Source organism: Oncorhynchus keta, chromosome 5 (assembly GCF_023373465.1).
Source record: "Oncorhynchus keta strain PuntledgeMale-10-30-2019 chromosome 5, Oket_V2, whole genome shotgun sequence".
Taxonomy (NCBI): Eukaryota; Metazoa; Chordata; class Actinopteri; order Salmoniformes; family Salmonidae; genus Oncorhynchus; species Oncorhynchus keta.
Window position 1 is genome coordinate 13444769 of NC_068425.1, and position 144179 is coordinate 13588947.

Here is a 144179-nt window from a genome sequence, read left to right on the forward strand (position 1 = left end):
TCACTACCAAGTTCCAAACTGCCTCTGGAAGCAACGTCAGCACAAGAACTGTTCACCGGGAGCTTCATGAAATGGGTTTCCATGGCCGGAGCAGCCGAACACAAGCCTAAGATCACGATGCCAAACGTCGGCTGAAGTGGTGTAAAGCTCGCCGCCATTGGACTCTGGAGCAGTGGAAACGCGTTCTCTGGAGTGATGAATCACTCTTCACCACCTAAGAGTCCGACTGACAAATCTGGGCTTGGTGGATCCCAGGAGAACACTAACTGCCCGAATACATAGTGCCAACTGTAAATCTTGGTGAAGGAGGAATAATTGTCTGTGGCTGTTTTCATGGTTACGGTTGGGTCCCTTAGTTCTAGTGAAGGAAAATCTTAATGGTAAAGCATACAATGACATTCTAGGAGATTTTTTTCTTCTGACTTTGTGGCAATAGTTTGGGGAAGGCCATTCCCTGTTTCAGCATGACATTGCCCCGTGCACAAAGCGAGGTCCATGGTTTGTCGGGATAGGTGTGAAAGAACTTGACTGATCTGAACAGAGCCCTGACCTCAACCCCATCAAACACCTTTGGAATGAATTGTGAACGCCGACTGCGAGCCAGGCCTAACCTCCCAACCTCAGTGCCCAACCTCACTAATACACTTGTGGCTGAATGGAAGCAAGTCCCAGCAGCAATGTTCTAACATCTAGTGGAAAGCCTACACAGAAGAGAAGAGGCTGTTATAGCAGCTAATGCGGGGACCAACTTCATATTAATGCCCATGTTTTTGGAATGAGATGTTCGACGAGCAGGTGTGCACATACTTTTGGTAATGTAGTGTATGTTGCAGCAATCTGTCAGTCAACACCATTGGTTGATGCATGCCATATCTGAGCAGGGGAATGCAACCCTTGTGATATACTTTTATTTTACCTTTATTTTACTAGGCAAGTCAGTTAAGAACAAATTCTTATTTTCAATGACGGCCTAGGAACAGTGGGTTAACTGCCTGTTCAGGGGCAGAACGACAGATTTTGTACCTTGTCAGCTCGGGGGTTTGAACTTGCAACCTTCCGGTTACTAGTCCAACACTCGGCTACCCTGCCGCCCCATATACAAGGGTCGCAGGGGATATACAGTGCCTATAGAAAGTCTCTACACCCTCCTTGGATTTCTTCACATTAATTGTATTAAAAAGTGGGATTTAGGACTCCCGGGTGGCGCAGTGGTTAAGGGCGCTGTACTGCAGCGCCAGCTGTGCCATCAGAGTCCCTGGGTTTGCGCCCGTAACCGGCCGCGACCGGGAGGTCCGTGGGGCGACGCACAATTGGCCTAGCGTCGTCCGGGTTAGGGAGGGCTTGGTCGGTAGGGAGGTCCTTGTCTCATCGCGCACCAGCGAGTCCTGTGGGCACAGTACGCGCTAACCAAGGTTGCCAGGTGCACGGTGTACCCTCCGACACATTGGTGCGGCTGGCTTCCGGGTTGGATGAGCAGTACACCTTGGTTGGGTTGTGTATCGGAGGACGCATGACATTCAACCTTTGTCTCTCCCGAGCCCGTACGGGAGTTGTAGCGATGAGACAAAATAGTAGCTACTACAACAATTGGATACCACGAAATTGGGGAGAAAAAAGGGGTAAAATTAAATAATAAAAAATAAAAAAGTGGGATTAAAATGGATTTGTTTTTTTGCCTATTCTCCACATAAAATAATGTGGAAGACAAATTATAACATTTGCAGATGAATGAAAAAAATAAAAATATACACTATCGTTCAAAAGGTTGGGGTCACTTAGAAATGTCCTTGTTTTTGAAAGAAAAGCACAAAAAAAATCTGTCCATTTAAAATAACATTAAATTGATCAGAAATACAGCGTAGACATTGTTAATGTTATAAATTACTATTGTAGCTGATTTTTTATGGAATATCTACATAGATGTAACGGCCCATTATCAGCAACCATCACTCCTGTGTTCCAATGGCACGTTGTGTTAGCTAATCCAAGTTTATCAGTTTAAAAGGCTAATTGATCATTAAATCAAATTGTATTTGTCACATGCGCCGAATACGACAGGTGAAATGCTTACTTACAAGCCCTTAACCAACAATGCAGTTTTAAGGAGATACTTTAAAAAAAGTAAGAGATAAGAAAAGAAAAACAAATTATTAAAAAGGAGCAGTAAATAACAATAGTGGGTTTGTACCGGTTCAGCGTCAATGTGCGGGGGCAACGGTGTCAAGGTAATTGAGGTAATTATGTACATGCAGGTAGGGTTATTAAAGTGGCTATGCATAGATAATAATTGAATGTAGCAGCAGTGTAGCTGTTCAGAAGTCTTATGGCTTGGGGGTATACATTTTTAGAAGCCTCTTGGACCTAGACATGGCGCTCCGGTACCACTTGCCGTGCGGAAGCAGAGAGAACAGTCTATGACTAAGGTGGCTGGAGTCTTTGACATTCCTCTGACACCGCCTGGTATAGAGGTCTTGGATGGCAGGAAGCTTGGCCTTGGTAATGTACTGGGCCATACGCACTACCCTTTGTAGTGCCTTGCGGTCGGAGGCTGAGCAGTTGCCATACCAGGCATTGATGCAACCCGTCAGGATGCTCTCGATGGTGCAGCTCTACAACCTTTTGAGGTTCTGAGGACCCATGCCAAATCTTTTCAGTCTCCTGAGGGGGAATAGGTTTTGTTGTGCCCTCTTCACGACTGTCTTGATGGGCTCCACTACAGCCCCATCGATGAGAATGGGGACGTGCTCGGTCCTCCTTTTCCTGTACTCCACAATCATATCCTTTGTCTTGATTACATTCAGGGAGAGGTTGATGTCCTTGCACCACACAGTCAGGTCTCTGACCTCCTCCCTAAAGGCTGTCTCATCGTTTTCGGTGATCAGGCCTACCACTGTTGTGTCATCAGCAAACTTAATGATGGTGTTGGAGTCGTGCCTTGCCATGCAGTCATGAGTGAACAGGGAGTATAGGAGGGGACTGAGCACGCACCCCTGAGGGGCCCCTGTGTTGAGGATCAGCGTGGTGGATGTGTTGTTACCTACCCTTACCACCTGAGGGCAGCCTGTCAGGAAGTCTAGGATCCAGTTGCAGAGAGAGGTGTTTCGTCCCAGAGTCTTTAGCTTAGTGATGAGCTTTGAGGTCACTATGGTGTTGAACGCTGAGCTGTAGTCAATGAATAGCATTCTCCCATACAGTTGAAGTCGGAAGTTTACATACATTTTAGCCAAATACATTCAAACTCAGTTTTAATCCTAGTAACAATTTCCTGTCTAGGTCAGTGAGAATCACCACTTTATTTGAAGAATGTGAAATGTCAGAATAATAGTAGAGAGAATGATTTATTTCAGCTTTTATTTATTTCATCGCATTCCCAGTTTGTCAGAAGTTTACATACACTCAATTACTATTTGGTAGCATTGCCTTTAAATTGTTTAACTTGGATTGTTAAACATTTCAGGTAGCCTTCCACAAGCTTCCCTACCACTGAGGAAGTACAGTTCCCGCTCAGCCCAGTCAAAACTGTTCGCTGCTCTGGCCCCCCAATGGTGGAACAAACTCCCTCACGACGCCAGGACAGCGGAGTCAATCACCACCTTCCGGAGACACCTGAAACCCCACCTCTTCAAGGAATACCTAGGATAGGGTAAGTAAGGGTAAGTAATCCTTCTCACCCCCCTTCTCCCCCCCCCCAACAAGATTTAGATGCAAGTGGCTGTTCCACTGGTTGTCATAAGGTGTATGCACCAATTTGTAAGTCGCTCTGGATAAGAGCGTCTGCTAAATGACTTAAATGTAAATGTAAATGTAAATTGGGTGAATTTTGTCCCATTCCTCCTGACAGAGCTGGTGTAACTGTGTCAGGTTTGTAGGCTTCCTTGCTCACAGGCTTTTTCAATAATGGCCACAAATTTTCAACGGGATTGAGGTCAGGGCCTTGTGATGGCCACTCCAATACCTTGACTTTGTTGTCCTTAAGCCATTTTGCCAGAACTTTGGAAGTATGCTTGGGGTCATTGTCCATTTGGAAGCCCCATTTGCAACCAAGCTTTAACTTCCTGACTGATGTCTTGATATGTTGCTTCAATATTTCCACGTAATTTTCCTACCTCATGATGCCATCTATTTTGTGAAGTGCACCATTCCCTCTTGCAGCAAAGCACCCCCACAACAAGATGCTCTCACCCTCGTGCTTCACGGTTGGGATGGTGTCTTCAGCTTGCAGGCCTCCCCCTTTATCCTCCAAACATAACGACGGTCATTGCCAAACAGTTGTATTTTTGTTTCATCAGACCAGAGGACATTTCTCCAAAAGTGAGTCTAGGGTTTCTAGGGTTTCTGGGATAGTGGTGTTAATGTGAGCCATGACCAGCCTTTCAAAGCATTTCATGGCTACAGAGTGCTACGGGTCGGTAGTCATTTAGGCAGGTTACCTTGGGCACAGGGACGATGGTGATCTGCTTGAAATATGTTGGTATTACAGACTCAGAGGTTGAAAATGTCAGTGAAGACACTTGCCAGCTGGTCAGCGCATGCTCGGAGTACACGTCCTGGTAATCCATCAGGCCCCTGTGAATGTTGACCTGTTTAAAGGTCTTACTCACATTGGCTGCGGAGAGCGTGATCAAACAGTCATCCGGACCAGATGATGCTCTCATGCATGTTTCAGTGTTACTTGCCTCGAAGTGAGCATAGAAGTTATTTAGTTCATCTGGTAGGATATACACTCAACAAAAAAAAGAAACATCCTCTCACTGTCAACTGCGTTTATTTTCAGCAACTTATCATGTGAAAATATTTGTTTGAACATAACAAGATTCAACAACTGAGACATAAACTGAACAAGTTTCACAGACGTAATTAACAGAAATTGAATAATGTGTCCCTGAACAAAGGGGGGGTCAAAATCAACAGTCAGTATCTGGTGTGGCCACCAGCTGCATGAAGTATTGCAGTGCATCTCCTCCTTATGGACTGCACCAGATTCTCCAGTTCTTGCTGTGAGAAGTTACTCTCCACTCTTCCACCAAGGCACCTGCAAGTTCCCGGACATTTCTGGGGGGAATGGCCCCAGCCCTCACCCTCCGATCCAACATGTCCCAGACGTGCTCAATGAGATTAAGATACAGGCTCTTCGCTGGCCATGGCAGGACACTGACATTCCTGTCTTGCAGGAAATCACGCACAGAACGAGCAGTATTGCTGGTGGCATTATCATGATAGAGGGTCACGTCAGGATGAGCTTGCAGGAAGGGTACCACATGAGGGAGGAGGATGTCATCCATGTAATGCACAGCGTTGAGATTGCCTGCAATGACAACAAGCTCAGTCCGATGATGCTGTGACACACCGCCCCAGACCATGACGGACCCTCCACCTCCAAATCGATCCCGCTCCAGTGTACAGGCCTCGGTGTAGCGCTTATTCCTTTGATGATAAATGCGAATTCGACCATCACCCCTGGTGAGACAAAACCGCGACTCCTCAGTGAAGAGCACTTTTTGCCAGTCCTGTCTGGTCCAGCGACAGTGGGTTTGTGCCCATAGGCGATGTTGTTTCCGGTGATGTCTGGTGAGGACCTGCCTTACAACAGGTCTCCAAGCCCTCAGTCCAGCCTCTCTCAGTCTATTCCGGACAGTCTGAGCACTGATGGAGAGATTGTGCGTTCCTGGTGTAACTCGGGCAGTTGTTGTTACCATCCTGTACCTGTCCCGCTGGTGTGATGTTAGGATGTACCGATCCTGTGCAGGTGTTGTTACACATGGTCTGCCACTACGAGGACGATCAGCTGTCCATCCTGTCTCCCTGTAGCGCTATCTTAGACGTCTCACAGTACGGACATTGCAATTTATTGCCCTGTTCACATCTGCAGTCCTCATGCCTCCTTGCAGAATGCCTAAGGCACATTCACGCAGATGAGCTGGGCATCTTTCTTTTTGTGTTTTTCAGAGTCAGTAGAAAGGCCTAAGTTTTCATAACTGTGACCTTAATTGCCTACTGTATATAAGCTCTTACTGTCTTAATGACCGTTCCACAGGTGCATGTTCATTAATTGTTTATGGTTTGTTGAACAAGCATGGGAAACAGTGTTTAAACAATAAAGATCTGTGAAGTTATTTGGATTTTTACAAATTATCTTTGAAAGACAGGGTCTTGAAAAGGGGACGTTTATTTTTTTGCTGAGTTTACGTTCTTTAAATCCGTCCCATTTATTTTACAGCGATTGAAAGTTAGCTAGCAGAATGGAAGGCTAGGTCAAATTAGCCACTCAGCGCCTGATCCTTGATATACCCAACTAGGCCTCGATCCCCTGATCTTTTTCCTCAAAATCTCAGTTTTATTTTCCAGCGAATCACGGGGATCGAGGCCTAGTCGGGTATATCAGTATAACCAGTATATCCCTTGCGTCCGACTCATTTAAAAAAAAAATTATAACATTTTATTTTTACCCCGTTTTCTCCCCAATTTCGTGGTATTCAATTGTTAGTAGCTACTATCTTGTCTCATCGCTACAACTACCGTACGGGCTCGGGAGAGACGAAAGTCGAAAGCCATGCGTCCTCCGAAACACAACCCAACCAAGCCGCACTGCTTCTTAACACAGCGCATATCCAACCCGGAAGCCAGCCGCACCAATGTGCCGGATGAAACACCGTGCACCTGGCGACCTGGTAGCACGCACTGTGCCCGGCCCGGCACAGGAGTCGCTGGTGCGTGATGAGACAAGGATATCCCTACCGGCCAAACCCTCCCTAACCCGGACGACTCTATGCCAATTGTGCGTTGCCCCACAGACCCCCCCAGTCGCGGCCAGCTGCAACAAAGCCTGGGCGCGAACCCAGAGTCTCTGGTGGCACAGTTAGCACTGCAATGCAGTGCCCTAGATGATTGGTTGAGAGCACCCTCAGGTGTTGCTCTATTATTCAGAAACGTGTCAAGACCGGACCCTCAGAGCCTACCTTCTATTGACCCTGTTGACGCATCAGTAGGAAAGATTTGTTTCTCTTTTGGTCCATTCAACAACAGAGCGATATGAACCTTGTTTCAGCAGGATGTTGTATCTATCTTATTGGAACAAATTTATTGATAATATCTGTTGGAAAAAAGTTTGCATGTTGCCACACACATACCTACTTGTTAACAAAATGAATGAAGTTTCCTTTAAAATGATTAATAAATATTATCCTGCCAACCACTATATGAAGAAGTTTAAGGAAAACATCAACTCAAATTTCTCGTTTTGTAATGACCACCCAGAAACAGTGTTGCATCTTTTTTGGCATTGTATTCATGTAAGAAAACTGTGGCAAGACATCAGTAGATTTATAATTGAACACTTTTATGAAGGTTTTACACTATTGTGGAGAGATGTACTGCTTGGATTCTTTACCTACGATAGGAATAAGCTGAAACATTTTTATGTAATTAATGTCATTATTCTTTTGGCCAAATGTCATATTCACAAATGTAAATGTACAAACAAAAAAAACACATTTTGTTACCCTACAAAAAGAAATTGAACTGTATTTTAAGACAATTAAATACTCTACTAACAAAAAAGCTGTTAGAATTATAAGTGTATGTATGTCCCTTAAGGTCTTTGTGTAATGTGATATTGTACCCCCTAGCTCAATTGTCCATTGTATATAATCTATATATACTTGTGTTCCCTCAACAAACAAAAAAACTATGCTAAAAGCTAGCTGGCTGCAAATAAATCGCAATGAAAATGCACTGAAACCTCTGGGAAAAATAGACTTTGATGATTGTAATTTAGCACTTACCTAGAAAAGACGGAAAGAGGAATTCAATTTGTACATGCTCTTACAATGAGAGAAAAACCTGAGGATTACAAAGTGAAGCTACTGTATTATCTCATTGGGGAAAAAGGCAGAGAGATTTGTGAGACCATATGTGTGGGCAGTACAACAAACAATCTCTCTGTTGAGGAAGTAATTGCAGCACTAGATGCATTTTCTTGATCCCAAGAAATGAAACAATTGAGAGATATATTTTTTTCATGCGAAGTCAGGGCCAAGATGAGAGTTAAGACAAATATCTCGCTGAATTAAGGACTCTAGTGGCCATCTCAACTTTGGAGTAATCACAGACTCTCTTATCAGGGACAGGATTGTGTGTGGCACGTGTGACCCACACTTAAGAGAGCGCTTACTCAGAGAGACTAATCTAAGTTTAGAGAAATGCTTACAGATTGGAAGAGCTGCAGAACTGTCCACAGAGAGAGAGCTAAAGTCGTAAATGTGCAGGGCCCTGTAGCAGTGCATCCAGTAACACAAAAAGAAAGACCGAGAGGGAGAGGACACCCTACAGAGGGACAGAGCATTATACAATGCAGATACTGAAAAAAGGGAAATATGCCCTGAATATGGACAAAAATGTAAATCCTGTGGAAAAAAACAATCACTTCTCAACAGTTTGCAAAGAGGCAGGGACCAGCAAGAGAAACAGAGACCTGGCAATGGAAAATGTGTCAGCTGACTCAGAGAGCGGTGAGGATGTTCTCTGCATCACACTAGGGACAAAGTCAGAGAGCATCAATGTGGTGCAAGAGAAAAAAACACAGACCCCAATGCAGCTCTCTTTGCAACCATGCTGGTCAAGAAAAAGTCAGTTAGATTTCAACTAGATTGTGGTACTAGTTGTAATGTTATCCCTGCAAACCTCACAAAAGCCAGTCACCTAGAGTCCTGCAGTCAGGTATTGGTGATGTATAACAAGAGTACTCTGACGCCACTGGGGAAGTGCACACTTAAAATGATCAATCCACACAATAAGAAAACCTACCGAGTTGAGTTCATCGTAGTCAACAAGAATGTGCACAGGCCCATTCTAGGCAGTAAGGCTATCCAGGCAATGGAGTTGATTACTGTGCAGCATCACAACATCCTGGCCATTGAGAAAACAACACAATCCTGGACTCAATAGCAAATTAAACAGGAGTTCTCTGATGTATTCCAGGGAGATGGATGCTTACCCGGCAAAATTAAGCTGGAAGTGGATGAGCGAGTGGAGCCCGTCCAGCTGCCAAAGAGAAGAGTGCCAGTAGCGCTATATAAACCACTCAAAGAGGAGCTCAGTGGTCTAGAGAAAAGAAGGACGATAAAAGCAGTTGAAAAAAAGCACAGATTGGATTAGCAGCCTGATCGTAGTGAAGAAACCGTCTGGAAAACTAAGAGTGTGTATTGATCCGAAACCTCTCAACAAGGCGCTAATGAGAAGCCATTACCCACTTCCCAGTAATTGAAGACGTGCTGACAGATCTGAACAGAGCACGCGTGTTCTCTGTTTGCGATGTATCTCACCACGTTCTCTACTCCCATGAGACGCTACAGATGGCTGCTCATGCCAATGGGAATCAATCCAGCCCCAGAGATCTTTCAGAGGAAGTTGAACCAGGCAATTGAAGGTCTTCCATGAGTCAAAATCATTGCAGATGACATCCTGATTGTGGGAGAAGGAGACAATGATGAAGCGGAGACTCTGGACCATGACAAAAACCTGAGAATGCTCCTGGACAGATGCAGGAAACTCAATATCAAGCTGAATCCGGAGAAGCTGCAGCTCAGGCTGAAGGAAGTGCCCTACATTGGCCACCTGCTGACATCAGAGGAGTTGAAAGTGGGCCCAGGAAAAGTGACCGCCATCAAACAGATGCCTAGGCCTATAGATGTGCAGGGGGTGCAGTGCTTCCTGGGCATGGTAAATTACCTAGCCAAGTTCTTCAGCCGCGCCATGGAGCTCTGCGAGCCACTGCGTCAGCTAGCACACAAGGACTCACTGTGGGAGTGGTCAGAGAGACATGAACAGGCTTTCAATAAAATCAGGGATACCATTGCACAGACCCCTGTGCTGAAATACTACAACCCCACAGAGCAGCTCATACTACAGTGTGATGAATTAGGAGCAGCCATGATGCAGGGAGGACAACCAATAGCATATGCCAGCAGAGCCCCAACAGACACTGAAAAAGGGTATGCAGAGAAGGAGCTGCTTGCAGTGGTGTTTGTCACGGAGAGGTTCCACCAATTCACATATGGACGAAGTGTGGAAGTGCAGTCAGATCACAAGCCTCAAGAGAGCATCATGACAAAGCCTCTCCTCAGCGCACCAAAAAGACTACAGCGCATGCTCATGAGACTCCAAAACTACGAGGTCACTCTTCTTGGAAAACATGTGGTGCTGGCCGACACCCTGAGCAAGGCATACCACACAGAACAAGACAACAGAGGCCCTGTGGATGTCGAAGTGGAATCAATCAATATGAAACACTACGTCCCTGTGTCAAGCGAGAGACTCAATTACATCCAGAGAGCCACTGAGCTGGAACGGGAGCTCCAGACACTGAAAAATGTGATCCTGCAGGAGTGGCCTGTAGAGAAAGGACATGCACCTTTGGAAGTAGCCATGTATTTTTCACAACAGAGATGAGCTGAGTGTGCAAAATGGAGTTATCTTCAGAGGTGAGAAACGTTGAGGCCACACGAAGCACCAAAGCATCCCTGGGAAAAAATAGGTACTGACCTGTTCCAGTTCAACGACAGATACTACATGGTCAGAGTTGTTCATCTCTCCAACTTCTGGGAAGTGGACCATTTGGAGAACACACAGTCGAAAACGGTCATTCGAAAAATGAAGACACACTTTGCACGCTATGGGATACCTGACATCCTTTACTCAGACAATAGTCCCCAGTACTCTTCAGACGAGTTCTGAAGTTTCAGCAAGGCTTGGGACTTTACACACAAAACATTGTCTCCAGGATACCCGCAAAGTAATGGGAAAGTGGAATCGGCAGTGAAAACAGCCAAAAGACGGATGGCAAAAGTAAAGAGAGCAGGTGCTGACCCATACCTGGCCCTGCTGGATCACAGAAATACCCTTCACAAGGAACAGACAGCAGCCCTGAAATGGTGCTCATAGGAAGACGTACAAAGACACTACTTATAATGAGTGAAAATCTTCTGAGACCGGGGATGGCAAACTGTCAGCTGGAGAAGTTCAAAGAAAGACAGCAGAAACAGGCAAAGTACTACGACACCTCTGCTAAGGACCTCACAGAGCTGCAATGAGATGACAGCGTGAGAGTTCAGCCACTCACAGGACAGAAACAGTGGTTGCAGAGGGCCACAGTAGTCAGACCTGTGGAGCAAAGGTCCTACGAGGTGAAGACAGAACAGGGACAAGTCTTCACGAGGAACAGGCGACACCTGAGGAAGTGCAGAGAAATAGAGGAGGATGTCCCCACTGTTGAGGAGCCTGGCACAGAGCCAGTAAACAGAGCACCAGCTGACTCCCAGCAGGGTGCGGAACACAACCTAGAGGTGGATGCTGGACCTCAACAAGAAGATCCAAAACATCTCAGGTCATGCACCTCCTGATGTAATCAACACTCCCCACACAAGGTCACCACGCGCTCTCACCACTGGTGTCCCCCAGGGCTCTGTTCTAGGCCCTCTCCTATTCTCGCTATACACCAAGTCACTTGGCTCTGTCATAACCTCACATGGTCTCTCCTATCATTGCTATGCAGACGACACACAATTAATCTTCTCCTTTCCCCCTTCTGATGACCAGGTGGCGAATCGCATCTCTGCATGTCTGGCAGACATATCAGTGTGGATGACGGATCACCACCTCAAACTGAACCTCGGCAAGACGGAGCTGCTCTTCCTCCCGGGAAGGACTGCCCGTTCCATGATCTCGCCATCACAACTCCATTGTGTCCTCCTCCCAGAGCGCTAAGAACCTTGGCGTGATCCTGGACAACACCCTGTCGTTCTCAACTAACATCAAGGCGGTGGCCCGTTCCTGTAGGTTCATGCTCTACAACATCCGCAGAGTACGACCCTGCCTCACACAGGAAGCGGCGCAGGTCCTAATCCAGGCACTTGTCATCTCCCGTCTGGATTACTGCAACTCGCTGTTGGCTGGGCTCCCTGCCTGTGCCATTAAACCCCTACAACTCATCCAGAACGCCGCAGCCCGTCTGGTGTTCAACCTTCCCAAGTTCTCTCACGTCACCCCGCTCCTCCGCTCTCTCCACTGGATTCCAGTTGAAGCTCGCATCCGCTACAAGACCATGGTGCTTGCCTACGGAGCTGTGAGGGGAACGGCACCTCAGTACCTCCAGGCTCTGATCAGGCCCTACACCCAAACAAGGGCACTGCGTTCATCCACCTCTGGCCTGCTCGCCTCCCTACCACTGAGGAAGTACAGTTCCCGCTCAGCCCAGTCAAAACTGTTCGCTGCTCTGGCTCCCCAATGGTGGAACACACTCCTCACGACGCCAGGACAGCGGAGTCAATCACCACCTTCCGGAGACACCTGAAACCCCACCTCTTTAAGGAATACCTAGGATAGGATAAAGTAATCCTTCTCACCCCCCTTAAAAGATTTAGATGCACTATTGTAAAGTGGCTGTTCCACTGGATGTCATAAGGTGAATGCACCAATTTGTAAGTCGCTCTGGATAAGAGCGTCTGCTAAATGACTTAAATGTAAATGTCTGGTAGGGCCATCCGAAGACCTATACACCTGAAAGACTTTGTGTGAAGGTAAAAAAATAAAATAATTAACGGACAGTCAGAGACAGTAAACAAACATTCAGTTCACCTTCCAGTTTATTTCAGACATGGACTACAAGCCAAAGTTAGGTGGAGTCGGCCTTTTGTAAAAAAAAAAAATCATAATAAAAAAAAAGAGAACATGTAGCAATTTTTATGTTACTCATATTGATGTTACACAGGAAACGGAAATCAGTTGTTACTTACTTTATTCATGTGCGGGTTGACAACATGCCCAGTAAAGTTTGCTTAACTATATATCTTTGTCTGTCGTGACTACAACACAAAGCATATTGAAACAAGGACAATTACATTAAAGTGTCTAGTTTGAGAAACAGATGCCTCACAAGTCCTCAACTGGCAGCTTCATTAAATAGTACCTGCAAAACACCAGTCTCAACGTCAACAGTGAAGAGGAGACTCCGGGATGCTGGCCTTCTAGGCAGAGTTCCTCTGTCCAGTCTATGTGTTCTTTTGCCCATCTAAATATTTTATTTTTATTGGCCAATCTGAGAAATGGCTTTTTCTTTGCACAATCTTCCTAGAAGGACAGCATCCCAGAGTCGCCTCTTCACTGTCACTTTAATAGCTCTACCTACATGTACATATTACCTCAGTTACCTCAACACCGGTGCCCCCGCACATTGACTCTGTACCGGTACCACCTATATATAGCACTGCTATTGTTATTTACTGCTGCTCTATAATCATTTGTTATTCTTATCTCTTACTTTTTGGGGGGTATTTTCTAAAAACGGTATTGTTGGTTAAGGGCTTGTAAGTAAAGCATTTCACTGTAAGTTGTATTCGGCGCATGTGACAAATAACATTCGATTTGATTTAACTCACTACTTTGAGAAAATAAAAAAGAGCCCTACTAACTTCTAATAGACCCTCCCCTATCCCCCAAATTCCTTCCAACCCCGTTCAACCTCAATGACCCTACACTTCAATCTTTCACTCTCTTCAACATACTTACAACAATATAACAACACATGCGCCACTGTTTCATCGACCATACACTCCAGACACAAACCATTCATATGCTTGCCAACCAGATGTAATGACGAGTTCAATGTCCTATGTGCAATCGAGCAAACACAACCTTCCGTCCTAATCTGACCTTTGAACCTTGGTCCACCGACCTTTTTTTGGAGGGCATATAAATTCTGGCCCTTGTGCTCAGAGTCCCATCTCTTCTGACACACATCTATCAAAATGGCTCTGATCTTACATTTTGCCTCACCTCTACCCAGTGGCACATTAATATAAATTATTTCTCATTTATAAGCTCTTTTAGCTAACTGGTCTACAATTCCATCCCCTTCCACACTTGAATGGGAATGTGCTGGGACCCAGCAGAATCTCACTAATACACCCATTCTCTCAATTCTCCATAATAACATTAATACTCCAATAGTAGGTCACCCCTGTTAGATTTACCAGATGATAAACTATTCAATACAGACAGAAAATATCTGACATGCACTTTCAACTGTGGGACCTTATATAGACAGGTGTGTGTCTTTCCAAATCATGTCCAATCAATTGAATTTAGCACAGGTAGACTCCAATATAAAACATCTCAAGGATGATCAATAGAAACAGGATGCACCTGAGCTCAATTTCAAGTCTCATAGCAAAGTGTCTGAATACTTATATAAATAAGGTTTTATTCAATTTTAGAATAAGGGGTCTTGAATACTTTTCAAATGCACTGTAAATATTCACCACCCTTAGTCAATACATTTTATAAACACCTCTTAGCTAGATGCTAACATTAGCTAGGAGTTAGGGTTAAGGTTAGGTTAAAGGGTTAAGGTTAGATAAAATAGTTAAGGTTAGGGGAGGGGTTAGATATCATGCTAAGTAATTGCAAAGTAGCAAGTAGTTGCAAATATTCTAATTAGTTAAAATTGTCCGTGACGAGATTCTGACACGCAACCTTTTCGCTGCTAGACGTTTGTGGTACACAACCACATTCCTTTGGTGTTCGCCTTAAAGTAACCTATATTATGTAACTATGCCAAACATAACATATTATACTAATTTGAGTGTCCCAGATTTACATTTACTATGTTACGTCTCGTCTGAGACCAGTTTGCTGTAGTTGTTTTAAAATCACTAATGGCCTCATGGTGACATCCTTCCTGTCCTGCAGCTCAGTTCAGAAGAACAACTGCATCTTTGATGTGTCTGGGTGGTTTAGTACATCATCCACAGTATAATTATTAACTTGACCGTGCTTAAATATATATATTCAATGTCTGATTTGTTATTGTTATCCATCTACCAATCGTTGGCCTTCTTTATGTGGCTTTTGAAAGGCTCCCTGGTCTTTGTCGTTGAATCTGTGCTTAAAATGCAATACTTGCCTGAGGGACATTACAGATGTTTGCATCGGGGACAGAGGAAGGGTTAGTCATTCAAAAAGCATGTCAAACCCTGTAATGTGGGTCAATATAAATTGTCATTTGTTAAGCCACATTTGACTTTGAACTAATTTAGGCTTGCCTAAACAAAGGGGGTGAATACTTTTTGTAAAAATGTGTAGAATTTTATTTTCACTGACATGAGGGATTATTTTATGTAGATTAATGACCAATTACAATTAAATCAACATTTGAAAAAAGTTCAATGGGGTGTAGACTTTCTATAGGCACTGTAGCAGGTTGCGTTCTCCTGCTCAGACGTTGCATGCATCAACCAATGGTTTCGTGCCACTTCATCGACTGTGTCATTGACTGGCAGATTGCTATAACATATGATGTCGTTAGCTGAAATGTAAAATATCTATTCTGGAGTTGTAAGATCTGGCATGTCAACAATGCCTGGCCTGAGGAATACGCCCTATGTTTTGGGTAGGTCCTAACTCTAACTGCCTTCAGGCTATGTGGGAGATGGTGAATCATCTCTCTGCACCGGTATGACACTGTAGGCATTGAGCCTTCCAATTAAGTCTATGCATAATGCATATTACTTATACAGGTGGTCATACTTTTAGTAGTACTTTTAAATGTATACTGTATTTCACAAACTGCTAAACTCACAAGACAGAAGTACAGTATGGTAACAGTCATCTCAAGTTTGAAAGCAAAGTTATTGGAACCAATACTACTACCATTTGTGTAATCATATAAAAATCTCCAAATTGTCACATTAGTTTGATATTTTGCCATCTTATAAAAAGCCATAAGAATAACTATCAACTATACATACACCTGTTAGGATTGAACCTAAAAGTAATCATAAGGCCTATGGACCGATATAACATTTAGAGTTGATTTGGAAATGATACAATGGTACATCAAATGACAAAGAGAACAATAGCCTTCATAATGTTATTTGCATTTCATAATACTTTATAACATTGTTTCATCAAATATCTACTTGCTCAGCTACCATAGAATCTTTCCATCAGGATTTCCTATGTTGCAATTGAATATAGAAAATATATAATTGGCTCTTGGTAGCTTCTTGGTAGGACTTCTCAACCCATGTCAGTTGTAGCAGCTACTGTGTTGTAGCTACATATGAGGACACCGAGGTACGGACCTTTCCAACATTATAAAAATATATAATAATCTATAATTTTTTAGGAACAGTTGGGGTCTCAACTTACTGTTGAGAGTTGGAATAGTAGAATACACAAGGTGCAATTTCAAACTTGGTTGTGCATCAGCAGTTTCCCTCTTCTTATATGTCACTCACTGACTGTCACTCAAGTAGCCCATGTCAATTACATGTTTTTAGATTGTTAAATTAGTCTAGCCAGCTATCTAAAGGTGTAGCAATCATGGCCAAATGTTCACTGTTCTCCAAATAGTATTCTAGAGTACGGACCTCACTAAAACTCAGACCCTGGACCCTGTTGTGCTTGTGAAATATTATGGTTTATCAAAGGAGAATTGCCCTTTCAATGACTGGTTTTAGTTGAGTGGTTGCCTGTGCAACCACAGGAGAAAACAAAACCAAGTTCAACTATGCAAAATAAACAAACAAATTAAGCTAATTTCAAATAATTTGAGCAACTTGATATTAAGTCAATTGTTTTGTCATCAATTTGCCATACATTCTTCCAACAAGCTCTGAAGAAGTTTTGGCCCACTCATTTGGTCAGAGGTCTATCGTCAAAATTCAGTAGTGGATTGCTGAGTTAACAAAAACTATCAATATCAATTAGATGTACATTTTTGTGTTCAAAATATGTACACTTAAGAAACATAACAATGAACTGTTCACAACCTCACATCCTGACTGAGATCCACACAGTGGAATGAGAAACAAAAATATCACATTTCTTAAGACATTGACATTGAGCTGCAGTCCGTTTATCATCCTTCAATGGCGTGATGAAAGATGATGAAATGTGAATGAGGAGATCCTCTTGGTTAATATTAGGTGATGACCACGGTTTCTTAATGACTCAGTTAAGTGTGATTCTCAGTGCCGTTGTGGGTGAGCTTGGTTTTGTGCTCGATGTGGGGGCCCCTGGTGGAGTACGGTACCATCAGGAAGGGCTCCTTGGTCTCGCCCTCTCCTACAATACTCTCCTCATCTTCAGACTGGCCAATCCGCTGCAGGAGCAGGTAGCACCAACATCCGCAGATGAGAACACCGAGGGCAGCAACAGCAATGAGGATCACTATGATTGTCACCACCCCAGTAGTGGGGCTGTGGTCTCTGATGTACATGTTGCAACAGGAAGGTGACTCAGAGCATTGTCACAGAACAGGGGACTTGACAAGGACTGCGTGGTATGATCGCTTGCTGATTTTGGTGACTTACGGTTCTGCTTGGGAGACCTGGGGGTCACAAAAAGCAAATTATGTTGAATATTTAACTAACAAAAAATAACAAAATAAACCCTGTTGTCAGTGCTTGTATCTACACATCTGAATCTGTTTTTAATGAATTTTCGGCAGACATCTGCTGACTCAACCATAGGCCTATGTAATAGGACTCAACACAGAATCTAACCTCCAAATCCCCCAAATAAGCAAAAGGCTTGAAATAATGTATTGATTAAAAATGAAGTTGATAGCCTACCACCCTGTGGTAGGTAATCATATGTTATCTATACGCTATATTCTGCATAATAGCGTATGCAATAATGAACTATGCACGGAACGCCTTTATGCCATCAAAGCTAACGCATATGTTTTAACTGTGCACGCCGAATCATTGCACATTAATACGCATTTATGTATGTACATGCATGATACATCGGGTCCTGACGAGATTCAAGACGCACTAGATGAGACACCTTACCATTCCATTGAAACAGACGATGCGATCGCGTATCTTCATCAATGTGCTATGCAGCAACATCCCTGCCTGTATCAATACATAAGATCCATGGCTCTTCCTAATTGAACCGATTTCATTCGTAAAATCTGCTCATGCAGTGCATTAAATACACTAGTAGCCACCCACGCAAAAACCGAACTTCGAGGCCCTGTATCAGTGCAGGAAATGAGACCATGTGATGCACAATATATCGAAACAAATGTTATTTGTGCTGTCAATCTCTATTTTAAAGCAACAGTAGTAGCTAGATTATCTTCACTGACAATAATAATAATATATATATAATAATAATATTATTATCTTCACTGACAACATGTACATTTAAAATATATATATATCACTTCATGTTTGTCTATGGACATAATTTTGAACGGTTAAATAGTTATAGGAGCTCATAGATTTGCTAATGTGTTACCATCTCGGTCTCATATCAGTCATAGTTCAATGTTATGTTGTGGTGTCACGCAAATACTGGTGGACCCCTCCAGACTCCAAAATATCACGTGATACATACAGGCTGCTTGTTCCTGGAAATTGGCTCGAGCTACTGTAAAGTAGCATTTTGTTTGGACGTCAAAGAAGCAGGTTAATCAGCCAACTTTACTGTCACTAGGTAAGGAAAAGCTAGTTAGTTGAAGTGTTTGTCTTCTAAAAAATATGTAACTACAGTACACTGAAGCCTTGAGCTCCCGTAAATATGAGGATTAACGTTAGCTAGCAAGCCGTCGACGACGCCTCTGTCTCGTCTTGACTAATGGTCATTTAGTTAGATAACCGAGTTGTAGCTACTGTTATTTTCCTAGCTAGCAAGCCAGTTTATTAATTGCAGTAACATGGGCCCGTGGGCCTCACGTAATAGTGTTTCACAGGTGCCACTGACTAGCTTTCGAAGTTCGGTCTTGTCCTGACAAGTTTGTTTAGTATTGTAGCTAAATTAGCTAGCTAAATGAGTTTCCTACCGTACTAGCTAGATTAGCTAGCTATAACCTAGACTAGCCTGACTGGAGTCTTGAGTTAACGTTACATGACTAACGTTAACTGTTCCTTTAATCCAACTAACGTTACCTGACTAACATAATAGTTTATGTCATTAACCCTCCTATTATGTTGCGGTTCAATTTGACCCATTTCCACTTTTGAGTTCTCTAAAATACTAGTTAACCTCTTTTTCTCCATTAAATTACTTTTCCTCATTTAGGGTCATGAACCTAACTTCAAAATGTGGACACTGGTGTGTTGTGGAATGTCTTGAGTATATTTCGTATACAAACATGATGTTGTGGGTCATTTTGACCCAGAGGCTTTCATGTGTATAGATATTTGCACAGGTCCAAAATAAACAAGTGTCTTCTGTGTATTTTGTTTTGACTGGTTCTGGTGGCACTTATATAATTATTTTGGGGTGAAAATGAGCTTTCCCAAGTTTATTCTCAGCGCGAGTGCAGCAGATCTCTGACACAGACACTCAAAAATGAGCTCCAAACAGAAAATGCTTGTTTTAGAGAAAGGAAATATGTTTAACAAAATAGCTCTAAATATAGAAGTTTTGAAATCAAATGTTATTTTTTTCTTCTTTCTAAAAGGTCTGACAAGGCAAAATAAAGTTTGAGCTGTTTTTACTTGATTCTTTGACCGTCTAGAGTGTGTTTAAACTGTGCGGGTCAATCTGACCCATACCACAATGGATGCACTTTTTTTCCCCAGCAGAGCACAAGGGTTAGAGATGTTATCATGTTCCATGACTCTTGTATACCTGTTGTATAACGTTGGTTTTAAAAGAGCCATGTAATACGATTAAGGTATTATTAGCTAACCTTACAGCCTGTTACAGCTGTGACTGAAGCCATGTAGACCTGGCTATCTGATTTTATTTACAAAATATGCTAAGAAATGATTAATCTATAGACCTCCAGTCATTGCAATATAAATGTAAATGATGATTTTTTTGTTGTTGTTGATGATTAATAAGAAAGACATGGCAAGTGCACCACCAATGGAGACAGGTGGATTTGTGGGGCTCCCTCAGCCACCTTCCTATGAAGAATCAGTGGGTCCTCAGTACCAGGGGACGGTGCTTCCTCCTGCCTACACCAAATCTGCACAGTCTCCATACCCAACACAGCCGTATAATCAAATATATCAACCAACGGCTCACAGTACTACCAGTCCAATAGGTAATTCAAATCTTCATCACATTGTTTTCACTATGCTGTTCCCTCATAGGTCGAACTCTCTTGACACACTCTCTGGTCCATCCAGAATGCATTCTTTTGGTTTCAAACCATCTCAAGTAGCCTATTCCCTATTTTAGACTATTGGTTTGCTTTGCACTCTTAACATAATAGTTTTGGAATCTGATAGGTCTTGATGGATTAACAGTGTCCTGTGCAAGGGACCTAGCTAATCCCTAGAAGGCTACGTAATGAACGTTAGCTTTTAATTTCCTGTTTGGTGTTTAACATTCTTTGTTCTTCAGTGTCAGTTCAGACCATTTATGTCCAGCCGGGTGTGGTGTTTGGGGATCTTCCAGTGCAGACTCATTGCCCTGCATGTGCCCAGATGGTGATCACTCGGCTGGAGCACACCTCTGGAACAATGGCTTGGTTAACATGTGCTGGCCTGTTCATTTTCGGGTAAGATTAATTTATCAAGAGTCCCCTTGCAGTGTATTGTTGTTCATAGTCCTGAAAAGTCCCATTTTGTATGGGCTGCATAATGCATTATCTGATCTTTTGTTTTTTTGTAGTTGCATCTATGGCTGTTGCCTGCTTCCTTTTTGTGTGGATGGTTTGAAGGATGTGACACATCGATGTCCGAACTGCAACAACGTCCTTGGAGAACACAAACGGCTTTGATTACGTCTTTTGAAAAGAGTAGTCTCTATTGAGCATGCAACCTTGCAGCCTGTCTCTATCTTGAATTGTCTAATTACAAATACTGTCAGAGGCTAAACAATCATGTTAAACATGCATATTTTGATGATGGTCATCATGTAGTCTATATCAGGGGTACTCAACTCTTTACTCTATGAGGTCTGAGCCTGCTGGTTCTGTTCTACCTGATAATGAATTGCACACCTGGTGTCCCAGGTCTAAATCAGTCCCTGATTAGAGGGGAACCATTTCAAGAAAATGCAATGGAACTGTCTTTGAAGAGAAGAGTTGAGTGATCTATATAAATGTATTACCTTTATTAAGAGCTTTGTCCACTAGATAACTTGTCAATATTGCACTTTCAAATGGATTTTATTATATAATTGTATATATGTCAGTTTGAATATTAATGTGCACACAATGTTGGTGGGGTTAGAGGTAAGACTGGTCGATATTGTGATTGTACATTTTCATAGGATCTATATGTAATCAAACTGCAATATGACTTACCTTTTAATACAGTCTTATTGTGATGATGACTGGTAAGTAAGCAAGCTCATCGTACAAACTGCCCTAAGTAGATCCACTTGTTGTCTTAGGCCTAAATGCCTTTAGTTTGAATGAAGGAGTGGTTTTGCTGTAAATTATGCTGTGGAATTCAGGCACCTTTGAGCATTCCCAAGTCCATGGATTCACAAGGTTGTCATTGATTGTATAGGCCCTATTTGTTTATTTTCATTCATCACATTCAATTGTGTGCGTCTGTAGAATTCACTTAATGGCACTTTTTCAATGTGTATGCATGACATAAGCACAAATAAATTAGATAATTTTACCACCAAATGTGATCATTGTTCATTCTTTAAAGTCAATTATTTGTCTTTTGTTTGAGTTTGTGCTTTCTTGCCCAGACTAGCTTTTTTCCTCCATCATACCCCCTCTTCCAGCACTTCTGACATGTTTAGTGTATTATATGCGTATATTATAAACTGGGTTGTTCGAGCCCTGAATGCTGATTGGCTGACAGTATACCACCGGAATGACAAAACAGCCCTTAGCCATGGTATATTGGCCATATACCACACACCCCCGTGCCTTATTGCTTAATTAATTAATTAATTGCTTATCATAAACCTTAGGCTATAATATATGCATATAATGCACTTTCTATCATAAACTGTGTTGGGCACGTACTTCTATGCTATGATCCATTACCTTTGGCAATGAAATATCAGACAGGCCAGAAACTGCTCAAAACCAGTAGCAGTATTTACATTTTGTTAAAAATAATAAATGAAAACAAACAGGCATTGATAGCAACATACTGCTTATGCTTCTACGTGAGCGTTTGCTGAAGGCTTTCCACCTCCAACTTCTACATTATTCTGTGAACCGCAGCGCGTTCAGAGAGGTCTGTCATCTTTACCGCGCGCAGGACAGGTTCTGGAGAGAGGGCCTGGATCATCACCATTACATGTGTAAAATCGGGGTAACAAATCAAGGGTTTTGTTAAATGTACATATTTTAGCTGCAGCTAGAAGGAAAATTAAAGTGAATCACCCTGAAGTAGGCATGGGTTGCCCTTAGGAATGTTGTTGACGCCATTGACAATGTATGTCCCTGTCTCGTCCAAAAGAAGCACCGTGTTGTGATCCAACCGAACTTCCATTATTGTCCCTTGCATCCAAACCACAGAGACCACAAGTGCAGTGTTTTGCCATTGTCCCAGTCTTTTTATATTAAATTCGAGCTTGCCATTCAATCGGTTATCTTTTCCCTCTCGGAGTTGGCTGGAAGGACCTTTGATAGGAGGACTTTTCTTATTTTCTACTGAAATTTGTCCGGGGTCCATGCCATCTGCGAGTGAACACTTTCAAACGAATTCGTTATAAAAATGTTGTATTTCGTGTGACCTTTGACGTAATTGTGACCAATATCCGGGATGTTGATTTCAACGTTTGTCTTTTGTTTATTGTTTATATATAGACTTGTGTTCCGACATGTACTTTTTATATCGATTTGTCGTTAGTAGTAAAAATACAATAAAATATTTTAACATTTCAAAATAAAAGCACACGTCGTGCTAACAGTGAGTATTATCAAAGATTATAAACTGGGTGGTTTGAGCCCTGAATTATGATTGGCTGAAAGCCATGGTATATCAGACTGTATACCACTGGTATGACAAAACATGTAGTTTTACTGCTCTAATTACGTTGGTAACGAGTTTCTAATAACAATAAGGCTCCTCAGGGGTTTGTGATATATGGCCAATATACCACGGCTAAGGGCTGTGTCCAGGCACGCCGCGTTGCATCGTGTTGAGAACAGCCCTTAGTCGTGGTATATTGGCCATATGCCACACCTCCTCGTGCATTATTGCTTAATTATACATGACAATGGGAGTCGATTTTCACAAAGCGGCACCGAGGGCTGTCTAGCTCCCGCCTATCCTTTCTTTGGATTGGAGGATACATTTCCATGAGGATTGTTGATGTAAACCGCCTGTATTCATTGGAGAGACTGCTACTAGCCTAATACAATGAATATGCATAGCCATCTCAAGATAACTCCTATATAAAGTGTATTTTCTCAAAGTTGCCGGGATGTTACGTGTCCTACTTATATTAGTAAACTCGTAACAATTTTAAAAAGTTATATTTGACCAAATAAACCTCACATAGAAAATAAGCCATTATTTTTTGTTGATGAACCAATTCAACCATCTCATTATTTATTTATTTTCTACCAAAACTCCTTGCATGGTGGGCTAAACAACGAAAAAACGCCACCAGCTGCAGCGAGAAAGATTTTCTGCCGAGTTGGGTCTCTTTTTCTCTGGTATTTTCACTTGCTGATGATGGGCATAGGGAATACACGTTTTGTCAAATGCATTTGAATTCTTTGATCCTGATTGACCCATTCAGTTTCTTAGGCCTATCACTATTGTGAACTATTGTAAAACCATGGTCCGTAAATAATAATGACATTGACGAGCAAATATAAAACTAGAAAATCAAATTGGACACCTTTTCATTTTAATTGAAAAGTCACATCTTTCTCCCTTTCTTTGAGAACATTTCTGGCAGGTTAAAGTGGCCCTTCTTAGTAAAACACACTTCGCTACTGTGGCCTATTTATTGCCTTACCTCCTTACTCTATTTGCACACACTGTATATAGACTTTATCTACTGTGTTATTGACTGTATGTTTGTTTATTCCATGTGTAACACTGTGTTGTTGTTTGTGTCGCACTGCTTTGCTTTATCTTGGCCAGGTCGCAGTTGTAAATGAGAACTTGTTTTCAACTGGCCTACCTGGTTAAATAAAGGTGAAATAAATGTAAAAAACAGAACACCCTCATATTAATGTGTATTTCTTTCCCATTCCCAACATACAAAATGAAATAAACAAAAATCATATATATATATATATATTTTAAATTAAGTAGTTGATAAAAAAGACTACAGTAGATATATTAATGTTAATGATTAACCAATATAAAATACAATTGGAGCAATGTAGTTGATAAAACACTATATTATATGGCATATTTATTGCATACTGCACTCATTTGGCTGTCAAATATAATGTCAGCTTTAATGTCTTCTTTATAAATAGATGACACAAGTAGATGTAATATTATAACGTGATATGATTTTGTAACCTGGCCTAAATTATAATGCTTCTATTGCAATGTTAGAATCTACATTTGCACTACAATGAACAAGAGACCAAACAGGAAAAGCAGAGGAACTGGATATGTGCCTCTGCTCTGGCCTAAAAGATAAGGAGAGAGAGAACAGAAAAACAAGGTTAAGATCTGCATGTCTTCTGTCATTACTGTTACTGTCTGTTCCCAAATACATTCCTATACATTATAAGTAAAATTATGTTTACGGTACATTACATATAACTAATTTCCCTCCTTGCAACCAAATTATTATGGAATCACTTTTTTTAAATGGATTTAGCACTGGCAAAGAATGCTAATCATTAATGCAACATTTGACACCTTACCGGAAGTTGTATTGGGGATGGTGGTGGCAGTATTTGTTATCATGGGGGTGGTGTTTGAATCCACCCTTCCTCCAGTCAGACCGATACCCAGCTTGTCAAGCTCAGACTGTAACTGCTTTGAGACCCAGTTCTGCACTACAGTGTTATTCCCAAAGGTTTTCAGGTCATTTAGGTTGGAGCCGAGGAGTCCAGACACTTCACTCACACTAAGAGCCTATTTAGAGGCAGAGAATTACAGAAAAATTGATAGATGACAATGAATATGAGTCACTGCCATCACAGGTCATTGATGAATGGTATGGTTACGGGAATGAGCACATACCTGGACGACAGCTGAATCCAAACCAATAAAAGTGTTGATGTCCATGCTAATATTGACCCTAGACAGACTCTGTATGTAGGTGATATTGGCACCTCCTAAAAAAGGGCAACAAACGTGGTGAGAATGAGGACTGGGGTGGCACAAGTGTTCTCTAATGTCACAGCCCGAGTGAACTAAATCTTTTAAATCACATTTATATCCACGAAACCATCATTTTTCTCTATGTATGCAGAAAATGGAACCCTTACCCAGGTATGTCTGAATAAGCTGGTAGGATGTTAGCTGATCTGCAGTGGCCCGGGTTTGGGCGAAGTTGATAGGAAAGGCGGTCTCAGCTACTGCAAAGAAGGCCTTCTTATGCGCTGAGGAACAGCTAGTGATTTCCAGAGCATCTGCATCTCTGTTGTGTTCAGAAGGCACAAGAAAAACACAAACTATGAACACGCGAACAAAAAAAGCATATGAAAATGTTCAAACATCAATTACGGAGCGTTTAGGCCTGGATACTCTGTTGAAGTCAACCACTGCAAGAGCACAACAAAGATACATGTGAAGTGGAGTGACTTGCATGACTCGACCACAATGTAACTCTCTCACACAGCAAGATCTGTAGATGATCTTACCGGAGACTGTCATTTCTGATGCCTTGCAACACACTGAGGTCCAGTGCGCACAGGTTAGGCCCTCCAATTGAATTCAGTGCAGAGGCACCAAGCGAATTGCCAGCACTTAAGAACTTGGTGAAAATAACTTTGGCCTGAAATGGAAAAAGGAAGATGAAAGATACATTTAAATGCACACTTTTTAGAAGCAAAATGTTTATCATGTTTAAAAAAAACACCATTTAAAGACATTGTTGATGTAAAGTTAAACATCCCTACTTTGGCGGAGTCCCATTCTCCATTGCCATTGTCCATCAGTGCTGCTAGCGTGTCCACTGTAGTGATGTTCCACTTGTTAATCTGCTCCATGGAAGCCACGCGAGACACCGACCCAAGCACCTGAACCTGCTGGTCTGAGAGGCCTTTGGGGTACGCCTAGTGGACAAGACCACACCATAAAGAGCTGTTACGGAATGACCACCTCTTGGCAACCTGTGAGTTTGAAATCTGTTGTGATTTCCTGTTTTGTGTCAGTAAAGTTTTATACCTGGTGTAGCTTCTCCAAAATGACCTTTTGCATGTCATCATCATCTACCTTCTCAGTCAGGCTGGCCAGATTGTCCATTACTACTTGGGCACTCAGACAGTGGTTGAACGTGGTGGTGTCATACCCAAAGGGGAACGCGTCATTACTTATGGTCACTTGAGTAATGTTGCCAAGGGAGTCTGGACATGCATTTACTAAATAGACAAGTGTTGAAAAGAAATGTGATCATTCATGTCATAAAGGAGGCTCCACTATTAAAACCACAGAACAGCTATATTGACCTGGTATTATTTAAACCTACCAGTGCTTCGTTTGGATCTCAAAGACATGGTGCATTCTTTGAACAGCTTCTTCAGTTTCCTCTTCATTGTCTTGTTTGTACGTAGTCTTTTCATGAATTTCTTCAGGAACGTGCTTTTATTCCGCTGTTTCAGTCAAAAGAGAACACATTAATAAATAAGAGACGCATATAAGGTAAATGAGAGCTTTTCAAATTTTGATGGGTAACAATCTCAAATTATGTCACTCAAATTATGTAATTTAAAAGATCGGGGAGCTTCCTGCCATCCAGGGCCTATATACTAGGCGGTGTCAGACGAAGGCCCAAAAACTGTCAAAGACTCCAGTCACCCAAGTTATAGACTGTTCTCTCTGCTACCGCACGGCAAGCGGTACCGAAGAGCCAAGTCTAGGTCCAAAAGGCTCCTTACCAGCTTCTACCCCTAAGCCATAAGACAGCTGAACAATTAATCAAATGGCCACCCTGACTACACTGCTGCTACTCGCTGTTTATTATCTATTTATAGTCACTTTACCCTACATCTACATATATCTACATGTACAAATGACCTCGACTAATCTGTACCCCCGCACATTGACTCGGTACTGGTACCCCATGTATATTCATTATTGTTCTTTTGTGTTACTTTTCTTTTCTTTTTTTCTTTAGTTATTTAATAAACATTTTCTTAATTCTATTTTCTTAAAACTGCATTATTGGTTAAGGGCTTGTAAGTAAGCATTTCACGGTAAGGTCTACACCTATTGTATTCTAGGGAGTTTTTCCTAGCCACCATGCTTCTACACCTATTGTATTCTAAGGAGTTTTTCCTAGCCACCATGCTTCTACACCTATTGTATTCTAGGGAGTTTTTCCTAGCCACCATGCTTCTACACCTATTGTATTCTAGGGAGTTTTTCCTAGCCACCGTGCTTCTACACCAGCATTGCTTGCTGTTTAGGGTTTTACGCTGGGTTTCTGTACAGCACTTTGTGACATCAACTGATGTAAGAAGGGCTTTATAAATAAATGTGATAAATGTTTTTTACAAATACAATTTGATTTGAATACAACATAATGTCAAAGTGCTACGCAATTGTCACGTATAGTATACCGTGCTGATGTGTTTCCAGAAGTTCTCTGTTAAGTACAGTGGAAGAATGTCAAGCTGCTCTAGAGTTTTTGCAGTCCATGTGCTTGGGTTTCTGAACAGATAAGGATACATACAGACTGATTGAGAAAAAATCAATAGACAAAAATGCGTTGATTTTTCATTTTTTTTTGTGTATTCTACATGAATACAAATCAGCACAGCTCCGATGTCAGCAATGTGCCATACCCATATGTGGTGTTGCCACTGCAGATAACCGTCTCCATAGCTGTAATCTGCTGATCGGAGAAGTCATTGCAGTTCTTCAGTTTCTCCAGGATGTAAGAGTCAGAGCTCTGAATGTAGTTCTCATCCAGAGTACATGCCATGTTGCCCAGGACCTCGAGATTATCTCGACTGAGCTGTGTCCCTTTGATGTTCTGGAATAAATCAAAACTCGTCATAATCACTGCTTTTAAACACTCAGTCGGAAACGTGTTTCTTTCGTCTTGAATACATAACTCACCAGGCACTTTTTGGCATTGTTCAGTAGATCAACCTTTCTTCCATCTAACGTGCTGGACAGGACGGAGAAGTCTGCTCGTCCTGTTTCAATGAAGTAGGATCTGCAGTTGGTCTGTTGTATGTTGGTGTAGCTGGAGAAAGATACACACAGTTTACATTGTATTTATGGTTAATTTATGAGGCATTTTCATTTGGTTATGTCAGCGTAAAAAAAATAACAGTAAATAGTTCATCTAACATTAGTTACCGTCATTTACAATTTATTTTACAATGTCAGTGACATGACCAACTTACCTGTAATACAGCAACATATCTGATGGATAGTTGACAAAATCTTGAGGACTTTCACCTTTGATGTTGTTCCACATGCAAGTTAGCTGTAAAACAAAATGTTACTTCCTCATATGTCTGTAAAATAAGCTCCTTGAAAACAGAGAAACATATTCAATCAAAACATGTTACTAGGTTTCCAGTAACTATTGTCATTCTTGTGTTGAGAGAATACATGCTTGGATTCATGTAGCCATGAAAAATAAATGAAAACAGTCATAATTCATACAGGCACATTAACAATGTAATCTGGTGGCCTGGCTACCGGTTTTGATTGAGTAGGGAGGGACCTTTAGTTTATGTAGAAAAAGTTATATATTCACCTGTGTCTCCTTGAGAACCACCTTTCTTCGACCGGCCCTACGTCTGCAAGCTCTGATGAGACGTTGAGTTTTTATTTTGTTGAAAGTCTGGACACGAGAGCAAGTGAATCCTTGAAGCACATACTCAGAAAGGCTACAAAGAAATCAATGCAGTACATTCATTAGAGTTAGTACATGAACTATAAATGTCATCATAACCACTTTTTGTTCAAGTACATTATACAAATGTATCCCCATGTGAAAATGATACATGTATGATTTCTGCTCAGCTATTGGTCAGGACCAACATTCTCTAAACACTGTTACACTTACTCATCAGGCTCATCCAATCCATTTGCTACTGTATCAAAGAACAGCACAGCCTAATGAAACAGAGAGAAACAGAGGTGCAGAAACATGTATAGACGTATAATACACATGTTCACCACTGTATAATCGTGTAAATATTGAAGGTCTACACAGCTTTTGAATACCACAAACCCCTCAGTTACCTGCTGAGGTTTCCATTTTTTCTTGTTGATGTTCAGAGCAGTGAGTGTTTGATTTCCAGTTGTTGGGAAATTCAGTAGATTCCTGGGAATTTCGGTTGCCATTTCATCTGGGACATTGACTATCAGCTCTGTTGGTTTCATGTCGACTGTGATGATCTGAATAAGTAATACAAAAACGTGTCAACATTTCAAAATGGATACTGTTATTATGATTGATTACCCTTGATTTAAATGAGGCATGTAGAAATATTGGGAGGGAAATTCATAACGCCTACTTCACATCAGTTAGTCTAGCTGCTGTTAGCTAGCCAAGTACAAACCTTATTAACATAGATCTGTTGCACAATTGTTGGAGCAGTCAGCATGTTGGTAACAAATGTTGGGTTGGTGGATGTTGTTAGAACCTGCTGCGCAGGTATTGCGATGAGTGTTTGGGTAGGAAGACCTCCCACTAAAGAGCCCAGTTTTATTAAACTGTCGCTATTGCTTATCTGAAGAAAGAGAACATTAAATTATGAAATATCCTCTACATTGGAAGTAGAGAGGATGGAATGGTTTAAAGCATGAATCATGGTTGTGAATGATGCTCACAACCAATAGGCCACCAGCAATAAACCTATGAAGAAGTAAATCACCTGGAAGTTTTGGGTGATGAGAATCTGTATGATGAACAAGGACTGTCCCAAGTTCCATCCAGGAACATTGCTCAGAGTACTCAGGGATTGTAAAATCACACTGGGCGGGGCTTTAGTGATCTGTCCAGTGGTCAGACTTGTGACCTGCGGGCCCAAGGCTGTGATTGATTCCGAATTGACAATTTGGATATTCGATGCCAGTGCGGAAGAAATCTGGAAGGAAATGACATCAGCGAAGATTAGGTAACAGTATCATTTAACCAATCAATGGATTGTGATCACATGGAATTAATGGCTCATACTGTAACATTTCATTTCCATGTGTTCAAAACACAGGTCTAAGGTTAAGGTGTAACAAAAATGGAGATAGATCCTGATGGTGCTCACCTCTGAGTCCACGTTAGTACAGGATTGGTTCAGGTTGCCCAGGACAACCACACTCTCTGACTCATTGAGTTTAGAGTAAGCTGAGGCTGGGACAAAACATTGTAAGTGTGGTGGAAGCCTAAAGATATGGGAACAAAACAAAAATATGAAATAAAACACTTAGTAACACTAACTTGGATTAGAATGTCATGCCCAATTTCACCATAGCGTCATTCAGATTCAATGTAGACTGTTGTCTGTTATCATACCCTTGACATAAACGCAAGAAATAAAGTGAGTTAGTAACATAAAACCAATCATTTTAGTGGCTACTGTTCAAAACTCACTGCAGTGGGAGGAAGTTGGAGTTCTGCAGGAAGATAAGCTCAGTAAAGCGTTTAGTCAGATTTTGAGGAGCTCCAGCGAAATTGAACAACTTAATGTTGACAGGGTTCACGGCAAATAGTTGTAGCTGTAAAAAACAAACAATAAGATAAACCTTTGGTTATATATTTTTGGTAATATATGATGCCCCTTCATCAAAACAGACAGGTGCATGGGCTTACCGTTGACTCTGAGCCAAATGTGTCGAAGTCTTCAACGGTCACAAAAGTGATGAACACACCAATGTAGTTAAGGAACCAGGCAGTGGAGTTGAGATTTGGGTCAGTGGGACTATAACACTTGGGTGCTGCTGAACCTACAAGTCAGAAATCAATAAATATGTGTTTAATGTACTTGATGTGAGAAATAATTTATGCTGCTTTAATAAAAGGCATACATCCTTGAGGAATATCTGCCATGAAGCAGAATTTATGCATATTCTTTGGTAACAGACCTTATGTTGAAAATGTGCATTCAAAGTGTAAAGTGCAATAATAAATATATGCATAATGTAAACTGGAGTAATCAGTAGTAAGTACTAAAACACTCACTTCCCGTGTTGAGGTAGGTCTTTATGGTGCTGTACGCATCATCTTGAGTTATGGCTGAGCCATTGAAAGTGAGATTGGATCCCAGTAGAGACACACTGTGAAAACCACAGCAGACAGTCAGCAAACTTTTCTTCCTTTTATTCACGTTCAATGATGTCGATATTTGTGTGTAATAGCATCAGTAAATGTAAGGTATTTCCAGTGTGATAGCTTACAGTCTCCTGAAGGGTAAGCAGGAGGCGTTGAGTGTGTCAGGGGACTGGAGCAGGGCTCTGTTGAGGAACTTCAGGTAGTTCCTCAGTCTGTTGTCAAACCAGCGGTCAACCTCAGCCTTGTCATCAGTGGCCAGAGCCAAAGGCCAGACGCAGGGCAGGACTGGACGCTTCACATCATCCGGAAGATTCTCCTACAGACAGATAATGATCAAAGTCAAAGGACTGAGAGAACGCACCATTTAAGAGTTTTTTTCTTTCAGTAAATCCTAAGAAAGGGATACTCAGTGAGTGGTTGAAAATGGTGACCACAATCAGCAGTGTGTCCTTACGGTTTCCAAGAACTCAGGAGTTTTTTTGTAGTTTTGGAAGATTGTGCAGAGCTTAGTCTTGTTGTCCACCACCTCTGGCTTCCTGAGGAAGGTGCCGAGCTCTGAGGGATGTATGGTGTTGAGCAGCTGGAAACACAGATAGCATAGGATACACAGTGATTCTAGGCCAGTACACACTTTCCAAAAGTTGAAGTGCAGCTGAAACAAGTTCAATGTACTGTACCTCAGATTCCCGCTGTGGTGGAATAAGGGAGAGGAAGTTGGTCAACTTTGGGAATGTAAAGTTGAGGAAGGATTGTCTCAGGAACATGAAGAAGCTGTTGTTCCTATAGCAACGTAGTGGAGTTGATTCTGCAAACAATGAGATACTGTAAATTAACTCGTTCCTCATTTGGTCCAGCACTAAGCCCAAAACTGCAGCCCTCAGACCATAGTATATAAAACCCATTATTCTATATGATCATGTATTTAGAATTATAGAGAAGGATCATGAGAAGTAAAGTTTACATTTACATTTAAGTCATTTAGCAGACGCTCTTATCCAGAGCTCTTATCCAGAGCGACTTACAAATTGGTGCATTCACCTTATGACATCCAGTAGAATAGTCACTTTACAAAGTAAAGTGAGATACTAGTACTGTTTACTGGTAACTCACACTTTGTTGAGGAAAGATGTACTTGCTACGATTGTAATATGTTGTTGTATCACCCAGCTGTCTGGAAAGATTCACCCATTTTAAATGTTATATAATTTTTGTGCATCTCTTGAACTTATTGATTCCTGGGGTCATTTCATGTTTTCGTGTGCATCTGAGCTATTGCTGTTCAAGCAGGCAAACATGATGAGTTTTGCATGATATGATGACATAAAAAAAAAGTTTAAAAAAAAAGTTATTTAGAAATATAATGAAGTAAAAGTAAAGTACAGTTACCCCCAAAAACGACCTAAGTAGTATTTTCAAGTATTTTTCCTTAATGTACTTTACACCACTGGAGATGATGACTTGGTGAATACCTCTGAGAGACATGATTATTTGATGCTGGACAGCAGCCTGTGTGCCGTTGGACAGCGATGGTAGGATAGAGTTCAGCAACGCCACTCTGTAGGTGACAGAAACCACCCATTGATATGCATTGTCAAGCACAACTAAGAGCAGTAATGTACTGTACACGAAGGTCAGTTGCAAACATGCATCACATTATTGTAAATTATTAGTGTTTCTATAATACACTGTGCTGATCTTACGTTTCTTGGCTGATGTTGCAGCCTCTGTGTCTGACGATGTTGAAGAGAGGGGCCACATGCTCCTCTGTCAAGTTGGGTAAAAGTGGGCGGAGTCTCTGGCCCAACCACACCAGCACTTCAGGGTCTTTGATGGAGGGATCTGATAGGTTGGCATTGTCAAACACCTGCTGGAGGAGCACCTGACGCACATCCACCGGAAGGTGAAGACCCTGAAGACAGAAGCAAATGAGGGGATTGTACTAAGCAAAGGTATATAGGGAATAAGACAGTGGTATAAGACTTGACCATCACTCATCCATACCTCAACAGCTGGAGAAACAATGTCAAAGAACTCGCCCAGATCTCTGGGAAGCACATGAATCAGTATCATGTGGATATCTCCAGGGTTTCTGAGCTGACCAGGGGTGGAGGCCACCTCCCCCAGCTGCACGGGGCTCAGCATAGGCAGGACATCCACCTACACAGTGAAATAAAAACATGGATTCAAACTGGTTACAAATGACTCTTGGATGAATCCGTAAGTTCAAAAGGTCAAGATCATGAACTGGTACCAACCACTGAGAAGTTTCCATGCAGTCGTTTGAGTTCTTCTAGGGGTGCAAAACGAACAAATGGCCCAAAGTACTTTTTAAGCCAGTCAGTGCTGTTGTTTGAGTTGTTGACACAGTTGGGGTCTGAAACAATAAAAAATATTTTCAAAGGTTGGAGAAAAATATGTCTTTCTATCCTAACTGATTACAATTCCTTTGTCTTCACAGAGCTTTTAGTAAAATTACATTTTCAGGGATCATTGACGTTACAGAATTATTTAAATGTACCTTCAGTGTCATTGCGCCTCAAGAAGTGCTCAATAAAATCAGTGTAGATCAAAAGCTGTCTTTGTCTGTCCATAGCTGAGTTAGCTGGGTTAGGGTTAGCTGGTTGACGACCTAGAGCTTCCACTCTGCGAAGGCAAAGACACCACATTGAAGTACTAGATCAAGAGAGGGCAAATAGTCAACCACACTGAAATAAAATGTATGTTTTCACATACAAAATCTGGTAGGTCCCACAAGTGAAGTTCTTGGTGCTAAGACAGGACAGGAACTCTCTGGAGGCTTGCGGGAGGAAGGGTCGAAGATTCGTCAGAAACCACTTGCGGGTGTGGTTTGGGCTTCTCAGGTCATGTTGACTAAACTGGTCAATAACTACCTCCCCAAATACATCTAGCGCCAGAGAGATGGATGGGCCGCTGGGCTGGTAAGACTGAACACAAAGACAATCAGAAGTTCTCTTGGATAAAGACTTTCATCCACAATCTTCTGACATTATATATTTTTTAAAGAGTACACATTCAAGAAACTCTTAAAGAATATGTTTCAAAAGGAGCTGTTCAAAAGTATTATCATATCTTTGAACTCCCTGACAAAGGCCATGCAGCCGAAACACATCAGAGTTTTTAAACTTTGTTTTTTTTACCATGTTTGAAAACCTGTGAAGAGCCTCATCAAGAATTGCAGAATATTTGGTGAAGAACAACTTCCACATTTTTTGGGGATAGGTCAGGTTGCCTGACAGTTTGCATTGCAGGATCTCAGAGAGTTGCTCTGGTTTTAGCTGGGTACGCTGAGAGGGCACAAAGAAACACATACATTAGGACATTCATTTTTGGAAATCAATTCAATCACCACCTCAAAAATGTAATCAAATCAAATCAAGCATGTTGCATGTAGAAAGTGGGTTTCATGAATACACACAACGTAGACTAGTGTCAAACCTGAGGTAGGCAAGCATAATGTTGGATGGTAAAGTTGCAGAGCATAAGGGTCATATTCGTGCCAGCAATGTAGTTTTCCAGATTAGTTCTGCGAGAAGGGAAACAAGACTTGCATGAATAAACTGTGTCTTTACATTTGTTATGGCTATTCTACAGGGTAAGCACTCACGTATTCACTCCAGCACAGATGTGGCTCTCTGCAATAGGAGATTAATATGAATTACTATCAACGTTCTGAGTTACAAGGTAATCAAACAAAATCTGATATGGTGTTCAAAACACTGCCTCACCATTGACTGGGGGGGTCATAGAGCACTGGTGGAAAGAACAGGAATAATGTCAATCTCATACAATTCAATTATGTATATTTCATTTGGACCATAGTACATTTATTGTTGAAGAATACAAATGATTTCATTGAAACATAATGATAATATAATGACATTGTTGACATTTCTCACCCCAAACTTGAAGGGAACGACGTTGCAACCTGATGTAAAGACAACACCAACAATAGATGTCAGGACATGGAAAAATACTCCATTGAGTCACAGCTCATAGTCACATGATCATATCTAAATTCTGACTCACCCGGAGGAGCAGCATCCATTACGGAGTCCTGTGTGTCTCTGATGACTGGTCCCAAATCAGATGGGGCCGATGTAGCAGCCCTGTCCAGCCTGTTGAAACTTTGGAGGAGCAATAAAAACAGATGTAATTAACTCTGCTAACATACAAACTTGGACATTGTGGGTGTTATTTTTTCCCCCACAAACATTCCTGATACTTACATGCTTGTGAAAGACAAACACTCAAGGCTAGCCTGTGAGAAGAAAAAAAATCAGAAGGAGTTTAGTAAAACGTAAATATGCCCAAACAAATATATCATATAAAGTGTGCTTAATGTAGTGACAGTACCCCTCTTATTAGCATCTGCAGCTCATGGAGGAAGTCTCGGAGTCTGGTGTCGTTGTGGAGGTGGTCAAAGACTCTGTTGATGATGTCATCTCTCTGTGGAGTTGGAGTGTGGGGCATCAGCACCAGTTCTGCTAACTGCCTTGGAGAGAGAGCTGGCAGGGCCTCCAGCTGATAGAGAGAGGAGACACACACATCATTGTAATACTGATGAATATTGTGCTACAAAGACCTGATCACGTAGCATGTTCCTGATCCCTTAAAGATGTCCAGTTCTAGAAATGTTCTGATTTGGCAGAATGTCATGTAAATGCTTACTGCAGAAAAGTTTCTTTGCACATCAAAGAAGTGCTGTAGCGGTGCGAAAATGGAAAATCTCCCAAAATGTCTCTTAATTGAATCCAAACTCCCATTGGAAAGACATCCCATCATATCTGAAAGAAAAGTATGCAATGTGTCATATTAGCTTGTTCACTCAGTTCAATGCACTATTTGAAAAAAAGACATACAAAATCAGTCCTAAATTAAACAAATCGCCATATCAAAATAAATACCTGAATATCGGTGTTGTGAGAGGAATGGGTGAATGAAGCGTGTGTAGACCAGTTTCTGTCTCATCTCATCCATCGATGAGATGTGATCACTCAGCCCCATGACACTGTAAGTAATGAGAAAATCAGGATCTCAGAATTCACACTTTTGGTATTATCAATAGGATATGTGACATTGATACTGCAGAAAATGATGAAACAAATATGTCTATGAACTGAAAAATGTATTTGTGGTTGTCTTTGTGTTGTTCGTACAGGGCTTGGTAGGCTTGACAGCTGAAGTCTTTAGTGCTGAGGCAGGATAGGTACTCCTCTGACACTGAAGGTAGGAGGGGCCGCAGTCTGATCAGGAACCAGAAGCGGATGAAGTTCTCATCACCAAGGTTCTCAGCACTGAAGCCATCTGTCGGAAGCTGGCCAAACAAGTCTGTGAGGTTGGGCCAACCCGAACTGTCATTCTAAAAGGGAAGGATTTCACAATGGGTCAAATGTCACAGTAACATGACATTTGTCTTGACTTTAATTGAATCTCTGATGATTGAAAATAAAAGTATTCTTACCATCATTGTGTGTGGTCCTGTCAGTATCTTGGATAGCTCTGTGACCAATAGTTTCAGATTTTCTCCAGTGAGGCTCAGGTTAGAATGGGGCACACATCTCAAGACCACAGCCAGGTTTTCTGCTGCATGGGACACCTGTGACAGAAGAAGACATGTCATCATAAAGTCAATACAATTTAAAAGGATTTTGGAATCGGAAGTACCCTGTGTAAGAACATTTTTTAAGTTAAAGGTAGACTCAGCAAAATGATGTTGCCACGAGCAGCTCTGCAGATGATGAGAGAGATGCAAGACTTGGCTCCCACCCCGTCACACACAGTGTCACGCTGTTAGAACCCCATAGGTACGGGACCAAAACATGTGGGGAGTTTAGCTTTGCTCTTCAACACCCTTAGGTGTTGAGCAAATGGACCTACTACACTCTTAGAAAAAAGGGTTCCAAATGGGTTCTTTGGCTCTCCCCATAGGATAGCTCTTTTTGGTTGCAAGTAGAAGTATTTTGGGTTCTGTAGAAAGGGTTCTACATTGAACCCAAAAGGGTTCTACAGGGAACTAAAAGCTTTCTACCTGGAACCAAAAATGGTTCTTCAAAGGGTTCTCCTATGGGGACCACAGCAGAACCCTATTAGGTTCTAGATAGCACCTTTTTGTGAAGAGTCTATGCTGTTTAATTTGTTCACCTACGTCATATCGCTGAGTCTACCTTTAAGATAACAAGCAACAATGAAAGAACAAACACCCATAATAGTAGCATTAGGAAAAATGATGCTTATCAACTAGGAGTGGCCTACTTGACGTCAGTGTATTTGGTTGAAATGATTTTGTCAGAACAATCTAGATTGTTGAAATACTTTGGCTATGAACCACAAAGCCTTCTCTAGATAGTGATCCCATACTGAATAAGAGATCATGAGGACTTAACCAAGGTGTACATAGTGGCAAATAAAACTCACCGAGCACATATCATCATTGTTGCCAATGTGACAGACATCCATGGGACCAACCATTGAATACATGGAAGAGTTAGAACCCATTGGAGGATTTAATGAGCTGAAAAATAATATAGAGGCATAACATTTAGTTCAAAATATTACAAATGATCATATTCAAATGATCGGAATCAACTAGACCAGTGGTTCCCAAACATTTTATAGTCCCGTACCCCTTCAAACATTCAACCTCTAGCTGCGTACCCCCTCTAGCACCAGGGTCAGTGCACTCTCAAATGTTGTTTTTTTGCCATCATTGTAAGCCTGCCACACACAAACTATACGATACATTTATTAAACATAAGAATGAGTTTGAGTTTTTGTCACAACCCGGCTCATGGGAAGTGACAAAGAGCTCTTATAGGACCAGGGCACAAATAATAATATAATTATAATCAATCATTTTGCTCTTTATTTAACCATCTTACATATAAAACCTTATTAGTTTATCGACAATTGTGAATAACTCACCACAGGTTAATGAGAAGGGTGTGCTTGAAAAGATGCACATAATTCTGAAATGTTGGGTTGTATTGGAGAGAGTCTCAGTCTTTCCACACACAGTCTGTGCCTGTATTTAGTTTTCATGCTGGTGAGGGCCGAGAATCCACTCTCATGTAGGTACATGGTTGCAAAGAGCATCAGTGTCTTAACAGCGCGATTTGCCAAGGCAGGATACTCTGAGCGCAGCCCAATCGAGAAATCTGGTATTGCCTTCTGATTAAAATACATTTTCACAGAACCACTTGTTGCAATTTCGATGAGGCTCTCTTGTTCAGATGTCGGTAAGTGGACTGGAGGCAGGGCATGAAAGAGATAATGAATATAGTTGTTTGTGTCATCTGTTTCGGGAAAGTGCCTGCGTAATTGCGCACCCAGCTCACTCGGGTGCTTCACTATATCACATTTAACATTGTCCGTAAGCTTGAGTTCATTTGCACAATAAAAATCATACAATGATGGAAAGACCTGTGTGTTGTCCTTGTTAATGCAGACAACTTATTAATCATAGCTTCAATTCTGTCCCACACATTGAAAATAGTTGAGGAGAGAGAGTCCCTGTAATCCTAGATTCAGATCATTCAGACGAGAAAAAACTTCACCCAGATAGGCTAGTCGCGTGAGAAACTCGTCATCATGCAAGCAGTGAGACAAATGAAAATGGTGGTTAGTAAAGAAAACTTTAAGCTCGTCTCTCAATTAAAAAAAACGTGTCAATACATTGCCCCTTGATAACCAGCGCACTTCTGTATGTTGTAAAAGTCTTACATGGTCGCTGCCCATATCATTGCATAGTGCAGAAAATACACGAGAGTTCAGGGGCCTTGCTTTAACAAAGTTAACCATTTTCACTGTAGTGTCCAAAACGTCTTTCAAGCTGTCAGGCGTTCCCTTGGCAGCGAAAGCCTCTCGGTGGATGCTGCAGTGTACCCAAGTAGTGTAGGGAGCAACTGCTTGCACGCGCGTTACCACTCATCTATGTCTCCCTGTCATGGCTTTTGCGCTATCAGTACAGATACCAACATGAACATCAGCTACGTTTGGCTACATATGGACCGTTAATGGAATTCCCGCAAGAGAGTAACGGTTAATGTGATTGGATGTTAATTATTTGACTAGGCTACCTGTATTAATCATTGTGTTACTATTTCGCTGAACACTAATTTAATCAAAAAATGTATTTTATTTTCGGCTGTGAAACGAGGCTACTCAGGCGAGAGAAAAAAACTCACCCAAATGTATAGCCCAGTTGGAAAATATATATATATTTTTTAATTATATTTTAATTTGGTGTACCCCAGATGGCATTGTGCATACCCCTGAGGGTATGTGTACCCCAGGTTGGGAATATGTGAACTAGACAAAGTCTACGAAGTCCACAAGGCTAATAACATAAAATATTTATTCAACTCACAAGACTTGGTTGAAGACAGCAGTAAGGTCGTGTGGGATCTGAGTCTGGTTGTTGAGCTGGAAGCGGTTCAGGGCAGGGAGGACCACATGCTGGAACCAGTCCTTGAGGCTGGTGATGTTGAAGTTGCTGAGAGAGGGAGTCTGGCTGGGGATGGTCTCATTTGTCAGTGTGAAGTTGGGGGAGATGTGTCCAGCCAGCTCTACCAGGATCCAGTTCACTACTGCCTGGGCCAGAACATGCTGTCTCTCAGAGCTCACATTCCTCTGTGGGGAGACAGTACATAGTACATAGTTTCAGATTGGAAAAGGAAAAGGAAATCATTTGTTCATACTTGTGAGATTGTAAAAGACAACACATACCACTTGAATGCTGCCCACCAAAGTCTTGATGAAACTACCCAAGGGCCTCAGGAATGACAGGAAGTCATTTAGAGTCTGCAACCACAGATTTGTAATCATTAGTTGGCTCATACTGTACATGGAGTTGATGACAGCAAAAGAAATAGCCTTGTTTGACATTAACATTTAGCAGACGCTCTTATCCAGAGCAATTCGGGTTAAGTGCCTTGCTCAAAGGCACATCGACAGATTGTTTAATTAGTCCCACTTAACCGCTAGGCTACCTGCCACCTCAGAAAAGAGACCGATAAACACACGCATGCACACAGACTCACTAACACACATATTAAATATATATATATATTTTTAGTTGTATTGTTTCTATATCCTTGTATTTGAAATTTGTGTGACTGTCCTTGTCTATCAGTGTATTGTTACTTGTTTTGTGTTTTTTTTGTGGACCCCAGGGAGGGTAGCTGATGCTTCTGCTAAAGCTAATGGGGATCCAAGTAAAAAAACATTATTAAAAAAAAACACATAACTCACTCTGTCAAGTTCATGTGGTCCTGTGGCATTGCCAGCAGTCATGTTGGACATCATTGTTGCATTGTACATCGACTGATTCAGGTGAGCATTGTTTATTAGAGGCCCAAGCAGACTCTGGAAGACCAGGCTGATAGTGCCATTGTCCAGGTCTCCATTTCCGGGGTGAAGAACCAACTCTGCCTTCTGTTCCGGGCTCAGCAGTGCCAGGACTGATAGCTGTGGGAGAGAGAACATTGGTCTTGATTGGTCATGAACTTCCTGTGGCATCCTATAACATCTTAATGGCATCTTGTATCTTCCCGACATTAGACTCCCTGCTTTATTAAGAGCCCGCATAGAGTTAAACACTTACACCACTGAAATGAATGTTCAGTGCAAAGAAGTCTTCATAGGCAACCAAGGTAGAGAAGGATCCAAAGTTCCGCATCAGCCACTGCTCACTGCTGTTCCCATGGACAAGGCATCCTTTTTCAGAACACAAACAGAACTCTCAATCACATCCTACAGATTACCACATTCATCAAAATGTCAACAATTCCAATATACTGAGTGACAATATCCATTCATAATGAAATAAATAGCCTACCTGCTGTATCATTTCTCTCGAGAAACCTGCGCATGAAGGACGTGTAGACTATCCTTTGGCGTTGAGGGTCCATACTCAGGATATTCATATCCAATTCATTCACACTAAAAATGATCAAAACAACAACAAATCACTATCCTCCATAATAGTGGTTTGTATGGGAAACACAACAGAAACATCACTGGGAAAATGGGAAACTCACAGAGCCTGGTAGGTCTGGCAGGTGAGGTCGCTGGTGCTGAGACAGGCGAGGAGGCTTTCGGTGACAGAGGCCAGGCGTGGCCTGAGCTTGAGCTGGAACCACACTCTGGTGAAGTTGACGTCGTGGAACCTGGGCTTTGAGGCATTGAAGCTGAGCCCCTTGATCAGCTCCAGGATGGGCTGCAGATCCCTGCTCAAACTCTGTATGGAAAATAACAGTGATGTCAGCATAAAGCACAAAGTCCACTTCATGCTTTCATAACACATTCAAGGTATTTTGTCAATTTCCCCCTGAAACTGTTGATCAAATGTCTCTCTCTTGTTGTACTGTACCATGAAGGAGTCTGAGTAGAATTGAAAGGCCACGTCCATAATTTCTTTGAGTCTGTTAATGTGCTCCTGGGTGTCGTTAATCCTCCTCAGCCCAGCACAGCTTAGGAAGCTGTCAAATGTAGCATTTGAAAACTAAAAAATATATAGATACAGAGGAGCAAATATGAATCTCTTGTTTAGCAATTTTCATTGAGGTATTTGGGGATTTTTATCGAAGTGTAACATTTAGGGGGGGAACTCACGGGAGCACACGAACCCTCAGTCCTGTTACACATTCCACCGGTGATGTTTCCATGGGTGCTAGTGATTACATAGATAGCAAGTTAAATCAATCTCTTAGCCCCCTGTCTAATCAGTGTTACATGACCACGGTGGCAATGAAACAAGAAACATACCCAATTTGATTTAACTTACCTATTTCCCCCATCGCACAATGTAATACACTTGAGTAAAAAAAAAAGCATTGTGATATTAGCATGGCTTGAAACATATTGACATTATCACATGGATTTAATCAAAATGTCACAATCAAACTGGTTTTCGATGACTAAGTACACCACAATAAGCATATTCTCGACAACCGATCCCACCATTCATCAATTGAGAGGCTCTTAGCAAAACCTGTTTTATTTTTTAGGAACAAGAGCTAGTGTATTTTTAAGATCTTGAAGATCCTGTTACAGTGTCTCGAAAATAATGTATGTTACCTGGGCTGACCCAACGGCGAAGAAACCTAAAATAAACAGAACATTCAAATGAAAGCATGAAACAGTAGGCAACATGGCTCTGTTTTAAGTGTAATATTGAGTGCCAGCCATTTATTTGGATGTTAAGGGTGTCAGAAAAGGTCTCCTATGCATGTTGTAGATCAATTAAGAACAAAGTGAACAATGGAGGAGAAGGACGTTTACCCACCTGATCCCAGGACAGCTAAGGTGAGGGCAAGACAATACCCACGATGTCTCATTTTGCCACCACAAGTCATTGGTTCATCCAAGAACTACCTTTAATGTCAAACGACAGTCACGGTGAAATCACAACAGATTCACACCTAATCCACCGTGTTTCTTCCCCATACTATACCACAACCAATGACAGAGGGGCAGAGAGACTCAAAAAGCCGTAGTAAAACGGACACCCGACAGAGATCATATTCATGTTAAATTGTTGTACCGATGCTGAATATTGACATAGATTTTTACATGAGAATCTCTTGATTTGTGCAAGTCACTGAAAAGATGGTTTGTTAGCTATTTCTATTCTCGTTGTCTTTTTGTCCTTTTCCACCCATTTAGAGATAGTTTGGTCACCTGTTGTGATAACGGTACAATGCCACCCACGCAGCCTCTAAAACAGTCATCTGCTTTCAAGGGCATCTAGTGTGTGTTCAAAAACAAATAAGTAACCAAAACTTTGTCTAAAAGTTATTTAATAATTCAAAGACAATTTCCTGAGACCAAAAATGATTTTGAAGTATTCCTATATAAAGATGACAGTAATAAGAGTTCAATGTAAAGACAGGGTAACTCCATCTATCCCCAGGCATGTATTCTAATTAATCATATCGAGGGGAAAATATTTTGACTATCAGTTACAGCTAATATGAAACACTATCATAGGTATGGAAAATCTGTCAAAATAAACGACATACAATAATTTGGCAAAACTAATCTCTTTCAAGAATAAATCCCTATGTTCATCCATCTATTCATCATTTGCAAAGTGAAAACTGAATCCTTTAAGTTTTTAATAAACATTTGATCATATTCACAATAGTAAAAGGACAATTGAAGGGCTCACCTGACCTAACTGGCTGACGATGTGAGGCACCACTGAGCGAGAATGGACAAGTGGTGACATATGAGACACCCACAGGGAACATTTCTCAAAAAGGGTGGGGAAGGGTGTGAACAACAAGCAACCCAACATAAAACACAGATTAAGATGAGATTTCACTTGGATTTAAGGACAACCAAAGTTGACAAACTAGCTATACCAACATAAAGTTATAAAAATCTGAATAAATAAACTGACAAAAGGATTCAAAAAGTAATTCTTCCAGTACATGTTTTTGCATACATGTACACTGAGTGTACACAACATTAGGAACACCTGCTTTTTCCATGACATAGACTGACCAGGTGAATCCAGGTGAAAGCTATGATCCCTTATTGATGTCACTTGTTAAATACATTTCGATCAGTGTAGATGAAGGGGAAGAGACATGTTACGGAAGTATTTTTAAGCCTTGAGACAATTGAGATTGTGTATGTGTGCCATTCAGAGGGTGAATGGGCAAGACAAAATATTTAAGTGTCTTTGAATGGGGTATAGTAGTAGGTGCCAGGCACCGGTTTGAGTGTGTCAAGAACTGCAACACTGCTAGGTTTTTCATGCTCAACAGTTTCTGGTGTGCTTCAAGAATGGTCCACCACCAAAAGGACATCCAGCCAACTTGACACAACTGTGGGAAGCATTGGAGTCAAAATGGGCCAGCATCCCTGTGGAATACTTTCAACACCTTGTAGAGTCCATACCCCGACAAATTGAGGCTATTCTGAGGGCAAAAGTGGGTGCAACTTAATATTAGGAAGGTGTTCCTAATGTTTTGTACACTATACTACAATAAAATGATAATGAATTTCTAATATGTAAATACAATTATGTAAATATTGATCCAACGACACAGCATCTCTTTTCTCTCTAGGTTAGGGTATGTTTATATGAAACAAACACAAGGGCAAAAATAAAGAAATGTGGACTCTATGAAGCCTAGTATTTATTTAATTGTATGACTGAACCTTTATGACACTGCCGAAGCCGCTCTGTGCCAAAACAGTGGCTCAGTTATGTAATAGACAGAACATCTAGGAATATTGTAGATTGTGTTACTTCTTAACATTTTTCTAAGTTGATGATCTGTTAATATGTACCTCATTAACATTTGTTGAGTGTTCGTCTTCAGCTTCTACTCTACATAGTAAATACAGAGCCAACATCACTTTGAATTGACACTGCTTTACTGCTCATTATCGACATGTCATTTTCCCACTATTCTTCTTTGCCTTCTTCTGCCGAAGGTTGTTTAGTAGGTCAACTTGGGCAGTTTCAAGGGGCATTCTGTGACAAATATACTGGGAACTTATAAGTAAATAGAAAACTATGTCAATCCAAAGTAATGTGTAGGTAATGTGTACAGTACACTAAGTTCCAGTAGGTACTTGAAATGAAAACAATGTGATTGTGAATGACAATTATAGGTATAAACTTGAACAAACTGGATCAGGAAACACAATCAAACAATGCATTCTCTTTGGTGAGAGAAAACAATGCATTGTAAGACTCTATTTGTATGAGGGTTGTTAAGTAAGTGATTACAGATTACCAAGTTCTTGTACTTTATAAAACTATGAACAACACCATGCAGATTGTGAACGTCACACAAGAATGTGACACTAAAACTCAAGTTACAGTACCAGAGAACATGATTTAGGACCCATGGAGCATGAATAGGACATATGCACTAAGACCCTTATTGGGATGAAAGATGACACTATTTTACAGTAATATGTTTATCGCAAAACGATTTAGGCTAGATAGTCATTAATGTCACCACTTTGGTTACACAATATCGTGCTTCAAACATCTTCCAATGTTTTTAACTGTTGGAATTTCAAGTTATGCGCAACACATCAGTTTAGGGACCTAGACATTGGTAAAAGTGTATTCTGTCAAGGTGGCAGTTCCAAAACAACATTCACAAACATTCACAAAATACAATAGGCTACTGTTGCATGTTTGTGGGTTCAGGAGGATTACGTCCTTAGACAAAAAGTCAGTTAGGTTAGGTAACGTGTCGCTGATGAAGCTATCAGAAAATGTGCATCTAGGAGGAGAGGTCATGCTACTTGGTGTAGGTCTAGGACATTGTGATAATCTCATAACAATCTTCATGAGAAATGCAAGACTGTCTCACTGATAGTTAAGGTTATGCAAAAAAAATGGTTGTTATGCATTACTGTCTCCTTAGAAACGATGATTAAACACACAAAAAAAACATTTACTAATTGTAATGAGACTAGTGAATGTGATGATTAAGTAAAAATCTGAATGAACCACAACCATGCAAGCGTGTTTAAAAAAACAACACATTTTCAATCATTTCTAGGTTGAGTGGTTCAGTGGGAAATGTACATCATTGAAATGCATTGAAAGCCCAGGCTGTAAGCCACTGAACATGTGACAACTGTGCAAAAAGGGTGGATACTTTCTACGGTACTGTAACTATCATTGAGTATGTGCAGTCTCCATAACAAAATGTGCCATGGTAAAAAACACCTCATGCTGAAACATAGTTATATACAAAACAGACATTGGGCTGGCTGGTTTCCATTTATCATGTGAGAAGTATGTGGTCTGATAAGAGTGATGTAATATCAACACTTGAGCATTCCATTTGGGATACAATAGTGCCTTTCAAACTGGTCAAGCCAGATGTCAATCATATCATCAAACCAAATCTTCATTATTTTTGGTTAAGAAAATGAAACAAGGGTGTGTCCTGTCAGGTAACGAGATTGAAAGGTTTCATAAGGTCACTTCCTGACCCGACCTCATCCTGTAACAACATTCTTCTTTAGGGTGGAAACCAGTGACAAACAAAAACAAAAATAAAAAACGTTGCATCTAATGTTAAACTTTTTAATATTTTATGTCTGGACATTACCTGTTAAAAGTCCACTGCTCTACTGTCTCAAATGAACCTGAACAAGTGTATCTTTGTGGTGAAAGTCTTACAATAAACTTTTTGAATTACTGATTAGATCACCTTTCAGTGTGTATGATCTCTAGAGGACATGGCATAAAAATGTCCCTAGCCTATGGCATCCCACTTAGACCATTTTTATACTAAGAATGACAAAACATCATCATAAATGTAAACAATTATCGTTTTTATTCCTATACATTTCAATCAGTGAAGCTCAATCAACATACTTTAAGTAGTAACCATAAATGAATCACATGAACAGAAGTATATTTCCTTTGTAAAAAAAAATAATATTGGTTTACCTGAGGAAAATCAATATGCTCAAAATTGTTTTAGCTTTTTCCTCATAACACATTTACAAAAACCTGGTACAGTCTCTCAATTAGGCAACATATGAGGTTTGTACGTGGCATATTGGATGGTACTCTTTGGCCTGTAAAAAGAACGATGTCCAACACTCATAGCTACCTTTTGTTTGAGCTCTGGAACTTTATATGAGGGAGACTGTTGATAATGGATTATGGTACACACTAGTTAGGTGACCATTGACTGTCATTTAAGTGCTGCTAACACTGCTGCCTGTAGTGGTTTGGGGCCATTTTTTTTTACTACACTTTACTATAAGCACAACATGTAGTGTTGGTCCCATGTTTCATGGGCTGAAATAAAAGATATACGAAATATTCCATACACACAAAAAGCTTATTTCTCTCAAATTTTGTGCACTTATTTGTTTACATCCCTGTTAGTAAGTATTTCTCTGTTGACAAGATAATCAATCCACCTGACAGGTGTGGCATATCAAGAAGCTGTTTAAACAGCATGATCATTACATAAGTGCACCTTGTGCTGGGGCCATTAAAAACCCACCGTAAAATGTGCAGTTTTGTCACACAGCACAATGCCACACGTCTTGAGGGAGGGTGCAATTGGCATGCTGACTGAAGAAATGTCCACCAGAGCTGTTGCCAGAGAATTGTATGTTCATTTCTCTACCATAAGACGCCTCCAACATTGTTTTAGAGAATTTTGCAATACATCCAACCGGCCTCAGAACCGCAGACAACGTGTATGGTGTCATGTTGGCGAGCGGTTTGCGGATGTCAACGTTGGGAACAGAGTGCCCCATGGTGATGGTGAGGTTATGGTATGGGCAGGCAGGCATAAGCTACAGACAACAAACAAAATTGCATTCTATTGATGGCAATTTGAATGCACAGAGATACTGTGACGAGATCCTGAGGCCCATAGTCATGCCTTTAAGGTATCCAACAGATGCACATCTGTATTCCCCAGTCATGTGAAATCTATGAATTTATTTCAACATATGACCTGTAACTCAGTAAAATCTTTGAAAGTGTTGCATTGTTGCATTTATATATTTTTTCAGTATTATTTATTCACTACTGTATAGCTAATATAACAAAACATCATTGACCATGTTTCAGAGATTCTACATTACAAAGTTTGGTAGTTTGAAAGAGCATTTAAACCAGGGTGTACGATGTCACAAATATACTGACAAGTGAGGGCTGTTTGCGCAATCAGATTTAACCATTATTATGAAAATGTGTAAAGACTACTGGACTGCATTTGTTGACCACTTAGGTGCATTTTCTATATTAATAAGGTCTGAGGAGATACCAGCAAAATGTCACTAAAATTACAGAGTATACCAAAGGGTGATGATCTTTACTGGAAACTTGGAGCCACCTGGGTTAAAGGGTCAGGTCGTTCTCTAGCCACGTCGATAAAAATGACCTTATATTCATAGACTGGAAATTGAAGTATTATTATAACAACTGTAACCATTATAAGCATCATAATTGTAAGCATGTCAAGGTCAATGTTTAAATTGACAGTTCTCTGACAACTCCAAGAGATGGTTGCAATATATATATTTTTTAATGCCAGACAACACTGATATGTTCTTATAAGCTGGTTAGTTCAATATCTGCTCAGTTGATAGATAACCTTATTACTGGAAAAGGTATAACCAGTTAATATCACTACAATGCCAGTCCCAAACAACTTATTTCAGTTATTTGCTTTTAAAGTGTTTGTACATTTTTTGCAGATAAAAAAAACTATACATTTTTAGGCTTTGGGAATTTGTATGGACATTGGCAAATGCAAAGCAAACTTGGACTTTGTATGCTTTTCAGTGTTTGAATACTTATTAAATACTTTAAATTAAATAAAGCAATGCATATGAATGTTGCAGTTACTAGTTCATATCTGTATATAAATACATCAAGGCCTTTGCATTTCTGAGAAATTATACCCACGGCAGATGATATTGCTATGAACAAGAAATGTAAAAGTGTGACATTGTGGCCCTCTCCTGTAGGAACAGCATAGTGCATCTAAACCAGGGATGGGCCCTCAGATCAAATGTATTTTTTATTCAGTGGGTGTATCAGTTACTGTTGCAAGCTAGAATAGTAGAATACACAAAGTGCAATTTCAAAATTTGGTTGAGCATTAGCAGTTTTTCTCTTGTTATGTCAGTCACTGATAGTCACTCCCATAGCCCATTTCAGTTAAACATTTTCAGATTGTTAAATTAGTCTAGCGTCCAGCTACAGTATCTAAACTTAGTAATCATGGTCGATTTACCGTCCGGGAGGCCCCCATTGATTTTGTTAGTCAGTCTTTCTCAGATATAATTTTAAAAACATTTACCTCTGTCCACCCTATGGCAAAATGTGTCGAATTACAGGAAATTAGCTGTAAAACAGCAAGTTTTCCTCTTTGCCCCAGGGCAAAATGTGTAGAATTATATACAAATGTGTTATAATAGAATTGCAAGATCTTCTCTCTGAAACATGACAAAATGTGTAGAATTGCAGCAAACTTGCTTTAAAACAGCAAAACTTTCTCTATATCCTATTGCAAAATGTGTAGAATTGTACTAAATAAACTCTAAAGCAAAATCACATATCCGCTGTCAAGAGGGAGGCTGCTAATGTGGTGATGTAAATAGCTAAACTTACATGAGTAAGTTGCTTACTAATTTAAGTTATATAGTGATATATTTCTTCTGAGGGAATCTTCATAAATTCCATTAGATGTTTCAATCATTTCTATTAACATGAACATTTATCATGACTACAGGTAAACCAATATATTGAGACCATTAGAAACCATATTCAACTTTGGCAAGTTTGCTTGTGTTGATTCATAGAATAAATAAACATAGGCTACCATACTAGTGCAGCTTTTTGTTTTTTTCTTAAATATATTTTATTACTTTAAGAATAACTGAGAAATGCATCAGCAATCTCTGTACATTTAGTTTTATTGTTTTCCCTTGGGTTTGCGCAAAAAAATGAATGGTGAACTGGGCTGAGGGATATGATGCTGCCTCATAGTGCACTTGAAACCCCAAATAATATGGTTAGTCCTTATGCATCCTTCAGTTTGCTTCTCTAATATGCTTCAATGTTAAGTTCCTTAGGACTCCTTGTTGTCTCCAGATCCCCATTTTCATATGTTCCTGTTCTAGATCACAGTTCTTCAATGTCAATAATAGAGGCACATTAGAAATACTGCCACTTTCCAAGGACTGTGTCTTTGATTGCATCAACAAACTGAATTGGCACCCAGTAGACCCAATACTGAGAGGCTTCTGTTGGACCCAACTGAAACGCCTAGGAAAGTGAATGACAGAAAATTAATTGCACAATAAATTACAGTAAGATATCTACTTTTGACAAAATAATGTATGTGTTTATGGAAAAAAAACATACATTACATCAACTGTCATTCTGGCTTGTGCAGTTTGTAGTAAGGAAACGTGTTACCATCATGTGATAATCCTCATGGCCTTCAATGGGTTCAGTCACCACATGTTTGATGGAGCCCATTGGGATTTTCTCTGTTCTCTCTGTAGGAGAGAATATACACAGATAAGGGTGAGTGCCATAACATTTTTTCCTTATACACAATACAACCAAACCAGGGGGTCATCTCACCTTTAGTTCCAATCCACAGTTGATCTTGTTCCAGTTTGAAGGTGAGACGAACTTTTCCACCAGATTTGTTGTACATTCCGGCTAAAGGCACTGTTGGTAAGCGTTCCTGTGTAACAAATGAGAGAACACTTGCTGGTCATTAGTGGAAGAACAAGGAAGTAATTCACAACGAACCATCTCCAAGCTCCTGAACGTGATACAGTGTTCCAGTGGAAATATCTGTGAGAAAAATACATAAACAGCGCAATATACACTGAGTATACAAAACATTAGGAACACCTGCTTTTTCCATGACATAATGACCAGGTGAATCCAGGTGAAAGCTAAGATCCCTTAATGATGTCACTTGTTAAATCCACTTAAATTCAGTGTAGATGAAAGGGAGGACAGGTTAAAGAAGGATTGTTATGCCTTGAGACAATTGAGAAATGGATTGTGTATGTGTGCCATTCAGAGGGTGAACAGGTAAGACAAAAGATTGAAGTGCCTTTGAATGGGGTATGGTAGTAGGTGCCAGGAGCACCGGTTTGTGTAAAGAACTGCAATGCTGCTGGCTTTTTCACACTCAGTTTCCCGTGTGTATCAAGAATATTCCACTACCCAAAGGACATCCATCCAACTTGACACAACTGTGGGAATCATTGGAGTCAACATGGGCCAGCATCCCTGTGGACACCTTGAGAGTCCATTCCCCAAGGAATTGAGGCTGTTCTGGGGGCAAAGGGATGGGGGCTACAAAACTATTAGGAAGGTGTTCCTAATGCTTGGTATACTCAGTGTAAAACAACCATTAAAAGCATACTTTCCCAACCATCATTCGGGTTTTGTTGAAAATACTCACCTTTGTTCCTTTAACAGATAGCATTATGTCCTCTGGTTTGCCTTTGTCCAACACCTTTCTGTGTTGCTGAAATTCAATACATTATTATTTTAAGTTCACAGTTGAATACAAAATATCATAACCTGTGACTATACCTTGGGCAAAAAAGTTGTTAATTTACAAATATGGAACTCAAAAGACGTTGAAAAGTCCTACTTTTTGCCGACACAAAGGTTCCTTTTTGTTTTCTTCAGCTTTAACTTCCTGCTGAATAACCTCTTTTGGAGTATTTACAGCTAGTACATCATTTATTGTAGATCCAACCACCATTATTTTTGCACCATTTGTAACTTTAATTTCACGTAGCGTCTTATCTTCTGGTAGCAGGCCTTTGTACATCACTTTCTGCATAGCAGGTGGAAGACCTATTAACAGAGAGAGAGAAAAAAAGAAAGGGTGGTTGAGAGACATTAATCAACACTGACCGTCTAGAGGAGTAAGACAAGGTTGTCCACTATCGGCATATCTATTTATTATTGCCATCGAAATGTTAGCTGTTAAGATTAGATCAAACAATAATATTAAGAGATTAGAAATCTGTGGCTTAAAAACTAAGGTGTCATTGTACGCTGATGATTCATGTTTTCTTTTAAAACCACAATTAGAGTCTCTCCACGGCCTCATAGAGGATCTAGATACTTTTGCTATCTTCTCTGGATTAAAACCAAATTATGATAATTATAATATTAGATCACTAAAAAATTGCAAATTTTACATTACCATGTAGTTTACCAATAAAATGGTCTGATGGAGATGTGGACATACTCTGTATACAAATCCCAAAAGAAAGACATTATCTCACTCCAATATATTTTTTATAGAAAGTTAGCAAAAATAGATAAGATCTTGCCACCATGGAAAGGAAAATACCTGTCTATTTGTGGAAAAATCCCCCGATTAACTCTTTAGTTATATCACAGTTGACCTATTTGCTTATGGTTTTGCCTACACCTAGTGACCTGCTTTTTAAATTATATGAACAAAAAATATTTAATTTTACTTGGAACGGCAAGCCAGATAAAATGAAAAGGGCCTATTTATATAACAAATATGAATTTATGAAATATTAAAGCATTAGACCTCTCACTAAAGGCATCAGTCATACAAAAGTTATACTTAAATCCAAACTGGTTCTCTAGTAAATTGGTAAGAATGTCTCATCCTATTTTCAAGAAGGGCCTTTTTCCCTTTATTCAGATTACACCGGCCCACTTTCGATGATTTGAAAAGGAAATCATCTCCAAAATATCTTTATTTTTTAAACAAGCCTTAGAAAGTTGGTTGCAATTTCAGTTTAATCCACCTGAAAAGACAGAACAAATAATACAACAAATATTGTGGTTAAATTCAAATATACTTACTGATAAAAAAAAAGTATTTTTCAAAGAAATGTAAAAAAAAAAGATATGATATCATAAATAGGACTGGTGGAGTTATTTCACACAGACATATGGAAATGTCTGCTCTACCCAAAATTACAACCAATTAATTGCAGCATTACCACAAAAATGGAAGAAGCAAGTAGAAGGGGAAAAAAGTAAGGAACTTGTATGTCGGCCCTGTATTAAAGAACATAAATTGTTAAAGAAAAGTGTGATAAATAAAAACAAACACCAATTTAATTTAAGGACCAAAAAACTGACAGCTGTGCCATATAAATTGCAAAATAGTTGGGAAGAGATTTTACGATGTACCCATTCCATGGCACATGGTTTATGAATTGATATGCAAAACAACGCCGGATGCAAAACTTCACATTTTTCAATTTAAATTACTATACAAAATTCTTGCAACTAATAGAATGTTATATATATGGGGGATACAATCTTCCCAGCTCTTCAGATTCTGCTGTGAGGAGGCAGTCATTAGATCATTTATTTTGGTATTGTCCATATGTAGCTCGTTTTTGGTCACAGGTCCAGGAACGGCTGAAGAATTGCAACATTTGCCTTGAACTAACGCTGCAGACAGCAATACTGGGTGATTTGAAAAGCCATAGTCAATCAATCAATAATATAATAATTATTTTAGCAAAAATGTTTATTTTTAATTTACAATCTGTAGAAGCTATGAGAATAGAAAGGTTCAAGTCGTTTGTGAAGCATCACAGCACAGTTGAAAAATATATGGCAAATATAAATCTAAAATGGATGATGTTGAGAGATAGATGGGAGAGGTTGAATGGAGCTGAAGGGTGGGACTAATAGCAAGATAATACATGAAGAACATACGGGTTCTGTAAAATGTATATATGTTCAGAACGTTTGTGAAATAGCACAGTTACAAATAGAAATCAAACTGGAAGGATATCAGAAATAGAGGAAGGACTAATAACAAACAAAAAATAACTATTGTAAAATAGACTGTGAATGTAAAATGTGTAATAAGATGTATAAATTGAAGGTAAAAGCCAAAGTGTTTATTAGTTTACTCCAATTGGGGGATCGGTAGTAGGGTTTGCGGGGAATAATAATAAAGGTATATTCTTTAAAAAAGTATGCATGTCTATATAGGTATGTGTATGTATATATGTGTATATGTATGCATGTGTGTATGGATTGGAAATTATGCAGACAATTACATTGATGGAACCAATATTATTTCCGCAATATTTAGCTGATCCACCCCTTAAAAAAAAACACAAAAAAACTCTGTGACTGTTATACATATCCAAGTAGTTAGTACGCAAGCCTAAACAACTACTTACCAGTGAGTGAATGGATTCGCTCTTTCAGTTTGGCTCCAGTGCCATCTAAAGGAATTTTGAGATCATACTTATTCTTGTTCCAAATAATCTTTAGATCCACCATCTCCTTTCCTTCATCACTGTCATCTCCATTGCTGACAGTAGGGTCCTGAGTTGAAGAGCTTTCCCCGGCATTATCTGTCCGAGACACAGTTTCCAATACTTCAGCATTCCCTTTGCCAACAATTTCACACAGTGGTTGTGGCTCTTTCAACGTGGCTTCAGTTTCCATTACGACTTCTTCACTTCCTATGAAAGGATTATGAAAGGCATAGCTAAGCTGAGAATTCTCAGCTCCACAAGAATTCTCAGCCAGACACAGCTTTGTCAAAGCCATAGAGTATGTCAAAACTCAATGTCTGGGAATAGTTTGTCACATTAAGTATCCTCAGCCAAATAATAACTACCAAGTATGGCTTCATGCAGTTAGTTTGTTATGACAAAGCAGCTGCAAGCAACTGGCTGGTTGACCTATTTGGTATTCTGTGGGTCGTTTAGCCACGTTAGCTAAATCTGACATCTCACGTGGCTGTTAGCGAGCTACTGTAGCTTATTTGCAAATAGCGCTAACTTGCTAGCTACCTAGTCATGCTAGCTAAGTTAGCTGACACATCCAAGCTACATTTGCAGTCAGATAAGAGTTTGCTAGCTATTTAATATAACTTGCTAGCTTATAAATGCCTAATATAGCTAATGTTGATAGCTAAAAAATAACATAGTGTTGGCAACAATTATTACATTTGTCCTAGGTTTCTAGAATCAAATTACAACTTATGTAACAGTAGCTCTAGTTATTTGGCTATGTAACAAAATCGAAAGAGCTAACGTTAGCTAGCTAAATATGGTTGGCTAGCAGCTAGCCAGTGACCAGAATAACAGGGCGAACATTGGATTATGAAGAAAATATGCTTTTAAATCCCATTGACATGTTGAATTTGTACCAACGCCAGAAATACAATTAAATGCCTAAATTAATGAATTGAAAATTGCTAAATTGCCCAGCATGGATATGTGGGAAAGCATAACATTATATATTTTTCAATACCTACCATCCTGGGTCGCCATGATGATTGTGTACAATATGAAGTGAGACTGCTGGGAAACGGACGCGCTGACGTGTATTGGTCCTACGGGGCTTCCATTGACTGTAAAGCGTTTGATAAATCTCAACTGTATGCTTGGTTTCTAATGAAAGTCATTTGCCCCCCCTCACAACAACGACATGAAGCTTGGTCGTATTGTATGCGATCACGAGAAACTTCGCTAGCTAGCTATTAGATACATTAGCCTACTAACTACAACAACCTACCAAGTGTGCTAATGGTAGGGTTATGCTGAATTGGCTCGTGCTGATAATTTATTAACAGAGAGAGCGTGCGGAAGAAAAGTTACCATATGGACTTTTGAAGAAGAGTAGCCGAAAAGTGCTTGTCCATCGAAGGCGTGGGGGTCTCTAGCTATATCCTATGGTTTTTGTATTTGCTTAGCTATCTTAGAAATGTCTGGTCGACGCAAGAAGTGTAACTGTTGGAATAATGTTACCTCATTGCACTGAGTGTTGTGAAGCGACCTGGGACATCTACCAAGAGGTGGTGCAAGAATAATATAATCATGGCAGACCTCAGGATTTACAACGTTGTCATTCTGGGACTAGGATTTCTGTTCATTTTCACTGCTTTCACCACCTGTGGAAACATTGAAGTAAGTCAAAGAACACACTTTCACTTGTGTGACCTTAGCTGAAGTCGTTACCCAGGCAAACTATATTGACTGGTAATTTGTTTTGTTTAGAGAGTCAATATCACTGGAGAAAATTCACGCCTACTCAATAATATTTCATATACTAGCAATTTCCGAGCTCGCTAATGTATCTGAAATTGACAGCTGTTTGACCTCTCCCCTTCAAATTACATGTCATGTGGGCCACATACTCTTAATTTATCAGAAATATAATATCTGTTGTCATTTGACATGTTTGTAATATATTGACTGATCAGTTGTTTTGTTTGCAAAATAATCCATTTAATTTGAGACAATGGGCAGTTACCCATTGATAACTGCTATCTATAGTTGGTAGCTGTTTGATATCTTAAAACGGGTTACATTAGACATGTCATAATTGTTTATCATTCATGGTACATCAATATTGATATATTTCTTAATTCCATTATTTTACTTTTGGATCTGTGTGTATTGTTGTGAATTGTTAGATATTACTGCACTGCTGGAGCTAGGAACGCAAGCATTTCGCTACACCCGCAATAACATCTGTTAAATATGGGAATGAGACCAATAAAATTAGATTGGAATTGTTGTCATTTTGCAGTTATGCTTAGCTTTTTTTCAAGTCCATTGCCTTTGACTCTCAAGTTTAAGGACTTTTACCCCATGATAAATTGTATCAGTTTATTTTCTGTGCATCTTCCAGCTCACATGATGTCCTTAACAGCCTTCCTTGTCAGTGGTGCATTGTTGGAGGAGTCCTGGGTCAGGCGCATCTTGTGTTTCCAATTTCTTCATCAGTCAATAGATTGTCATGCCAAAGGAATTACTCAAATGAATACATGTAAAGGTCAATATCCACAGGGCACATTGGTAGTAGTGGCAGCAATATTTGAGAACATATTTTCTATGTTCATATGCTCACATTAATATCTGTCTTTTATAGCAAACCATAGTTAAAAGCCTGGACAATGATACCTTCACTGGAAGTGGTTATCACAGGTGAGTTGGATGGTGTTACCATAGGCTAAATATTTGAAAACCACATTATCCCAGCAAAAAGAGTGGGGGAGATAAGGTGCGTCTTTCAGAATCATTGGCCCTTGTACCAGACACTAAACTTTTTCCTACTGTACTGTTTTCTTTCTGTCCTTGTACAACAGCCTTGGAATCATCTATGGAATTTTTTCGTTTTCAAATTTGTTAGCTCCAACTGTTGTTGCAATAATTGGACCACAGTTTACAATGTTTTTCAGTGGAATTCTTTACAGGTGAGTATCAAGAATTCTAAAGGAATTACCCCCATTCATTTTCTATTTGCAGATCTGTAGTTGATTGATATTTCTGTCTGAAGTAGTTATAACAAGGTCATGTGCTGTTGTTTGTTATGGTTCCATTCTTTTCCATAGTGGTTACGTAGCTGTATTCATCACCCCATCAACATGGTCCTTTTACTTCACCTCAGTACTAATCGGCATAGGAGCAGCCAGTAAGTCCGGTTACATGGGATCTCTCCTTTGTTCCCTCTGGTATCTGGTTAACATTCCCCGACTACAGAATCATTCACATTATTATATATTGGTAGAAATATGTTTTTACATTGAACTCTCATGATTTACATGACAGTTTGGTATAAAGTCATAGACACTATATATATATACAAAGGACTTGTATGTGGGAACCCATTCAAATGAGTAGAGCTGTCTATTTCAACCACAACCGTTGCTGAAAAGTGTATAAAATCGAGCACACAGCCATGCAGTCTCCATAGACAAACATTGTCAATAGAATCACATTACTAAAGAGCTCAGTGACTTTCAACTTGGCACCGTCAAAGGATGCCACCTTTCCAACAAGTTAGTTCTTCAAATTTCTGCCCTGTAAGTGCTGTTATTGTGAAGTGAAAACGTCTAGGAGAAACAATGGCTCAGGCGCGAAGTGGGAGGGCACACAAGCTCACAGAATGGGACTGCCGAGTGCTGAAGCATGTAGTGTGTAAAAATCATCCTTGCTTGCAACACTCACTACAGAGTTCCAAACTCTGGTAGCAACATCAGCACAAGAACTGTTCTTTCAGGAGCTTCATGAAATGGGTTTCCATGGCCAAGCAGCTGCACACAAGCCTAAGATCACCATGTGCAATGCCAAGTGTCGACTGGAGTGGTGTAAAGCTCGATGGCCATTGGACTCTGGAGCAGTGGAAAATAGTTCTCTGGAGTGATTAATCACGCATCACCATATGACAGTCTTACGGACGAATCTGGGTTTGGCGGATGCCGAGAGAACTACCGGCCCGAATGCATAGTGCAAAGTTTGGTGGAGGAGTAATAATGGTCTGGGGCTGTTTTTCATGGTTCTGGCTAGACCATTTACTTGAAGAGAAATCGTAACGCTACATCATACAATGACATTCTAGACAATTCTGTGCTTCCAACTTTGTGGCAACAGTTTGGGGAAGATACTTTCCTTATTCAGCATGACAATGCCCCTGTGCACAAAGTGAGGTCCATACAGAAATGGTTTGTTGAGATCGGTGTGGAAGAACTTGACTGGCCTGCACAGAGCCCTGACCTCAACCGCAACGAACACCTTTGGTAGGAATTGGAATGCTGACTGTTAGCCAGGCCTAATTGCGCCCAACCTCACTAATGCTCTTGTGGCTGAATGGAAGTAAGTCCCCGCAGCAATGTCTCAACATCTAGTGGAAAGCCTTCCCAGATGAGTGGAGGCTGTTATAGTAGCAAAGGAAGGACCAACTCTGTATTAATGCCCATGATTTTGGAATGAAATGTTCAACAAGAAGGTGTCCACATACTTTTGGTAATGTAGTGTATGTTTCACCTCTGTGCATATGCCTAATCCAATCCAAAATTCACTACATGCCTCTGGAGTCTGCTATTCTCTTACGCATGCTATTCATTCCTAAAAAATGTGTAAACTGAGTTAACCCATTTTTTGCTGTTGGAATAATGATTTGTAAGTAGATCAAATGCCATAGTAAGTACACAGTATTATAAACAGTTATCAATATGGGTACGGAAGATCAAATCAAGGAGCATATGTCCTGTATGCATGGTAAAGAGTATCGAGTCTGTCTTGTCAGTTGTTGAGCATTGGACAAAGGTTACCATGGTAATGAAGTCTGAAATGGAGCTTGTTAATGATTTACATAAAAGGGAAATGCTTGGGTTATGTTCATTTTCTCTGATTGCAAGCAAAGCAAATATTTTACAAATGGGAGAGCTAAATGAGAATTCTTAGGGCAGATGAAACAAATTGTTTGATAATGTTAGTTTGTTCTAAATCAAATGGACACATTTTCCCTGAATTGTTCCACGATAATGCATTTTGATCTATTCAAATGTCATTAAATAGCAACCATCTCTATTCATTACATCTGCAGTTCCTAATCAGCCTCTCTCACTCACTCTTTGTATCCCTTTTATCAGTGCTTTGGACAGCCCAAGGACACTTCCTTGTGGAGAACTCTGATGCTTCCACCATCAACAGGAACACAGGGATGTTTTGGGCCCTTTTACAGTGCAGGTATATTAATGGCATATATTAATGGTAGGCTATATACTAATGGCAGTTATTTCCATTATTTGGTTGCCTAGAGCCGAATGTGTAATTGTAACACATTGTTTTCTTTTTCAGCATGTTATTTGGCAATCTTTACATTTATTTTGATTGGAATGGAAGAATAGAAATATCAGGTATGTGCATGTGAAGCTCATCTAATGGGAAAATATAGAGAAAATAGAGCTAACATTAATGAAAACTTGCAATTGCATCTTTGTTGTCATTTAGGATATGACTCATATGTCCTTCCAATATTGTTGCCCTGCTTAGTAATGGTGTGTGTTCTCTGTTTGACACTGTTTCCTTTGTTCTTGATGTCCCTCTCAGATAGGAGCAGAAAGACTATCTTTATAGGTCTTCTGGTTACCTCAGTGCTGGGAACACTCAGCTTCCTGGCTCTGAGAAAGACTCTTCCAACTGAGGAGGAGATGCTCAATGAGGAGGAAGGCCAGCCTTTGCTCTCATCTCGCACGATGTTAGTTTCCTAATTAATTGACAGTACTCTCTCACTGTACCCTTATTCAAATGGGAATCCATGGCACTGCGTTGGTGTCTCTGTTTTAAATGGTGGTTATTCATTCTGCTATGAATTTGAATATCACAGTATTGAAAATAAATAATGTATTTGTCTTGCTAATTTGATCATTTTCCATCTTAATGTTTGGCAGGTATAAGCAAAGAGCCAACTCTGCAGTACAAGATGCAAAGTCAGAATTCAGTAAGTTAATGTAGTATCACAGGCACATTTGTTATTATACAATCAAACACTAATCAATTTATTTTGGTTAAAGGACACCTCTGTTACCTGGTTTATTTTGTTTCACTGTTTACTATCCTGTTAGTCATCCAGCGTAATTCCTTGTGTGTCTCCTTCTTTTCAGAGACAATCCTGCAACTCATCAAAACCAAAACCATATTGCTCCTGAGCTGTTGCATGGCATACATTGGTAAGTAGATTGTACTGCACAACCAAAAGTCCAGACATTTCCCTCAGAGGAATAGTGTTTTTAGCAGTGTGTTGTCATCGTAGGTCTGGAGCTATCTTTCTACAGTGGTGTGTATGGGACATGTATCGGGGCAACAACAGAGTTTGGAGCGGCAGCTAAAGGCTTGATTGGGATCTCCGGAATCGTGGTGGGGATTGGAGAGATAGTTGGTAGGTTTGTGTTGCCCAGTGTAACGTTTACCCATCACTCTTATGTTGGTGTTACAATCTAACAAGGAACTAGTTTGACAGTAATCTGATGTGATTTGTCAGGTGGAGGAGTCTTTGGACTAGTATGTAAGAATAACCGCTTCAGACGGACATCTGTGGTCTTCCTGGGGATGGTCGTCCATTTTGTCGCTTTCTACTTGATCTACCTCAACATCCCAGATGATGCCCCTGTGGTTTTAAAAACTAGCACACTGAACAAGCCATATCTGACACCAAGGTATTGTTTTAATATTTAAAAAATAAAAAATAAAAGCAGGGCTGTATATTGTTTTAATATTAATCAGAAATCATGTCAGTTGAAAACGACCTGTTGTCACCCCCTCACAGTTGAGCGTCTCCTATCTGTTTCCTAGTATCTCCATCGCATTGCTGTGTAGTTTCCTGCTTGGACTTGGTGACAGCTGTTTCAATACTCAACTGTACAGCATCTTGGGGCGTGTTTATGCTGAGCAAAGCGCGCCTGCTTTTGCCATCTTCAAATTCATCCAGGTAACCCCCGAGAGAGTTTGATACAGCTGATCGTTTACTAAAACATGTGTACCAGCAACTGATTCTGTGGTGAGCTGGGTGTAGTTCGTTGCAGTTTAGTTAATTAATAACTTATGGATGTTTAGGTATATGTAGGCTGATGTACACTTCCGGTCAAAAGTTTTAGAACAACTTCTCATTCAAGGGTTTTTCTTTATTTTTACTATATTCCACATTGTAGAATAATAGTGAAGACATCAAAACGATGAAATAACACAAATGGAATCATGTAGTAACCAAAAAAGTGTGAAACAAATGAAAATATATGTTTCATATTTGAGATTCTTCAAATAGCCACCCTTTGCAATGACAGTTTTGCACACACTTAGCATTCCCTCAACCAGCTTCATAAGGTAGTAGGTTTGCCTTCTTAAAAGTTATTTGTGGAATTTCTTTCCTTAATGTGTTTGAGCCAATCAATTGTGTTGTGACAAGGTAAGGGGTTATACAGAAGATAGCCCTATTTGGTAAAAGAGAACTTGTTCTGAGAACTTGTTCTCAACCTAGTTAAATAAAGGTGAAATAAAAATAAAATAAATAAAATGTAAAAAAGACCAAGTCCATATTATGGCAAGAACAGCTCAAAAGAGAAACGACTGTCCATCATTATTTTAAGACATGAAGTTCAGTCAATATGGAACATCTCAAGTACTTTGAAAGTTGCTTAAACTGCAGTTGCAAAAACCATCAAGTGCTATGATGAAACTGGCTCTCATGAGGACCGCCACAGGAACGGAAGACCCAGAGTTACCTCTTTTGCAGAGGATAATTTCATTAGAGTTAAAAGCCTCAGAAATGGCAGCCCAAATCAATTATTCACAGAGTTCAAGTAACAGACACCTCAACATCAACAGTTCAGAGGAGACTGTGTGAATCAGGCCTTCATGGTCGAATTGCTACAAAGAAACCACTACTAATGGACACCAATAAGAAGAAGAGACTTGATTGGGCCAAGAAACATGAGCAATGGACATTAGGAAGATTTTGCAAGATTTTAAGAATATATATTTTAAAGTAGTGTCCTTTTAAAAAATAATAATACTTTGCCTTGGACCATTTTGTATTGGTACAAATATAGCATCACCAGTGGGAATGTGTCCTTTGGTCTGGAGTCCAAATTGGAGATTTTTGGATCCAACAGGCGTGTTTTTGTGAGACGCGGAGTGGGTGAACGGATGAGCTCCGCATGTGTATTTCCCATCGTAAAGTATGGATGAGGAAGTGTTATGGTGTGGGAGTGCTTTGCAGGTGACACTGTCTGTGATTTATTTAGAATTCAAGGTACACTTAACCAGCATGTCTACCACAGCATTCTGCAGCGGTACGCCATCCCATCTGGTTTGGGCTTAGTGGGACTGTCATTGGTTTTTCATCAGGACAATGACCCAACACATCTCCAGGCTGTGTAAGTGCTAGTCTACCAAAAAGGAGAGTGATGGAGTGCTACATCAGATGACCTGACCTCAATCCAATTGAGATGGTTTGGGATGAGTCAACCCGCAGAGTGAAGGAAAAGCAGCCAACAAGCTCGCAGCATATGGAGGACTTCCTTCAAGACTGTTGGAAAACTATTCCATGTGAGCTGGTTGAGAGAATGCCAAGAGTGTGCAAAGCTGTCATCAAGGAAAAGGGTGGCTATTTGAAGAATCTCATATATAAAATATATTTAGATTTGTTTAACATTTTTTTGGTAACTACAAGATTCCATATGTGTTCTTTCATAGTTTTGATGTCTTCACTATTATTCTACAATATATAAAACAGTGAAAATAAAGATAAACCCTTGAATGAGTAGGTTTTCTAAAACTTTTGACCCGTAGTGTATCCCTTGTGTGGGTATACTGTAAGAATAACTAGAGGGAAGGACGATTGAAGGCCTTCTTGTGTCGGTCTATTTAGCCACACAAACATGCATTAGTTTATTACATTAGAATTCTGTAAGAACTCACAATCTTAAGATACAATTCATACATTACTGTGACAGAGTAGTAACACAAAGTCAACTCTTTGTATTACTTTCAACAAGTTTTTGTTTTCTTCTTTCCTTTGCCAGTCCATTTTTGCAGCAGTTGCCTTCTTCTACAGTGGCTACTTGCTGTTGACATGGCAACTGCTCATTATGGTCATCCTGGGCTTCACTGGAACACTCTGCTTCTTCGTGGTGGAAAGAATACAGAACTTCTCTGTAGACCTACAACAAGATTATTAGGATCCGTCATTTCAACACTGGCACAGTCATGTATGTCAGACTTACATTTCTAGGTTTTTTAACAGGAAAAATACTTTGCACCTTCAATGTCTTAGCCGTAACTCATCTTGCACAACACACTAATTGTATCATGATTAAATGTCATTTTTTTTACTTTTCCAATCGGATTGTGTATGTGTAATATAAGTCGTAACCACTCACCTGATGTATTAGCTGTCTTTATGCATTGCTCTCAGGGTTGTTATTTAAGATAGTGTCATTGTTTAAAATTCAATTCTGTGGTAGTGTTATAATACGTCATACATTTCGTATCTTGATGGAATTGTTTTTAGATGTTTGTTAGAATTTAAGATGCATACGAAACTGAAGAAATGTCCATATTGAGGCTTATCAAACGATCTTACAGTTTGAGAAAATATGTTATTAGTGACAATGCTTGCTATGTATGGGAAAAGATATTGATGTATACCTGCAAATTTAATGCTGTGTTGAAATGTGTATAGACAGACAAAATTGTTCACACCTAATCTATGACAATTCTCCACATCCACCATGCCAAAGCTTACAAGAGCTATCCAGTGATTTAAAAAAACAAATATTGCCTTATAATAATACAATTACTGTACAACTTATTTTCAGTGCCCATAGCATGTAGTAGAGTAGTTAAAAAAATACATCCATATGCATTAACATTTATGGTATCCTTTTACTTCCATTTTTTATATTTTACATATCAATATGTTGTCAGTCATGCATACTAACTGCCTGTTAATGTTTTGGTGATTTGTATTTGTTATAAATAAAGCAAATGTCTATTGTAAACTTTTTTTTAAAATACACTGCTCAAAAAAATAAAGGGAACACTAAAATAACACATCCTAGATCTGAATGAATGAAATATTCTTATTAAATACTTTTTTCTTTACATATTTGATTGTGCTGACAACAAAATCACACAAAAATGATCAATGGAAATCAAATGTATCAACCCATGGAGGTCTGGATTTGGAGTGACACTCAAAATTAAAGTGGAAAACCACACTACAGGCTGATCCAACTTTGATGTAATGTCCTTAAAACAAGTCAAAATGAGGCTCAGTAGTGTGTGTGGCCTCCACGTGCCTGTATGACCTCCCTACAACGCCTGGGCATGCTCCTGATAAGGTGGCGGATGGTCTCCTGAGGGATCACCTCCCAAACCTGGACTAAAGCATCCGCCAACTCCTGGATAGTCTGTGGTGCAACGTGGCGTTGGTGGATGGAGCGAGACATGATGTCCCAGATGTGCTCAATTGGATTCAGGTCTGGGGAACGGGCGGGATAGTCCATAGCATCAATGCCTTCCTCTTGCAGGAACTGCTGACACACTCCAGCCACATGAGGTCTAGCATTGTCTTCCATTTTGGAGGAACCCAGGGCCAACCGCACCAGCATATGGTCTCACAAGGGGTCTGAGGATCTCATCTCGGTACCTAATGGCAGTCAGGCTACCTCTGGCGAGCACATGGAGGGCTGTGCTGCCCCTCAAAGAAATGCCACCCCACACCATGACTGACCCACCGCCAAACCGGTCATGCTGGAGGATGTTGCAGGCAGCAGAACGTTCTCCACGGCGTCTCCAGACTGCCACGTCTGTCACATGTGCTCAATGTGAACCTGCTTTCATCTGTGAAGAGCACAGGGCGCCAGTGGCGAATTTGCCAATCTTGGTGTTCTCTGGCAAATCCCAAAAGTTCTGCTGTAAGCACAACCCCCACCTGTGGACGTCGGGCCCTCATACCACCCTCATGGAGTCTGTTTCTGACCGTTTGAGCAGACACATGCACATTTGTGGCCTGCTGGAGGTCATTTTGCAGGGCTCTGGCAGTGCTCCTCCTGCTCCTCCTTGCACAAAGGCGGAGGTAGCGGTCCTGCTGCTGGGTTGTTGCCCTCCTAAGGCCTCCTCTACGTCTCCTGATGTACTGGCATGGTAGCGCCTCCATGCTCTGGACACTACGCTGACAGACACAGCAAACCTTCTTGCCACAGCACGCATTGATGTGCCATCCTGGATGAGCTGCACTACCTGAGCCACTTGTGGGGGTTGTAGACTCCGTCTCATGCTACCACTAGAGTGAAAGCACCGCCAGCATTCAAAAGTGACCAAAACATCAGCCAGGAAGCATAGGAACTGAGAAGTGGTCTGTGGTCACCACCTGCAGAACCACTCCTTTATTGGGGGTGTCTTGCTAATTTCCACCTGTTGTCTATTCCATTTGCACAACAGCATGTGAAATTTATTGTCAATCAGTGTTGCTTCCTAAGTGGACAGTTTGATTTCACAGAAGTGTGATTGACTTGGAGTTACATTGTGTTGTTTAAGTGTTCCCTTTATTTTTTTGAGCAGTGTATATTAGGTATAAGTAACCTATTTGCAATGAGTTCCTGTCCTATGTGGTAACGAGTAGGTACAAACACAATCAGATTTTTTCAGTTTAAACCAGCTAGTGCGCTTACTTGTACCTCTTCTTCAGTTTGTGTCTTCCAAAGTGTTGGTATATGTCACTGGGCAAGTGCAACACTTGATTTCTTTACTGGGAATTGAAGATCTAGATTCCACATTCAATATCAGAGGTTATTGTGTGGGACAACGACATGCAATACACATTATGCTCAGGAGATGGTGCTAAAATACCACTGTAGGCCCCTACTTAGATTAGAATGAAGGAAACCGTAATGTTGATCATACAATAAAAAGTATTCTAATTCAACTCCTATTTCAACTATTCCTTTCTAAAGACTGTCAGGTAGCACCTATACTGTTGCGGTTCTTCTTTTCTTAGATGCAGGAAACGGATATGTTAACTTAGTCCAAGCAGAGACATTTGCATCCTCATGATAATGCACTTCTCGTTTTTTTCCGACCATGGCAATAGGTTGCGTGTGCTGTTTTCTATTGCAATTCCTTTCTGGTCCTGTACGTCATAGTAAAGGTGTGGTACATACAGTGGTGGAAAAAGTACCTAATTGTTATACTTGAGTAAAAGTAAAGATTCCTTCATATAAAATAACTCAAGTGAAAGTCACCAGAAGTAAATGTATCAAAGTAAATGTAATTGCTCAAATATATTTAGGTATCAAAAGTAAAAGTATAAACCATTTCAAATTCCTTATATGAAGCAAATCAGACGGCACGATTTTCTTGCTTTTGAAAATTTACAGTTAACCAGGGGCACACTCCAGCACTCAGACATAATTTACAGTTAACCAGGGGCACACTCCAGCACTCAGACATAATTTACAGTTAACCAGGGGCACACTCCAGCACTCAGACATAATTTAAAGTTAACCAGGAGCACACTCCAACACTCAGACATAATTTACAGTTAACCAGGGGCACACTCCAACACTCAGACATAATTTACAGTTAACCAGGGGCACACTCCAGCACTCAGACATAATTTACAGTTAACCAGGGGCACACTCCAACACTCAGTCATAATTTACATTTAACCAGGGGCACACTCCAACACTCAGACATAATTTACAGTTATCCAGGGGCACACTCCAACACTCAGACATAATTTACAGTTAACCAGGGGCACACTCCAGCACTCAGACATAATTTACAGTTAACCAGGGGCACACTCCAACACTCAGACATAATTTACAAACAAAGCATTTGTGTTTATTGAGTCCGCCAGATCAGATGCAGCAGGGATGACCAGGGATTGTCTCTTTATGTGTGTGAATTAGACCATTTTCCTGTCCTGCTAAGCATTCAAAATGTATTGAGTACTTTTGGGTGTCAGGGAAAATGTATGGAGTAGAAAGTACATGATTTTCTTTAGGATTGTAGTGGAGTAAAAGTAAAAGTTGACAAAAATATAAATAGTAAATTAAACTACAGATACCTCAAAAAACAACTTAAGTAGTACTTTAAAGTATTTTTACTTAAGTACTTTACACCACTGGGTACATATTGCTAAAGGTGATGCAGACTTTCAGCCTAAAATATTTTCATTACAAATGCTCACCTTAAAATGCATCTATGTCAAACATTGTATTACACTTGCAACAATTTAGCTAGAAAGCTAAAAAGAACCAGATAAAAGTGATTTAATTGTTAGTACTCCATAAAAGTGATGTATATTTACTCCCTCTAAAAAGGACATTTTAATGTTGCTCACTGGCAGGAAGATGTGACATCACTACAGTTCATTTGTTTTCCAAGAAAGGTTCAAGAGCAGGGCCCATAAATCAAAGAGGTGGATGAGGAGCCTCAGAGAAGCACGGGACCAGTGAGGGCACCAGAGGTCCCACAGTACTTCACAGGTAATTGAGTATTGATTGCATTATAATCAGAATCCTAAAGTGTTCTTCCTTTGTGCTATTTTCTAGTCAATTGTGCAACTTGATCCTTTGCATACAAACATAAAGAAGAATGTGTGGTATAAGTCCTGAAATGTACATAACCTATTGCTCACCTGGTATTTCTAAAACTAACTGGACCGAAGCTTAACATACCTGCAACACAGAGAAGTACATAGGTATTTGAGCTATTGAAAGAAAGTGGTGCCCATGACACATTTTCAAGAAAACCTTTTGAGCTGCCTTTTTATCCTCAACAAAATGCAATTTTGCAATGAAGCCTGTGAAAAGTAATTTCCATCACTTGCATTGCCTGTCTACAGCATTCGAAGAATGACATAGCTGTGAATGCCACCATGCATTCCTGTATGCTTCCTCAATATATGACAAGTTGGCATAGCAGACCTGTGGCACTGTGAAAATGGCCTTACACAATCCTCTCCGGTGTCTCCACACTTCTATCTTGGCCTTTGTTCAAAAACATCCTGTCACAAAACCGCCACAATACTGTGAAAGAAATTATGCTGAATGCCTCAGTCATTCCAACTGTATAATATTATTGATGGTAAAACTGGCAAACGCCTCACAATTTTCTGCATGATAAACCATCGCTATGTGTGTCACTAGTCAGGTAGTCTTTATTCAAGCTTCACCAGTTAAGCAAAGAGCTTTGAAGGGAAAAAAGTGTTTTATGTTTTCTACAATAAACACCACAAAACATGAACTTCATCCTCAGAAATTAACCCTAAACAAAACATGAACTTCATCCTCAGAAAATAACCCTAAACAAAACATGAACTTCATCCTCAGAAAATAACCCTAAACAAAGCCAATTTTTTTGTTTAACCTGATTCGCAACACATCTATGACATCAGAGGCTGGCTCTACTTTGAGGGCGTGTATTTCCATGGAAGCTGCAATGTACTTGTTTCAAGAAACAACGCAATAAGGAACTAGGCTTACCACTTTTTTCTTCAGAAATTCAACCTCATGCTTGAGGGTTGTACTGTTAACACTATTTTGTCTATCAAGCATCAGATGCAATGAAACTATCTGACTATTTGACTATTTTTAGAAGCCATTAGAAGAGAAGTAACTTTTAGAGGCTGGAGAATAGTTTGACGACCTTGATGTGTAATCTAGATGTTATTGCTCAGTATTTCAACTGAACTACACATCCTTTTTTTCCCCCATCCCAGATGATGAACAACATGTTTCAGATGTTTCAGACAGATGAAGCAAAGACAAGACATGTTATATCTCTTCAACAATTAACTGTTGCAGTTTCCCACACACAAATGTTTATTTACAGAAGCAGTACATCCAAAAAGTGGAACATTTCTGGACTTGAGACTACAGCATTTTCATGGCAGAATGGTATTCAAACTGTTTGTATAATATAGAAAAACATATATATATGAGCTCAAGTCCCAAAAATAAAATAAATTGTGAAGTGCAAAAGTGTCTACCGTATAATCACACACAATGATAAGAGCTGTCATTGTCTATTTGCATGGCTTGGTCTGAACAGAAACAGTAAGAAAGGGACTTCCAGGTATCCGACATTGTCCTCCCTGTGAGTTGGGTATGACATTTAGAGGCATGTTCCCCATGGAGCTTTGAGGGATGTCAGACTCCAGACACTTGTTCAGCAGTTTGTCTGAAACCCACTGATCTGAGCAATTTTGTGCCAGGCTCTGTAAAGCCTGATAATTGCCATCACTCGGGGGGAGGCTGCATCCAGGGTCAGGCAGGCTGTGGTAACATGGATCCACATCGTAAATCAGCGGGTCTCTGTCCACATCCTGGAAAACCTTAAGTGGCAGTGGCACATCTATGAAGGCATCAGTTCCTCTCCCACTGTCCTTACCAACCGCCTCACTGAAGCTCTGATATCCAGCAACGACACTGATAACATCGGACACGTTAGAACCGTAGATCAGACTGGTGTCCTCTGATGACGTGGTAGTCTCTGAATCATTACTGGCGCCATCACACGGGTGAAATTAATTGTCGGTTTGCAAGAGGGGTTCACAGTTAGTGGACAAGTTAAGGTCTTGTTGACCAGTACCAAGAAACAGCTGTGGATGGCCATTTTTCAACACATCAGCGTCACCAGAATAGTAGGAGGAGTTACAAAAGAGCAGAGGCCGCGTAGGAAATGCGGACGTCTTGCTTGGTGTTAACTCTTGAAGGGAGTTGATGGGCACTGAGGGGGAGTAGGTAATATTGTTGTAACAAGAGCCTCCAGACTCACTCATGAAATGAAGAGGATTGTAGTCAGATGAACACACACCAATGTCTCGATTTGACTCAGGGCAGTTAATTTCTGTACCATCATCTGTCATAGGAGGGGCTAAGAGCAATGACTGAGGATTCCCATCCAAAGGAACAAGGCTGGGAAAGACTTTGCTCAGGGCCTCTTGAAGATGGCTAATGATCTGCACATTACTAGGCTCCGGGCTCATGGAACATGTGTGGGCATGACCCAGGGAAGACGATGAGTCAAGCTCTGAGCCACGGCCTCTTCCACTGCTCCCATCTACTGTCGCAGGGTTTGTCCTGTAGGGAAAAGACCAGCGGGAAAGTTACAGTGAATTAAAGAGTATTTTCATTGCAAGGACTTGATTGTCCACGCGAATAAGACTGAAACCGAAGACACCTTTTAATTTTGCTATGTTTATATTGCATCAATATGCTCACCATGTTTTTTCTTTGGTGTCCATTTTTGAAGAATCAACATAGATGGAGGATAAAAGTATTTTGGGAGGAGACAATACCTGTGATGGAGAACAAACATCACTAAATGCAAATACACAAATGGAAGCAATTACAGTAGGAAAGTAATGAAGGTTTACAGTTTATTTAAACATGGAATATTGCAGCAATAAGGCCTGAGGAGGTGTGGTAAATGGCCAATATACCATGGCTAAGGGCTGTCTTTATGCACGACACAATGCGGAGTGCCTGGACACAGCCCTTAGCCGTGGTATATTGGCCATACAGCACTAACCGCTGAGGTGCCTTATTGCTATTCTAAACTGGTTACAAATGTAATTAGAATAGTAAAAAAAAATGTCTGGGCTCAAACCACCCAGTTTATAATTAGAGATAGAGCCTCACCTTAGGTACTCCTGGAACCATATACAAAAGGTCTGAGTTTGAACATTTAGGAACATTATCCCACAACTTGGTTTTGAGTCTGCAGAGGGGGAAAATAGGAGGATTTGAAAGCCTATAGGGCCCATATGAAGCTGTATGATAACATATCATAATAATAATGGGTCAGCGGTCAAACGACCTCCACGCATCGCTGTCAAACGCTCCCTGAAACACTTCAGTGAGCAGGCCTTTCTAATCGACCTGTCCTGGGTATCCTGGAAGGATATTGACCTCATCCCGTCAGTAGAGGATGCCTGGTTATTTTTTTAAAATGCCTTCCTCACCATCTTAAATAAGCATGCCCCATTCAAGAAATTTAGAACCAGGAACAGATATAGCCCTTGGTTCTCTCCAGACCTGACTGCCCTTAACCAACACAAAAACATCCTATGGCTTTCTGCATTTGCATCGAAAAGCCCCCGTGATATGCAACTTTTCAGGGACGTTAGAAAAGCCAAGGCTAGCTTTTTCAAGCAGAAATTTGCTTCCTGCAACACAAACACAAAAAAGTTCTGGGACACTGTAAAGTCCATGGAGAATAAGAACACCTCCTCCCAGCTGCCCACTGCACTGAGGATAGGAAACTCTGTCACCACCGATTAATCCACTATAATTGAGAATTTCAATAAGCTGCTAGGTAAAGTCCCCCCTTATCTCAGCTCGCTGGTCACCATAGCAGCACCCACCTGTAGCACACGCTCCAGGAGGTATATCTCTCTGGTCACCCCCAAAACCAATTCCTCCTTTGGCCGCCTCTCCTTCCAGTTCTCTGCTGCCAATTACTGGAACGAACTACAGAAATCTCTGAAACTGGAAACACTTATCTCCCTCACTTGCTTTAAGCACCAGCTGTCAGAGCAGCTCACAGATTTCTGCACCTGTACATAGCCCATCTATAATTTAGCCCAAACAACTACCTCTTCCCCTACTGTATTTATTTATTTTGCTCCTTTGCACCCCATTATTTCTATTTCTACTTTGTACATTCTTCCACCGTAAAAATCTACCATTCCAGTGTTTTACTTGCTATATTGTATTTACTTTGCCACCATGGCCTTTTTTTTGTCTTTACCTCCCTTATCTCACCTCATTTGCTCACATTGAATATAGACTTATTTTTCTACTGTATTATTGACTGTATGTTTGTTTTACTTAATGTGTAACTCTGTGTTGTTGTATGTCTCGAACTGCTTTGCTTTATCTTGGCCAGGTCGCAATTGTAAATGAGAACTTGTTCTCAACTTTCCTACCTGGTTAAATAAAGGTGAGATAAAAATAAATAAATAAAATATGTTTGTGGAAACAGACATACTGTCACCTACAGACATGTCAGGATAACTTACCTAACACTGCACCAAAACAAAGCACTTGTGATGATGATAACAGCAATGCAGCTGAAAACAATGACAATCTGGAGCACTTTCTGAGATGATGCAGCTGTAGAGCAGAGAAGAATATACAATGAGCTACAAGGTGAAAGTGGAATTAAGGTTTGAAAACCCATGGATGATAAATCTCATTTAATCACTTACGGTTAGTGAATTCCAACTCTTCACTCCAGTCACTGAAATGGCCGCTCCGGGCAGTATAGGTTCTGACCTTCAGAGCATAAATGGTGTTTGGCTCCAAGTCTCTGCCAAGTAATTCATAGGAAGTTGTTGATTCATTTTTGGACACCTGTAGGAACAAAGGAAAGGACCAGAGGGAAAGTTGTCTTGCTGATGTGATAGCAAACAGGGGAATGATGTAATATGAGGGATTTATTATATCCCCATCCTTTACCACATCTGTTTCTCCTTTCTTTCTGTAGCTCAATTCGGCAATCAAGTTCTTAGAAAACACTTCATTATCAGGGTAGTTTGTCTTCCATTTGACCAGGAAATTCCCATTTTCTGTTGGTTTCACCTCTTGGATGGTGGGGGTTTTGGGTTTTACTGTACAGGGCAATGATAGGGATGGTTTGACATATCAATCAATTAAAGCATGGTTTAGTTTCATGCGATATTCATTATAACAGTAATTCATTTTCAAATAGCAATCTGCATATGTAGATGCAACTCACTGGTGTAATTGATACTGAGGACTTCGGAATTTAGGCGCTTCCCAGAATTCCAAAGTGTTGCATTAAACTCCTCCCCAATAATAAGGTGCATTGGATCAATAGAGCATCGACATTTGGAAACATCATTGGACCTCTCCTTTAACTTGAAAGTACAATCATTCTTGCCTCTGGGAAATAAGTTGAATAATTATGCAGTTTTGAAATGAAATATGACTTCTTGGTGAGATTAACATCGACAATAGAAAAACTTAAACAATAATAAACGTACATATTTTGTGCGTCCAATATGTTCAATGTCATGCTGTATTCAGCACACTTAGACTTGTCAGTAGTAAAATGACAAACCATAGTTTCGTCATAGTCGTTGAAGCATTGAAGATTTCCGTCACTCATTGCTACAAGTAATTAACAAACAAAAAGCTTGTCAAATATTAATCATGATCAGGCAAAAATACCGTGGTTAAATCTACTTACATGTTTATAGGCTGTGTTAAAAAGACTGCTTACCATCATCAGCTATCAAAGTCCCAAGGGTTGTGACTATAATAAGCAATAGAAACATTTTTGCTGAATACTTGAGAGTAAACCACACAGTATAATTCAATCTGAAATCAGAAAGAAAAAAAGGTTTCCTGTTAGTGTTTAAATTCCTGCACGTTAAAATAGGCTACATGTTAGCCTAAATGTGAAGAAGTGATTATTAATACAGTAATACGTTTTTTTTTACCGTAATACGTTATTTATTATAGTAATACGGTTTTTGTGGGTCAAAAGTTGTTGCTTTTGTTAATAGACCTAACTTTCCCACCAGATTCCCTTGATTACACAGAGATATAGCAAATAGAAAGTCACTCACCCACACAATGATATATTATAGTTTTGAGGACGTACTCATTCCTTTAAAAGAACAAACAAAAAACAATGAATCTATAATACATGATATAGTCTTCATACGATATATAGTGATAACAATCATTCGTCACTTTACACAAATAGAAATAGCTGCGGTTTTGACAACTACGAATTGCTTACTGGAAATGACAGTTCCAACATGACACACCTTTCATGGGAAGGTCTTTTGGTTGGCCCTCCTCCTATGACCATATCGCACGCACGCACGCTTTGTTTTTGTTTTATGGTTGATTACAACCTTCGAAGTACAACAATGACATCTTAATAATATTGCAATGTTTTTGCAACTTGATCTATTGCCGGGAAGTCCGGTTGCAGATAAAGACATGGACTGACACTGAGCCACTGAGTTTCCAATCTAAACCAGAGCTAATGTACTTAAGTTTGGTCTACCAGTCCGCTTGGGGGCGGTAGCACCTTGTCTTCAAGGTGGTTTTCCAGAAACACCGTTTACGTAACTGCAAGGGAAGAGGTAGGCCCTTTCAAGTCTCACGTCCAACCCGCGTAAACAAAGCTAGCTAGCTAACTTTTGACAGAAGGAGAAGGAACCAGTATGAACAAAACATAGCAACGAATGATTTGCCAGGTGAGTGAATATATATATATATATATATATATTTGTTTTTGCTATAAGCTGGTCTATTTTGTCCGGAACATTTGCTGTTGTCACTGTTGGTTAGCTTTCGTTGGCTAATGTTAGTTTAATGGTTTAAATTGTTTATTGGTCGCGTTGCCTTACACAAGCATATTTTATATATTTTTCTGTTTGCAAACATTTTTTATTTTATTTTTTAACAACAAATCAATATAGGAAGTACATGTGGGAACACAAGTATATATAACTAATATACAAAGTACAATATCACACTACACAAGGACCATAATAACCTGACTACACCGCTCGCGTTGTAAAATAAAATTAGGAATCTATGTTATTCAATTATTGCACCCACACTGCTCCTGCGGGTCTGCAATGCTAAAAATAGAACTCCTTTCTATTTCAGATGCAGATCAAGCTGCAAGTCCTGCCTCTCCCAACTCCTCATTGGTTTATAGAAGCAGATACCCACGTGCCATCTCTGCATTGGTTATACCCACGTGGGTGATTGAAAGACGAACTGTGTTGCAGGTTGTAGTGGTAATACTGTGAAAGTTTTTAAATGCCCTTCACCATATAAGTTCAAAGATGAAAAAGCCTGGAAGGAGGAGAGATGACTAGAAACGATTCGGTTGACCATTTTATGTGTGGATTAATTGTCAGAGTAGAGGACCTTGTGCATTTCAGGTAAAATACAACCTAATGTTTATGTCCCAGGACAAATTAGCTAGCAACAGCAAGCTAGCTAAATAGGACAAATTAACTAGCAAGCTAAATAGCTAAATTGCTATAAATGCTTTTTGACCTGTCCTCAAATTAATGTCATTGGTTCAGAGCTTGTTTTGATATTTTAACCTGCGTGTCGTGATCGCATTTGGTGTAGGGGGACAAAATATATGTATGCACAATGTCGACGCGCGCAGCGGGTTTGGGTTCTGTGTAAGGGACATACATACACTTATTATTCTAGCATTTTTTTTTTTAGTGGAGTATTTAATTGTCTTAAAATACTCCACTAAAATACAATTTATTTTTGTAAGGTAAGACAATGTGGTGTTTCATTTGTAAATTTACATTTGTGAATATGAAATTTGGCCAAAATAATAATTAAATTAATTACATAAAATTGTTACGCTTATTTCTATCGTAGGTTAAGAATCCAAGCAGTACATCTCTCCACAATAGTGTAAGATCTTCATAAATGTGTTCAATTATAAATCTACTGATGTCTTGCCACAGTTTTCTTACATGAATACAATGCCAAAAAAGATGCAACACTGTTTGGTCATTACAGAAGGAACAATTTGAGTTGTTCCTTTTCACATAGTGGTTGGCAGGATAATATTCATAAATATTATAAAGGAAACTTCCTTAATTTTTTTAACAAGTAGGTATGTGTGTGGCAACATCCAAACTTTTTCCCAACAGATATTATCAATAAATTCGTTCCAATAAGGCATTACATAAGGTATAGATTAGAGGTCGACCGATTAATCTGAATGGCCGATTAATTAGGGCCGATTTCAAGTTTTCATAACAATCGGAAATCAGTATTTTTGGGCGCCGATTTGCCAATTCTTTATATTTATTATTATTTTTATACCTTTTATTTAACCAGGCAAGTCAGTTAAGAACACATTCTTATTTTCAATGACGGCCTAGGAACAGTGGGTTAACTGCATGTTCAGGGGCAGAACGGCAGATTTTCATCTTGTCAGCTCGGGGGATCCAATCTTGCAACCTTACAGGTAACTAGTCCAATGCAATAACCACCTGCCTCTCTCTCGTTGCACTCCACAAGGAGACTGCCTGTTACCCGAATGCAGTAAGCCAAGGTAAGTTGCTAGCTAGCATTAAACTTATCTTCTAAAAAAACAATCAATCATAATCACTAGTTAACTACACATGGTTGATGATATTACTAGATATTATCTAGCGTGTCCTGCGTTGCATATAATCTGACTGAGCATACAAGTATCTGACTGAGCGGTGGTATGCAGAAGCGGGCGCGTAAACATTAATTCAAACAGCACTTTCGTGCGTTTTGCCAGCAGCGCTTCGTTGTGTGCAAAGCACTGCGCAGTTTATGACTATCAACTCTATCAACTCCCGAGATGAGGCTGGTGTTTTTGCACAGCTTTGACAGTGCTACTGTGCCTTTTTTGACACGCAAAGACCCAAACGGCGTTCCATAGTATGTATGTTGTGAAGCTAATAGCAGTGACGCCATTACTGTGTAACTCCGGTAGGGAAAAATCTGAAAAATAGTGCACTTGGTAGTGTGTACTGGTGCTCGACCAGTTGGCGAAAGCCAACATCACCCACGTGAGAGAATGGATTTAGCCTTTGAGTTGTCTTGCGGAAATGTTCTTACTCTTTCAAATGACTGCTCGACTTGTTGACTGCTCGATCCACACAGGAGGCATTGTGGGCTAGGTTAGGAATGCTGTGTTGCACGTGTAGCGCAAAATTTTACATGGCGTCATTACGTCATGTACCTACGTTTATATAGGTATGCACGTCAGCTTTGACATAGTTTTTTTACATCAGCGTTGAGCTAGACATCGGGCCGATACCGAAGTTGCCATTTTTAGCTAATATCGGCCGATTCCTATATGTTCACCGATATATCATGCATGCCTACTAACAACCCCTATATAACCACGTTTATCAGTATTCCGGATAGTAGCTCATATTCCAGTATTATTCTGGATAAGCTCTTTACATGCACCTTTGATATACTGCTTAAGAGTATCCATGTAACCATGAAAATTCCTACTTTAAATTCTTAAGGATTAAATGGAATAGTAACTGATATAAACACTGATTGTAGGCCTTTATCCTCTAACATGTACTATAGCTTAATATAATATAACTCGGGCAGAATTATGCATTTCTTAATGGTACAACAAATGTTCATTTTGTCTCGGGAACAGGAGTGGACAAATGATTTCTTTCTTGAAGCATCTCTTGAGAAAATAGCAATGCATGTGTAATGTGATATCTTTGACACTGTTATGCAAGCAGACAGTATTTCAATGTGTCAGCTAAATTAATTATTATGGAATTATGGTGGATCGAACTGTGCGGGTAGTGTACTTTTTGAAGTGATTTGTTTGACAATCAGATGAAAACATGACACAACTATGGTGTCAATTTTACGCCATATGTATTGAATTCAAAAGGAAATAAATCATGAACATGAAAAATAAAGTAGAGAATGCTTTAAAGTGAGAGCACAACTCTATGATAAATGATAAAAAAAACATATTTGAATACGAATGCAAAAATCATTTCCGGTTAAACCTTCCCAGAAACCAATCCTATTGAATACATTTTGCCTACGCTCTTGCCTGCATTTACTACATTTTGGTTACGCTACTCGTATCTTTGCTTTCGATGTCTGTTTCTTTGCTTTCACTGCCAGTCTTTTCAATTTGAGTTTTGGCATAATTTTTTCCGTAAAGGGCGGGGTTTAGAGGGAGGCATAGACAATGAGTCCGCTAGTTTTGGAGTGACGGTTCGTCTTAACCCAATCAATGATTTGATGTGTCACTGGCTCTACAATTCTATATGTTGTCAGTCATGCATACTTAAGTGCCTGTTAATGATTTGGTGGTTTGTATCTGTTATAAATAAAGCGACTGTCTATTGTAAATTTTAAAATAATCTGATTGTGTTTGTACCTTCTCGTTGCCACAGAGGACAGGAACTCATATTGCAAATAGGTTACTTATACCTAATATTTATTTATTTATTTATTTATTTTAATTTAAACCAACTAGTGCGCTTACTTGTACCTCTTCTTCAGTTTGTGTCTTCCAAAGTGTTGGTAGACATCACTGGGCAAGTGCAACACTAGATTTTATTACTGGGAATTGAAGTTCTAGATTGCACATTCAATATCAGAGGGCCGGCAGGGTAGCCTAGTGGTTAGAGCGTTGGACTAGTAACCGGAAGGTTGCAAGTTCAAACCCCCAAGCTGACAAGGTACAAATCTGTCATTCTGCCCCTGAACAGGCAGTTAACCCACTGTTCCTAGGCCGTCATTGAAAATAAGAATTTGTTCTTAACTGACTTGTAAATCAAATTGTGTGAGACGCATTATGCTCAGGAGATGGTGCTAAAAGACCACTGTAGGCCCCAGTTTAGATGACAATGAAGGAAACAGTAATGTTGATCATACAATACAAAGTATGATCAACTACTATTTCAACTATTCCTTTCTAAAGACTGTCAGGTAGCACCTATACTGTTGCGGTTCTCCTTTTCTTAGATGCAGGAAACAGATATGGTAACTCAGTCCAAGCAGAGACATTTGCATCTTCATGATAATGCACTTCTCGTTTTTTTCCGACCATGGCAATAGGTTGCGTGTGCTGTTTTCTATTGCAAGTCCTTTCTGGTCCTGTACGTCATAGTAAAGGTGTGGTACATACTGTGGTGGAAAAAGTACCTAATTGTCATACTTGAGTCATTTTATATGAAGGAATCTTTACTTTTACTCAAGTGAAAGTCAAATCCTACTCGAGTAAAAGTAAAAAAGGTTTTTGGTTTTAAATATACTTAAGTATCAAAATTAAATGTAATTTCTAAAATATATTTAGGTATCAAAAATAAAAGTAAATGTATAAACCATTTCAAATTCCTTATATTAAGCAAACCAGACGGCACAATTTTCTTGCTTTTTAAATTTACGGATAGCCAGGGGCACACTCCAACACTCAGACATAATTTACAAACAAAGCATTTGTGTTTATTGAGTCCGCCAGATCAGATGCAGTAGGGATGACCAGGGGGGATGACCAGGGATTTTCTCTTTAAATGCGTGAATTAGACCATGTCAGGGAAAATGTATAGGGTATATAGGGTACATGATTTTCTTTAAGAATGTATTGGAGTTATAGTAAAGTAAACTACAGATACCTCAAACTACTTAAGTAGTACTTTTAAGTATTTTTTTACTTAATTACTTTACACCACTGGGCACATATTGCTAAAGGTGATGCAGACTTTCAGCCTAAAATATTTTCCATTACAAATGCTCACCTTAAAATGCTTCTTTGTCAAACTTTTTATTACACTTGCAACAATTTAGATAGAAAGCTGTTTTTATACTGTTTTTATTTATTTACTTTTCTGCTCTTTTGCACACCAATATACCTGTACATGCCCATCTGATCATTTATCACTCCAGTGTTAATCTGCAAAATTGTATTATTCGCCTACCTCCTCATGCCTTTTGCACACATTGTATATAGACTGCCCATTTTTTTCTACTGTGTTATTGACTTGCTAATTGTTTACTCCATGTGTAACTCTGTGTTGTCTGTTCACACTGCTATGCTTTATCTTGGCTAGGTCGCAGTTGCAAATGAGAACTTGTTCTCAACTAGCCTACCTGGTTAAATAAAGGTGAAATAAATCAAAAATAAAAATAAATAAAAAAAGAACCGGATAAAAGTGATTTAATTGTTAATACTCCATAAAAGTGATGTATATTTTCTCCCTCTAAAAATGACATTTTAATGTTGCTCACTGGCAGGAAGATGTGACATCACTACAGTTCATTTGTTTTCCAAGCAAGGTTCAAGAGCAGGGCCCATAAATCAAAGAGGTGGATGAGGAGCCTTAGAGAAGCACGGGACCAGTGAGGGCACCAGAGGTCCCACAGTACTTCACAGGTAATTGAGTATTGATTGCATTATAATCAGAATCCTAAAGTGTTCTTCCTTTGTGCTATTTTCTAGTCAATTGTGCAACTTGATCCTTTGCATACAAACATAAAGAAGAATGTGTGGTATAAGTCCTGAAATGTATATTACCTGTTGGAATCTACAAGTGCTCACCTGGTATTTCTAAAACTAACTGGACCGAAGCTTAACATACCTGCAACACAGAGAAATATATACAGTTGAAGTCAGAAGTTTCCATACACTTAGGTTGGAGTCATTAAAACTCATTTTTCAACCACTCCAAAAATGTCTTGTTAATTAACAAACTATAGTTTTGACAAGTCTGTTAGGACATCTACTTTGTGCATGACACAAGTATTCTTTCCAACAATTGTTTAAAGACAGATTATTTCACTTCCAATTCACTGTATCCCAATTCCAGTGGGTCAAATAAGTTTACATACACTAAGTTGACTGTGCCTTTAAACAGCTTGGAAAATTCTAGAAAATTATGTCATGGCTTTAGAATCTTCTGATAGGCTAATTGACATAATTTGAGTCAATTGGAGGTGTACCTGTGGATGTATTTCAAGGGTCTACCTTCAAACTCAGTGCCTCTTTGCTTGACATCATGGGGAAATCAGCCAAGACCACAAGTCTGGTTCATCCTTGGGAGCAATTTCCAAGTGCCTGAAGGTACCATATTCATCTGTACAAACAATAGCACGCAAATATAAACACCATGGGACCACACAGCCATCATACCGCTCCGTAATGAGATGCGTTCTGTTTCCTCGAGATGAACGTACTTTGGTCCGTAAAGTGCAAATCAAACCAAGAACAACAGCAAAGGACCTCGTGTAGATGCTGGAGGAATCGGGTACAAAAGTATCTATATCCTATATCGACATAACCTGAAAGGCGGCTCAGCAAGGAAGAAGCCACTGCTCCAAAACCGCCATCAAAAAGCCAGATTACGGTTTGCAACTGCACGCGGGGACAAAGATCGTACTTTTTGGAGTAGAGGTCGACCGATTAATCGGAATGGCCGATTTAATTAGGGCCGATTTCAAGTTTTCCTAACTATCGGAAATCAGTATTTTTGGACATCGATTTGGCCAATTTTTTATTTCATTTCTTTAAAAAAAAAAATTTTTTTACACCTGTATTTAACTAGGCAAGTCAGTTAAGAACACATTCTTATTTTCAATGACGGCCTAGGAATGGTGGGGTTAACTGGCTTGTTCAGGGGCAGAAGACAGATTTTTACCTTGTCAGCTCGGGGATTCAATCTTGCAACCTTACAGTTAACTAGTCTAATGCTCTAACTACATTGCACTCCATGAGGAGCCTGCCTGTTACACGAATGCAGTAAGCAGCCACGGTAAGTTGCTAGCTAGCATTAAACTTATCTTATAAAACAATCAATCATAATCACTAGTTAACTACACATGGTTGATGATATTACTAGTTTATCTAGCGTGTCCTGCGTTGCATATAATCGATGCGGTGCGCATTCGCGAAAAAGGACTGTCGTTGCTCCAATGTGTACCTAACCATAAACATCAATGCCTTTCTTTAAAATCAATACACAAGTATATATATTTTAAACCTGCATATTTAGTTAATATTGCCTGCAAACATGAATTTATTTTAACTAGGTAAATTATGTCACTTACAACAGAGTCGGTATATGCAGCGGTTTGGGCCGCCTGGCTCGTTGCGAACTGTGTGAAGACCATTTCTTCCTAACAAAGACAGCCAACTTCTCCAAACGGGGGATGATTTAACAAAAGCGCATTTGTGAAAAAAGCACAATCGTTGGACGACTGTACCTAAGCATAAACATCAATGCCTTTCTTAAAATCAATACACAGAAGTATATATTTTTAAACCTGAATATTTAGCTAAAAGAAATCCAGGTTAGCAGGCAATATTAACCAGGTGAAATTGTGTCACTTCTCTTGCATTCATTGCACGCAGAGTCAGGGTATATGCAACAGTTTGGGCCGCCTGGCTCGTTACGAACTAATTTGCCCGAATTTTAAGTAATTATGACATAACATTGAAGGTTGTACAATGTAACAGCAATATTTAGAAGTAGGGATGCCACCCATATTTCACTGAAAGAATAAACGTTTTGTTTTTGAAATTATAGTTTCCGGATTCGACCATATTAATGACCAAAGGCTCGTATTTCTGTGTGTTATTATGTTATAATTAAGTCTATGATTTTATATTTGATAGAGCAGTCTGACTGAGCGGTGGTAGGTAGCAGCAGGCCCGTAAGCATTCATTCAAACAGCACTTTTGTGCGTTTTGCCAGCAGCTCTTCGCAAAGCTTCAAGCATTGCGCTGTTTATGACTGTTCAACTCCCGAGATTAGGCTGGTGTAACCGATGTGAAATGGCTAGCTAGTTAGCGGGGTGAGCGCTAATAGCGTTTCAAACGTCACTCGCTCTGAGACTTGGAGTAGTTGTTCCCCTTGCTCTGCATGGGTAACGATGCTTCGAGGGTGGCTGTTGTCGATGTGTTCCTGGTTCGAGCCCAGGTAGGAGCGAGGAGAGGGACTGAAGCTATACTGTTACACTGGCCATACTATAGTGCCTATAAGAACATCCAATAGTTAAAGGTATATGAAATACAAATGGTATAGAGAGAAATAGTCCTATAAATACTATATTAACTACAACCTAAAACCTCTTACCTTGGAATATTGAAGTCTCATGTTAAAAGGAACCACCAGCTTTCACTTTCATATGTTCTCACATATTGATTGCACTTTTACTTTCTTCTCCAAAACTTTTGTTTTTACATTATTTAAACCAAATTGAACATGTTTCATTATTTATTTGAGGCTAAATTAATTTTATTGATGTATTATATTAAGTTAAAATAAGTGTTCATTCAGTATTGTTGTAATTGTCATTTTTTTATTTGTAATAATGACAATTACAACAATACTGAATGAACACTTATTTTAACTTAATATAATACATAAATAAATAAAAATCGGATGATTTAATAGATATCTGCTTTTTTTGGTCCTCGGTTGACAAATCGGTAACCTCTATTTTGGAGAAATGTCGTTGATTAAACAAAAATTATAATCGGTCAACCCATCCCAACTGTAAAACTGAGGAGGGACCATCCTAGATGGCATCATGAGGTCCATCAGAAGTTAAAGCTAGGGTTAAAGTTAGCTTTAAAAACAAAAGTGAAAGCTGTCATCTATAAAATAGTTTCTCTGTCAATCACACTCTTACTCAACAAACTGGATGCAGTCTATCACAGTGCCATCCGTTTTGTCACCAAAGCCCCTGGTGATACACTACCCACCATTCTGTATGCTTCTGGCCCCTCCTTGGACACTGTGTTACGCAAGCTCTTGTTGGTTAAATGGCCCTCACTTCATACTCGTACAAATACCTGCTGGTTAGACAAACCCACTGGCTACAGGTTATCTACAAGTCTCTGGCTACAGGTCTCTGCTAGGTAAAGCCCCGCCTTATCTCAGCTCACTGGTCACCATAGCAGCACTCACTCGTAGCACGCGCTCCAGCAGGTATATCTCTCTTGTCACCCCCAAAGCCAATTCCTCCATTGGTCGTCTTTCCTTCCAGTTCTCTGCTGCTCATGACTGGAACAAATTGCAAAAATCTCTGAAGCTGGAGACTCACATCTCCCTCACAAGCTTTAAGCACCAGCTGTCAGAGCAGTTTACAGATCACTGCACCTGTACATTGCCCATCTGTAAACAGCCCATCTATCTACCTAATCCCCATACTGGTATTTATTTACTTTGCTTCTTTGCACCCCAGTATCTCCACCTGCACATTCATCTTCTGCCAATCTACCATTCCAGTGTTTAATTGCAATATTTTAATTACTTCGCCACCATGGCCTATTTATTGCCTTATTAACTCCCTTATCTTACCTCATTTGCACTCACTGTATATAGACTTTTTGTTTTCTTTTGTTCTACTGTATTATTGACTATGTTTTGTTTATTCCATGTGTAACTCTGTGTTGTTGTATGTGTCGAATTGCTACGCTTTATCTTGGCCAGGTCGCAGTTGCAAATGAGAACCAGCCTACCTGGTTAAATAAAGGTGAAATACATTTTTATTTTTTAAATGACCCCATGCATACTTCCAAAGTTGTGGCAAAATAACTTAAGGATAGAGGGCGACCGATTTATTGTTTTTCAACGGCGATACTGACACCGATTATTGGAGGACCAAATAGCCGATGCCGATTAATCGGCCAATTCTTTTATTTGTAATAATGACAATTACAACAATACTGAATTAACACTTATTTTAACTTAATATAAAACATCAATAAAATCAATTTAGCCTCAAATAAATAATGAAATGTGTTCAATTTGGTTTAAATAATGCAAAAACAAAGTGTTGGAGAAGAAAGTAACATGTGCCATGTAAAAAAGCTAACGTTTAAGTTCCTTGCTCAGAACATGAGAACATATGAAAGTTGGTGGTTCCTTTTAACATGAGACTTCAATATTCCAAGGTAAGAGGTTTTAGGTTGTAGTTAATATAGTATTTATAGGACTATTTCTCTCTAAACCATTTGTATTTCATATACCTTTGACTATTGGATGTTCTTATAGGCACTATAGTATTGCCAGTGTAACAGTATAGCTTCCGTCCCCCTCCTCGCCCCTACCTGGGCTCGAACCAGGAACACATCGACAACAGCCACACTCGAAGCATCGTTACCCATCGCTCCACAAAAGCCACGGCCCTTGCAGCGCAAGGGGAATAATTACTCCAAATCTAAAAGCGAGTGACGTTTGAAACAGTATTAGCGCACACCCAGCTAACTAGCTTGCTATTTCACATTGGTTACACCAGCCATTAGGCTGATAGGCTTGAAGTCATAAACAGAGCTGTGCTTGCGAAGAGCTGCTGGTAAAACGCATAAAAGTGCTGTTTGAATGAATGATTACGGGCCTGCTGCTGCTCAGTCAGACTGCTCTATCAGATCAGACTTAATTATAACATAATAACACACAGATATACGAGCCTTTGGTCATTAATATGATCAAATCCGGAAACTATCTTTTCGAAAACAAAACGTTTATTATTTAAGTGAAATACGGAACCGTTCGGTATTTTATCTAACGGGTGGCACCCCTAAGTCTAAATATTCTTATTACATTGCACAACCTTCAATGTATGTCATAATTACGTACAATTTAGGCAAATTAGTTCGCAATGAGCCAGGCAGCCCAAACTGTTGTATATACCCTGATTCTGCGTGCAATGAACGCAAGATAAATGACACAATTTCACCTGGTTAATATTGCCTGCTAAACTGGATTAGTAGTTATAACTAGTGATTATGATTGATTGTTTTTTATAAGATAAGTTTCATGCTAGCTAGCAATTTACCCTGGCTTCTACTGCATTCGCGTAACAGGCAAGCTACTCGTGGAGTGCAATGGTTAGAGCGTTGGACTAGTTAACTGTGCGGTTGCAAGATTGGAACCCCTGAGCTGACAAGGTGAAAAGCTGTCGTTCTGCCCCTGAACAAGGCAGTTAACCCACAGTTCCTAGGCAGTCATTGAAAATAAGAATGTGTTCTTAACTGACTTGCCTAGTTAAATAAAAGGTAAAAAATAATAATAATAATAATCGGAAATCCGCGCCCAAAAATACAGATTTCCGATTGTTATGAAAACTTGAAATCGGCCCTAATTAATCGGCCATTCTGGTTAATCGGTCGACCTCTACTTAAGGACAACAAAGTCAAGGTAGTGGAGTGGAAATCACAAGGCCCTGACCTCAATCCTATTAATTATTTTGGACAGAACTGAAAAAGCGTGTGTGAGCAAGGAGGCCAACAAACCTGACTCAGTTACACCAGCTCTGTCAGGAGAAATGGGCCAGAATTCACCCAACTTATTGTGGGAAGCTTGTGGAAAGCTACCCGGAACGTTTGACCCAAGTTAAACAATTTAAAGGCAATGCTACCAAATACTAATTGATTGTATGTAAACTTCTGACCCACTGGGAATGTGATGAAATAAATAAAAGCTAAAATAAATCATTCTCTCTGCTATTATTCTGACATTTCACACTCTTAAAATAAAGCGGTGATCCTAACTGACCTACGACAGGGAATTTTTACTCTGATTAAATGTCAGGAATTGTGAAAAACTGTGTTTAAGTGTATTTGGCTAAGGTGTATGTAAACTTCTGACTTCAACTCAAGGTATTTGAGCTATTAAATGGCCATGACAGAAAGTGGTGCCCATGACAGAATAACTCAATAAATTCACATTTTCAAGACGACCTTTGAGCTGCCTTTTTGTCCTCAAAAAAATTCAATTTAGCAAGGAGGCCTGTGAAAAGTAAATTCCATCACTTCCTTTGCCTGTCCAAAGCATTTGAAGTATGACATAGCTGTGAATGGCACCATGCATTCCTGCATACTTGCTCAATAAAAGCATGACAAGTTGGCATAGCAGACCTGTGGCACTGTGAAAATGGCCTTACACAATCCCCCCCTGTGTCTCCACACTTCTATGTTGGCCTTCGATCAAAAACATCCTGTCACAAAACCACCACAATACTGTGAAAGAAATTATGCTGAATTCTTCAGTCATTGCAACCGTATAATATTATTGATGGTTAAACTGGCAAACGCCTCACAATTTTCTGCATGATAAACCATCGCTATGTGTGTCACTAGTCAGGTACTCTTTATTCAAGCTTCACCAGTTAAGCGAAGAGCTTTGAAGGGAAAAAAGTGTTTATGTTTTCTACAATAAACACTACAAAACATGAACTTCATCCTCAGAAAATAACCCTAAACAAAGCCAATTTTTTTGTTTAACCTGATTCGCAACAGATCTATGACATCAGAGGCTGGCTCTACTTTGTGGGCGTGTATTTCCATGGAAGCTGCAATGTACTTGTTTCAAGAAACAACGCAATAAGGAACTAGGCTTACCACTTTTTTCTTCAGAAATTCAAACTCATGCTTGAGGGTTGTACTGTTAACACTATTTTGTCTATCAAGCATCAGATACAATGAAACTGTCTGACTATTTGACTATTTTTGGAAGCCATTAGAAGAGAAGTAACTTTTAGAGGCTGGATAATAGTTTGACGACCTTGATGTGTAATCTAGATGTTATTGCTCAGTATTTCAACTTTGTTTTTTCCATCCCAGATGATGAACAACATGTTTCAGATGTTTCAGACAGATGAGGCAAAGACAAGACATGTTATATCTCTTCAACAATTAACTGTTGCAGTTTCCCACACACAAATGTTTATTTACAGAAGCAGTACATCCAAAAAGTGGAACATTTCTGGACTTGAGACTACAGCATTTTCATGGCAGAATGGTATTCAAACTGTATAATATAGAAAAACATATATATATATATATATGAGCTCAAGTCCCCAAAATAAAATAAATTGTGCAAAAGTGTCTACTGTATAATCGCACACAATGATAAGAGCTGTCATTGTCTATTTGCATGGCTTGGTCTGAACAGAAAGCAGTAAGAAAGTGACTTCCAGGTATCCGACATTGTCCTCCCTGTGAGTTGGGTATGACATTTATAGGCATGTTCCCCATGGAGCTTTGAGGGATCTCCGTCTCCAGACATTTGTTCAGCAGTTTGTCTGAAACCCACTGATCTGGGCAATTTTGTGCCAGGCTCTGTAAAGCCTGATAATTGCCATCACTCGGGGGGAGGCTGCATCCAGGGTCAGGCAGGCTGTGGTAACATGGATCCACATCGTAAATCAGCGGGTCTCTGTCCACATCCTGGAAAACCTTAAGTGGCAGTGGCACATCTATGAAGGCATCAGTTCCTCTCTCACTGTCCTTACCAACCGCGTCACTGAAGCTCTGATATCCAGCAACGACACTGATAACATCGGACACGTTAGAACCGTAGATCAGACTGGTGTCCTCTGATGACGTGGTAGTCTCTGAATCATTACTGGCGCAATCACACGGGTGATATGAATTGTCGGTTTGCAAGAAGGTTGCATAATTGTGGTCCTTCTGTGGCTCAGTTGGTAGAGCATGGCGCTTGTAACGCCAGGGTAGTGGGTTCGATTCCCGGGACCACCCATACGTAGAATGTATGCACACATGACTGTAAGTCGCTTTGGATAAAAGCGTCAGCTAAATGGCATATATTTATTTATTTATTTATTTATAATTAGTGGACAAGTTAAGGTCTTGTTGACCAGTACCAAGAAACAGCTGTGGATGGCCATTTTTCAACACATCAGCGTCACCAGAATAGTAGGAGGAGTTACAAAAGAGCAGAGGCCGCGTAGGAAATGAGGACGTCTTGCTTGTTAACTCTTGAAGGGAGTTGAGGGGTACTGAGGGGGAGTAGGTAATATTGTTGTAACAAGAGCCTCCAGACTCACTCATGAAATGAAGAGGATTGTAGTCAGATGAACACACACCAATATCTCTATTTGACTCAGGGCAGTTCATTTGTGTACCATCATCTGTCATAGGAGGGGCTAAGAGCACTGACTGAGGTTTCCCATCAAAATTCCAGGGAAAGACTTTGCTCAGGGCCTCTTGAAGATGGCTAATGATCTGCACATTACTAGGCTCCGGGCTCATGGAACATGTGTGGGCATGACCAGGGAAGACGATGAGTCAAGCTCTGAGCCACGGCCTCTTCCACTGCTCCCATTTACTGTCGCAGGGTTTGTCCTGTAGGGAAAATACCAGCGGGAAAGTTACATTGATCTAAAGCTTATTTTCATTGCAAGGACTTGAATGCTGACGCGAATAGGACAACACGAAAACGCCTTTTTAATTTTGCTATGTTTATATTGCATCAATATGCTCACCATGTTTTTCCTTCAGTGTCCATTTTCGAAGAATCAACATAGGTGGAGGACAAAAGTATTTTGGGAGGAGACAATACCTGTAATGGAGAACAAACATCACTAAATGCAAATACACAAATGGAAGGAATTACAGTAGGAAAGTAATGAAGGTTTACAGTTTATTTAAACAGAATATTTCAGCAGGAAGGCCTGAGGAGGTGTGGTATATGGCCAATATGCCACGGCTAAGGGCTGTTCTTATGCACAACGCAAGGTGGAGTTCCTGTACACAGCCCTTAGTTGTGGTATATTGGCCATACAGCACAAACCACTGAGGTTCCTTATTGCTATTATAAACTGGTTACCAACGTAATTAGAACAGTAAAATTATTTTTGTTGTCATACCCGTGGTATACGGTCTGATATATCACGGCTTTCAGACAATCAGCATTCAGGGCTCAAACCACCCAGTTTATAATTGGAGATAGAGCCTCACCTTAGGTACCCCTGGAACCATATACAGTGGGGCAAAAAAGTATTTAGTCAGCCACCAATTGTGCAAGTTCTCCCACTTAAAAAGATGAGAGGCCTGTAATTGTCATCATAGGTACACTTCAACTATGACAGACAATGAGAGAAAAAAAATCCAGAAAATCACATTGTAGGATTTTTTATGAATTTATTTGCAAATGATTGTGGAAAATAAGTATTTGGTCAATAACAAAAGTTTATCTCAATACTTTGTTATATACCCTTTGTTGGCAATGACAGAGGTCAAATGTTTTCTGTAAGTCTTCACAAGGTTTTCAGACACTGTTGCTGGTATTTTGGCCCACTCCTCCATGCAGATCTCCTCTCGAGCAGTTGCTGGGCAACACGGACTTTCAACTCCCTCCAAAGATTTTCTATGGGGTTGAGATCTGGAGACTGGCTAGGCCACTCCAGGACCTTGAAATGCTTCTTATGAAGCCACTCCTTCGTTGCCCGGGTGGTGTGTTTGGGATCATTGCCATGCTGAAAGATCTAGCCACATTTCATCTTCAATGCCCTTGCTGATGGTAGGCTTTGTTACTTTGGTCCCAGCTCTCTGCAGGTCATTCACTAGGTCCCCCCGTTGTGGTTCTGGGATTTTTGCTCACCGTTCTTGTGATCATTTTGACCCCACGGGGTGAGATCTTGCGTGGAGCCCCAGATCGAGGGAGATTATCAGTGGTCTTGTATGTCTTCCATTTCCTAATAATTGCTCCCACCGTTGATTTCTTCAAACCAAGCTGCTTACCTATTGCAGATTCAGTCTTCCCAGCCTGGTGCAGGTCGACAATTTTGTTTCTGGTGTCCTTTGACAGCTCTTTGGTCTTGGCCATAGCGGAGATTGGAGTGACTGTTTGAGGTTGTGGACAGGTGTCTTTTCTACTGATAACAAGTTCAAACAGGTGCCATTAATACAGGTAACGAGTGGAAGACAGAGGAGCCTCTTAAATAAGAAGTTACATGTCTGTGAGAGCCAGAAATCTTGCTTGTTTGTAGGTGACCAAATACTTATTTTCCACCATAATTTGCAAATAAATTCAGAAAAAATCCTACAATGTGATTTTTCTGGATTTTCTTTCCCTCATTTTGTCTGTCATAGTTGAAGTGTACCTATGATAAAAATTACAGGCCTCTCATCTTTTTAAGTGGGAGAACTTGCACAATTGGTGGCTGACTAAATAATGTTTTGCCCCACTGTACAAAAGGTCTGGGTTTGAACATTTAGGAATATTATCCCACAACTTGGTTTTGAGTCTGTAGAGGGGGAAAATAGGAGGATTTGAAAGTCTATAGGGCCAATATGAAGCTGTATGATAAAATATGTTTGTGGAAACAGACATACTGTCACCTACAGACATGTCAGGATAACTTACCTAACACTGCACCAAAACAAAGCACTTGTGATGATGATAACAGCAATGCAGCTGAAAACAATGACAATCTGGAGCACTTTCCGAGATGATGCAGCTGTGGAGCAGAGAAGAATATACAATGAGCTACAAGGTGAAAGTGGAATTAAGGTTTGAAAACCCATGGATGATAAATCTCATTTAATCACTTACGGTTAGTGAATTCCAACTCTTCACTCCAGTCACTGAAACGGCCGCTCCAGTCAGCATAGTTTCTGACCTTCAGAGCATAAATGGTGTTTGGCTCCAAGTCTCTGCCAAGTAATTCATAGGAAGTTGTTGATTCATTTTTGGACACCTGTAGGAACAAAGGAAAGGGCCAGAGGGAAAGTTGTCTTGCTGATGTGATAGCAAACAGGGGAATGATGTAATATGAGGGATTTATTATATCCCCATCCTTTACCACATCTGTTTCTCCTTTCTTTCTGTAGCTCAATTCGGCAATCAAGTTCTTAGAAAACTCTTCATTATCAGGGTAGTTTGTCTTCCATTTGACCAGGAAATTCCCATTTTCTGTTGGTTTCACCTCTTGGACTGTGTTTTTTTTTCTGTACAGGGCAACGATAGGGATGGTTTGACATATCAATCAATTAAAGCATGGTTTAGTTTCATGCAATATTCATTATAACAGTAATTCATTTTCAAATAGCAATCTGCGTATGTAGATGCAACTCAGTGCTGCATTTGATACAGAGGACTTTGGAATTGAAGCGCTTCCCAGAATTCCAAAGTGTTGCATTAAACTCCTCCCCAATAATAAGGTGCATTGGATCAATAGAGCATCGACATTTGGAAACATAATTGGACCTCTCCTTTTCCTTGAAAGTACAATCATTCTTGCCTCTGGGAAATAAGTTGAATAAGATTGCAATTTTGAAATGAAATATGACTTCTTGGTAAGATTAACATCGACAATAGAAAAACTTAAACAATAATAAACTTACCTATTTTGTGCGGCCAATAATTTCAATGTCATGCTGTATTCAGCACACTTAGACTTGTCAGTTGTAAATGACAAACCATAGTTTCGTCATAGTCGTTGAAGCATTGAAGATTTCCGTCACTCATTGCTACAAGTAATTAACAAACAAAAAGCGTGTCAAATGTTAATCATGATCAGGCAAAAATACTGTGGTCAAATATACTTACACGTTTATAGGCTATATAAAAAAGACTGCTTACCATCATCAGCTATCAAAGTCCCAAGGTTTGTGACTATAATAAGCAATAGAAACATTGTTGCTGAATACTTGAGAGTAAACCACACAGTATAATTCAATCTGAAATCAGAAAGAGAAAATGTTTCCTGTTAGTGTTTAAATTCCTGCACATTAAAATAGGCTACTATTACTTTACAGAAATAGAAATAGCTGCGGTTTTGACAACTAGGAATTGCTTACTGGACATTACAGTTCCAACAGGACACACCTTTCATGGGAAGGTATTTTGGTTGGCCCCCCTCCTATGATCATATCGCACGCACACGCATGCTTTGTTTTAGTTTTATGGTTGATTACCAACTTCAAATTCCAACAATGACATCTTAATAATTTAGAAATATTTTTCCGGTTGCAGATAAAGACATGGAACACTGAGCCACTGAGTTTCCAATCTAAACCAGAGCGAATGTACTAAGTTTGGTCTACCAGTCCGCTTGGGGGCGGTAGCACCTTGTCTTCAAGGTGGTTTTCCAGAAACACCGTTTACGTAACTGCAAGGGAAGAGGTAGGCCCTTTCAAGTCTCACGTTCAACCCGCGTAAACAAAGCTAGCTAGCTAACTTTTGACAGAAGTAGAATAACCAAAATAGAGCAAGGACTCACTTGCCTGGTGAGTGGAGATGCTGTTGTTTTAAAGGTTTAATCTATTTGTTTTTTGATATATGCTGGTCTATTTTGTCCGGAACATTTGCTGACCTGTTGTTACTGCTGGTTAGCTTTCGTTGGTTAATAATGTTAACTGACGAGCCAAATCAAAGTTTATTGGTCGCGTTGCCGTACACAGTAGCAGTTATGGTGGATGCAGCGATATGCTTGTGTTACTAGCTCCTAAGCAAACATGTCAAACAACTACACATATAGCAAACAGGAAATACTGTCAGAACATCTCCAGACAGTTTGCTAACAACCCCTATATAACCACGTTTATCATTATTCCGGATAGTAAGCTCATATCCTAGTATTATTCAGGATAAGTTGTTTACATAACGTTACACCTGATATCCCGCTCAATATATTGCTCCTTTAAATTCTTAAGGATGAAATGGAATAGTAACTGATATGGACACTGACTGTAGGCCTTTAACCTCTTAACATGTACTATATATTCATATATTATAACTCGGGCAGAATTATGCACTTCTTAATGGTACAACAAATGTTCATTTAGTCTCGAACAGGAGTGGACAAATTATTTATTTAATCTCTTGAGAAAATAGCAATGCATGTGTAATGTGATATCTTCGACACTTATGCAGGTAGACAGTATTTCAATTTATCAGCTTAAAATGAATTATTATGGCAGATCGAACTGCACAGGTGGTGTACTTTTTGAAGTGATTTATTTAACAATGGGATAAAAACACAACACATAACAGCACCCATGATATGTATAACTGAGCCTGCTCAAAAATCTACAGTAAACGGGATAAGATGTTTACATGCCACAGTATCCCGTCTAACATAAGCATATCACAGGCATGTTATCGGTTTGCCATAACTGCAATATACGTTTTTTGGGTTTATTGTAAACAGGATATGATGTGTACATGCGTCAACTCAAAAACAGAGTACTTGAGTATCCTGTGTAATAATGAGAGATTAGGTGTGCATGTAACATGGTCATCGTAATCAATATGCAATCTGCATACAGTGCCAAGGGAAAGTATTCACACCCCTTGACTTTTTCCACATTTTGTTACGTTGCAGGCTTATTATACAATGGGTTAAATAAATACAAATCCTCAGTAATCTACACACAATACTTCACAATGACAAAGTAAAAACAGTTTTTTAGAAAGTTTTGCAAATGTATTAAAATTAAAAACATACCTTATTTACATGAGTATTTAGAACCTTTGCTGTGAGACTCGAAATTAGAGTTTGTGCGTCCTGTTTCCATTGATCATCAAATCAACGTTTATTTGTCAAGTGCGCCGTAGACCTTACAGAAATGCTTACTTACAGGCTCTAACCAATAGTGCAAAAAAGGTGTCAGGTGAACAATAGGTAAGTAAATAAATAAAACAACAGTAAAAATACAGACTATATACAGTAGCGAGGCTACATACAGACACCGGTTAGTCAGGCTGATTGAAGTAGTATGTACATGTAGATATGGTTAAAGTGACTATACTTATATGATGAACAGAGTAGCAGTAGCGTAAAAGAGGGATTGGCAGGTGGTGGGTGAAGCACCCTTGACATGTTTCCACAACTTCAGGGAGGGGACTAAGAACCCGAGCTCTAGAGTTTCTCTGTGGAGATGGGAGAACCTTCCAGAAGAACAACCATCTCTGCAGCACTCCACCGATCCGGCCGTTATGGTAGATTGGCCAGACAGAAGCCACTCCTCAGTAAAAGGCACATGACAGCCTGCTTGGAGTTTGCAAAAAGGCACCAAAAGACACTCAGACCATGAGAAACAAGATTCTCTGGGCTGATGAAACCAAGAGAACTCTTTGGCCTGAATTCCAGGCTTCAAGTCTGGAGGAAACCTGGAGGAAGCGTGGAGCCAGCATCATGCTGTTGGGATGTTTTTCAGTGGCAGGGACTGGGAGACTAGTCAGGATCGAGGCAAAGATGAACGGAGCAAAGTACAGAGAGATCCTTAATGAAAACCTGCTCCAGAGCACTCAGGACCTCAGCCTGGGGCAAAGGTTCACCTTCCAACAGGACAACAACCCTAAGCACACAGCCAAGACAATGCAGAAGTGGCTTCGGGACAAGTTTCTGAATGTCCTTAAATGGCCCAGCCAGAGCCCGGACTTGAACCCGATCAAACATCTCTGGAGAGACCTGAAAATAGCTGTGCAGCAACACTCCCCATAAAACCTGACGGAGCTTGAAAGGATCTGCAGAGAAGAATGGGAATAACTCCAGTAATACAGGTGTGCCAAGCTTGTAGCGTCATACCCAAGAAGACTCTTAACACTTATTTTCTTAAAACTGCATTGTTGGTTAATGTCTTGTAGTCTTGTTGGTTAATGTATTGTATTGTGTTGTATTCGGCACATGTGACAAATAACATTTGTAAGTCAAGGGGTCTGAATACCTTGAGGGCACACCAAAAATATATTTCAAAATAATGTGTAATATACAGCATTAGACATATTACAGTGACCTATGTCGAGAATCCAGTGTCTAAATAAAGTGTTGCTAACAAAATGCAATGTACAGTGGTAGATACAGTATATTATGGGGCTCCCGAGTGGGACAGCAGTCTAAGGCACTGCATCTCAGTGCTAGTGGCGTTACTACAGACCCTGGTTCGATTTCAGGCTGTATCACAACCGGCCGTGATTGGGAGTCCTATAGGGTGGCACGCAATTGGCCAAGCGTCGTTAGGGTTTTGGAATTTAGGAATTTGTTCTTAACCGACTTGCCTAGTTAAATAAAAATAGTAGAATGAGCAATGTGAAGAATACAGTAAAAACGGTAAAGAAACGGACCAGTATTTTGTCTTTATATACATATCTTTTCAGCCCACGTTGATACAGTGATTTTCATAGCAGATCTTTTCCTAACATCAACCTCCGTCTCCTAACCTGCTACGCTAATTCTCCTAACCTTGTCGATGTGTGTGCCCAGGCACTAGCAATTCTTGGTCAACCACATCGTGTGAGGTCCAATGGAATCTCACACCCTCAAATGCTGCTTATTCAAAATAGTTGTTGAATGTTTTCTAGGGCTTTCCTTGCACCATGGCTCGACCACTGGGAGAAAGCCATAAAAGGTTCCTGCAAACCATGATGGTCAATGGGATTATTGATGGTGCCAAGGCAAGGGCTCTCCACCGGCATTGCTGTGAGACACACGGTGGTAAGAACAGCATAGCTGCATACTATTTTGCCCCGGGTCCTGTACTGTTTATTTTGTGTCAGCGTGGTAAACCCTTAAACTTAAAGGTCCAGTTTTCTAGACACAATAGAGATTCTCTATTGAAAGTGCCTTTAAGTCCAGGAATAGGCTTAATCTAGGTCTGTTTTTGTTGAGGGCCACTCACTCACATGTACCCCTTTTTATACAGCACACTATGCTCATGATAAACTTGATGAATTCATTGAGGTTATCAATGCCCAACTACAGCCCATGTTCATGCAGATCAGAAAAGGGATATCTGAGGAGGATGGTCTTCAGTACCATGCTTTGGTCAGTGACACTAATACAATTAATTCAAAGTTATTTTACTACTACAACCATCATGAACTGCTCTTATTTTTCCTGTTGACATCTTCTCCCGTCCAGGTGAACATGGCTGAAACTGATGTGACCAGGATGTCAACTGATTATGCAGACAACGAGTTGGAATTATTCAGAAAAACAGTGAGTAGGCTGTTTTTAGTAAATGCTAATGACTGACAAGACTTAAATAACATTTGAATATCTCTGTAATAACTGGCATGTTCTTATACTTTTTTTAGATGGACCTGATTGTGGACTCTGACAATGGAACCGCCTCTTCCACAGACATTCTTAACTGTGCCGACAGCCTCCAGACAAAGAAGCTAAAGAAAAGAGAAACGGAACATGTACTGAACAGGCTTGTTCAGGATAAGTGGCTGAATGAGGTGCCGTCTCTGAAGACCCATTTTATGCATGCAGTTATTGCTTCTTGTGGGCACTCACGTTCTTGTGTCACTGATTGACTTGCAATCTGTGTTTTATCTTTTCTTCAGAAAAATGGTGACTACTCTCTCTCCACTCGATGTATAATGGAGATGGAGCAATATATTCGGATGTTGTATCAAGACCAGGTCAAGGTCTGCCACATCTGTCACAATGTGGCCTTGCAGGTAAAGTGATACAACTTCAATTTAAATTACAGTAAATAAGTTGCATCTAATGTATTCCTCCTGCTAGCTAAATTGGACCCCGTGTCAAATCCAAATTGGTGGAACATCTGATTTGTGTCAGATTCCCAAACTCATTTTTCTCAATCCTCTGCTCTCGGTTCAAAGGTAGATATGAATGTTTAATGTTGTGTTGGATATGCTTCTCATGAATGGTGTAGTTGCTACTCAAAATATGTTGACTGAATTTAAAATGGGAATGACACCACTGATATAGCCTGGCTTTCTTGGCAAAGCATTTGGTTTCATGCATCATTTTTGTAATAATCTGGTCTTTTTTACCTCTCAGTGCCAGATGTGTGAAAATCCTACATGTGGCATCAAAATCCACACCCCTTGTGTCGCCAGATACTTCAAAGGAAGGACTGATCCACGATGCCCTGCCTGTGAGGACTTCTGGCCACATGAGATCCCAGGTAATAATGTTACGCTGATCAAAGAATTGCAACACAAGTTGTACCATGATAGTCTATAATAGTTTGTATAAAGGTCTGTGTATACATATCACTTTCATCTGTTTCGACTCAGACAAAGAAAACATATTTACCTACCTTATCTAGTCATTCATATGATTTAATTTCCCCTTCTCTTCCCTATAGATGTGTATAGATCTCCGTCCTCTCAGAGCGAGACTCAGTCAGCAGCCAAAGAGAATACGGCCCCCAATCCTCGGTCTACAGCTCAGACCCGGAGGACCAGGAGGTCATAACCTCACGGATTCATGTATAGCTGTCAGAACAATGTTTTCCCTTCATTCAAATGTACAAATCAATTTAGTTAAGTTTGAAAGTTGAAAACGTTTTTATAATTGTATATCAAATGTTAGATACTTTCAGGAGAACATCATTCATTGAATTGTCAATGGTCTCCCGTGAGCTCCTCTTAACTTGATTATCTTAATTTTATTAAGTTACTTTCTAGGGGAGCAATTCTGGGAAGTGTGGCACCTACAATCATTCTTTCAGGCAGTTTAAATGGAAAGCTGTGTTTACATCATTTGTGCCTGTGGTTCATTAGGTTGTTAAATTAGAATAGTACTGCCTTATTTGAATAAATTATGGAAATGACCTAATCTGAGTATCTGCGGGAACAATTAAATATGCTAATTTGAAAAAGCATACCCTATCAAATGAAATGGTTAACAACTCCATGAGCATACATCAACTGCTCCTTCATGTAATGTAGTAATGAGTGGAAGCAAGCGCCAATCATGCAGGTAGCTTGGCATTCAATGTGTGCCATAATCACATTCAAGTGTTGACAGATTGAATACAACTGGCTTTCCTTTGTCATGGATATGAGGTTGGATACTTTAATTATGTGATAGGCTATTAACCTCTACTTAAGTTGAGCAGATTTCCCGTAATTCTTCAATATTAATTGCCTTTAAGTTGCGAACTATGTAGATTGGGACTTGTTTCCAACCTTATTCCTTTTTGAATTACCATTTGACACGTAACCATGAATTTGTTTATAGAATCAGGTGTTTTGAAAGTCATTTGGTGGACGAGGCTCAGTGCTGAAGCAATGAAAGGACAGACATGTTAATGATTGTTTATGAAAATGACATGCGTGAGCACAGGACTTGCATTTTACAAGGCCACTGCAATAACTAAAATTCTGACTAAAAACAACCTGAATCTGGATCCCTCATGGGTCATGACCACCAGAAGCTCACAGAAAAGCTGAGCTCCAAAGAACGCACGTAATGCCAGTGCTTGACTGGGATGAACAAGACCTCCCCAGGTTGCAACACACACTCTAGGTAGGGAGCCTTCACAAACTCTGGGAATCGCACCACGTCTGGGCTCTCCACCTCTACCTGCATTAAAGAAAGCTTTGTGTTTAAATGGCAAACACTTTACTAATTTCTCCCATTCAAAGTGTGCAGCATTAACAGTTTAGGTGGAACACTTATATGCTAGATTGTTTTTAAGATCATAGATCTGGTGCATGAAGAGATTAAATGTAATTTTAACCTGACTAGTGTTGTGTAGGAGCTGCAATTGGTGAGGGTAGAGTTTCTCAGTGTCCTCAGGGGAGTACAGACGAATGTACTTTCTCCCAACCACCTGTTACACAATAGGGAAACCATGTCACCAAATTATGATTGGCAAAAATACAGGATCACATCTCTGGCAGGGTCCAAATTGCTGTGAGTCTGATCCTACTCGCTGGATGTGTTGGACTCACCTGAGCCAGGAAGTTCTGTTGAGGATCCTGATGAAGGGGGGACACTGTACCTCCTGGCCCAAACCAAGCATTGATTGTGATGTCATCTTCATCTCCCTCACCAAGACAACAGTAGTCAGGGATACGGATGTCGTCTTTCAGCTCGGGGACCTTGGAGTAGAGTACATTGAACAAAACTTTTTTTGTAACAAACTTGTATGCTTTAAATGTATATTTTGTACAATACAAAAATAGAGGCAAGGATTACAGAAGCCTGTATCCTACATTTCCAGTAAAATGTACATTTTCTGTATTTTAGTTTTGTAGTGAACAAAAATATAACTGCAACATGCAACAATTTCACAAAGTTACAGATCATATAGGAAATAAGTAAATTGAAATAAATTCATTAGGCCCTAATCTATGGATTTCACATGACTGGGCAGGGGTGCAGCCATGGGTGGGCATAGGCCCACCCACTGGAGAGCAATGCCAATTGCACGTTCCCCCAGAACTTGAGACATCTATGGCATTGTGTTGTGTGACAAAACGGCACATTTTACAGTGATCCTTTATCCCCAGCACAAGGTACACCTGTATTGATCATGCTGTTTAATCAGTTTCTTGATATGCCATACCTGTCAGGTCGATAGATTATCTTGTCAAAAGAATGCTCACAAAGAGGGATGTAAAAAAATTGCTGCACAACATTTGAGAGAAAAATTTCTGGGATATTTTATTTCAGGTCATGAAAGCATCAATTTGCATGTGTTTATTTTAGTTAAGTATATAATCAACACTGACATCCTCACTCAAATGTGTTATGTAAAAACAGGGCAGGGCAATAACCAACCTGATCAAATAGCTGGTGCTGAGCAAGATATCCCAAACTTGATGTGTCCTAATGTGAGTGAGAGAGAGTAGGATTAGGCTTTGAGTGAAAAAAAGTCTATCCTTGGCTTATTCTTGGGGCAATATTTTTCACGAGGAAGTACTTACTTTCACAACAATATAGCGATCGATGAATTCATTGACCGTAAGGAGTGTCTGTGACCATTCCTCATCGGTATATCTTGAGCCTACTTCAACAGGTACAGTCCGACAACCAGCAACAGTTTGCAGGTATTCTATGCTTTGCAAAGGAAGAAAACAAAATCAACAAAAATCAACAGAGGTGTCTAGGGGACTATGAGAAGGTAAGGGAAAGGGACACAAAATATAGAAAAAGGTACCTCCAAGGGTGGTTTTTGAAGGCTGGCCAGTGATCTATGATACCCTCTAATATGACTGACTTTTGGGGATCCAAGTAGTCTTTCTTGAAGCTCTCCAATGATGGGCAGTGTATCCTTGGTACTGCCAGAGCCTGCTTGACCACAGGCACTGACACACAGTCAACCTTCATTTTCTGTTGACAAGAATTTAAACATAGCATAATCTAACACACAGTTTGACTTGGAGAATAAGCAATATGCAAAGCAAACTAAAATAGCCTACTAGCCTTTAAGAAAATTATGAGAAAAAACAAAAGGGGATATGACACAGGCTCATAGACTGGTTAGAAAGCAAGAGGACACAACATACACAGTATAAGATATGAAATCAACCTTGGCACTAACTCCTTCACTAGGATCCTCCTCATTGGAGTGCCTCTTCCCGATTTCATTTTGCAGGATCCTTACAATGGTTTGTAAAATATTGTCCATGATGGCTGCCCCCATGAGCAGGCCCAAGTCACATGTCCGTATGGCCTCCTGCACTGTAGCTGGTGAGGCATCATCACGGCATAGGGCAGCTACTTTGAACAGGCAGCCATATGAATACAAACACCTCCACTCCTTGTCCACATCACGCCAAGTTCCTGTATTGAGCTTCTCCCAGGAAAAGTCCAAGATTATCTGAGCGTTTTGCCTCCATCGACCGCTCCTGGTGTACAGCTGCTGCCTGCAACGTTTCAGCACATCCACCACAGAAGGCTCAACTTTTTCACTGAAGTCAAGTGGAAATTCTGCCTCCGTCACAGGCAAAGCAGCAGAGATAGCTGACCACAGTTCTGCCATAGACTCGTGCTGTGGAAGAGAGAGAACTGTTAGACCCAATGAAAAGGTACAGTGCACAATCAATCTGGTCTGAAAACCACTAATGTTATAACTTAGCTAGCTGGGGGCTGCCTACCTGCAAAACCTTTGCTACCTGTTAACTATAATCAAGAATACACAAGACTTCTATTCAAACCACAATTTTCCATATCCTTCCTCAAGTATGACATGTCACTGAATTACATTTGAAGAGACAGATATTTTCAGCGAGCGAGACCCCTGCACCGGTCCGGTAAGAGCAAGAAAAAAAGCCCTATCCCCAAATATTGTTACAATGGATCAGATATCTAATGAAATACTGTTTGGCTCTTCCCCAAGCAAACGTATCATCCCTGGGCACATGTCCTCTTTAATACCCCGAGAATGAGATTGTAAAATGTGGACAAAGAAATCGTAAACGGTCTAGTAATTTGGATATTGCACAAAACACTTTTATTTACCGTTGTTGACATGAGTAGACGTTGGTGTTACAATAAAATAGCTCCGTGTAGAAAACGAATACATTATTTATGTTCCTCGTCGACGTGATGATAGGGTTCGATCATGCAAACAGTAATATCACATTATTTTGCACACGAAGCACATTTTACGTAAAAAAACAACAACGTTATTAAGCAAAATACATCTATCCTGCCAGCTCCGGTCTGAAGAGTGGACAATTTGTATTCTCCAGCTGTGCTGACGAGTGACATATTAGCTATTCAGCCGGGAAATGGCGCTATTCTTTATGTATTTGTAATTTGCCATTGGCTAACCTAATTTAGCAGGTTTAAAAAATACCTAAAAAGACGCCTGTCCCCACATTCGTTTTTACGGAGAATCGAAATTTAGGTTGAAAATACTGTACTGTAACTTACCCCAGATTCTCCCATCACGATAAAACAATGGTTAGTTATAATTATAAACTGGGTGGTTCGAGCCCTGAATGCTGATTGGCTGACAACTGTGGTATATCAGACAGTATACCATGGGTATGACAGAACATTTATTTTTACTGCTCTACGTTGGTAACCAGTTTATAATAGTAATAAGGCAACTCTGGGTTTTGTGGTATACGGCCAATATATACCTAAAAACAACCCTTAGTCATGGTATATTTGCCATATACAACCTTATTGCTTAAATATATTTGACTGTATCCCTGGTGGTGATGCACGTGCGGGTTGAACAAAGAGAAAGCAAAATGCAAAAAAAAATCCATAAATGTACCATTCTTGTGCAATTCATATCTAGGGCTTTCATTTTTTCTCCCCTTATGGAGTTGAATGCAATAAGAGGAAAACTACAAAATGGAGAATTTAAAATAAAGAGATGGGCATGCCAGAACAATGATATGTGTGATGATTGTGAGGCACTATACAAATTCAACAGTCAGAAGCAACCTTGTCTCAGATTATTTTGTATCATTCTGTCTGACACACTCCAATTAGTATGACATGTTATGTTTCAAATTGTATGTATTAATGTGGATGTCCATCATCCATTTCGTATGATATGTTATCCTCTTAAGAATTACAAATCGTATTATATGTTACACATTTGCAAAGTAGCTAAAAAGTAGTAAGTACTTGGAAAGTTGCTAATTAGCTAAAGTTGTCTGTGATGAGATTGGAATTTGAAACCATTGGGTTGCTAGAGGTTTGCGTTGATGAGATTTGAACTCGAAACCTTTGGGTTGCTAGATGTTCGTATTATATGCCCACCGATTCATTCTATCGATGTGGACTAGGCATGGTATCTAACGTAGTACCTGATGAGCAAGGGTTTATTTAGTCTTCTAGGGCGGGCAACAAGTAATGACAGAAGAGAAGCTACATCTAATTATAGACAAGTTCATTAACAAATAGCCTACCAAAATGTTGTGGTCTGCGGTTGTGAGGCCAATTGGACGTACTGCCAAATTTTCGAAAACAACGTATCTAATACGACATTGGAAGTGTTTTATGGTAGAGAAATTAACATTACATTCTCTGGCAACAGCTCTGGTGGACATTCCTGTGGTCAGCATGCCAATTGCATGCTCCCTCAAAACTTGAGGCATCTGTGGCACTGTGTTGTGTGACAAAACTACACATTTTAGAGTAGCATTTTACTGTCCCCAGCACAAAGTGCACCTGTGTAATATTTCATCAGCTTCTTGATATGTCACACCTGTCAGGTGGATGGATTATATTGGCAAAGGAGAATTGCTCACGACACGGAAGTAAACACATTTGTGCACAAAAGCTTTTTGTACATATGGACAATTTCTAGGATATTTTATTTCAGCTCATGAAACATGCCACCAACATGTGTTACATTTATATTCAGTATAAATGAGTTAATAAAAATACAGTAGCAGTCAAAAGTTTGGACACATTCAAGGGATTCTCCTTCAAGGGTTTTTCTTAATTTTGTACTATTTTCTACATTGAAGAATAATAGTGAAGACATCAAAACTATGAAATAACACATATGTAGTAACCAAAAAAGTGTTAAATCAAAATATATATTTTATTTGAGATTCTTCATAAACCCTGAGGTCTGCACAACGCATCACCGGGGGCAAACTACCTGCCCTCCAGGACACCTACACCACCCGATGTTACAGGAAGGCCATAAAGATCATCAAGGACAACAACCCCCCGAGCCACTGCCTGTTCACCCCGCTATCATCCAGAAGGCGAGGTCAGTACAGGTGCATCAAAGCTGGGACCGAGAGACTGAAAAACAGCTTCTATCTCAAGGCCATCAGACTGTTAAACAGCCACCACTAACATTGAGTGGCTGCTGCCAACACACTGACACTGACTCAACTCCAGCCAATTTAATAATGGGAATTGATGGGAAATGATGTAAATATATCACTAGCCACTTTAAACAATGCTACCTTATATAATGTTACTTACCCTACATTATTCATCTCATATGCATACGTATATACTGTACTCTATATCATCGACTGCATCCTTATGTAATACATGTATCACTAGCCACTTTAACTATGCCACTTTGTTTACATACTCATCTCATATGTATATACTGTACTCGATACCATCTACTGTATCTTGCCTATGCTGCTCTGTACCATCACTCATTCATATATCCTTATGTACATATTCTTTATCCCCTTACACTGTGTATAAGACAGTAGTTTTGGAATTGTTAGTTAGATTACTTGTTGGTTATTACTGCATTGTCGGAACTAGAAGCACAAGCATTTCGCTACACTCGCATTAACATCTGCTAACCATGTGTATGTGACAAATAACATTTGATTTGATTTGATTTTTTCAAAGTAGCCACCCTTTTCCTTAATGACAGCTTTGCACACTCTTGGCATTCTCTCAACCAGCCTCATGAGGTAGTCACCTGGAATGCATTTCTATTAACAGGTGTACCTTGTTAAACATTAATTTGTGTAATGTCTTTCCTTTTTAATGCATTTGAGCCAATCAGTTGTGTTTTGATAAGGTTTTTTGCTTACTACATGATTACATATGTGTTATTTCATAAGTTTGATGTCTTCACTATTATTCTACAATGTAGAAAATAGTAAAAATAAAGAAAAACCCTTGAATAAGTAGGTGTGTCCAAAATTTTGTGGAAAAAGTAGTCAAATGTCATACTTGAGTAAAAGTAAAGATACCTTAACAGAAAATGACTCAAGTAAAACTTAGTCACCCAGTAAAATACTAGAGTAAAAGTCTAAAAGTGTTTGGTTTTAAATATACTTACGTATCAAAAGTAAATGGAATTGCAATAATATACTTAAGTATCAAAAGTAAAAGTATTAATCATTTAAAATTCCTTATATTATGCAAACCAGATGGCACAATTGGATATATTTTTATTTTATTTACGAATAGCCAGGGGCACACTCCAACACTCATACATTAATTTACAAATGGAGCATTTGTGTTTCGGTAGTCCGCCAGATCAGAGGCAGTAGGGATGACCAGGGATGTTCTCTTGATAAGTGTGTGAATTGGACCATTTTCCTTTCAAAATGTAACAAGAACTTTTGGGTGTCAGGAAAAATGTATGGAGTAAAAAGTACATTCTTTTCTTTAGGAATGTAGTAAAGTAAAAGTAGTAAATAGCGAAGTAAAGTACAGATACTGCAAAAAACGAAGTAAGTAGTACTTTAAAGTACTGTACACCCCTGTTTACCCCACACACCCTCTTGTCAAAAAAATCTTTCTAAAATCTCTGGCTCTAAGCTACAGAGCATTTTTTTTTATATTTGCGGGTTTGGGTCTGGTGCGGGCTTCAGATTTTCACTTTATCACACACAGTCAGGCAGTTGCAGGGGGGGTACTAGCAATTGTGGGTGAACAAACAGCTGACCTGTGCATGACTAATCGCTTAAACCCAGAAACATTCATTTTTTACCCCCAGTGGAGAGTGGCCATAGGCAAATGCCAAAAGATGTAAGGAATTATAGCACTGTCTGGCAGCAGCAGGACTAGTGACAGGTCAGAAGGCATCTTGATTTTTATCTTGTCACCCCATCCAACAACATCAGCATCTCTGAGTATTTAATGAGTATTAAAACTCTGAATATTTAGGCAATTTCATTGATGACTATATGCAATATATGACACATGTCTCCTGACCCCTCCTGTCTCAGCCTCCAGTATTTATGCTGCAGTAGTTTATGTGTCGGGGGACTAGGGTCAGTCTGTTATATCTGGAGTATTTCTCCTGTCTTATCCGGTGTCCTGTGTGAATTTAAGTATGCTCTCTCTAATTCTTTCTTTCTCTCTTTCTTTCTTTCTCTCTCTCGGAGGACCTGAGCCCTAGGACCATGCCTCAGGACTACCTGGCATGATGACTCCTTGTTGTCCCCAGTCCAACTGGCCGTGCTGCTGCTCCAGTTTCAACTGTTCTGCCTGCGGCTATGGAACCCTGACCTGTTCACTGTGATTACTATTATTTGACCATGCTGGTCATTTATGAACATTTGAACATCTTGGCCATGTTCTGTTATAATCTCCACCCGGCACAGCCAGAAGAGGACTGCCCACCCCTCATAGCCTGGTTCCTCTCTAGGTTTCTTCCTAGGTTTTGGCCTTTCTAGGGAGTTTTTCCTTGCCACCGTGCTTCTACACCTGCATTGCTTGCTGTTTGGGGTATTAGGCTGGGTTTATGTACAGCACTTTGATATATCAGCTGATGTAAGAAGGGCTTTATAAATACATTTGATTTGATTTGACACAGGTTGAAATCATATTTTTATTCTGAAGCAAAGGATACCTGACAATGAACTGTGGAGAAGGAGATGAAGGACTGTGGCATGTCATGGAAAACCATCCCCCAAAAAAGGCAGACAAGGCTCTTGTGGGAAGCCTTATTTATATTCGACATATTTCTACAAATTATGACGTTTTTAAAAAGTAAGCAGGGTCATTTCACAGAAAGAGTGCCTTTTGTGTCCCTTTGGTAGAAATTGTGCACCAATATATAATTTTCAATGCATGTGTTATATTACATTTTTTTCTATGAACAAAGGCTTGCTAAAGTGCCGAAATGAAGCATTCTGACACGTCCCTCCTTCAACCGATTACTTCTAGGAAGATTTTAACACACTTAATCCCAAACTTTCTCTACATTTTGCCATCATTGTAAAGCCCTAGTTATTTGGTTGCTTTTTTGAAGTGTTGCTTTTTTTAAGTGTTTCCTAAAGACAAGGAGCATCCGCGAATGGGATTTCATTTGGGATTTGAAATTGAATCCATTTAGCATTATTTTACATGCCATTTAATTCCATGCAATAGTAATATAATTGTATATTAATAATCCTTAATTTCAAGTGTCATAGTTTGCAAATAAAAGTGAGGATGACCGTGACAAATTGAAGGTTTGCCCTTTACAAAAACTGAACTTGATGAAATAAATGTCCTGTTGGTGACATCTTGTCACAGTACACCCACACTGTGTAAACCCAGCCAACCCATGGCTCTCTTACCCAGTCACATCTGCTCACGACCTCCCAGAGCTGTAGCCTCACAAGATCAATCTATCAATGTCGCATCAATTTTATTTGGACTGTTGCAGCCAGACTTGATTTGGCTGGATAGCCTGCACAAACTGTAGCACGCTCAGTGGACTGAAGCAAATTGAAAATAGTTTAACACCGTAAACACTTTTGTTAGATAATTGATTATACATTGTCTGGCTTTACCAGACTGTTTAGGAAATGAAGAGCCCAAGATTGCATGGGTGACTGGTTTAGGGGAAACGCCAGTCATGGCATTGCCCAAGTCGACAGGAGGCTGCTGAAGGGAGGACGGCTTATAATAATGGCTGGAATGGAGCGAATGAAATGGCATCAAACACATGGAAACCATGTATTAGATACCATTACACCTCTTCCGCTCCAGCCATTACCACGACACTGTCCTCTCCAATTAAGGTGCCACCAACCTCCTGTGGCCAGGTTATAAGACCTGCTACCAAAATAGAACCACTGTCAGTGTTTATTTAATACATGCTTTACTTTACTGCACCCGGAAATTGCTCTACAATTTCCAAAAGTAAAATTAATAGAACTTTGTGTGGTTCATGTTTTCATTGTTTGTGATGGCTAATGATCTGCAGATTAGATAAATGTTGACGTCAAGTTTGAGACAAATACACAATATTGTTTTGATCTAATGATGTGCATAAATGCTTCAAGTACAAAGTACATGATAAGACAACACAGGAAAAATATGATGCAGATTAGATCAATTCCCCTCTAACCCACTGCTATTATTTTCCAATTAACATCAGAGACTGAGTCAACAGACCCATGCTTAAAGATGTCCGCCAGCGATCTTCTGTTGAAAAGCGATATCCCAAGTATACAGTAAAGTACACACATAGAGGGTAAAAACAATGAGAAAAACAATGCTTTTTAGACAGAACTGCAAATGCCTGGGAGTAGGGCATTCAAAGAATTGGTTTAAAAGTCTGATGTGATGTCATCGGCCTCACCCTTTCCTTAAGGAACAATAAAGGAGCAATAGAGAAAATGAGGTGAAAATTAAAATGGAGGATGACTTTAAGCACAGTGTATTTCCTCAGAATATGCTATTTCATCGGACTCCCTCGATCAATGCCCATAAAGTCTAATTTAAGTGGTATGGAGCAGCGCAAAATTCAACAAATATTGACAACACAATAGGGAGGATAGCCTCAGCTTGGCTCATCCATTTACAGCCTTCTATAAATTAGAACATTTGTTTAGTCCTTAATTTAGTGGTAATTCCTCCCTTGGCGATTAGTCTGACTATTAGATGGAAATGGGCCAACTGCCTGAGACTGGCGATGGGAATGCAGTTAGATGATTTGTGAAGGATTGTGTGTGTGTGAGGAGGCCAGGAGGATAGTTCGTAGCTCTATTGAATAAACATGCTAAATGAGAGTGGGGTCTCATTATTGTGGAAAGGGCACCAGATGACAAGAAAATCAACAATCGAATATTAATAGAGTAAAAGCTCTCATGTTGTGACGCACATTTCAGAAAAGATGTGTGTCAGAGAGCCCCCCCACCCCCCACCCCCCCATGTATCCTCAAGCTGAACTTCAACACACCTGCTGAGATGACCTTGATCTATATATGTGCCAAAGTCCTGTCGTTTCAAAAGCACATCGATTGAGTCAATCATAATGATAAACGTGTTTATCAATATTGAAAGGACAAGTCACTCCATCAAGGATTTAGGACACACTGACAAACAGAACATACAGCTCTATCCTGGCAACTCTATGGGGCCTGTAGCTGTAAGCTCTATCCTGGAAACTCTATGGGGCCTGTAGCTGTAAGCTCTATCCTGGCAACTCTATGGGGCCTGTAGCTGTAAGCTCTATCCTGGCAACTCTATGGGGCCTGTAGCTGTAAGCTCTATCCTGGAAACTCTATGGGGCCTGTAGCTGTAAGCTCTATCCTGGCAACTCTATGGGGCCTGTAGCTGTAAGCTCTATCCTGGCAACTCTATGGGGCCTGTAGCTGTAAGCTCTATCCTGGCAACTCTATGGGGCCTGTAGCTGTAAGCTCTATCCTGGCAACTCTATGGGGCCTGTAGCTGTAAGCTCTATCCTGGCAACTCTATGGGGCCTGTAGCTGTAAGCTCTATCCTGGCAACTCTATGGGGCCAGTAGCTGTAAGCTCTATCCTGGCATCTCTATGGGGCCTGTAGCTGTAAGCTCTATCCTGGAAACTCTATGGGGCCTGTAGCTGTAGGCTCTATCCTGGCAACTCAATGGGGCCTGTAGCTGTAGGCAGAATAATAGAGATACAGAACACCTTCAACCTGTGTGTTAAAAGTCCTTCTCCATGGCGCTGTGTGTCTTTGAAAGGGAAAGCTTGTGCTTCAGGGTGTGTGTTGCACAGCATGATTTCATCCACAGAATCATCTCGTTGGTTTGACATGCTGGAGGAAAGTCTCACCCATGGGAATTGACGGTGAAGTCATTAATACGTGAAACGCTGAACAATTTGTTTTCGCTTCCCTCTATCACTCTTTCATTACAATTGCTTGCTAAACATAGGCTGAAGATAAATACAACAATACCTATTTGGATGCAATGGCAATGCATATTTTTGCATCAATTTTCTTCAGACATGATTTCTTTCATGCTCTGATTATTATAATATGTATAAAATAATTCATGGTAGAGAACAACACAAGGTATTATACCAAATGGGGGGAATCCTCCCAGCAGGTGCGCCAACATAAATGTAAATATACACTATATATGCAAAAGTATGTGGACACCCCTTCAAATGAGTGAATTTGGCTATTTCAGCCACACCCGTTGCTGACAGGTTTATAAAATTGAGCACACAGCCATGCAATCTCCATAGACGAACATTGGCAGTAGAATGGCCTTACTGAAGAGCTCAGTGACCTTCAATGTGGTGCCGTTATAGGATGCCACCTTTCCAACAAGTCAGTCCGTCAAATTTCTGCTCTGCTAGAGCTACCGCGGGTCAACTGTAAGGGCTGTTATTGTGAAGTGGAAACGTCTAAGAGCGACAATGGCTCGGGCGCGAGGTGGTGGACCACACAGAACAGGACCACCGAGTGCTGAGGCGCTTAGCGAGTCGAAATCGTCTGTCTTTGGTTGCAACACTCACTACCGAGTTCCAAACTGCCTCTGGAAGCAACATCAACACAAGAACTGTTCGTCATGACCTTCATGAAATGGGTTTCTATGGCCGAGCAGCCGCACACAAGCCTAAGATCACCATGCGCAATGCCAAGCGTCGGCTGCAGTGGTGTAAAGCTCGACTCTGGACAGTGGAAATGCATTCTCTGGAGTGATGAATCAAGCCTCACCATCTAGCAGTCTGACGGACAAATCTGGGTTTGGCGGAGATGCCAGGAGAACACTACCTGCCTGAATGCATAGTGCCAACTATAAAGTTTGGTGGAGGAGGAATAATGGTCTGGGGCTGTTTTTCATGGTTCAAGCTAGGCCCCTTAGTTCAAGTGAAGGTAAATCTTAACGCTATAGCATACAATGACATTCTAGGCAATTCTGTGCAGTTTGGGGAAGGCACTTTCCTGTTTCAGCATGACAATGACCCCGTGCACAAAGTCAGATCCATACAGAGATTGGTGTGGAAGAACTTGACTGGCCTGTACAGCGCCCTGACCTCAACCCCATCAAACACCTTTGGGATGAATTGGAATGCCAAATGCGAGCCAGGCCTAATCGCTCAACATCAGTGTCCAACCTCACTAATTCTAGTGGAAATCCTTCCATGATGAGTGGAGGCTGTTATAGCAGCAAAGGGGTGACAAACTCCCTATTAATGCCTGATTTTGGAATGAGATGTTCGACAAGCAGAGGTCCACATACATTTGGTCATGTAGTGTACAGTAGATGAGTCAGATTGATATTTGATTGGTATCTTTGTATGTGTTCGTTCGGCTAATGAAAAAAAGCTACAAAATAATTATAGGCATGTCTCTTTGATCTGATCCGAGGATATTTGAGTTCTCAGATCCCATTATAATATGGTTTTGGGGAAACCTGAACAAACACAAGAGGAAATCTTCTGTCACAGACCTCAAAATAATCTATAGACACAGCACTATTGTTACCTGTCAGACACCCTATGAAATTCAAATAATCTCAGAGCAAACCGTGGAGCTGTTCCCGTATGTAAAGCAGATGGAAAACAAGGCAGCGAGTTCTTCTAAGAATCACAAGGGACTGTAAAATGTTTCACGCATTTCTATTCACTAGCTCGCTATGTAAACAGCCTGAATTCTGGGAGCTCACTCCATTGTTCACCTACTGGAGTGGAAGCAAGATTTTAGTACCCCATAAATGCTTTTTGCTCTCTGCGTTTCCCCACTCTCCAGGATTTTGTGGGGGCATTCCAATGCACCACAGGTTTGTTTGAAAATGATTCCATAAAATAATGACTTCTTCTGAGTTAGTAGTAGTAGTAGTAGTAGTAGTAGTAGTAGACTACATTATATTCTCAACAAATCAAGGATAGCATATTTCCCATACCCTTCCACATTTCCCACCTTTTATTTCCAAAGATGTGAAAGTCTGATCTCAGATATCAGCTGCTATCAGCTGCTATCAGCTGCTGGGTAGCCAACATGATATCATAGCAAAATGTCCTAGTGGCAAGTTATTTTTCAAAAGGTAATTTGTCTGTCACAGTAGGGGACGTGTTTCTCAGTACATTGCAGTCAATGGAAAAGATGAGTGCCACAGGCTAGACATTTTTCTCAGTACATTGCAGTCAATGGGAAAAGATGAGTGTCACAGGATTGACACTTTTCTTGTTTATCTCATCTCTCTCTCTCTCTACCGCCTCTTTATCCCCATCCACCCTCTCTCACCCTCTCTGTCTCTCCCTCCCTCATTCTCCCAATTTTCTCTCATCCTCTCCCCCTTCATTCTCTCTCCCTCCTTATTTCCCTCCCTACCGCTCTTCTCATCTTCCTCCTCTCTCCCACCTCTGTCTATCTGTTGACTCTCTTCCCCCCCCCTTCACCCTCTCCCTCTGTCTGTCCCCTCTCTATCCTTACAATCCCCTTTCTCTCGCATTCTCTCTCCCTCTTTCTTTCTTTCTTTCTTTCCCTCCCTCCCCCTACAACCTCTCTCTCCTTCCCCTCCCTTCTCTCACTCTCCCCCTTTTATTTCTCTCCTACCCCTCCATTTTCTGTCCCTCCTTCTTTCCCTGCCCCCCCCTTCTCTTCTCATCTCTCTCTCCCTCCCTCCCTCTCCCTCCTCTCTCCCACAGACAGATGGACAGGCAGACACAGACAGACAAACAGACACAGACAGACAGGCTCTTAGTTTCTATAACTGCTTTTTTTTATGCTTTGGGGTCGATTGATTTAAAATGTTATATGCCGGAGCATGACAGTCCCCCGGTCACAAATATACAGTGCCTTGCGAAAGTATTCGGCCCCCTTGAACTTTGCGACCTTTTGCCACATTTCAGGCTTCAAACATAAAGATATAAAACTGTATTTTTTTGTGAAGAATCAACAACAAGTGGGACACAATCATGAAGTGGAACGACATTTATTGGATATTTCAAACTTTTTTAACAAATCAAAAACTGAAGAAATTGGGCGTGCAAAATGATTCAGCCCCCTTAAGTTAATACTTTGTAGCGCCACCTTTTGCTGCGATTACAGCTGTAAGTCGCTTGGGGTATGTCTCTATCAGTTTTGCACATCGAGAGACTGACATTTTTTCCCATTCCTCCTTGCAAAACAGTTCGAGCTCAGTGAGGTTGGATGGAGAGCATTTGTGAACAGCAGTTTTCAGTTCTTTCCACAGATTCTCGATTGGATTCAGCTCTGGACATTGACTTGGCCATTCTAACACCTGGATATGTTTATTTTTGAACCATTCCATTGTAGATTTTGCTTTATGTTTTGGATTATTGTCTTGTTGGAAGACAAATCTCCGTCCCAGTCTGAGGTCTTTTGCAGACTCCATCAGGTTTTCTTCCAGAATGGTCCTGTATTTGGCTCCATCCATCTACCCATCAATTTGAACCATCTTCCCTGTCCCTGCTGAAGAAAAGCAGGCCCAAACCATGATGCTGCCACCACCATGTTTGACAGTGGGGATGGTGTGTTCAGGGTGATGCGCTGTGTTGCTTTTACGCCAAACATAACGTTTTGCATTGTTGCCAAAAAGTTCAATTTTGGTTTCATCTGACCAGAGCACCTTCTTCCACATGTTTGGTGTGTCTCCCAGGTGGCAAACTTTAAACAACACTTTTTATGGATATCTTTAAGAAATGGCTTTCTTCTTGCCACTCTTCCATAAAGGCTAGATTTGTGCAATATACGACTGATTGTTGTCCTATGGACAGAGTCTCCCACCTCAGCTGTAGATCTCTGCAGTTCATCCAGAGTGATCATGGGCCTCTTGGCTGCATCTCTGATCAGTCTTCTCCTTGTATGAGCTGAAAGTTTAGAGGGACGGCCAGGTCTTGGTAGATTTGCAGTGGTCTGATACTCCTTCCATTTCAATATTATCGCTTGCACAGTGCTTGCACAGTGCTCCTTGTTTAAAGCTTGGGAAATCTTTTTGTATCCAAATCCGGCTTTAAACTTCTTCACAACAGTATCTCGGACCTGCCTGGTGTGTTCCTTGTTCTTCATGATGCCCTCTGCGCTTTTAACGGACCTCTGAGACTATCACAGTGCAGGTGCATTTATACGGAGACTTGATTACACACAGGTGGATTGTATTTATCATCATTAGTCATTTAGGTCAACATTGGATCATTCAGAGATCCTCACTGAACTTCTGGAGAGAGTTTGCTGCACTGAAAGTAAAGGGGCTGAATAATTCTGCACGCCCAATTTTTCAATTTTTGATTTGTTAATTTAAAAAAAAATATCCAATAAATGTCATTCCACTTCATGATTGTGTCCCACTTGTTGTTGATTCTTCACAAAAAAATACAGTTTTATATCTTTATGTTTGAAGCCTGAAATGTGGCAGAAGGTCGCAAAGTTCAAGGGGGCCGAATACTTTCGCAAGGCACTGTATGTATGTAAATATGTAAAATGTTGGAAGATTAAACCTTTTTTACTCTCCGAAACCACCCTTATGACCCCCAATTAAGTAACAGACATACAGGCAGACAGACAGTTTCAAGTCAATACATTTTTTGGGGACCAATAATTCAGAATTCATAACAAGGCTCTTAGTTTCTGTGAAGAAGGGATTGGAGGGAGGGAGGGAGAAAAAGAGAGGAGGGTGTCATCTCTGTGATACATTTCTCCATATTGTGATACTAATCTTGCCCCATTGAATGCAATGTATTAAATTAGTCATCAACACTGTGACAATCATCTTTTCCCATTGACTACAATGTATTGACATAAACATCAACCTTGTGACACTCATCTTTTCTTATTGACATAAGCGTCAACACTGTGACACTCGTCTTTTCCCATTGACTGCAATTTATTGACATACGATTCAATTGGTGACACTCATCTTTTCCCATTGAACCCAATGTAATTGAGATAAACGCCAACCCTCTGACCCTCATTTTTTCCAATTGACTGCAATTTATTGAGAAAAACATCAGCTACGGTGACATTTGACTTTTTTGCAAAAATGTGCCATGACGTTTTCAGGCTGATAAAGTGCTGGGGTAGCACGGTCAAAGTCCCTGTGTGAGTCCCTACATCATTAGAACATGATGAGGAAACATACACTTGGCCTCAGCTGGGCATGCAGTGAGAGTGTGTGTGTGTGTATTCTTGCATGAGGTGCTGTGGGAGAGACATTGCTCGCACTGTGATGTAGATGCCATGTTTGTTTATCTCTGGGTCTGTCCGAGGTGTGGGTGTCGCTGCAGGAGAGAACAATGTATTATTCAGATGTGTATCACTCTGTGGGGGTGAGGGGTGTGTACTGTGTGTGTGTGTGCTGGGGGGGGGGTGGGGGGGGGGGTGCAGTGAATGCCAGAGGCCCAGCAATGCTATTTCTCCATGGGCTGTCAACTCTGACATCACCTGCTGGCCGTTTTGCCAGGCCCTAATCGGCAGGGGTCTCTGACCTTTTCCTGGTTCATGCAGTAGAGAGAGGGCTGAGTGATCTCAACGTGTCTGTTATGCCCAGGGACTCACTAGCTGGTGTCACACAACAACATACACTGCTTATCTATTCTGGATCAACACATTTTGAAAAACAACCTCCGATCTCTAATGCAATATTAGTTTGAACCCTGACCAATAGCACTAACTCTGATGGTAAATGAAAGTGTCAATGTGTTTCATGGTGTCCTTTTGTTGTGGTGATTTTCCTTTGAATCTATTGGTGGGATTGACAATTGGCTCTCTTGGACTAACTTGGGTTGGTACAGAATATTGCTCCAACTTTTAGTGGCAGTTAGGACACTCAGTAGTAGAGTACAACCATCATTTATAGTTTCCTCTAGTGTCTCTCTACCAGCTGTGGAAAACAACTTGGGGTAGAAAAAGACCCCCCAGAAAAGCTAAACTGTAATTACATTTACATAATCTTGTCATAGATTATTATCATCATAATCCTCAAGATTACAGTCAACCAAGTGATCTTGCTACTAGCACTATAGCACTCCATTTCAAATCCCATACATTGTCTTTGTAATCAACAGTCCCTTTAGCGTGTTAGCTGTCACCATAGAGCCGGAAAGTATTACGGACAATTGCTGGACTCACTGTGGGTTAATCCCTGCAACACTAGGCTTGTCTCTCCATTGCAGCAGCAGCATTAGCAGCATAAGCGCTGCTGGTGACATTATGAGGGATGCCAGGACCCCAGCCAGCCAGGGCATCAGGGCAGCGTGGAGCGTGACTGTCAACAGAACATTCCCAGAGGCCTGCAACACTAAACCACCAAGGCCCCATCGCAGGGATGAAATCCCCCCCCATTACACTCCTGGTTCTCTGAAAAAAATAAGGGAATGAATAAACCCTGCGGTGGTGTTGCCGTGGATCAGAATCCAATTAAACACTGTTTAGCTCTAAACAAGCTGCCAGTCTTAGCCTGTTGACTCATGAAATTAATGTATTGTTTTGCTAAAAATAAACGGGTACAACAGAAAGCACAGTGTTACCTCAGGCAGCAGCCAATCAAACTGACATGGGAGCATACCTGGATGATGTAAATGTCAAATTGTACGTCGCAGATTGGGTTGTCAAAGAGACAATACAATATAGCATTGATAAGTCTGATCCTGGCAAAATTGAAAACTGCGGGCTAGTTTGTCGTTTATATTTCTTTAAGGCTTGTGTAATGCACATGCAGTACAAACATGTATTGGCTCAGTGAAGCAACTCCCCAGGGGGCTGTGTTCTACTCCCTAGCTGCCATGTCAATATAACTACTGACCACTGCAGTATCTCTGAGCATCACAAAGACAATTTATGCAATGCATCAAGCCGTTTGAGGTTAAGGGTTCCTCCTACGCTTCATGGAGACTCTTAATGGACATTTGTAAATGCCTTGAAGATGTAACAAATGAGAGGTATAAAGTTAAATGTCCTGTGAAATCATAAGAAGGCCTACAACAAGCAGGTATTTCAGCCTCAGGCGCTTTCCGAACACAAGGCAATTATCTTGGGTACAGCCAGCCCTTATCTCAAAGTGACCACAGGTCCGCATCAAAAGCTTGTTAATTTACAGATGCTGCCACTTCTCAGCTGCGGTGGCAGAAATGACTGAACCGTCCCTGGGGTCATTGAAGAGACACACTTCCGCCAGTTTGGCATGCCTATACACTGTAGAGCAGAGCTGTAGAGCTGTTGCTCAGCTCAATCCAGGCAGGTGCTCAGTTCCCGTGGCCTAATGTGAGACGCCACAGTGCAGGCAGTCCGTCTAAACCACTTTGGATCAAATTAATGCAACCAGGTGTGGCCCCACAGTAGGGGCTCAGGTGACACCTGCTACTTTCCTTTAATTAGAGCTAAAACAGCTGTTTCAGGGTAGACAGAGGGGGCAATCGTCCCATGTCTCTCTACAGCCTGAATCAGTGGTTTGAATAATCAAGTATAGGTGGCATCTGTATGTCGCTGATGGTGTTAGAGATGCAAAAAGCCAATGAGCTAATGACACGAAAGCCAATGGGGCGGTATTGCAGGTTAGTCCTTGTCAATAGGATTATTTAGTGTATTCAATATTTCTGCCAAAGAGAAATGTATTTCTCTTTCTAACAAGGTCGTATAGAGAGATAGAACATGATGTTTTTGTGGCCACTTGTCTTACTGGATATGATGAATGTTTTTAGACAGCTGTCTGTGTGGGGGAAAAGTGGGCATGGCCCTCCTGGCAATTGGCAAGCGAGGCCTGAAGGGATGGAAATGGAAGTAGTGGCAGGATTCACCTACTCATTCTAACAGCAGACATATCCACAAGGGACAGTTAGTGGTGAGTGGTAGGGAAAGTTTAAGCTGGCTTTGATGTTACTCATATAATAGGCATAGTATATCTGAAGAGTGGGCACCATCTAGCATTCTGATTTTCTTTGGTTTTTAGACAGAGAGAAAAAAAAGAGAATGTGACACAAGTGTGCAAATGAAAACATTTTGTAATGTGGAATCCACAGATGTATTTAGTTCTGTTTTTGTAAATGCAAAGTGGGTCACCAGTGCACAGTGCACTCTTAAGCCATCGTTCCTCTGGAAAGAGACAACCAAAACCAATAAACCGAAACCAAAGGACAATGAAATCGAGACCTAGATCCAGCCGACAGTAAAAATGTGAATAAAGTCGATGACATTGATGAGATGGTCTCTCTCTCATCATATATCAGAATAATGGACTGTGGGTAGCAGTTACAATTAGATATCCTTTATTATATCTTAATTAATGAGGTAATGATTCGATTATGGAATGTGCACTCAACCAGGAATACAAATGGACTCCCGTTGGTGGAGACGCTTTCATTAAAATGAGGAGCCTCTTGTTTTATAGACCTCAGAATGGTAGAGACCTCCTGTGTGAGGATTATGTTGACACATGTTCAGATTCCCTCCCTACCGTTGTGTTGGTGTATCGGGATGATAAAGCATTTATATGGTTGATCATGTGGATGTAGAATACCCCATACACGAGATGGAATAAGGCACACTTTGCATTAAATCTGGAGTGTTATCCTGTCACTTTGTTTCAAAGGAACCTCAAGGTTTTATCTCAAAATTCTCAGTACCAGCATTTTTTTTTTTAAACAAATACTTTCAAGTAATTTCCCACCATTTCCAAATGGTATTTCACACTGTAAAAAGCTTATTTTCCAGTAGAGGGCAGTAGTGTGGCAGCAAACTGCTTGTCAACCCATGTGTGTCTACTGTATTATTACTGCTGAGAGCACTAGTAAGCAAAAACCAAAGAAAGTTTTTTAAATCATGTTTAGATCGCTCTTTGTGTTTATTGACTATGTCACATGCTATATGGAGAAACATGCTCTTTATATAAGTTCCCAGCACAATGTTGTGACCGTATTTGGCATCAAAAGGATAATGATATTGGTTCTTTTAAGGACTCTGAGCAGCTGGAAACAGCTATTTTGAAAGCAACACAAAATGAATGTTCACATTGATAAGCGGATTTATTCCATTTTGAATACGAGGTCGGAAAGATAATTGTCCTGGGGTCCATTCAGAATTTAACTGATTATTTGAGGTGATAAGATATCCGCACAGACAAATAGAAGCTCCCTTTTCAATTCTGAGAGCTTCTTTTGACTGCAGTACATTCTTCTCAAGATGACTACCACAACAGAAACCGAAAGTAGTCTGTAGGTGTTGCTGTTATCTATATAGAATGATCCTAGAGGGTATAGAAAAACACACTTCCTTGTGTTCACCTGAGTATAAGAATGGCTTTGGGCAGCTTGTGAACAAACAAAACCTTCAGGATGTGTGGGAGGAAGTGTGACCTTGAGACTTAGTCTCAAACTAGGTCAGCAGTCACCTTTGCTTGTGTAGAGGAGTCTATTCTTCGCTCCAGTACCAGTACAATCTAATGCCCTGGGTGGATGCATACGCACAGTCCTCTCTGCACTCGTGGGAGGGTAAACGTTCACACTTGTTTTCTATGGGAGTAGGGAGATTGATAATTTCTCTGGCACCGGTGACCTGCCTCTGTTTCTGCCACCACCAACTGCCAGGTCATTTCAGAGGGGAAAGAGCAGGATACATAGTGGCAGAAGAGTGTCTAGCTTTCAGTTGGAACCGTGTGCGATACTGTAGGTGCTGCACTTCAATCGTTCAAGGCTGTGCAGAACCCCGACAAGTGTATGCCATCGCTTGCTATTGATTTAGGAGATCTAAGGAGTAGCTTGATGATTTCTACTCTATCCTCGCTTAGCAATGAGCCTCCCCCTCATTGCCACTCTGCTCACTTAAGCCTGTTGGACAGTGACGCATCCTGACTTTAAGAACATCATTTGCATCCATTTTATTTCCATTACAATAAATAATTTCCATACACCTGTCATGCCACTAGATCATTATTTAACTAATTTTCATAAAAAGCCCCTTTCGTTATTTTTCTTTGGCAGAGAGAGGTGCTTTAACGTGCATTGGACAAAACAGAGTAGTCATTTATTTCAAATTTCTTTAATCTCTCTCCCCCATACTTCCTTGATCGGTGAGTGCCCATGAGATGGCATTGAACATAAAATATTTTGCTCAGGCCCTCTGACTTCGTGAGACCTTTGATCTTCACATTACAGTCAGATGTTTGCATAAGGATCATTTGATTATCCCCTGCTTTCACTTGTTCTCTGAATATTGCGTTCTGGACGACTCCATCTTAACACGATACAAACAAATGACAAAGCAAATCATGTTTTTAAAGTAAAGACCAAAATGGACAAATGGACAAATTCTCTTACATCACGTGTGGATTTTCCTCTGTAACACAAATGGTGTCCCCACAGGACTCTAAATAATAGAGCTGCCTCTGTGGTATCCTTGGAAACTGAAGGTGTTATGAAAATGGTTTTAAATCGAGTCTTCCATATTGTAGATTATGATCATTTCCTGTTATGAGAAAATGGCATTTGGACAGTAATAATGAATCAGTCAGACTAAGAACTTCCTGCTTTTGCTTTCCTTCCCCCTACCTTTTACCAAAAACGACAAAACATTGGATGTTCCCTCCTAGATCTATCTGCAAGACCATATGTTTCACCAGTCCATATAAACAACCAGTCCATTATTTAAAAAAGTGGTGACGAATGAACATGCTTTGTCATATTAGCCTACATGGCTAATTATGCAACAAATATTGTGCACATTTTAGACCGTCTCTGGAAAAAGAGGCAGAGTCATAAATGATGGTGAAGACACATAATTGAACTGGCTGAAGAACTGCAGTTGCCCAAAAGCTTCTTACACTTCCTCTGAAATCAAAGCCCAAACCATTTCATTATTTTCTTCTGTCTACTTTAGTGGAGAGTAGCCTCGGGCAGTCACACGGCAAGGCTGTCTGTCCATTGAAACATTTAGTTGAGATTGTATTTTGACATTGGTGATGTAACTGGTTCACCAATGGAAACAGCTTCATTCTCACACAAAGGGTTCTATAAAGCATTATGAGTTATTATGTAACACTGTTCTAATTACAGAACAGTATTAATGTAATTCATTAAACCTTACTTGTATCCTAAGTGTATCTATTTAAAAAAAAAACTTTGTTCGTATTCCCCAGGGCAAGTCAACTGATTCCAGAGCCTGACCCAAAACACAACTGGAGGAGGAGGTACTCGGAATGGACTTCTAGTCCGACTCAGGAGGCGCGCACACCACCCACCGCTTCCGAGTACATTACTCGCTAATGTTCAGTCTCCGGATAATAAAGTTGATGAGCTCAGGGCGAGGATTTCCTTCCATGGATTGTAACATACTCTGTTTCACGGAAACATGGCTCTCTCAGGATATACGTACATAGGATATATATATGAGTCATACATATATGAGTCCGTACAGTCAGTTGGGTTCTCAGTTCATCGCTCAGACAGGAATAAATATCTCTCCGGGAAGAAGAAGGGTGGGGGTATATGTTTTATGATTAACTACTCATGGTGGGATTGTGATAACATACAGGTCCTCAAGTCCTTTTGTTCACCTGACCTAGAATACCTCACAATCAAATACTAGTCAAGGATCATATCACCTCCACCTTACCTGACACCCTAGAGCCACTTCAATTTTCTTACCGCCCCAATAGATCCACAGACGATGCAATCGCCATCACACTGCACACTGACCTATCCCATCTGGACAAGAGGAACACCTAGGTAAGAATGTTGTTCAATGACTATAGCTCAGCATTCAACACCATAGTACCCTCCAATCTCATCATTAAGCAGACGATACAACAGTAGTAGGCCTGATTACCAACAATGACGAGACAGCCTACAGGGAGGAGGTGAGGGCCCCGGGATTGTGGTGCCAGTAAAATAACCTCTCACCCAACAAAACAAATGAGCTGATCATGGACTTTAGGAAACAGCAAAGGAAACACCCCCTATCCACATAGAAGGGACAGCAGTGGAGAAGGTGGAAAGCTTCAAGTTCCTCGGTTTACACATCACTGACAAACTGAAATGGTCCACTCACACAGACAGTGTGGTGAAGAATGAGCTACAACGCCTCTTCAACCTCAGGAGGCTGAATAAATTTGTCTTGCCACCTAAAACCCTCACAAAACTTTACAGATGCACAATTGAGGGCATCCTGCCGGGCTGTATCACCGCCTGGTACTGCAACTTCACCAGCACAGACAAGTAGAAACATCTGGAGAGCCCGCAACCGCAGGGCACTCCAGAGGGTGGTGCGGTCTGCCCAATGCATCACCGGGGCAAACAACCTACCCTCCAGGACACCTACAGCATCCAATGTCACAGGAAGGCAAAAAAGATAATCAAGGACAACAAGCACCGGAGCCACTGCCTGTTCACCCCGCTATCATCCAGAAGGAGAGGTCAGTACAGGTGCATCAAAGCTGGGACCGAGAGACTGAAAAACAGCTTCTATCTCAAGGCCATCAGACTGTTAAACAGCCATCACTAGCACATTAGAGGCTACTGCCCTATATACATAGACATGAAATCACTGGCCACTTTAATAATGGAACGCGTGTCACTTTAATAATGTTGACATATTTTGCATTACTCATCTCATATGTATACACTGTATTCTATCATATTCTGCTGTATCAGTCTATGCTGCTCTGACACTGCTCACCCAAATATTTCTATATTATTAATTCCATTACTTTACTTGAACTTTACTTTACTAGATTTGTGTGTATTGTTGTGAAATTGTTCAACATTACGTGTTAGATAATACTGCACTGTTGTAGCTAGAAACACAAGCATTTAGGTACACCAGCAATAATATCTGCTAAACGCGTGTATGTGACAAATAACGTTTGATTTGATTTGATGTCACCCTGTCACCAGTAGAACCTGATGAACAACATGGGTGTGAAGAATATGGCCATGCTTTTTGTCCTACCAGATCCGTGACGAGAATGTTCTAGCTACTGTATCCCTCTGTCCTTAGACTCTTGTTGGATATAGCCGTCCAGTTTATCAGGTGCCAGGCTTCCATGACTGTTATGATTGTGTATTTACAAATTCATTACAATTAGCTATTTGCTTTAGCGCCATTTGTACCTGATAGAGCAGATCTAGTCTCACGTAGAAGTTAGCCGTCTGATGTGATCGAGAGACTCATTGGGGGAGGGAAACTAAAACAGACCCAGAAATTTGGACCAGACGCACATTTGAGTGCCCCAGGACTGTCCATTTACTTTGTGCTGTTATATTTTATGCTGCATTTACCACTCATAGAAAATAGCTGGTTAAACAATCCAAGCATTGTTCACATGGCCTATGCTTCCATGGCAGTCACTGATCAGCATGTTTGGAACAATATATTTTTGAAACAGGAAAATGTACACATGTCCTGCACTTTTATGAGCATTTAAAACATAATCCATGAATTATATAATATTTAGATTTTGATTTTTTTAAACAATCACAAGTCAGGCGCCTCCCTCAATGCCCGAATGGGCGGGTCGCCGCTGGCAGAAAGGAGCCTGTGTGAAATTACACAAATAATTCAAGTCGTACCCGTCAAGCTATTTTTCAATGCAGTCAATGTATTTTCTTCCGGACACAGGCAAGAGGGGGAAAAAACACTTTGATTTACAGTGCATGACTTGAACAGTTCCCTATCTGAACAATCTGCAGGGCCCATCTCAGTATGTGCCACAGACCACTGTCTTTAACCCACTGTGACAGCACACCTCAACAAGAAAGAAGTCTCCATTCTGTCTCCAACATGTCAGATCATCTTATCAAAGGCAAAGTCACTCTTCGAATGGCTGTGAAAAGGACGGAGCAGGCACTGAGACTACTAGGATTAAAATAATTAATTTTGGACAAAATTGAAAGATAAAAGTCTCCATCTCCAAGCCTACCAGTAAAAACTACTACTAAATCATTACCATTACTGCTGTTACTTACACAGTTTATGACACGTAATAGGACTGTTCAACTGCTCAACCTTTACGTAACACAGTCTTAACCATAACTCACAGTCTTCCTCACCTTATTCTAATACGACTAATAAAGAGATCCCTGGAGCCAAATGTTCCCGTTCAGTAGTCCCATTGCGACAGTGCTACCGGTGGAGTTGGTTGCTGTAGCTCACAGCACCAGGCAGCAGCAATAGCAGTCTCCCTCAGCCTCTGCTCCCTATCCTCCACAACCTGCTCAGGCCTCACAATGTTGTCAAACTTTTAATTCGCTACCACGTACACGAGGGCATGATTACTGCACTACCTGTGCGATAGAGACATTTCCTCTGTGGTGTAGGTTCCTTTCATTAAAGCACAGCCATACATCTTCCCTGTGTCATGGTGGTGTACAGGGAGTGCAGCCAGCCTCCATCCAGGGGAGCATACAGACATACACACTGTATCATTTGTGGCAACCTGTTAACACTGGGCTCACCTTTTTAATTCTGATTTAGAGGGAGAAGTGAGGAGTTGTGTGGAGGTGCTGATGATACAACCCTTCACACCAGGCCCGCTGAACAAAAGAGCCGACGGAGACCGGCTCTCCTCCAAGAGACACATGAATCATCGTTGACAAGGCTCCTCCCTCCTGGTGTTGGCGTCATGAATTATCTACCTTTGTAAAGGCCTTGATCAATTAGTCAATTGTTCAACTGCGGCCCACAATTAATGCATGCGATTCCCAATGCTGCTAGTTCCTAACATGTTGTGCATTACTTGATGCTGCCAATTAAAGCATCAGGCAGACACTAGGACTCGGATCCGATATGGGGTTGCTTTGTCATGGGATTCATCTGAAACCTGCAGCGCCTGTGAAGGTGGTGGTTGGAAAAGCATCTCTCTCACATTGATGTGCTCAGGAATGCTGTTGGAGATTACATTTTTTTTTATAAATTCAGAGAGTGGGTGCCATTCACCTGAATTGGCGACTATAGATACCAGGTTTCTGAACAGAATTTGAAACGGAAGCGGAGGGGGCGAAATGGAGATGTCTCTCCTTCGTTCAAGCTGAATACTGATTGGTATAAGGATGCGTGTTTGGCCCCAGTGCTCCGCAGCAGCGTGCAGCTTCCCGGAGCCCACTCCAAGCACACCGATGCATGCGTCAGGAGGGACTGTAGTGCGTGTGAGGCTTACTGTAATTGGAGCAATCTGTTCCCTCAACCTGGAACTGCTGGGGCTTCCAGGGCTGTTTATGTGTTTGGAGTCATAACCCCATGCAAGATGTCCTCTTTTCCCCCAGATCCATTAGCGAACAGACCTGTTGTCTGAGGAGGCTCCAACCTCTGCTCCGGCACCACATGCTCCCTGCTGTACCTGGTTGGTCGCACGTTGACATCTTCACTTGCCAACACTTCCAGAAGATTGTCTGCTTCTCTTATTCAGAGATATTTGCGCTGACACCATCTCTGTGCTCTCTCACCTCCTAGTTTTAATGTGATTTACAGTGAGCACCTAGCATTTAAATGTACCTGTGTATTAGTGGTACTGATTGCCTCACATGACTTTCAGATATGCTTTTGTAATGTGGACTTATTGGTCAATGGTTTGTGATGGTGTTGATAGCCTTTTCTCGTAGACAACAAATGCAGGGGAGAAGGTGTTAATCATTCCGCAAATAGGATTTACAGTATATGGCAATACCATCTATCATCTAGACTCAGGAGGACAGTGTGTGTGAAACATCTAACTTGACACGATTTCAAGTAAACTGTAGAATTGCATTTTTGCTTTGCTACAATTACATCAGTCTTTTTATGGAAAGCCCAGTAAGGTTAAATTACGACCATATTGTGCTGACATGTTATAATATTTAATATCCTGGTTTTACTGACCATAGAACTCACTGAACTCACTTTTGAATAGCTGTCACATTATTACGCTATGTTGAAAGATTTCCCCCGAATTCTATTGCACATTTAATCTAATAGCTAAGAGAAATATAGTCCAAACTGTTGGTCTGGTCTTTATAATCTAGAGTAAAGTCGTAAAGCAGGAGATGTCCTAAGAGCATAATGAGTCATAACCTACATCAGCCATTTCTAAGCCTGTGTGATTTGCATTAGTCTTATATATTTGATTTTACTGTCACATGCTTGACAGGCACTCAGGCCAGCAGTAGAGCGGCGACGTGTGAGAGAGAAAGAGGAGAGGTGGGGAGTCTGAAACAGGTCTCAGGTGATCTCTACAGGAGTCTTAACCCATGTAATAGAGCAGGGCCATGCTCTCTCAACTGGAAAGCAGCATACATAAACAGCCACATACATCCTCACATTAAAATCAAAGTGGATGGACTCCCATCAAAGCTGGCTAGGGCAAACCTCTCTTCTTCCTTTTTCTTCTCCAAATTAGACGTGCTTTGTTGGAGGAGTCACGTCCTCAGAGGGAGGGATTAGTGGCGTGGGTCTCGTTTGAAGTGCACAGCTGAAAAGAGGTGTGCTCATGTTGTGAAAAGAATCCATCTGTATTTAAGGTCTTTGATTGTTATTTGTCTCACTGAAGGGACTTCACTGCAATTTGGGGTAAGTGCTATTCACCCAGACTTTACTACCTCAAAGACAAGGCCATCATAATATTCACCCAGAATTACCATGAGCAATGAATGAACAGAAATCTATGCCCTATATCCCGCCATCAATGACAGCGGGAGGACAGCGCCTCATCAAATCCATTTAATTGGATCAAATGACAAAGCCAGTAATTATTTAGATATTTCCCATATCTCGTAATAGGACCTCCAGAGCTACTGAGGAGCTGTGATGCAGTGGTACAGCGCGACAATATAGATTACAGACATGCAACTACTGAGCAAATGTAGAGACTGCTATGAATGGCTATGTGCCACCAAGACAATGTGGCACTGTGTGCAAAAAAAAAAACAAGTAGGGCACCAGCTCTCTGTGCCAGGCAGCACTAAGCAGCATTACAGACAGTGGCAAGGGTGAAGGAGATGTACCAAAGAGGTGTGCTTCACTGGTCATCACTCACACTTACCCCCATGACAAGAACCTATGGCAAGGCTACTTATCTAGTGCACCCCGTAGAGGAAAAACCCTCCCCCAATTTCCTGGAGAATTACCAAGCCTGAGACTAGGCTAAACACCTTAGTCTCCTTAGAGGGCTGTGAGAGTTTTGGTTTTATGCCAAGCTATTGGCTAGATTGTTATGAGTGCTATATTGTTGTATTCTTGTTGAAATTCATTATGCAGTAATGCCTGTTTCTTAAACCATTCCGGGAGAGTAATAGAGGAAATATAACATTTTTATTAGAGCAGTACATAGTAAGGATGTGAGATGGCCTCTAATTCTTTGTCTACTTTTTGCAAAACTATTCAAAGTAATGTGGGAATTGGAAGTTACAGTCTTCCTTGACAGGAGTCGACGATTCCTTATTTTGTGTGGTTCAATATTATAATTTATCCTCAGATCAGTCAAAGAGCAATCACGTTAATGTAACGTGCTGAAATATTCATTCCTCACATGTATCATGAATGACAATGGCTGTAAAAAGAAAGGACACACAGAGAGATTTGAATCTTAGCTGTAGAGGGGGAGGAGAGTGGGAGCAGACCATTGTAGTCTTAAGCCATGACTATTGGCAGAGATATCTGGAGACAACAGTGGAGAAGTGGAGTCGGCAGATTGACTCCTTTGTGGTATTAATGAAATTCCCTGATCCATAGTGGGCTGAGCTGTCATCAATTATGACACACAAAGGAAGTGGCAGTCGTGAAGAGATGAGGATGAAGAGACAAGTGTTTGTGTTTTATAATCTAGCTCATCTGAGAACAGTTTTATTTTAGCCAAGTCAGTTAACATTCTTATTTTCAATGACGGCCTAGGAACAGTGGGTTAACGGCCTTGTTCAGGGGCAGAATGACACATTTGAACCTTGTCAGCTCGGGGATTCGAACTTGCAACCGTTCGGTTACTAGCCCAACGCCCAACCACTAGGCCACCCTGCCAGTGCCCTGATTTATCAGTATGTATGTAGTGTACATTCACTGATATCAATCACTTTTCAAATCATAGAGCCTGTTTCACCCAGCTGTGCAAACATAATCTTGTCTCTAAAATACAACAATACCCCCATTCAACAAAAGGGTCATGAATACTGTGTCATAATGTAAATGTTTCAAAACAATTTACTCGCGCATCAGCATCATTCTTCATCTGATAGCAGTGAAAGGCTAACAGTAGCTAGCCTATCATCAAAAAATGTCCCGGAGTTCATTCAATGTTTTAGAGAACATGAATATCGCTGCCCTAAATTCTTTGTTCAACTGAAACAACCATATTTTCTGCAGCACACACAGTTTTATGTCCAGATGAATTTCACTCAGCAAAATCACCTTCTGCCAGAATAACCAACTAAATGAAATTGGATATTTAACCTTTCCCCCAGATAACTTCTGAAAAGGGAAAAGGTACTACTCATCGGCTTTGGCCAAGATATAACCATTTCCAGTTATCATAAGACAATGGCTGACGCAGCACAATAAGTTATGACATTCCCTTATAAAAGGTGACACATTGCAGCGGAGTGGAGGTGATTGGTTCACCCAACGTGACCCTCCAGATCACCGTTTCATTAGTGTTAACAAAATGTTCCCCACCGTCAAGGGTAAGCACCCAGCGAGCACATTTGGTTCCTTGGAAGTTGTGGGAACGCATGTTTTTGGTTTCACGTTGCTTGTGGGAACGAAGCCATACGTTTCCTGCCCGGTAAAACAGATGCACAAATTTAGCCAGTTCTGGAAACGTTTATTTTTAGGTTCTAGGGAGGTCTGAGAACATTTTACTCGGGAGGTTTTATTAATGCTTTGAGAGCAAAATGAAAGCTTATTTGTAGGTTTTTGAATAACTTCCATAACACTTTCACTGAATGTTTCATAAAGGCCTTTAATAACACTACTAGATTATTTGGGGTTATCTTTTTTTTAAACTCCAGACACAGATACTGTAGACCACATACACTACCGTTCAAAGGTTTGGGGTCACTTAGAAATGTCCTTGTTTTTGAAAGAAAAGCACATTTTTTGCCCATTAAAATAACATCAAATTGATCAGAAATACAGTGTAGACATTGTTATTGTTGTAAATGACTATTGTACCCGGAAACGGCAGATTTTAATGCAATATCTACATAGGAGTACAGAGGCCCGTTATCAGCAACCATCACTCCTGTGTTCCAATGGCACGTTGTGTTAGCTAGTCCAGGTTTATAATTTTAAAAGGCTAATTGATCATTAGAAAACCCTTTTGCAATTATGTTAGCACAGCTGAAAACTGTTGTTCTGATTAAATAAGCAATACAACGGGCATTGTTTAGACTAGTTGAGGCTCAAAATGGCCAGAAAGAAACAACTTTGTTGTGGAACTCATCAGTCTATTCTTGTTCTGAGAAATGAAGGCTATTCCATACGAGAAATTGCCAAGAAACTGAAGATCTTGTACAACGCTGTGTATTACTCCCTTCACAGAACAGAGCAAACTGGCCCTAACCAGAATGGAAAGAGGATTGGGAGGCCCCGGTGCATAACTGAGCAAGAGGAACATTAGAGTGTCTAGTTTGAGAAACAGATATCTCACAAGTCCTCAACTGGTAGCGTCGCAAAACACCAGTCTCAAAGTCAACAGTGAAGAGGCGACTCCAGGATGCTCTCCTTCTATCAAATCAAAGCAAATCAAAATGTTTTTGTCACATGCACCGAATACAACAAGTGTAGACTTGACTGTGAAATGCTTACTTACAAGCCCTTAACCAACAGTGCAGTTCAAGAAGAAGAAAATATTTACCAAGTAGACTAAAATAAAAAGTAATAATAAAAGTAACACAATAAGAATAAGAATAACGAGGCTACATTCAGGGGGCACCAGTACCGAGTCAGTGTGCAGGGGTACAGGCTAGTTGAGGTAATCTGTACATGTAGGTGGGGGCGAAGTGACAATGCATAGGTAACAAACAAACTGCGAGTGTATAAAAGGGATTGGGGGGGCTTTCAATGTAAATTGTCCGGTGGGGATTTTATGAATTGTTCAGCAGTCTTATGGCTTGGGGGTAGAAGCTGTTGAGGAGCCTTTTGGTCCTAGACTTGGTGCTCCGGTACCGCTTGCCGTGCAGTAGCAGAGAAAACAGTCTATGACTTGGGTGACTGGAGCCTCTGACATTTTTATGCGCTTTCCTCTGACACCACCTATTATATACAGTTAAAGTCGGAAGTTTACATACACTTAGGTTGGAGTCATTAAAACTTGTTTTTACAACCACCATACACATGTCTTGTTATCAACTATAGTTTTGGCAAGTCGGTTAGGACATCTACTTTGTGCATGACACAAGTAATTTTTCCAACAATTGTTTACAGACAGATTATTTCACTTATAATTCACTGCATCACAATTCCAGTGGATCAGAAGTTTACACATTTAAACAGGTTGGAACATTCCAGAAAATGATGTCATGGCTTCAGAATCTTGTGATAATAATTGACAATAATTTGAGTCAATTGGATGTGTACCTGTGGATGTATTTCAAGGCCTACCTTCAAACTCAGTGCCTCTTTGCTTGACATCATGGGAAAATCAAAATAAGTCAGCCAAGACCTAAAAAAAAAAGAATGTAGACCTCCACAAGTCTTGTTCATCCTTGGGAACAATTTCCAAATGCCCGAAGGTACCACGTTCATCTGTACAAACAATAGTATGCAAGTATAAACACCATGGGATCACGCAGCCGTCATACCGCTCAGACAAAAATATCCATTCTGTCTCCTAGAGATGAACGTACTTTGGTCCGAAAAGTGCAAATCAATCCCAGAACAACAGCAAAGGAACTTGTGAAGATGCTGGAGGAAACTGGTACAAAAGTATCTATATCCACAGTAAAATGAGTCCTATATCGACATAACCTGAAAGGCCGCTCAACAAGGAAGAATCCACTGCTCCAAACCTGCTATAAAAAAGCCAGACAACGGTTTGCAACTGCACATGGGGACAAAGATCGTACTATTTGGAGAAATGTCCTCTGATCTGATGAAACAAAAATAGAACTGTTTGGCCATAATGGCCATCGTTATGTTCGAAGGAAAAGGGGGAGGGTTGCAAGCCGAAGAACACCATCCCAACTGTGAAGCAAGGGGTTGCAGCATCATGTTGCGGGGTTGCTTTGCTGCAGGAGGGTCTAGTGCTCTTCACAAAATAGATGGCATCACGAGAAGGAAAATTCGAAATGGATATTGACCCCAAGCATACTTCCAAAGTTGTGGAAAAATGGAATTGGAGTGGCCATCACAAAGCCCTGACCTCAATCCCATAGAACATTTGTGGGCAGAACTGAAAAAGTGTGTGCGAGCAAGGAGGCCCACAAACCTGATTCAGTTACACCAGCTCTGTCAGGAGGAATGGGCCAAAATTCACCCAACTTATTGTGGGAAACTTGTGGAAGGCTACCCAAAACGTTTGACCCAAGTTAAGAAATTTAAAGGCAATGCTACCAGATACTAATTGAGTGCATGTAAACTTCTGACCCACTGGGGATGTGATGAAATAAATGAAATCTGAAATAATTCATTCTCTCTACTACTTTTCTGACATTTCACATTCTTAAAATAAAGTGGTGATCCTAACTGCCCTAAAACAGGGAATTTTTACTAGGATTAAAATCAGGAATTGTGAAAAATGTAGTTAAATTGTATTTGCCTAAGGTGTATGTAAACTTCCGACTTCAACTGTACGTAGTCACTGTGGGGATGACATCATCAATGCCCTTATTGATGAAGTTGATGACTGAGGTGGTGTATTCCTCAATGCCATTGGATTAATTCTGGAACATATTCCAGTCTGTGCTAGCAAAACTGTACTGTAGTGTAGCATCCACGTCATCTGACCACTTCCGTATTGAGCGAGTCACTGGTACTTCCTACTTTAGTTTTTGATTGTAAGCAGGAATCAGGAGGATTAAATAATGGTCAGATTTGCCAAATGGAGGTCAGGGCATCTCTGTGTGTGGAGTAAAGGTGGTCACGTATTTATTTTCCCCTGGTTGCACATGTGACATGCTGGTAAAGATTTGGTAAAACTGATTTAAATCATGGCCAGGGGAAAATAAATACAAGACCACCTTTACTCCATACACAGAGATGCATACATCACACAGAGATGCATACATTAAAGTCCCCGGCCACTAGGAGCTATACCCTTGGCTGAGCATATTCTTCTTTGCTTATGGCCTTATAGAGTTGGTTGATAGCGGCCTTAGTGCCAGCTTCGTTTTGTGGTGGTAAATAGACGGCTATGAATAATACAGATGAGAACTCTCTTGGTAGATGCGGTCTACAGCTTATTATAAGGTACCTCAGGTGAGCAATATCTTGAGACTTCTTTAATATTAGACATCGCGTACCAGCTATAATTGACAAAAAAGACACATACCTGAGGCAGCGTCTCTGTTCTGCCGGTGCATGGAAAATCCCGCTAGCTCTATATTGTCCTTATCTTCGTTCAGCCACGTCTCGGTGAAACATAAGATGTTACAGTTTTTAATGTCCCGTTGCTAGGATAATCTTAATCGTAGGTCATCCATTTTGTTGTTCAATGATTGCACAATAACGAGAAGAATGAAAGGCAGAAGGAGTTTACTCGCAAAAGGCAAAGCATAGATCTGGGCCTGTTCCAGTGAAAGCAGGATATCCTTCTCGTCGGACTCGTTAAAGGGAAAAGTTTCCTCCAGTCCGCGGTGAGTAATCACTTTTCTGATGTCTAGAAGTTATTTTCGGTCATATGAGGTAGCAGCAACATTGCATACACAACAAATAAAAAAACAAGTTACACTAAATGCCCAAACAATAACTACATTTGTATTATTTTATTTGTCTTTGCAGCTCTGCCTAAAAGGCCAACATCAGGGAGTCGCCTCTTCACTGTTGAACATGACTTTAAATAGAACCGTGAGGGAACCTTTTGGAAATGTTACGCTAAAGTCCTGAAATTCCCACAGAAGAATGTTTTTTTTAATGCTCTATTAACTATTTGAGAACATTCCAATGTCAAACCAGTTATAGAACCTTCCTAGAACATCACCAAAATGCAAATGAAATTTAACCATGTTTGAACTGTAGGAAATGTTTTATTAATGTAATGAAATATGAAGAAAAAACATTTCCTTAAAATGTCCTGAGAATGTACCATTCCCAGAAAGTTGTGGGATGGTTGTATGCAAATAACCATAGGACAACCAGACTCTCAGCAAGCTCTAAGAAACAAATGGTTCTCAGAACGTTATGCAGTAGCTGGGCAGAGATTAAGGGACTGGGGTTCACTGTCACCTTCACTTTACTGTGTGTGTGTGTGTGTGTGGGTATGTGTGCGTGTATGAGTGTGTATTTGTGTGCTGTTTAGAGTTTCCACCAATGAGGGGTTGATTTTCCCTAGTCAATGTGTGTCAGTGAAAGTGGAATTTATTATGTGTCAGACCTCTATAAGCAGGGCTTGCCAGTGTCACAATTGCTAGGGGAAAGCTATTATGCCTCGGACTGGAGCTGAGAAACTATTCAAAACAATAGCAACAGCATGTGAACGGCAGATAAACCACAGTCAGAAGCAATGAAAAATGGCCCTTTAAATTGGAAGAATTTTCCTAGGGAGGCTGCAGCTGGATTTATGTCTTCAAGTATGGTCATTGACCCAATGGTGTCTTCTCTTTACAGCTGCAGGGCCTACCCAGAGTGCATTAGGAGGGTTGGACTCCGGAGAGTCCCCAAAGTGCATCAGAGCACTTTCTAATTACTGCAGTATAAAACCCGTAACAGAACCACCGTGACTTAAACCTCCCCGGAACAGTCTGTTGTTTATGCTACCCTCGTTTCACAAGGACAAAGGAACAATAACATTGATGCTTCACATTTTAATATGAATTTATTCCAGGCAGATATTATCGATGTTGTTGTAAAGCAAAACATATACCATGCTTGTACCTTTGGTGTCATGATTATATTAAAGTGAGAGGCAGATATATTAAAGTTCATTATTATGGGAGGGGGTGTCAGTCAGCTTTGTGTTCGGAAACCGTGATACCCTTTTCAAGTTTCAAAAGCAAAGATGCCCACATTGTTTATTATTATTGACATTCAGGCCAGCCCAGGTTGGCGCATTAGCTACAGGTCACGGAGCCCTAACAGTCAACATGAATAATGACACAGAACACCATCTGGGGGACTTCAAAGCTTCACATTAGTCTGTGATTAACACCGGAGTTATGACGAGGATCACTAAGCAAATCCAAATGACAGTACACAACTGTACGTGCATTCATTAGATACACATGTATTCAAAATGTGCAATATAAAAAGCTGTCACTCATTCAGCCGTATGTAAATCATTTTAACACAACGGCATATACTCCCTGACTACACCTGGAATGTACATAAATTACCAGAAAGATATACCGTATATGAATGTTACAGGTATTACCAATAATCCCATCGCATTAATGTTCATGAGTGGAAAAAGTAATTTTTACAAACATAATGAATGCATCATAAATCTCACATACTGCTGTCAAATGATATTGGCATTCCACCCTTGTGTCTAATGGAGAGGCAGACATAGCAGAGCATTGCATTAGTATGTTCTGGGCACTGCGTCTCACTGCTCTTCAGCTGCACAGCTCTGCTCGACTCTACCTGAGGCTGTCGTCTCCCAGTGATTGGTAAGCCTCTCCAGCCTGAGTCCCTGTGTGTCTTCAGAATGTAAGAGCACGGAGTACTCTTTCCAACCTCTGTAAGCAGCTGCTTGGGGGGGAGGAGGAGAGACCTTGGAGATGCCTGATGTAATGAAGCCCGCAGACAAGTGCTGCTTCTCAGAAACCCATTGTCCTTGAGAACATGATGCACTGCTTTTGTTTTAAGTGATTCGGGTTGGGAGAGAACAGTCAGAGCAACATTACCAGGAAAAACAAAGAGAGCGGAACATGATGAAAATAAGCAAATTACATTTGATAATGCCATGTTCTCCCCAAGTTTTCGTTGCAATTTTATATACTTATTTGGAAAACATATGAAGCAGAATACCAAACTGCTGTAGTTTCACATAGAACATATTGGAGTATGTTATTTGTAGGTTGGAACATTAACGGTGCTGTCACGGCAGATTTCCTCCTCTCCCTCTGAAGAGGTGAAACAAGGATCGGACCAATACGCAGTGTGGTAGGTGTCCATGGTTTTTAATACGAAAAACTCAACATGAACACAAATACAAAAAACAATAAACGTGAACTAATCGAAACAGTCCCGTGTGGCACAAACACTGACACAGGAAACAATCACCCACAAAAAACCCAAAGAATATGGCTGCCTAAATATGGTTCCCAATCAGACAATGATAGACAGCTGCCTCTAATTGAGAACCAATCTAGGCAACCATAGACATACAATTTACCTTGACAGGAAACAGCCCCATAAACATACAAACCCCTAGACAAGACAAAACACATAAATCCCCCATGTCACACCCTGACCTAACCAAAATAATAAAGAAAACAAAGATAATTAAGGCCAGGGTGTGACAGTACCTCAAAGGTGCAAACTTCCGGCCGCACACCTACACCCATAGGGGAGGGTCTGGGTGGGCGTCTGTCCACAGTGGCGGCTCTGGCGTGGGACGTGGACCCCACTCCACCATAGACTTAGTCCGCTTTTGTGGCATCCTAGGAACAGCGACCCTCGCCGCCAACCTAGGATTCGCAACCCTACTAAATGGCCCCACTGGACTGAGGGGCAGCTCCGGACTGAGGGGCAGCTCGGGACTGAGGGGTAGCTCGGGACTGAGGGGTAGCTCAGGACTGAAGGGTAGCTCATGACCGAGGGGTAGCTCATGACCGAGGGGTAGCTCATGACCGAGGGGTAGCTCATGACCGAGGGGTAGCTCAGAACCGAGAGGTAGCTCAGGACCGAGAGGTAGCTCAGGCTGGTTGACGGCTCTGGCGGCTCCTGGCTGACTGATGGCTCTGGCGGCTCCGGGCTGACTGACGGCTCTGGCGGCTCCTGGCTGACTGGCGGCTGCTTGCAGACTGGCGGATCTGGCGGCTCCTTGCAGACTGGCGGCTGACTCTGGCGGCTCTGGACAGGCAGGAGAATCTGGCGGCTCTGGACAGGCGGGAGACTCTGGCGGCTCTGGACAGGCGGGAGACTCTGGCGGCTCTGGACAGGCGGGAGACTCTGGCGGCTCTGGACAGGCGGGAGACTCTGGCGGCTCTGGACAGGCGGGAGACTCTGGCGGCTCTGGACAGGCGGGAGACTCTGGCGGCTCTGGACAGGCGGGAGACTCTGGCGGCTCTGGACAGGCGGGAGACTCTGGCGGCTCTGGACAGGTGGGAGACTCTGGCGGCTCTGGACAGGCGGGAGACTCTGGCGGCTCTGGACAGGCGGGAGACTCTGGCGGCTCTGGACAGGCGGGAGACTCTGGCGGCTCTGGACAGGCGGGAGACTCTAATAGCTCTGGACAGGCGGGAGACTCTAGCAGCTCTGGACAGGCTGGAGACTCTAGCAGCTCTGGACAGGCTGGAGACTCTAGCAGCTCTGGACAGGCTGGAGACTCTAGCAGATCTGGACAGGCTGGAGACTCTAGCAGCTCTGGATAGGTGAGGCGCACTGTAGGCCTGGTACGTGGTGCCGGCACTGGTGGTACTGGGCCGAGGACATGCACCTCAGGGCGAGTGCGGGAAGGAGAAACAGGGAGTACTGGGCTCTGGACACGCACAGGAAGCCTTGTGCGGGGGGCTGCCACCAGAGGGCTGGTGCGTGTAGGTGGCACTGGATAGACCGGACCGTGCAGGCGCACTGGAGCTCTTGAGCACCGAGCCTGCCCAACCTTACCTGGCTCGATGCCCACTCTAGCCCGGCCGATCCGAGGAGCTGGAATGTACCGCACCGGTTTATGCACCCGCACTGGAGACACCGTGCGCTCCACAGCATAACACGGTGCCTGCCCGGTCTCTCTCGCTCTCTGGTAAGCACAGGAAGTTGGTGCAGGTCTCCTACCTGGCTTCGCCATACTTCCTGTGTGCCTCCCCCAAGACATTTTAGGGGCTGACTCTCGGGCTTCCTACTGCGCCGCTGTACTCGTTTCTCCAACTCCATTCTCCTATAACCCTCCTCGTACTGCTCCAGCGAATCCCAGGCGGGCTCTGGCACTCTCCCTGGGTAGACCGCCCACCTGTCTATCTCTTCCCAAGTCGTATAGTCCAGATTCTGCTCTCAAGTCCAATAATCCTGACATCGCTGCCTCTCCTGCTCCTCGTAATGCCACCTCTCCGCCTTCGCTGCCTCCAGCTCTGCCTTGGTATATTGCCCTGGCTGTGCCCAGGGTCCTTTACCATCCAGGATTTCCTCCCACGTCCAAAAGTCCTGATTGCGCTGCTCCTCCTATCGCTGCCTGTCACCACGCTGCTTGGTCCTGTTTTGGTGGGTGATTCTCTCACGGCAGATTTCCTCCTCTTCCTCTGAAGAGGTGAAACAAGGATCGGACCAATACGCAGTGTGGTAGGTGTCCATGGTTTTTAATACGAAAAACTCAACATGAACACAAATACAAAAAACAATAAAACTTGAACTAACCGAAACAGTCCCGTGTGGCACAAACACGGACACAGGAAGCAATCACCCACAAAAAAACCAAAGAATATGGATGCCTAAATATGGTTCCCAATCAGACAATGATAGACAGCTGCCTCTAATTGAGAACCAATCTAGGCAACCATAGACATACAATTGACCTAGACAGGAAACAGCCCCATAAACATACAAACCCCTAGACAAGACAAAACACATAAATCCCCCATGTCACACCCTGACCTAACCAAAATAATAAAGAAAACAAAGATAACTAAGGCCAGGGCGTGACAGGTGCACATCAAAGCGTTTATTTCCCCTATTGTACCATACTGCCAGTCACATTCTGTTAAAGGTCCACAAAGCACACACGTCCCTGGGTCGCTTGTCTTTTCAGTTCACTGCAACAAACACTCAAACTGGACAGTTTTATCTCAATCTCTTCATTCAAAGACTCAATCATGGACACTCTTACTGACAGTTGTGGCTGCTTTGCGTGATGTATTGTTGTCTCTACCTTCTTGCCCTTTGTGCTGTTGTCTGTGCCCAATAATGTTTGTACCATGTTTTGTGCTGCTACCATATTGTGCTGCTGACATGTGTTGCTACCATGTTGTTGTCATGTGTTGCTGCCTTGCTATGTTGTTGTCTTAGGTCTCTCTTTATGTAGTGTTGTGTTGTCTCTCTTGTTGTGATGTGTGTTTTGTCATATATATATATATATATATATATATATATATATGACAAAACACACATCACAAGGAATTTTGGAAGGCCGTCAATATAACTAAAAATGTGTGAATTACGTACACAATGGTTTAAACAAAACACACACACACACATGCACAAAATTATATACACACATCATACGTAATTTGATTGAAGGTACATGACAATAGGAAACTAATTTGTTCACCACGCATCACTCTAACCTGCCCTGCGTTGCAACATAGTTTGGCATGTCACAAGTGGAGGATGTGAACATATTCTTCACCACCTTAAACTTGGACATTTCTTAGAATTTGAAGTAGAAGTTTTTTCCTCATCATCGTCCTTCATTGCCTGCTTCTAAATCATAATTTCAATCAGACCCTCCTCTCTGACACATTGTTCCTCAACATATCCTAGGAAGAAAAGGGTCAGCTCCCGTGCATCTCTGGCAGCCAGAGTACTATACACCCTATCTGCATTGACAGAGGACAGAGGAAGCCATATTGGTGTCGGGAGAGAATAATGCAAACGTAATTACCGTTAGCTATTAACTAAAGCCCAACTCAGCTCAGTCTCCTTCTAATTGTCATGACAGCTAAAACTTTTTTGTCTTCCGTTCGTGTGGAGCTTAGAAGGACCCCCAGCTCTGTAGCTGTAACTGGTGTGAATGGGGTGATATGGGCGTCTTCGATGACTGCGGCATGGTGGCTTAAGTTTCCCCCCTGTCTGTTCAACATGAATAATTGTGGTGGAATTTGAGCATGCTGATCATGAAATGTGTAAGGCTAATCCAATCATTTCCAATAAAGGGTGTAGAAATTGGGGATCTGAGAAATACACTAAACCCAAGAAGGAGGACTTCACATGTTGTGGAAAAATAGCTAAAAGAAAGTGTTTGATGTCTTTAATTTAATAATGTGTCACCCTTGTATGAAAGAGTTACGAGTTTGTCATAGTTTGCTCAAAAACATTTGCATACATTTCTAACTTCTTCCGTTGGAAATGCATATCAAATTTGCACTCTCAGTCGATGTGACAACATTCATTTGATAAATGAGGATGAATATGTCTCATGTACAGCATAGTCTCTAAAGTCTTATCACGAGGTTGACTAGGCAATCCAAGGTGTTGTATGCATTGTGTTACTCAGATAGTATGATCCCACCAGTCTAAGGACTAGTGCGGCATAGGAGTGACACCACCTGTCACAAGACAAAGAGACAATTTTCTTACTTCTAAGAAGTTATTTGAGGCAGTGTGACAATTCTTTGTCTTTATTGTGATTCAACAACAGGAAGTAGTCTATTTATCACTGTCTAGTGAGTAGAGGTGTATCTAGTTGTCATACAAAGGTCACCATATTCACTGGACTCTGGGGTCTCTGCCGATTAAGAAGATCACATCTTTGTTTAGTTTCTCAAAGGAAGTGAAGAAAGATGATTAAAGAGTTGTTTTTCAACCTTGGAGTCTGATCTCTTCACAACAAGGTATTTTACAGAATGAATCAGCATTCTGCCAAAATACACAGAAGATTATTTGTAAAGGGAGAAACCATTTTCCCCTTAATAATACCAACTCTTATCACCTTGTCTATTTCATTCAAATCTGAAATGTTTTCCATTGCCTTTGTTAAGTCTTCATTACCTTTTAACCACATGGATATGAACTCGGCATGGGTTATTATGTATTTTCATTGAGTTGAATTACAATAGAATAGCCATGTATAGTTAGATTTTCTTATTCGGTAAACCCAAAATGATATCATTGTGACATTTAAACTTTTCATCCATCATTACGGCAACAGATGAAGCTGAAGTCCACTTGATCCAGCGAAGAGTTCAAAGTATCTGACCATTTGACAGAAAGGCAGTGAGACGCATTCAAGATCTAAGACAAATTAGGCTCTAAGTCTCGGTTCAGATCTTAGAATAAACAGAGCAACTGCAAAAATCAATATATTTTTTTACAAAAGTATAAACATCTATCAATTGAATGAAGCTATGGTAACTGACTGTCAAACATCAGTTGCCATAGCAAACATCCTTTGAAGTATGCATATTAAAAGATGCAAGGTCAAGATGCCATCCACTGACCCTGTTTAGTGATGATCAGGAAAACCTTTTTGTTGCATCAAAAATAAGTTGACACATCAGTGCTTTTACCAAATTCAGTTACGATTTCATTTCCCTTGGGTGCCGCTCTCTGATAATTTCATATTCTAATCTCGTTAATCAGATTCGATGTGATATAAAGGTAAATTAGATTTGTAGCTATTGGCATGCATATATGTAATTACATAATCATATGGATAAGAACTTGCCATTGTATTGGGAAGTGTGAGAGAGGAGATTGAGAGACTATGTCCTCTATATATCATGTATCAATATAATGCAGACTGGTGTTGATTCTGATTTAGTTGGCTGGATAAACCAGGCCTGAATTAGACAAGCAGGTCAGCGACCAGACGATGATGGGTCTGGCATTTTGTTGTGCTCTCTTACAAAGTACTGGCAAATTGAAGAGAATACAAAATTAACATATTCCAATTTGTTTGAGCAGTATTTTGCTGTGAAAGATTTCTCTCTTCATTGGAATACACAGATAGTATAAACGTTCATCCAATTCAAGACCAATGACCATATTTGCATTGACTAGTTTAATTAAATGACACATTACTATTGATTTAATTCATTTCCTGACCAATATCCCTCAACGTCAGCTGACGCAAATTAATTTCTCCATCCAGCTTACTATCACTCTTTTTTCAGGGCACACAACGATTCCAACACCATGATTGGAGGTAATTGCACTCCTCTACAACTGCACTCAGGAGAACTTACACAGCCGAGGAGGAAAACATATATAGTGTAGCCATTCATTTGCCATCTTCAAAAAAGGGCATCAGCGATCTGTGAAATCACTTTGTTCGTTTTGAGATGGTTGCACATTCTGTCCATTTATGTCTGATAATGACTTAGATTATGTGCCTCTCCCTCTCTGCCTGCCTACTTTTGGCAATTGCAGTAAGTCAGACTGGAGCATTCCCATACCCCCACTTCCTGACGAAAACCTTGAACAGCCTCAGCCTCATACTAATCAAAAGAACATATTAAAGAATGGGAAGTTCCAGTAATTCCAGGCTCTGGGTTAAGCAAGCCACAGTTTGTATGCTGCGATCCATGAAATAATATGTCAATAGGATAGCAGAAAACATGTGAAGTCCCTCCCACCGATTCATTGTTTTATCATCAGTCTTCAGTTCTGCCCATGTGGTTTTATTGCTCCATGGGAAGTCTCTGGCAGTGCCGCTCCAGTCTCTATTTTGCCACTGATGTGTCATGAGGAATGCTGTACATTCCTGTAATTAGCAAGCCTTTGAATGGGATCCATCATTCCTGCTGTGTAGATGCGCCTATAACAGTTCCAGTTCCATCATATGTATTACTCCACGTATATTGATTGAAGGCAGATGCTGAGAGGGGGATGGAGGTTGAATAGACTTCCATGGGGGGATTTCTGATTGAACGTTAGTGTGAGCCCTATTTACCAGTCTAATAGCCTCTATCATGTGCTGCATATAGCAATTTCAAACCAATGCAGTCCCCATCAACTGAAGTCCACAGCAAGATGATCCCCCTATTTAACAGAGGATCTCTTGTGAGAGGTTTACTGATTTCCCCATTGTGAAGTACTTCTTTTAAATAAACATATTCCTATTCCACCATACTGGGTATTAATACCTTACATCATGCAGCTGTGGATGCTCCTCAACATGACCCTATCCTTTATGGTTGAACCAGACTCACAAAACATCCTGCTCATTTTGGTGGATAACTTCAAGTTCAATAGTGTAGTCAGTTCAATATTTACATTTACATTTTGGCCATGGAAGTCATTACATTGCAACGCGTTGAATGATTAAAGCAACTGTATAACTCAAATAATTTCAGTATGATCCACTTAAATGATCATCCGTTTAATTACTAAGATAAATTAATACTGTCAGCACAGGAAAAGCAATTACTTGTCTTTCGGTAACATTTGTGCCTTCAGAAAGTATTCACACCCCTTAACTTGTTCAACATTTTGTTGTTTTACAGCCTGAATTTAAAATGTAATCAACGTTTAGATTTTTTTTTTCACTGGCCTACACACAATGTCAAAGCGGAATTATGTTTTACGAAATTTTTACAAATGAATTAAAAATGAAAAGCTGAAATGTATTGAGTCAATAAGTATTCAACCCTTTTGTTATGGCAAGTCTAAATAAGTTCAGGAGTAAATATTTTGCTTAACAAGTCACATAATAAGTTGCATGGACTCTGTGTTCAATAATAGTGTTTAACATGATTTTTTAATGACTACTTCATCCCTGTATCCCACACATACAATTATCTGTAAGGTCCCTCAGTCAAGCAGTGAATTTCAAAAACAGATTTAGCTACAAAGACCAGGGATAATAAAGCAGACATTGACTTTCCCTTTGAGCATGGTGAAGTTATTAATTACACTTTGGATGGTGTATCAATACACCCAGTCACTACAAAGATACAGGTGTCCTTCCTAACTCAGTTGCTCAACCTCTCAGGGATTTCACCATGAGGCCAATTGTGACATTTACAGAGTTTAATGACTGTGATAGGAGAAAACTGAGGATGGATTAACAACATTGTAGTTACTCCACAATACTACCCTAATCAAAGCAGGGACAGAGAGACTGAAAAACAGATTCTATCTCGAGGCCATCAGACTGTTAAACAGCCATCACTAACATTGAATGGCTGCTGCCAACATACTGACTCAACTCCAGTCACTGGAAAAATGTATGTAATAAATGTATCACTAGCCACTTTAAACAATGACACTTTTATATGTTTACATACCCTACATTACTCATCTCATATGTACATTTGCAAATAAATTCATTAAAAATCCTACAATGTGATTTTCTGGATTTTTTTCTCTCATTTTGTCTGCCATAGTTGAAGAGTACCTATGATGAAAATGACAGGTCTCTCATCTTTTTAAGTGGGAGAACTTGCACAATTGGTGGCTGACTAAATACTTTTTTGCCCCACTGTATATATTGTACTCTATACCATCTACTGCATCTTGCCTATGCCGTTCTATACCATCACTCATTCATATATTTTTTTATGTACATATTCATTCCTGTACATTATTCATTCCTTTACACTCTTGTGTATAAAGTAATTGTTGTGAAATTGTTAGGTTAGATTACTCGTTGGATATTACTGCATTGTTGTAACTAGAAGCACAAGAATTTCGCTACACTCGCATTAACATCTGCTAACCATGTGTATGTGACAAAAAAAATGGAAAAGAAGGAAGCCTGTACAGAATACAAATATTCCAAAACATGCATCCTGTTTCCAACAGTGCACTAAAGTAATTCTGCAAAAAAATGTGGCAAAGCAATTAACAGTTTGTCCTGAATTCAAAGTGTTATTGTTGGAGCAAATCAAGTACAACACATTACTGAGTACCACTCCTCATATTGTCAAGCATAGTGGTAGAAGCATCATGTTATGGGTATGCTTGTAATCGTTAAGGACTGGGGAGTTTTCAAGGACAAAAAAGAGCTAAGCAAAGGCAAAATCCTAGAGGAAAACCTGGTTCTGTCTGTTTTCCACCAGACACTGGGAGATGAATCGACCTTTCAGCAGGACAATAACCTAACACACAAGGCCAAATCTACATTGGAGTTGCATACCAAGACAGAGAATATTCTTGAGTGGCCGTGTTACAGTTTTGGCTTAAATCTGCTTGAAAATCTATGGCAAGACCTGCAAATGGTTGTCTAACAATGATCAACAACCAATTTGACAGAACTTGAAGAATTTAGAAAATAATAATGGGCAAATATTGCACAATCTAGGTGTGCAAGGTTCTTGGAGTCTCACCCGGAAAGGCTCACAGCTGTAATCGCTGCCAAAGGGGATTCTAATACTGTATGTGTTGACTCAGGGGGTTGAATAGTTATCTAATCAAGATATATTAGTGTTTTATTATTCATGTCTTTATTTTACAAATGTTATAATTTTTCATCCACTTTGACAT

The 144179-nt window shown here is 40.6% G+C and overlaps 7 protein-coding genes and 2 pseudogenes across 18 annotated transcripts; 3 read left to right on the plus strand and 6 right to left on the minus strand.

Annotated features, from left to right (window-relative positions):
• Positions 1–12620: 12620 nt before the first annotated feature.
• On the minus strand, positions 12621–18198 carry LOC118365334 (stannin-like). The gene is made up of 2 exons (XM_035747473.2): positions 17853–18198; positions 12621–17386 (listed from the first exon to the last, which is right to left on the minus strand). The coding sequence occupies exon 2, from the start codon at positions 17273–17275 to the stop codon at positions 17012–17014; it is 264 nt and encodes an 87-aa protein (XP_035603366.1). The 5' UTR covers positions 17276–17386; positions 17853–18198; the 3' UTR covers positions 12621–17011.
• Positions 18199–18353: 155 nt separating this feature from the next.
• On the plus strand, positions 18354–21607 carry litaf (lipopolysaccharide-induced TNF factor). 2 transcript variants are annotated; one of them, XM_035747467.2, is made up of 4 exons: positions 18354–18504; positions 19861–20065; positions 20368–20524; positions 20638–21607. In XM_035747467.2, exons 2-4 carry the CDS (start codon positions 19867–19869, stop codon positions 20744–20746), a joined length of 465 nt encoding a protein of 154 aa, XP_035603360.1. In that variant the 5' UTR covers positions 18354–18504; positions 19861–19866; the 3' UTR covers positions 20747–21607. The 2 variants fall into 2 exon arrangements, with proteins under 2 accessions (XP_035603360.1, XP_035603361.1); XM_035747468.2 differs by having other exon boundaries at positions 18360–18504; positions 19865–20065.
• A 2173-nt stretch (positions 21608–23780) lies between these two features.
• Positions 23781–43577, minus strand: LOC118365301 (uncharacterized). Of its 2 annotated transcripts, none has more exons than XM_052518754.1 (55): positions 43511–43577; positions 42626–42714; positions 42418–42443; positions 42125–42153; positions 41953–42010; positions 41711–41842; positions 41379–41578; positions 41177–41280; positions 40943–41055; positions 40591–40806; positions 40066–40140; positions 39707–39969; positions 37756–37852; positions 36803–36937; positions 36498–36700; positions 36246–36349; positions 36010–36125; positions 35695–35862; positions 35568–35599; positions 35368–35465; positions 35238–35266; positions 35067–35091; positions 34946–34973; positions 34777–34864; positions 34479–34625; positions 34054–34265; positions 33839–33963; positions 33576–33694; positions 33322–33477; positions 33021–33229; positions 32790–32875; positions 31998–32125; positions 31775–31900; positions 31446–31636; positions 31231–31325; positions 30862–30995; positions 30643–30767; positions 30317–30434; positions 29930–30142; positions 29615–29785; positions 29295–29450; positions 29116–29165; positions 28804–28936; positions 28445–28527; positions 28152–28281; positions 27875–28065; positions 27650–27740; positions 26557–26680; positions 26256–26449; positions 25988–26143; positions 25730–25863; positions 25355–25506; positions 25107–25201; positions 24785–24998; positions 23781–24544 (listed from the first exon to the last, which is right to left on the minus strand). In XM_052518754.1, the coding sequence occupies exons 2-55, from the start codon at positions 42693–42695 to the stop codon at positions 24471–24473; spliced, it is 6741 nt and encodes a 2246-aa protein (XP_052374714.1). In that variant the 5' UTR covers positions 42696–42714; positions 43511–43577; the 3' UTR covers positions 23781–24470. The 2 variants fall into 2 exon arrangements, with proteins under 2 accessions (XP_052374714.1, XP_052374715.1); XM_052518755.1 differs by having other exon boundaries at positions 43516–43534.
• A 6184-nt stretch (positions 43578–49761) lies between these two features.
• LOC118365325 (ubiquitin domain-containing protein UBFD1-like) lies at positions 49762–55283 on the minus strand. Of its 4 annotated transcripts, none has more exons than XM_035747458.2 (7): positions 55131–55283; positions 54043–54330; positions 51492–51700; positions 51297–51362; positions 50456–50561; positions 50285–50367; positions 49762–50131 (listed from the first exon to the last, which is right to left on the minus strand). In XM_035747458.2, the coding sequence occupies exons 1-7, from the start codon at positions 55144–55146 to the stop codon at positions 50021–50023; spliced, it is 879 nt and encodes a 292-aa protein (XP_035603351.1). In that variant the 5' UTR covers positions 55147–55283; the 3' UTR covers positions 49762–50020. The 4 variants fall into 4 exon arrangements, with proteins under 4 accessions (XP_035603351.1, XP_035603355.1, XP_035603354.1 ...); XM_035747462.2 differs by having other exon boundaries at positions 50236–50367; XM_035747461.2 differs by having other exon boundaries at positions 50231–50367.
• Positions 55284–55285: 2 nt separating this feature from the next.
• LOC118365317 (UNC93-like protein MFSD11) lies at positions 55286–64160 on the plus strand. Of its 2 annotated transcripts, none has more exons than XM_052518756.1 (13): positions 55286–55782; positions 56750–56805; positions 57060–57074; positions 57213–57292; positions 59253–59349; positions 59461–59519; positions 59713–59860; positions 60054–60103; positions 60267–60332; positions 60416–60541; positions 60644–60818; positions 60955–61090; positions 63183–64160. In XM_052518756.1, the coding sequence occupies exons 1-13, from the start codon at positions 55693–55695 to the stop codon at positions 63336–63338; spliced, it is 1254 nt and encodes a 417-aa protein (XP_052374716.1). In that variant the 5' UTR covers positions 55286–55692; the 3' UTR covers positions 63339–64160. The 2 variants fall into 2 exon arrangements, with proteins under 2 accessions (XP_052374716.1, XP_035603336.2); XM_035747443.2 differs by having other exon boundaries at positions 55287–55782; positions 56967–57074.
• Positions 64161–68972: 4812 nt separating this feature from the next.
• Positions 68973–74210, minus strand: LOC118365310 (uncharacterized; annotated as a pseudogene).
• A 66-nt stretch (positions 74211–74276) lies between these two features.
• Positions 74277–98024, plus strand: LOC118365327 (non-structural maintenance of chromosomes element 1 homolog). 5 transcript variants are annotated; one of them, XM_052518762.1, is made up of 8 exons: positions 74277–74296; positions 95789–95921; positions 96130–96251; positions 96348–96425; positions 96524–96670; positions 96779–96895; positions 97242–97368; positions 97552–98024. In XM_052518762.1, exons 2-8 carry the CDS (start codon positions 95804–95806, stop codon positions 97659–97661), a joined length of 819 nt encoding a protein of 272 aa, XP_052374722.1. In that variant the 5' UTR covers positions 74277–74296; positions 95789–95803; the 3' UTR covers positions 97662–98024. The 5 variants fall into 5 exon arrangements, with proteins under 5 accessions (XP_052374722.1, XP_035603358.1, XP_052374721.1 ...); XM_035747465.2 differs by lacking the exon at positions 74277–74296 and adding an exon at positions 79976–80106; XM_052518761.1 differs by lacking the exon at positions 74277–74296 and adding an exon at positions 92490–92608.
• Positions 87265–92356, minus strand: LOC118365683 (uncharacterized; annotated as a pseudogene).
• Positions 98025–98379: 355 nt separating the features above from the next.
• On the minus strand, positions 98380–101912 carry LOC118365319 (lysine-specific demethylase 8-like). 2 transcript variants are annotated; one of them, XM_035747445.2, is made up of 8 exons: positions 101661–101912; positions 100729–101190; positions 100357–100529; positions 100124–100256; positions 99978–100025; positions 99146–99295; positions 98932–99024; positions 98380–98774 (listed from the first exon to the last, which is right to left on the minus strand). In XM_035747445.2, exons 1-8 carry the CDS (start codon positions 101670–101672, stop codon positions 98610–98612), a joined length of 1236 nt encoding a protein of 411 aa, XP_035603338.1. In that variant the 5' UTR covers positions 101673–101912; the 3' UTR covers positions 98380–98609. The 2 variants fall into 2 exon arrangements, with proteins under 2 accessions (XP_035603338.1, XP_052374718.1); XM_052518758.1 differs by lacking the exon at positions 101661–101912 and adding an exon at positions 101297–101636.
• Positions 101913–144179: the final 42267 nt, after the last annotated feature.

Coding starts and splice junctions, on each gene's coding strand:
- LOC118365334 (XM_035747473.2), bottom strand. CDS start 17,275: ATGTACATCAGAGACCACAGCCCCACTACTGGGGTGGTGACAATCATA.
- litaf (XM_035747467.2), top strand. CDS start 19,867: ATGGCAAGTGCACCACCAATGGAGACAGGTGGATTTGTGGGGCTCCCT. Junction 20,066..20,367: donor CAGTACTACCAGTCCAATAG/GTAATTCAAATC, acceptor TTTGTTCTTCAG/TGTCAGTTCAGACCATTTAT. Junction 20,525..20,637: donor GCTGGCCTGTTCATTTTCGG/GTAAGATTAATT, acceptor GTTTTTTTGTAG/TTGCATCTATGGCTGTTGCC.
- LOC118365301 (XM_052518754.1), bottom strand. CDS start 42,695: ATGACTTGTGGTGGCAAAATGAGACATCGTGGGTATTGTCTTGCCCTC. Junction 37,853..39,706: donor GCTGTCTTCAACCAAGTCTT/GTGAGTTGAATA, acceptor ATTATTTTTCAG/CTCATTAAATCCTCCAATGG. Junction 31,901..31,997: donor CACCACAGCGGGAATCTGAG/GTACAGTACATT, acceptor CTGTGTTTCCAG/CTGCTCAACACCATACATCC.
- LOC118365325 (XM_035747458.2), bottom strand. Junction 51,701..54,042: donor GCGAATCCATTCACTCACTG/GTAAGTAGTTGT, acceptor CTCTGTTAATAG/GTCTTCCACCTGCTATGCAG. Junction 50,368..50,455: donor ACTGTGGATTGGAACTAAAG/GTGAGATGACCC, acceptor TCTCTCCTACAG/AGAGAACAGAGAAAATCCCA.
- LOC118365317 (XM_035747443.2), top strand. CDS start 55,693: ATGGCAGACCTCAGGATTTACAACGTTGTCATTCTGGGACTAGGATTT. Junction 56,806..56,966: donor ACTGGAAGTGGTTATCACAG/GTGAGTTGGATG, acceptor CTTGTACAACAG/CCTTGGAATCATCTATGGAA. Junction 60,333..60,415: donor CTGTTGCATGGCATACATTG/GTAAGTAGATTG, acceptor TTGTCATCGTAG/GTCTGGAGCTATCTTTCTAC.
- LOC118365327 (XM_052518759.1), top strand. CDS start 94,967: ATGGGAATAACTCCAGTAATACAG. Junction 94,991..95,788: donor GAATAACTCCAGTAATACAG/GTGTGCCAAGCT, acceptor AATGTTTTCTAG/GGCTTTCCTTGCACCATGGC. Junction 96,426..96,523: donor TGGAATTATTCAGAAAAACA/GTGAGTAGGCTG, acceptor TACTTTTTTTAG/ATGGACCTGATTGTGGACTC.
- LOC118365319 (XM_035747445.2), bottom strand. Junction 100,257..100,356: donor TTCAAAAACCACCCTTGGAG/GTACCTTTTTCT, acceptor TCCTTTGCAAAG/CATAGAATACCTGCAAACTG. Junction 98,775..98,931: donor TCCTACACAACACTAGTCAG/GTTAAAATTACA, acceptor TCTTTAATGCAG/GTAGAGGTGGAGAGCCCAGA.